Source organism: Brassica napus, chromosome C6 (assembly GCF_020379485.1).
Source record: "Brassica napus cultivar Da-Ae chromosome C6, Da-Ae, whole genome shotgun sequence".
Taxonomy (NCBI): domain Eukaryota; kingdom Viridiplantae; phylum Streptophyta; class Magnoliopsida; order Brassicales; family Brassicaceae; genus Brassica; species Brassica napus.
This window is the reverse complement of record NC_063449.1, coordinates 18,545,093-18,665,229: the sequence shown is the minus strand read 5'-3', so window position 1 is coordinate 18,665,229 and position 120,137 is coordinate 18,545,093. Positions and strand designations below refer to the sequence as shown.

Here is a 120,137-nt window from a genome sequence, read left to right as displayed (position 1 = left end):
TATTAGAGATCTGATGGTGATTACTCTCACTCAGTTCTGTGCATAAAGACAATTTGATTTCAAAATTGTTATCTATTTTTAACTCGCTCGCTTTTCTGAGAATGGATCTATTAATACCTAATTGTTTGTCTACAAAGTGTAGGCCAAGCACCAAAAAAGTTGGAGACAAGCCACTTCTATCTGTTTCAATATTTGTCCAGGTACTTCTTCTTTGCTAATTAAAAAGAGTCAAATTAATTAAAGAGTCTGTACTAGAGTTTTCCTAGGGCATATTCTCAAATTTAAGTTAGATTCTTCACCTTCTGTTATCTGCTCTCTTGGCGTATGTCATAATATTCTCTCATCTACGTATCATCTTTTTACAGTTTATTGGGTTTTGTTAGATTTTGGAATGTTGATATTACTAACCAGTAGGTATAATTTGAAACTTCTATGTTCAATTGGTTGAATTTTTATAATGCAATGAGTCTATTTTGCAGGAAGCCCGGAACAATGTGCTTCTTGCTGTTCCAGCCCTGTTATATGCAATCGAAAACTATATCAGATTCACGGTGCTATTACTGTAGCCAGTAGCTGCATCTGTTTCTGCTATTGCAGCCACGTCTTCTATCTCTAGAAGGGATGAGCAGATGGCTAAAACTTGACATGGACATTGTTTCCGCTGCGATCCTTGTGGATGCTTGTATGGGGAGGCTGCTGAAGTGAGTAGAGCTGAGAGAGAGCATTTGGTCTCTGTTGTCAGCGCCGCCATCAATGTTCGTTCTGCCGGAGATATCTGACACTCACTGCCGGTGAACCACAAGTTTAGTAGCTTCAAAAATCTGTATTTTGGTCGTCTTTGGTTTTTTAAAAGATTGCTTTTGATGAAGAAATTCAATTCTATGTGAGACATGCTTAGTACTGGCAATTTAAATCATCGAACATCAAACACAGTTTTAAATCATAATGAATGATAAGACTCTTATAGATCTTTAATTATTTTTTCCATCGCCTTCCCCGTCTGTAGGGCGGGCTTCCCCTAGTATTTTGTAAAAGAAAACTGAAGCCAAATCGGAAGCAAATCAAGAACCAAACTTTCCAAAATACAATTTATATACCTAAAATAATAATTATATTTCGTTTTATAATTATCAAATATTCTAAAATACAATTTATATACTAAACTGCCCAAAATTTTGGATTATCCTAATATTTTTTATCCAAAATATTCTAAATTATCCTAATTATCCGATAGAACCGAATCACTAAAATATTTTATCCAAAATATTTAAATTTATCCAGTATTTTATCAAAATGTTAAAAATATAATTTTTATTTGAATTATTCAAAATTATCCGAAAAATGGAAACCGAACCTGAACCTAATTGAACTCGAAATTTTATCGGATTCTTAACATTGTTATCTGAAAAAAAAATGAAACCAAATCTAAATTCATAAAAAAAACTAACGGTTCTTATATCTATTGAACCAAAAAAACCAAAAATCACAACCAATCCAGAACCGAACTAAATCAAAATCGAACACCCATGCATAAACCTATTAGGGAACAAACAAATGGGTTAATAAATTTGTCAACAAAAAATAGTCTCGCGCTTCAAAATCTTGTTTAAATTTACATATGAGAATTTGAGTGAGACCAGACTAGCTAACTTCTCTCTCTCTTGTTTTATTGATCTCCCTTTTCTCTAGGATAAGATTATATTTCTCCATTTTGTGGTCGATAGAATGAACTTTCTTAGCCGCCGTCAGTCCGATTTTATGTCTTTTCTCTTACTATGTTTGCATGTCTTTTGGGTAGGTCTTTAGTCTATGAGAATGTGGTTTTCGATCTGTATGTTCATATCTTAATTTTGTTGGTTATGGTTCGTCGAGGGTGGCTCAGTCATTGCTTATCATCGTATTTATTTGAATTATATAATTCATTTAAAAAAAATATTTTTAAGTTTGTTTAAAACATTTAGAAAAATGCTTAAGTAAGTGATTATACACTTACTCTTTTTCATCTTAATTATAATCACTTACTTTTTCTTCTTTTTTTTTTTTGTTGTCAAAAAAAAAAGTAAGTGATTATAATTAAGATGAAAAAGATATAATTTTAAGTAAACTATTTTTATAGAAATCATTTTAATCTTCAATTTTTAAACTGATGTTTTTTAAATAATTATGTTGAATAAGTTATCTCGATTATGTCAAAGTCAACCGTTAACTATAATTAATAGAATCAAGTGGTTGATTTTTGAGGGGAGTAAAATAGTTTGGCTAAAGAAAATATGAGATTTATTCGTGCTCAAATGAAAGTTAAAGATTAAATTTGTGTTTTTGTGAGTAAAAGATTTTTTTTGGTTTAAATTTAAAAGTTCAAATTATTTTTTCCATTTTCTAAAAAGTTTATGCCTATAATATCACTAAAGCTCAATATTAATAAGGTCCAAAATAGTATTATAGGCCCACAAGCTACACTACAGATCATTTATACTATTAATTAAAAAGAAGCACCATTTTTTTTAAATATCATAGTTAAATCGTTATATTTGTTTAACTTTTAATTATTTCTCTATAACTAACTTATTAACTATACAATCAAGCCTAGCATATATATATATATATATGCATATTTTTTCATCAGCCTAATTAGCATAGTATTTAAACATTTTCAAAATAAGATGTCTTAAAAGATACTTTTAAATATATTTTTTTCTAAATTAAATTTAATAATATATTTTTATCTAATATATATATATATATATATATATTTATATATATATAAATGTATTAATATTAAATCTTAAATAATAAAAATTATAAATACGGTACATTTATATGTTATGTTTTACAAATTATAGTTTTTTAGAATATTTATTAAGTATGAGACAGATTAAATGATATATAATTAATTTATATTATGATAAAATAAAATTTGACCAATATTAAAACAAAAAAAAAATTTATATTATAAATTTTAAGCTTTAAAATATAGGTAATTATATATATAAAAGAATTATTTTTATTTTCATAAAAATATATTTAAATAAATTTCAGTTTAATTATCTATGTTTTAAGAATAATTGTTTTATAAAAATATATGTATAAATCTCTAATTTTTAGTAAATAATTTTCGAATAAAAATTAGTTCAGCACCTTAAAAACGCAGATAGTACTAAATGTATAGGCCCGTTATGTTATTACATATCTACCACCAATCATAAGTTGTGATACGGAAGAAAAGTCAACAATGTACAGACGAGATTTTTTACAAATTCAGTTGGTTTAATAATATGGAAGAAAGACTAACCCGTGGGTTAAGAAGAAGACGACTCGTCGCCAGATCTGACTTTGTCAACTTTGACTTGGTTCCATTTCATTCTCAATATAAAGATCAGTGTATAATTCCCAAAATGTAATAAGCAAGACAAGATCAAGAACAAGAATAAGAGAGAGAGATCAAGAAAGAAAAAAGAATGGCTGCTTTGTCTGATAAACTAGCGGATGCTTACCAGAACGCAAGGCCTAGATACCCGATCGACTGGTTCACGAAGCTTGCTGCTCGAACCGGTCAACACAAATTGGCTTGGGATGTCGGTACTGGAAATGGTCAAGCCGCCATTGGTGTAAGCTTCTTCTTTTTTTTATCTTCACTAGATCATTATGATGACACAAGAACTAGATCGTGAAGTTAACATAACTTTAACTACAGCTCGCAGAGTACTTCGAGAAAGTTGTGGCTACAGACATAAACGAAGCACAACTGAAACGAGCGGTGAAACACGAGCGAATCAGCTACCACCACACTCCAACAGAGTTGTCCGAAGACAAAATGGTCGCTCTAGTCGGCGGAGATAACTCCGTTGACCTCATCGTCGCTGCACAAGCCGTTCACTACTTCGATCTCCAACCATTCTACAACATAGCCAAACGTGTTCTTCGCAAAGAAGGAGGATTAATCGCAGTTTGGGTATACAACGACCTAGTCATCTCCCCTGAAGTCGACGCCATCATGAAACGTCTCGTGGACTCCACGTTTCCGTATAGAACTCCCGTTATGAATCTTGCGTTTGACGGCTATAAGACGATGCCGTTCCCTTTTGAAAGCATAGGGATGGGATCAGAAGGGAAGCCTATACAACTTGACATTCCTCATAAGCTTTCGCTTAAAGGGTTTGTAGGGTTCTTGAGATCTTGGCAGCCTGCTATGAAAGCTAAAGAGAGAGGTGTTGAGCTTGTAACTGAAGATTTGATCAATCAGTTCGAAGATGCTTGGGGTGATGATGATGATGTTAAGGATATTTTCTACAAAGCTCATATGATTGTTGGCAAACTCTCGGTAAATTGATTCATTCATCACTTTGGTAATATTCATAGTATGTTTTGTTCATCTTCTAATGACTGATTTGTTATACCTAATGCGCAGTCTGCAGATATAGAACGTCATCGAAAGAGATTTGAATCAAACTGTGTGGTTACTAAACTGAAAGATAGTAACAACTCAGCTGTTATTGCTTCAGGTTTGTGGCTTTATATCTTCAATATTAACTATTTCCAAATTAAACCATTACAATCTGATTTAACTAAATTAAGTTGTGTTGTGTTTGTCAACTTGTAGTGACGGCTGCTGCGTTTGCTGGAGTGGCAGCTTACTGTGCCTACTCTGCGAGGAAGAACACTTAATATACCTTTTGATGGACAAGAATCGTTTTAATAAAATCTTTTGAAGGCTATTGCTAATAACTCTATCGAGAATGTATACATGTTGTCATGTATTTGTGTGTTTGTCATTGAACGGAACATTTCTTTTACCATCTCCATCCCATTTGTGCGTGACTTTAAATAGACCATTGCATTGGTGCAAGGTTTTAATAATTATTGATATCGCTTATGGTCTTCTTGATCATGTGTTCCAAACTTCCAATATTAACTGAAATAGAAAAAAAAAAACCATATCTAAACCCAGACTAGTGAGTAAGATAGACATTAGATGGCTTGAAATGGATATAGTTAGGGATTATCATACTCTTCGCGAATCGCGATGGTATCTTTGACGTCTAAGATGCCCTAAGAGAGGAGTCAAATTTAAGATGATAGCGTGTTGCTTCTAGGTCGAGATGATCCCGTGTCACATGGATCATTGCTTTATAAAACTCGGAACCGAGAGGCTGCAGAGCAATCTGTCCCATGTATGTGTTGAAGTCCTTTCTTTGCTTGAAGAACAAACAACTTGCCTGACCTGCTGTTAGGGTCTGGCCATCTATATAAAATCAGAGACTAATCTTGACGACCCCTAAAGCTTAAAAACACTGGAATGCAATACCCACATTTCTTTCTTTGATTCTTAATTAGCGAAGTATGGCTTAAACACTGTTTTATTTGCTCATATATATACCAGGTTCAGATTTTGAGTAAACAACATGCAAGAAAACCAAATCTTACATGTTACATTTATTGACATGATGGATTGGTGGTATGTGTTTGCATTTTCTTCTGTATTATAAAACGAAGAGACAGAGACTGTTTTATAACAGAAAGATAGCTAGCTAATATCTTTCTTACATTCATAATTAAGTTTGTTGTAATATGTTGAGAATATCAAAGAGGCTTGCTGCTTGCATAACTTGTATGGTGATCAAATAAACACACAAAAAAACATGCATGCATTAGAGGTAGAAAGTAGTGATGAATTCAACTTCAATCTTCAAGTCTCCAAGTGCATGACGCTCTCACTCTGATCCATAAACCTAAAGTAAAAACGTATGTCCGCCTTGTCCACTCTAAACCAGTGGCCTGTACACCTTTTATTTCGAACTTTCTCATATCATTTTTTTGCAGATCATAACAAAGAATGTGAGATTCCATATTGTCAATCTAAATCTAACATTAAGAACAATCCTGATGAAGAAATATATTATCACCTTAACAATTCTATTCAATCTAACAATTCATCCTTAACCTTAGAAAAACTTTAAATCTAACAGCAAATTACTCAGAGATATTCAAAGAACACAAGATCAAAAATAAAATCTGCATAATTATATTAAAGAGAAAAACATGGCTTTAGAAAGATTCTTTCGGCTCCCCGGAGCTCCCAACCTCAAAGGATCATGCAAAATAAATCATAACACATCAAAAATAATAGATATATGTCTAAAACACATCAGGGACTTATTGCAAAAAAATAAAACTTTTGGGACAAATTGCAATTTATGAAACTTCATTAAAAACTCGTGAAATTTGCTTGTCCACGATGAGTGTCGAGCGACACCAGGCGATGGTGTCAATCCACACTAGGTACATAGATATCTTTCAACTTGGTCTTTTCTGCTGCAATTTTGATCATGCTCTCAAGTCTCAAGTGCTCAAAATCTTCAAATTTGTCAAAAACGTACATGAACCTACAACAACTCGAAATATACATAAAAACTCTAAAACAAGACTTATATCATTGTTAAGACCCCATAAAACCATGATATATCAATGTGGATCAGAAGAGGAAGGTTTGGCTTAAGTTCGTTGAAAACTTATAAACTCTAATTTGGCCTTTAATAAAATCTTACTTTGTCTCCTTTGTGTTGTGTGATTTGTTTAATCAAGTGAATGAATCTCTCTCTCCCTTTTATCAGGAAGTTTCACAAAATTAACTTATTTAATCGGTAACACAATATCCAATAAGTGAAAAAAAATTACATTGAAATATGAAAATTACATTTTTGTCATCAACGTAAAGACACTCAATTAAGACTCTACAAACCAAACCCATAACTCTGCATCCATATGAACGACGAATGACGGTTGTTTCATAGCACTGCGTGCCAGACTGTCCGCCATTTTATCATGTGTTCGAGATATATAAATGAACTCTGAGTGAGTAAAGCTTCATTTCAGGATCTTGATATCTTCCAAGTAACTTGCAAAGGCTGGTCGTTCTTCTGGCTCTGAAACCATCTTCAACAATTGAGAACAATCCGTTAAAATGTAACATGAAACTATCGTAAATTTCTCATGCATTCAATTGCCCAAATGAGCGCTTTATCTCCGAATGTAGGGGAAATGGTGGCTCTCGTATTCCTTTCCTCCATTGGTACATCAAAGCCTTCTAATATGCTAAACCATCCTTGTCTAGAGCTATCCTGGTCTTTCTCTGACCCATCCGAGAAGCACCCGAATGAGTCATGAAAACTACTTATATTGTGGAAACATTTTTTTTTACTAAAGCTACCTATAATATAAAATCGAGGGAGTATCTATTTGGTTCCGGTTCAACTGAGGTTTATTTTGGCATAGAGAAACAAGAACCATCGGATAACTGTGAATATTGGTTCGTTTTAATTTTGGTTTAGCTCTGTTTACTTTTTGATTTTTCATTTAAAAGCCTGGACTAGTTCAAAGATTTGAACTTTTCAGTTGCTTTTAGTAAAATATGAAAACTGTATATATATTAAAATAAAATAACAAAACATTATACAATAGAAATTCTATAAGTTAATACTTGATATATTAACACATGATAAATTAATTAAAAAATCGGTTTTGTATTGCTTATTTAAAATATAACAAAAATCGATAAAATAATAAGTTAATAAATTTTTTAAAAATGTATGTAAATATATGGTCTCATTAAAATTATAAATTAATAATTCAAATACATACATTTTATATAAGTATAAACAAAATTTTATATTATTTGTTTTATATTCACAATGTAGTTCATTTCTATTTTTTTCTTAACATTTCAATATATTTTGATAATATTAAGTAAAATTATATCTAAACTGTTTTTAAATTCTATGAAACATATTTAATCTATATAAAAATATAATAAAAACTATATAGAAGACGGATTTCTAAAATTTAATAAATCTATATACAGTTGTCAAAAAATTAATCCATATACGATAAAATCAATTATTTTCTTGTATTATAAGAAAACATATATTATATGTTAATAAGTCTATAAATTAATTAAAAAACTATAGTCCAATATTATTAATTTATAGAATGTTTACTATCGGGTAGAAAAGATGCTCAACGTCCCAAAAGGACATTCAAATACTTTAGTAGCAAGACGCACGAAACGTTTCCAAGACGAAAGTCAAACCAACTAGAGAGAGAGAGAGAAAGAATCTTTTGGTTATGGTGTTCAACAGTGCGGTGGTGGTGGCTGTAGCCGACGTCTCCATCGACACATGGCAGCTGATATGTAGGGTTCCGTCGTCGCAGAGGATCAACACAAGGGAGCTTGTGGACATGGCGTTTTGCTACCCGTTGCACGAGTTGGGTCGTTTCCTTCTCTGTTTATGGAGTTTTGTGAGTATACCTCCTTCTGATTCCTTCTACTCCAACACCTACGAACCCATATCTACTTTCTGATGATCTTCGATCTGCTTCGTTTGATTGACTTTTGATCCTTCCTATAGCTTTGTGATCTGATTGATTTGGTGATGCCCCCTGTTTCTTGAAAAAGTTACAATCTTTAAAAAAAAATGCTGTTACTGAAACAGATAATACCAAACTCAATAAACTTTCAGTTTCATGTTGCTCTTTGGGCAAATGGTTGTGTTCTTTTCATGTTGATACTGTGAATGCTAATTGATTGATTTTGTGTTAGAAGACGTTTCAATATAAAAAGATGTTTGCTTTTAACACCTAGTGTTGATTCTCATTTCCAAGTAAGACCAATAAAGCTTTGTCGTTTTTGACACTTCTTAGATTGTGATCATGAATCCAAGAATTTCAAGGATTGGTGTTTTTTTGGATATAAATTTCAGCAGAAACTTTTCTTTCTTCTGTTTTTTTTTTTTGTTTCTTCCAAATCCTCATGTCTGCATCTAAGTGATCGGATTTGTCTATAGCACATTAGGAAATAATCTAGTAAGTATATGTTAATATGTTATGAGGGAAACATATATTCTGTGAAGAATCATAAAATCTTTGTCTTCCGTACATGAAGACATAAATCTTGTCGAGTTGATTTTTGACATGTGTGAGCAATTAATTTCATCTACAGAGGAATATAAGTTGTTTACTTTTCAAACACACGTGAACACTTTCCAAAAAATATCGATAATCCATACTTTGTATCTTGTAAATAACAGAACAACTTGTGCACAGTTGATATCTCGATCTGTTTATACAACTTGTGCACGTGTGTATCTTATACAATTCGGATATATCGCTAAGATATACTATCTGCTAAATAAATATCATTATCCAATAAATCTAGAAGAGACCACGTTGTTCCAAGCCGGATCACTACAAACGTATTAAATCATGATATCCCAAGTTAAACACACTGTATTCTTCTGGTTTCTGAACCACTTTTGATAAAATAATAGGTAGTCGTACTTAAGGCAATATCATCTTCCGTATGGGCTGGTTTACGTCAAATGAATTATGTTTATACTTTGGCCCAGTGAAGGATTGTTTCCAGCCATAGTTGCCTCTTTTATTTTTTCTATATTTTTATGTTTTGGTCAGTAATCATCTTGATTTCGTTATGATTATTTTAAAAATAGTATTATGTGAACTTTAAAATGTATAGTCTGAAAGTGCATGACCTTTTTAGCGTGAAGCAACAAAAAAGATGCACACATGTTTGACATTTTGCGTGAAAGATAAACAAGTCAAAATTGGATTCAAAAGTTTCATCTTTGCATATTAGTTAAATGTGGTTCACCAGGAAAAGGAAAAAAAAAAGAATAAACAACAGGAAAAAAGTCACATGTCTCGACAGTCTTTCCATGAAGACAAACGCTTCCATCCATTCACATGAATACATGATCATCTCCACACATCTCTACTCTGTCTTTTTTGAACATCAAGGATGATTATATTGAACAAGTTATTTTACAACAAGGAGACACAAATCAGACATAAAAGCCGGAGGAAATAAATAATTTCTCCGGAAACAAAGCCATCACCAATAGAAAGACAAATTTGAAATAATAATATACATGCAGATAAAATATTTAAAAATATTCTAAACTAGGTGATTTTCGTGTTCATGCATGGATATAAATATTTTAAAATAATTAAATTATAATTAATTAATATGTAACTTTTTTTTGTTGATTAATTCTAAATATTTTATAATATATAGGTATAAAAATACTCAAATATGTGATTTCATTTATAAAATCCAGATCAATTCAGTTTTCTTTTTCAGTACATTGATTGTATTTTTTTATCTCAGTTTCTGAATATATATTTATAATTAGTTTAACATATATTTCTGAATATATATTTATAATTATTTTAACATATATTTTATTTATAAGAATTAAAACGAATTTAATAATTTATTTTTAGACATATTGAGTTACAACAGTTTCTTTAACATGAACTAACTATTTTTTGTTATGGTGAGGCTAAAATGTGAATAATTTTTATTTTATTTTTAGTTTTTTTTTCTTTACACTTGTAAGTATTTTGATATATGATGTTTAAAGTAAAATTAGAAGAAAAATACGAAAATTAAAAAAATACTGATTCTCCAACTTTAAAATTAAATAATTAATATATTTTATTTTGAATTATTTTTGTTTTCTGTCATCTATTTTTTAAATAAAATAAAAAAATTAAATATTCTCAATCTATAAATATTTTTTAAGTAAAACCCCATAATTATTTAAAAAATATAAAAATAATATATTCATTTACAAAAACATCTCAAATATTTTTTAAAATATAATTTGTTTAATTAGCATGCGATCGGTGAAATCGTAGAAAAGATAAATTTATTAGGTATTGATTGGTAAAACATTATCATAAGGAAACAAATGTACAAGATGAAGTACTTTGGAAAAGGAAGGTAGATGAGTATGGAAGGGAATTCTCTGCTGCAGCGACATGGGAACAGATTCGTTGCAAACAGCCGGTTGTAGTCTGGAGTAAGTTTATTTGGTTTGCGCAAGGAGTTCCAAGGTATGCATTTATCGCTTGGTTGGCAGTTAAAGATAGGCTTTCAACAGGTAGCAAAATGCGATTTTGGGGACGGGTTCAATGCTGTATGCTCTGTGGGGAACCAGGTGAAACTAGGGATCACTTGTTCTTTGCTTTTCCTTACTCGTACACGCTTTGGCTACAAGTGATTGACACACTCTTGCGGCCTCCTCCATCACCGGACTGGAGTGAGATTGTAGCGCGAATCATGGCAGGGTCTGTGGGGAGTTTGCAGTCCATACTTTTGAGGCTAGCATTTCAGGTCTCTATCTAATATATATGGAAGAACGGAATGAGAGACGACATGGGAAACCTGCAAAGCTTGTTGCTCAGTTGGCGAAGTTCATTGAGAAGACTATAAGACAAAGGATCATGTCCACAAAGTACTATGAGAAACAGAAACTCAAAGGATTAATGCAATGTTGGTTTAGTGCAAGTCGGCCATAGAAAGAACTAGTTTTCATAATTTGGGTTACAATAGAATTCTTTAGCTATCGGTGTACATAAACATTTTTTTCCTCGTGACAATAAATTTAACATTTCATCAAAAAAAACTTTATCATAAGCATTATACTTTTCATTATCCGATCAACAGATTTTAGAAAACCATTTAAAAAATATTTACAAAATGTTAATGCTCTCCAATGCTCTTTACTCAATGCACTTAACGAAGCTTTTGGTATACCATTCAAAAAAATTGAAGTGTGGATCATGAGTAAGTTATTAATTAGGGGTATGGTTCATGCCAAGTTTTTATTTGCAAAGAGGACAACCTACTTTTTTTGACCCAATACAAAGGTCACGTAAAAGTATCTACATCTCCTATAAAATACAGATATTCACAACTTTGCCGTTTTGATTTTTAAAAACAAATTAAATAATAAAAAGTAACATACTTTATATTTACAAATTTTATTGTTTTTTACGTTTACTCTCTCTCCACGATTCTCTTAAGATAAGTTATATATTATATAATATTTTTACATTCGTACATAGCACGCATTGGAATGTATTTTTAGATAAAAAAATAATTTATATATAGAAAACGACGAATCTGGATTTTTTTCTTTTGCTAAGAAACGAATCTGAATTTTGGTTGCTCAAATACATTCAATCTATTTTTAAAAATTATTTTCGTTTTTTGATGGGGTAAACTAAATTAACTGGAAGTTAAATAAAGATTTTCCATTCATATATCTAAACCACGTTAGCAATGTGTGCATTACTTTTTTGGGAGAACGCAAACTAATTCCCGTCGTTAGCAAAACTAATCCACAAGTTAGCTGTCAAGATTATTTACAAAGTAATATCTCCATTGATTGAGATCACCCGATAATCAAATGTGTAAACCGTATAGTGTTTTGACTCTGTCCAGACACAACCTATCAATATTGCAACCTATCAATATTGCTACGAGAGGTTATATGGTTTTTATTTCATACGCTTTTGCTTCATTTTCTTGTACAAGTAAAGAAACTAATACGGTAAATTGATTTTTGTCGATTACCAAAAGCAATTTGTGTATCATTTATCTATACTAGGAAAATTACCTATGCGCAGTGGACAGACTTCTTGTTTCATCTCAATATTTGTTAGAGTTATTGTATCTGTGAATTTTGCGTTTTGAGTTTATCATTGTTTTTCAAATTTTTTATTGTTATAGGGTTAGAATTGTGATGATGAACTGTGTATGCACTGTTCTCCATTCATAAAGGATTAAACTGTGTTAGTAATGCGATTGATATAGTTTGTGGTGTTGTTTTTCACTGAGACTTATTGTTTGTTTGTCTTTTTAATTTGTTACTTGCACTGTTGAGATTAGGTAAATTATATAAAAGTTGTTGAGAGTACCTTTTGTTTATGGATATTTTTTTTTCCAGTTTAGTTGTGTAAGTTGTGTTTATTAAGTAATAATTTTTTTATTCTTATTATGTTGGTTATATATTTTTTTTATTTTTAAACTTGTTTCTTTTACTGGACCTTTAAAACAAATACATGAAGACTTGTATAAATAACTATAAAATGAGTGACAATTAGTATTTGGGCCTTAAAACGAATATATATATATTTTTCATAAGAAGACAGTAGCATTGGCCTGTTGACATTGAACATGTAAGCTATTTTCATAAGACAAGAGGATCGAGCAGGTGGAGATGTTGTTGCCGCCTTTGTATCTGTTGGGACTGTCTCTTGTATCTGCTGGTGTGGCTGTGTTTGTTTCTCTTTTATTTGATGGGTAATATGTAAACAAAAATCATTGTTAGTTGTATTTATCAAAGTTTGTAACTTACTCTGCTTTTTTGTTTAGGTAATTTCACTGATCTTGGTTGTCGTCTTCGTCTTCTTCGTAAGCATATGCGAAAGTAAGTTTGTAAATTGTTAAATAGCTGGCCCTGTAGTTTGTATTTATTTAGCTAGCTCAATGTATGTGTCGCTGAGTTTTAGTTGAGTTGATTGGTTTTGTATATTTGTTTTAAAGTTTATTTGTAAGATTAGACAAGAAGAGAGGTGATCATTAATGATTTGTCTTTTTTGGGATTCTAGTTTTTGGTGTTTTGATTGTTTGGGTTATTGTGGTTTCTTTTAAGCTGTAAAATAAAGATTTGTGTAAAATTAGATTGATAAGTAAGAGAGATAAATAGATGACCACAAATCTTGGGTAGGAAATATTTTTGATTATTATGTTAGCACAATATAGACATTAATATAAAGGGAATTATGTGTTGATTGTTTCTTACGAATCAATGAGGAGACGGATAACGACTCGAGTTGTTTCTTTGGTGAGGTCAAAGCCCTTGACAGAACGGATTTGCCCAACCACATCTGCGAGTTTAAATATCAGTTATGATATCGAAACATAATATAAACCCAGATGCAATATGATAATATACCTGGGAGTTTTAGGTTTGTGTTCGCAATCACTTGGAGATTTCGAACAGTCTAATCTTGACTGGAGATTGATCTCAGGAGCACCCGTGATGACTTCATCAGTAATGGTTAGTGAGATGAAACGAATGAGGAATGAATGATCAGTTATCTTGTGCATGCTTGAGCACATAGCATCCTCAAAACGATCAACTTTCACAATGGAATCTACTTTCAAAGATGGCATGTAATGATTAGCACGTCCGACGGGAGTAAACCTATGAATCACGGAATCTACAAATAATATTATTCAACAAAGAATCAGGAAATTAGTTAAAACAATCATGTTAAATAAGTGTGATAGATCGAAGATTAACTTACCTTTTCATCAAGGAAGAGAACCGTGATTCCCACGAACTCCATGTCTTTCTTGAAGTTCAGGGAATCCCAGAAGCTGAGGAAGCCAGAGGCTATGCTCTGATTACTATGACCAAGACGGAGAGACTCGAAGGTTGAGCGGAGGACGCTCGGACGCCGGTTTGAGGAACTGGAGAGGCAGATAGAAACATTTTCTAGAAGATGGTTAAAGCTAAGAGGAATCAATTAGTTTTGTGGAGATGCAGATTGGGTTCATCAAAAATGAGAATTATATATATAGGCTTTACAGAGGGGCTACAAATCAGGAACATTTATGATCAAGCGATTTAAGATGGGGACATGAAGAGTTCACCGGTGAAAAAAATAGATTACGAACAAAGACATGGCGCAACTCTGTAACTCAGACTTGTTTTAGACAAGGATGAAAAGAACTCAAACTCATGTTAAACGACAACACATTACAATATGGAAAAACTATAATTGTTGTAAACTTGAGTTTTTTTTTCATATAACGTGATGAATCTCATTTAAAAATGAAACCCATTACACACTTGTAGGTCCGACTCTTAGAGGAAGCTGAAGAATTAAGGGCTTCTGACCTTCATAAATATATATTAGGTACGACCATTAATATACAAAATATCATTTAGCTTAGTGGTATAAATGTTGGTGTTTATATCTCAATAACTTGGGTTCGAGCTATGAGTTTGACACTTTTTCACATTTTTTAAAAATGAGATCCACAAAACGCTGACGTAGGACGCTGAAGAGTGAGCAAAAACTCAACTATTATAATATAGATTATTAAAAGAGAAACATTATGAAAAATTTAATTAAACAAAATTATTGCAATTTTTTTATTTTACTAATAATATTTTTGTCTTATTTTAAATTTTGTTCTCTAACAAACATTTAATCAATATTTTTTTTATTGGCCACATGGCCCACTTCTTTTTATAATCGAAATGATTATACCACATCTATACTTTATTTATTAGAAAACATCATTTGATACACGAAGAAAATACAACATACACTTCAATTTTTTTTTTTTACTTTTGTCTTAAGCTATGAAAAAACTCCTTCGAGTATTCATTTTATCTTATAGTTTTCATAGATTCTCTTTGGCAGTGTAAAATGTAAAATATGAAAATGCTCTTTGAATGGTTCATGTTCACCTTATAGTTCTCTTTAACAATGGAGAATGTAAAATATATATTTTTCCATTAAAACCAAATCCTCGTCAAACAAAAATACAAAATGTCAATATTCTTATTCAAATATCACTTGTTCACATAAAAAAACATGACAAAGTTATAGAGCTAGAAAATACCTAGAAACATTTGTCACAAACATTTACCTCACATTTCCACCACTGGTAATTAACTTTATAATGTGTTCCCTAAAATAAATTTGTAATCAAACTTTTAAGTGGTTTTATGTGTTAAAGGTGAATTAATGTCCGCCTCTATGTTTCCAAGTTCTTGAGGATGGTTGTGATTGCACGGATGGCTAATGCATGGATGGCTGAGCCTCCAAACTTGGTTAATGCCCCGGAGTGTGTACACAAGAGAGCAAATACACTTAAAAATGTACACCAAAGTGTGTACACCGGAGGATGTACACCCAAGTGTGTACACCGGAGCATGTACACCGGAACATGTACACCGAAACATGTACACTCAAGCATGTACACTGGAGTGTGTACATTTGAGCTTGTACACCAGGACATGTACACCGGAGTGTGTACACATGAGCTTGTACACCAAAGTGTGTACATCGAGTGTGTATACCATAAAATGTACACCGGAGCATGTACACTCGAGCACGTACACTTGAGCATGTACACATCATGTACACCGGATGATGTACACTTGAGCATGTACACCGGAGTGTGTACACCATGACATGTACACTCGAGTGTGTACACATGATTGTGTACACTGTGGCTTTGATTTACTCTAGATTTTGTTTTTGATCACTTTAGTTCAGTGACTCTTTTTTTTTTGTAAGTATTTCGTTTGAAACCAAAGACATAATCCATTTTGACTGTCCAGTTTTGACTAACTGTGTTCGACAATACCTGTAAACATTTGCCATAAACATTTACCTCACATTTCCACATTGGCAATTAAATTTATAATGTGTTCCCTAAAACAAATTTGTAATCAAATTATTAAGTGGTTTCCTGTGTTAAAGGTGAGTTAATGGCGGCCTATATGTTTCCAAGTTCATGAAAATGGTTGTGATTGCACGGATGATTGAGCCTCCAGACTTGGCTAGTGCTTACCGTACCTGGAACATGTACACCAGAGCAGGTACACTGGAGCATGTACACCAAAGCGTGTACACCGAAGAGTGTGCATTGAAGCATGTACACTAAAGCATGTACACTGTTGAGTGTACACTGGAGCATGTACACTGGAGCATGTACACTTGAGAATGTACACTGTATCATGTACACTCGAGAATGTACACCAGAGCATGTATACTCGAACATGTACAACAGAGAATGTACACTTGAGCATGTACACCAGAGTGTATGTACACTCGAGAATGTACACCGGAGCATGTATACTCGAACATGTACAACAGAGAATGTACACTAGAGTGTGTAAACTTGAGCATGTACACCGAAGTGTGTATACTGGAGCATGTACACGTGTACACTGAGCTTTGATTTAGTGACTCTTTAGATTGTGTTAGTGATCACTTTAGTTCATTGAATCTCTAATCTCTGTTTTCTTTTCTTTTTGTAAGTATTTCAATTGAAACCAAAGAAAGAAACCATTTTGAACTATGTCATGTCCTCTATAGTATAGTGATGTTCTTTGATTTTATTAATTGAAAAATAAACATTTACACTCTGAATAATATATCTATTCATCAAGTGCTCACAATGAAAGAACATCTATGAGTGGATAAATTTTATTATTATTCTTTTATTTTTTGTTACTTTATTAATAACTTTTAATGATCAATATAAATTGCATATTTAGAAAAGGAGCTAAATACGTTTTCAAGCATATGTTTAATTGTCGAACTATATTTACTAAATGGTCTCAACACCGTAAATTTAGCTATGATTTCTACTTGAGAAGCGAAAAGGGTCTCAAAAGCGTCTGGTACATGCTGTGATATATGCTTAAGTACATACTATGGTGTAAATTTTTAGATGTACGCTATTATTTATGCTCCATATATACTAGATTTAAGTTTTGGTGTACACTCAGGTGTACGCTTAGGTATACATTAGATGTAACGTAGAGTATGTTCTAGTGTGCACTAAATGTATGATGCTGTGTAAACTAGGTGTACCTTTAGTATTACAAGAGCGTATACTTATTCAATACATATATCAAACTATTCAATACATACATCACAAACTTTTTTCACCTTCTGTTATAACGATTTAGTCTACTAACACATAAGGTCTTTGACTTTTCTTTACGATCATATAACCAAAAAAACTAGTGTTGATAGGGAAAAGAGATATAGTTAAGAGTTTCGTGTTTTGAAATTAGGATTTTGAGTTTTGGGGTTTTAAGTTTAAGGTTTTGAGTTTGGGGTTAGAGTTAAAAATTTAGGGTTTAGAAATTATGATTTTGAGTTTTGGGGTTTTAAGTTTAAGGTTTTGAGTTTGGGGTTAGAGATAAAAATTTAGGGTTTAGAAATTAGGATTTTGAGTTTTGGGGTTTTAAGTTTAGGGTTTAGGGTTTTGAGTTAAAAGTTTAGGGTTTGGTTTGGTATTTTGTTTAAGTTTTTTCAAATATATTTTTAAGGTTAGAGTTCAGGGTTTCTAGAGCCGTGTCTAAACTCAATTAACGAAAACAAGAACATAAGTCAACTAGAAACCCTTTTGATGCACTTGCTGCTTGCATCCACGTTCTTGGATTAGATATTCTCCACTTAATCACAATTTTAATCTCAAAAAGCTCTTACTGTTAAGTTTTGCTTTGCATCTTTTTCGAGAACAAGTCCAGTTTTCAGAAATTCATCTGTGATTAATTCTGAACTTACCATGACTCCATCACCAATTATCAAAGCAGGGTAAAATATATATTGACACATATAGACGAGTCTTGCTTCGTGAGACAGGACGATTCAAGTCGATGACTCAAGCCTTGGAATCGTAAGACAACAATCTGGAAATTGAATATATATTGACCTATATGTGATATTTCATGTTTTTATAGGTTTTTAGTATCTCATCTTAGTTCATATTGATTATTTAGATTGCATATTAGATGTATATATTGCATTTACATGCATAATTGCATATCACATGGTCTAAATTGCACAGTTGGAAGTTTATGGCGAAAATCATGAGTTAAATTTCACTTTATGGAAGTCTTGGGTCCAATATGATCTTTAAAAGAGGCTAGGTACCAATGCTGCAAATTCAGAATATTTGATTGGGCTAAAATGTAAAATTAAAATGTTTAAGGCTGAATGAAGAGGACGTTTCTGCACATTGTAGTTTCTGCACATTGAAAGGGCTTAGGGCAAAAACAAAAATTTACAAAGGATGAAGGACAAGACTTGCCAAAAAGCCAAGAATGGCCATTGGAGCTCACGAGCTTTCTCTTCGCCGGATTCCAGAGCTTTCACGGCGGATCATGTTGAGGAAGACAGAGTTCACGGTGGCTTTGAGCTTTGATTGCGGTGAGAGGAGCTTCGACAGTAAACTGAGATCCCATGGTGGATGAAGGCGGCGTAGATGGAAACTTGACGCCATGGCGACTCATGTCGTGGTGGCTCGCGGAGATTCATGGCGAAGTGTGCCGAGACGAAGATATTTGGACACGGCCACGGTTCCGGTGACTTGCGGTGAAGGAGAAGATGGGGCAACTTTGAGGTATCAAGGTGTGGAACGCAGAGGACCATGTGGTTTTGCGGCTTGAGCAGTCAGACTTCAGATTTAAAATAATTACATATAATTAATTTATTTTGAATAACAATATTAAAAATATGTTTCTATTTAAAAATAGAATTTATTTTTTAAATAAAGTTTCAATTAAAATAAATTTAATTTTTTAAATAATAATATTTCACATTTAAAATAAAATATAATTTATATAATTATATATGATTCATTATGTTTAATAACAAAACATAGAATAATATTTATTTATATATTATAAACTTAAATATATCTTCATTATTTAAAAAAAAAAATTATATACCATATATTAATTTTTATGACAATTTAATATATTAATCATTTAATGTTCTACCAATCACTTTAGGAGGTGTATTGAAGTTAGAGTTTTAGAAGATTTTAGAGTGTTTTAATTTTGGTGTGTTTTAAAGTGATTCTAAAGTTACTGGAGTGATTATGATAAAATTTTAAAAATAAAAACAGAAATCCATGTATAATTTGATTTATTTTTTCCCTAAATTTCAGAGTTATTTAAGTGATTTGAAATGGTAATTTTTTTTTCAATTTGCTTTTTGTTTACGAATCTTTCTATCAACTCATTCATTTTTGCGACACACGTCTTGCAGTTTCACTCGTTACTCATAAACATCACAAGAAATATATTGCAATGTTTTACTTATGTATATTAGAAGACTTGATGCAAATTTTCAGTCACTGTTCTGTAGAAAGTGATGTTCATTTTTCCTATGATTTTCCACTTGTTACAGCAGCAAGTTTCTCTCTTGTTGAGCCAATTTAATGCCAGCACCCGGAACTGCAGAGCGTTGTCATCAAAGACTGTTCAGTGACACTGATGAAATCACCATGCTTTAAGGGCTTTGATTTCACTTTTACTAGAGGAAATCCTTACGATGCCTTTTGTGATTACGTTAACACGTAGATTGATTCATATTCTTCCAAAGCTCAGATAGCTACAGAGCTCCAGAGGTGATGCAAAAACAATCATTGAAACTACTGCAGTGAAGAGTTTGTACTGAAAGACTTTGTACGGACCGGCTCGTTCAGCTTTTTTTTTTGTGTGAATGTGCAGATTCTAATTCTTTAGTTTGTATATTATTAGGATAATGATGAAGTTTATACGATACGATAAGTGTAGTTCGTTAGATAAGTTTGAGTTCATGTTTATCTCCTATTTTATAGGGAACTCTCGTTATATAAATACCATTGTAAACTATGATTGGAATAACACAGAAACATTCTTAATATTTTGGCATGGTATCAGAGCCAAACCAATAAATTTTATTTCGATTTATCTCTTGATCTCGTTCTGCATCTTTAAACAATGGTTGGAACAGAATCAAGCTTGACAAGTAGTGTAGCAGGATTGGTTTCTGCTACTCCAGATGTCCGCATGTCTCCTTACTATCTGCATCCGTCAGACAGTACATGACATGTTCAAACTCCGATTCTGTTGAATGGACGAATTATGAAAGGTGGTCGAAGCTAATGATGAATTCTCTTCGTACCAAAAGGAAGATTGGGTTGTGGATGGAACCTTAAAACATCCAGTGGGAAAACCTGAAGAGGAAGAGAAGTGGGATATGGTGAATGCTATGGTTATTGGATGGATCTATAGCGCCGTGGAACCTAAGCTATGGCCTTCAATATCGTTGGTCGATAGCGCTAAGACTATGTGGGGAAGTCTCCAGAGGAGGTTCTCGGTGAGTGATGATACACGTATTCATCAGTTACATGCTGATATTGCGGCAAGTAAGCAAAACGGTGAAACGGTGAATCATGTGGGATGATCTTGCTGATTTTGAAAAAGGGTTCTCATGCTGTTGTGGGAGCTCAGAGTGTGGTTCGATGTTGAAGTATGAGAAGATGCAAGAAAAAAATCGACTGCATCAATTCCTGATGGGGTTAGACAACTCGCGGTTCAGAACGACTAGATCGAATCTGTTGAGTAGACAAATGGAACTCAATGTTGACTCTGTTTACTCTCAGATTATTCAAGAGGAGAGACATCTCAGTGCCATGAGAACTTCTGACGATAAGATACCGGCTGTGGGATTCTCTGCTACGATCGCATCTTCTCTTGTTCAACCTACTGTGACGAATGCGCAGGCAGCTGCCACAAGATTTACGAAGTCACCGACGGTTTGTTCTCATTGTGGAAAACAAGGCCATGATTCCACGATTTGTTTCCAAGTTATTGGTTATCCTGATTGGTGGGATAAGAACAAACCAAACGGTGGACGAGGAGGAGACAGAAGAACCAGAGGCAGAGATGTTCAAGGAAGAGGTCACGGTGGACGAGGCTCGGGATTTCGAGCTTGCAACACACAGATTGTGGAATCTACGCACGGAGTTGACACTCAGGGAACAGGAATTCTAAACTTTACCGCAGACCAGTGGACAACTCTTGTTCAGTTCTTGAACAATCAGAAATCAGCTCAAAACGAGAAACTTACAGGTAAAGAAGAAAAATTACTTTTGTTTGGAAAGGATCGACGGTTTGACATTGTCATAGATTCCAGAGCCTCACATCATATGACGGGAGATGTCAAACTCCTTACAGACGTAATGAAAATTGCACCTTGTCCTATATCTCTTCCAAATGGACAAATTGCGTGGGCTACAAGTCACGGAAGTCTGAATCTTGCGGGTTGTCTTGTTTTAAGACATGTGTTCTTTGCACCTTCTTTATCTGTTACACTCATCTCTGTTGCTCAGCTTCTTCGTGATGTTGCAAGCTTTGTGTTGTTCACTAAAAATTTTTGTGTGATACAGGACCTCGTTTCGAAGACTTTGATTGGAGCGGGTAGAGAGCGTAACGGGGTTTATCATTACGAAGGTGCAGTTGCAGTTCAGGCTGGTCGCATGAGTGTGGATTCAAGCAGGGATTTGTGGCATCATCGTATGGACATCCGTCATCTAAAGTTCTTTCAGTTTTAGCCTCAATTGGTGTTTTTTCTAATTATTTGGGTGTTTTAGAACAGTCATGTGGTGTTTGTCTGCGTGCTAAACAAACTCGGGACATGTTTTCTCTCAATCTTAATAAAGCAATGATTCATTTGATTTAGTGCACTGTGATCTTTGGGGTCCATATCGGGAACCATCAACTAATGGATCACGTTATTTCCTTACTATCGTTGACGATTTCTCCCGTGCTGTATGGATGATACTACTCTTAGAAAAATCAGAGGCTCCAAATGCACTTAAAACGTTTTGTGCGTTTGTTACACGACAGTTTCAGAAACATATCAAGACTATAAGAAGCGATAATGGTCCAGAATTCTTGTGCTTACGAAAATTCTTTGCTCACGAAGGAATTGTTCATCAAACATCGTGCATGGAGACTCCACAACAAAACGGCCGGGTAGAGAGAAAACACAGACATATTTTGAATGTGGCTAGGGCATTGCTCTTTCAGGGTAACTTGCCTAAGAAGTATTGGGGCGAAAGTGTGATGACAGCCACCTACTTGATCAACAGAACGCCTACGGCTGTGCTGAAGAACAAAACACCATATGAGTTGCTCTACGGATCTCCTCTCTCTTATGAAAACCTACGAGTATTTGGTACTCTCTGCTATGCTCGATGCATATCGCGAAACAAAGACAAGTTTGATCCTTAAAGTTCTCGTTGTGTATTTCTTGGATATCCTATGGGTAAAAAAGGCTGGGTGGTTTGCGATTTGGAGTCAGACAAGTTGTTTGTGTCTCGTGATGTGGTCTTCCACGAGAATATTTTTCCATACAGAGACATCTCTCCGACGGACAAATCCTCTGACGCGACTGTTCCTAATCATATGATCCCACAAATAGTGGACATGGAAGATCCTGGAGAGTTGGAAGTTTCTGTAGATACACTCGTGCCGTCGGGTAATGAGCAAGGGGGAGACATCACTAAGACAAGGGGAGTTAGTTCTTCTCAAGTAGAAGTCACTGATCAGGAGTCTTCTTCTGCTACTACGACAGTCCAGAATAATACAACCGCAGAAACAGATGGACACCTAGGACGTGGTAGACGTGAAAAGAAACAATCTGTTTTGCTTTCTCCATATGTGCTTTACTCAGCACAACACAATGATAAACCCCCGAGCTCACCTGCTTCTACTCCGTGTCCATCAAAGTCTGGTACGTCCTTATATCCCTTAACTAAGTATATGTCATGTCATCGTCTCTCTCCTGCGATGCAGAGTTTCTCTGCAACCATCACAGAGCATTTTGAACCAAAGTCGTATAGAGAGGCTGTCAAACACAAAATATGGCGTGGTTCTATGAAACATGAGATTGTTGCGTTGGAAGACAGAGACACATGGGAAGTAACAACTTTACCTCCAAAAAAACAAGTTATTGGATGTCAATGGATTTATAAAAATAAGTATAATGCCGATGGAACATTGGAGCGACCAAAATCAAGACTTGTTGCGTGTGGAAACAATCAAGAAGAAGGGATTGACTACACTGAGACGTTTGCACCAGTTGTGAAAATGACTACTATGAGAATTGTACTTGGAGTTGCAGTATCTAGAGGATGGGAATTTTCACAAATGGATGTTCATAATGCATTTTTGCATGGTGATCTAGAAGAAGAGGTGTATATGAAGTTGCCTCCTGGTTTCTCTACGCCTGATGACAACCGTGTATGCAGACTTAAGAAGGCCATCTACGGTCTTCGTCAATCACCTCGATGTTGGTTCTCAAAGCTTTCCAAAGATCTTCTTGAATTTGGGTTCAAACAAAACTACAAGGGCTACTCTCTGTTCACATTGACTCGCAAAGGAGCCTCACTGTTCGTACTAGTCTACGTCGACGACTTGATAGTAGGTGGGAATGATTCTGCTCTCATTACATTGTTTAAATCCTACTTGAGCAGATGTTTCCATATGAAAGACTTGGGAGTATTGCGCTATTTTCTGGGAATTGAGGTTTCTCGGGGAAAAGAAGGGATGTACTTGTGTCAGAAAAAGTATGCACTTGACATTATTGAAGAGTGTGGTCTTCTTGGATCAAAACCAGCACCTACGCCAATGGAACAGAACCATAACTTGGCTAGAAACAGGAGTGATTACTTAACAAAACCAGCAAGTTACAGAAGGTTGGTTGGGCGCTTGGTCTATCTGGCTGTTACCAGGCCAGAAATAAGCTATGCCGTACACACTTTGGCTCAGTTTTTACAACAGCCACGTACGGATCATTGGGAGGCTGCATTGAGGCTTGTACGGTATTTAAAGGGAGCTCTAGGACATGGTATCTTTCTGAGTTCATCAAATGACTTGCACATTACTGCGTTTTGTGATTCCGATTGGGCTGCTTGTCCACTGACAAGGCGTTCACTTACGGGGTATATTGTTATGCTTGGGGGCGCAATTGTATCCTGGAAAACAAAGAAGCAACATACAGTGTCACGTTCCTCAGCTGAGGCGGAATACATGGCGATGGCAATGACACTTAGTGAATTGAAGTGGACTAAGGAGTTGCTTGAGTCGTTTGCAGTGAAACAACGAGCTCCTATGTCTTTATATTGTGACAGTAAAGCGGCTCTTCATATAGCTGCCAACCCAGTATTCCATGAGCGCACGAAACATATCGAGCCAGATTGTCATTTTGTGCGGGATGCAGTTCAAGATTGTTCTATAGTGACTCATCACGTGAAGACAACAGACCAGTTAGCTGATATTTTGACCAAGGCTTTACCTACAGGACAGTTTAATTATCTGTTGGGCAAGATGGGAGTTCGAGACTTACACGCACCACCTTGATGGGGAGTATTAGGATAATGATGAAGTTTATACGATACGATAAGTGTAGTTCGTTAGATAAGTTTGAGTTCATGTTTATCTCCTATTTTATAGGGAACTCTCGTTGTATAAATACCATTGTAAACTATGATTGGAATAACACAGAAACATTCTTAATAACTTGGCATATATCCATCAAACCTCTGACATTTGAATCAATGCTGATGAGTGAATCAAGCAGATATATGTATCAATGAACTCACTCATGTAAAATAGTGATCATAAATAAAAATAATGATCATCTTATTTTTATATATTTTTGAAGTCAGGGATGAGACGTGAGAGTCTCACCTTATGCAGCAGTCTCTTTGTGGCATGTGAGCTTTGGCTTTTTCCTGGTTTTGAAGTCGAATGTTTTCCTTTGTGGAAAGTTTTAGATTAAATATCTTACTGAAGAGAAAAAAATTGGAGAATCCTTCAAGCAGGGTCATCCTGATGTAACTACGCTTTGATCTGCTTCGTGCTAATAGAGACATATATAGTCGATCAATAGATACTTCGAATTCTACAGTGACCATTTATTTACAACTCAAAGACGGGTTTCTTCCGGAGGCGGAAATAGCCGACACCGGCGTTTTGCCCTCCGAGCAAGAAGGCCCTCGGAACAAGACAGACATCTCTCAGTTCTTACTCGACAAGGTACGACAATATTTTGTAGAATGTTTTGTTCTATTTTTTTGAATTTTTAAGTTACCGATGGTATTATTCTATATGAACTGTTTTTATATGAACTGTTTTTAAAAAAGAATGTAAACTCTCCTAAAATCCTAATCAAAAAATTTATTCCTAGATATTGGTTATAATTGAATAACAATAGATTTGATTTAGTTTTTACAAATTGTTAATTGGATAAAAAGGGATTATAAGTGATTTTGAGTTACTTTTCCCAAATTCCATGTTAAATAATACTTGATTTGGATTTTTTTTTTAAAGTCTTCGGTTGAATAACAGGAGATTTTAACAAAATCCCAAAATCTTTTGAAACTTTTGTTTCAATACACTCCCCTTAATGAAAGTATATTGATTTGATAGCATACTGATACTATTTTATCTCCCAGCTCTACCAATCAGAGCCATCTTTCTGCAAGGATTGCTCCAGAAAAATACATTCAGGCTTGACTCTCCTTAACAGCATCTGATCTTGTTGCTGCCCGTTATCAGGGGAATATTGTGGGTCTTGGATTGAAAGGTTTAAGTTGTTTTCCTAATCTGCGTCAAGGGAGCTCGCTCAGAGGCTAAAATTAACTGGAGAAACTATTTTCAGGCATGGCTCACAAGCATTCCATCTAATATGGGACACACACTTGTAGGTATTTGTGACAAGTACATATTTATGTTAGAATAGCAACTTGGTAACTGCGAGTGAGAAAACAAGAAGGGAAATAGGAGACTCGTTAGGTTAAGGGTTGGTAATCGGTAGTGGTAGGCACTAATCTGTTTCCATATTCCGTTTCCACTAATATATGTATGTAATTTCTTTCTGATTTGTGTTTGAGTTCTCATTACACTGTTTTTTTTTTTTTTTGAACACAACTTCATTTATAATCTTAATCGGTTACATGAGAAGAGCCCATCATCGGACATATCCGATGTGCAAGCCTGGTAGCTACAACAGCAAAACAGCTAAAGCGATAGAAGGATAGGTACACAAGCTTTGACAAGGTTGATAAAGTATTAGAAAGGTCTTCGAAGGAGCCACTTGCGGACAGGTCTTCGAAGTATTAGACAGGTTCTCATTACACTGTTTCTCATCTATTTTTCATAGATTAAATTTAAACTTGATCAAAGTTTTTAATTGGATCGATGTTGGATGTTCATATTTCTTTTGGATATTCAAGAAAGCAAATATATGTTATATAAACCTGATGACAAAAAAAAATGTTCTGTAAACCATTTGTATAAACAGTAAACAACTGTAGATTTTATGATTCTTTATTTCCCTGAATAAATACTGGACTGTTTAATGTTATTAATGTATTATCGACAATTCCGATCACTTAAAATGCAACAAGAGACGCGAAGATTTGAAAAATAGCAGAAGACATAGGAGTTCCGCTGAAATTCTATCCAAAAACACCAAAATCACCCTTGAGAAACCTTGGTTAGTAGATTCATGAATATAACAAATGTACAATCTAAGCAGTGTCTAAAACGACCAGCTTCATGGTCTTACTAGGAAATAAGAATCGACACTAGGTGTTAAAAGCAAACATTTGTTGTAAATTTTAATAGTTCTAGTTAATCATTTTTAAAAATTTAATGCAAAATTTTTAAATTAAAATTTTAAGGTCTCAAAACATTTCTATGAAAATTGCTAAATTAACATATTTATGCATTTTTATGATATATAGTTTAATTTAAATGATACAAAAAATACATATATTTATATATATATATATATATATATATATATATATATATATATATTTAATATGAATATCTATTAAATGAGATTTCATATTTATATGATTTTACTATCTTTGTATCTTGTTATAACAAACAAAAAAGAGTTAAATCATTGCTCGCAAAATTTCCAATGTGGAATTTTTATCATCTTTTTCATAATTTATATTTGTTTTAAAATTTTTAAAAATATAAGATATAAGAAAAAATATCGAAACTTTTATTATATGGTTAATTTAATTGGTTATCTTTTAATAGTATAATTTTTGTAAACGAAAATATGAATGATACAAAAATTGTTATCAAATCTTTATGAGGATTTTACCAAATATGACTCAAAACTTGATTTTAACTCCAAAAGTATACTCAAACTTGAATCAAATGCAAAAGTAACAAAAAAAACTAGTGAAATTATAATCAACCCCTTATGACCAAACAAAAAACCAGAATTTATTTTTACAAATATAACTCCGTAAAATCTTCTAAAGTTTTTGTAAGTAGTATGGGGTTTTGTAAGTCTTCTGGAAGACTTCCAAAAAGTCTTTTCATATAGTAGATCTTAAAAATAATTTATAAATTTTATAGAAAATATTTTGATGGGGAAAAAATTGAAATCATGTAATTATAAGCATTTAAATTATATAAATTAAGATCTAGTAAACTTGAATTGTTTTCAACATAGATGAGTGAATGTATTTTGTCATAGTATTCTTTGGCTAAGGGTTTGAAAACATATGTTATAGTATTGTATGTATTCTTAGGATTAGATTTTGGAAGTTTAACGTTTTTTTTAAATTAAATTTTGACTCATATGTATTTAGTTTTGTGTATATAAAACACTTTTAAAGTTGATTTTAAGTTTTTTGAAGTGTTCGTTTCTAATTAGTTAGTTATTTTAAGTTTAAGGTTTAGGTGACTCAAGTCTTCAGAAAAAATGCACTATAAGACTTTCAGTAAGACTTTTGAATGACTTCTAGCGTAGTGTTCTCACATGTATCATGTTTCATAATATATCTGAGTGTTTTGATAAGTTTCTATGTTTGATTTTTTATTATTCGGTAACCTCTGGTTGCTTAAAGTTCTTAGCATTTTTCCAAACTTAATTCTCCAACCTTTCTCTAATCTCTTAGAACTTGAAAAAAATCAAACTTTATATCAATTTATCATTTTTTTTTGTCTCATGTCTTTCTCACTAATTCATCGTGTTTTGTAGGGTTTTCATTACATGGTTCTCATCTTCCACTCTTTTAAAGATAGATCTATAAATCATTTTTTTTTATTTGGTAACTTCTTGTTACTTAAAGCTCTTACCATTTGAAAACTATTTTTGTTGTTTTAAGTTCTTGCCTTATATTTGAAGCTTTTCAATGTTTTGAAGCAATTTTAGTGCTTCTCAAAAGTCTTCTAACATTTAATGCACTAGAAAACTTCGTTGAAGTCTTCTGGCGGAGTCTTCTCCATGTCTCCTCTTTCATAACACATTTAAGCGTTTTGGTAAATCTCCATGTCTTATTTTTCTTCATTTGATAACCTTTTGTTGCTTAAAACTCTTACCTTTTGAAAACTCTTTTTGTTGCTTAAAGTTATTACCTTATTTTAAAGTTTTTCTCTGTTTTAAAGTGATTTGAATGCTTTTCAATACGCAGATTTTTCAGATCTGAGCCAAACTTTGGAAGACTTCCTAGAATTATTCTGACGAAGTCTTTTTCCATGTTAAGTGGAGTCCAAGCTTGTCTTTGGGGAAGAATGATCTATAATAGTTTTGTTTATGGTCAGTTTTTTTATTTGCAGGTGTACTCTTTTAGTTGTGAATTCTTTTGTAAATTTGAAGAGATATTAATGAATTTTTTTTTGGTCAATTTTTTTTTAGTTCACGTCTACAATATTATCTTGCCAAAAGTACTTGACATTATTGAAGTAATTGATACAACTTTAGTAGCAAAACACAATAACACAAAAATTAGTCAAATTTACTACAACGGAGAAGACTTTTCAAGAAGACTTAGTCAAATTCACAAAAGATCAAACATTACATAAGTTCAAATATATGACAGTTTCGCTAGAATTCTTAAGGGAAGTCTTATCAGAAGACTTCTTTGAAGACTTAAATTTCAAGTGGAAAATTTAAATTGGAAACTTAAAATATACGCGGAAAATCAAAATTTAAGTGGGAAACTCAAAGTGAAAATTGAAAATTCAAATTTCAATGAATGTTAAAAGCATATCTTTTGATCTAAAAAGACACATTAAACCATATGACTTGATATTCTTGAAGTTAATTAACAATTTTGAAATTTAAAAAACATATCTTAAAGTTACTTAACAAGTTTACAAAAACTAATAAGTTAGAAACATTAATAAACATGAATGTTTGTAACCCCAAAATAAAAATCAATTAAGTTATGAATTTCATTCAGGATCCCCAATATCAACTAATATACATGAATTAACAAGAAAATGTTAAAAAGTTTTTATAGTTTTAGAGAAAATGAAAGTTTAATAAATTTTGACGTAGAAGACTTCCACGGAAGTCGTCCAGAAGACTTCCACGGAAGTCGTCCAGAAGACTTCCACGGAAGTCGTCCAGAAGACTTCCACGGAAGTCGTCCAGAAGACTTCCACGGAAGTCGTCCAGAAGACTTCCACGGAAGTCGTCCAGAAGACTTCTAGGAAGTCTTCCATTTAGGTCATTTTGACAATTGAAAATTTACAAAGGAAGACTTCCAGGGAAGTCTAATCTACAACAGACTTCTTTGAAAGTTTTCCTTTGTAAACATTGGCTTACTTTTGTTTTTGAAAAAAATCTCGAAAATACCAGAGAAGACTTTCTGGTAAATCTTCTAGGAAAAACATGCTAGCTTTACAATTGACCGAATTGTGTCAGAAATTTGACTTTTTCTAAAAGACTTACGCGGAAGTCATCCACGAGAAAAATAAAAATTAATATTTTATTTTTGCTAGAAAATTTTCATGTAAATCATCTCAGGTTACTTTTTCAATTGAAAATTAAAACTTAAATATTTAATTTTAACTAGAAGACTTCCATATGTCTTTTATATAACCAAAGGTTGACCAGAATCTCAGAATAAAACTCTGGAAGACTTCCGTGCAAGTCTTCTAAATAAAGTTAAATATTAAAATTTTATTTTTCAATTTCAAAATTAATATGAGACGACTTACACCGACAGTGAGAAGACTTCCCCCGACAGTTGAGAAGATTTTCCCGAAAGTCTTCTGGTGGAAGACTTTCATGTAAGTGTTCTAGAAATAGTCAAATTTTTGACATAATTCGGTCAATTGTAAAACTAACATGTTTATTCAAGAAGACTTACACTCTCGTATTTTTGAGATTTTTTTGTTAACAAAGAAAAGTTGGAAGACTTCTAGGGAAGTCTTCTCTAAAAAACAGACGTAAAGTCAATTGCAAAATTAACATCTGCATTGACCAAAAGGTACAAGTCTTCTACGACCAGAAGACTTATACGAAGATAACTAGCGAGATAACTTGTTTAGCTTCTCCAAGCACACAAAAGTTCAACACGAAAGCGAACCATTTGTTAATGACTAAGAATCTTAAGCTTGAAGGCTCTATGAACCTTTAAAAGTTAGAATCAAAATCTTGGATTTTTTAGATGAATAAAGAGAGAAAGTGAAAGAAATGTTGTTTTAGTGAATAAGAAATAAGATAGGAAGAGTGAAAATTGACTTTTAGGTGCATTAAGAGCTTCAAATTAGTTGTTCATGGTGGTTGGTGTATTGATAGCAATGTCAATATTGTAAATACTTGAAGAAGATGAGGGTGGTAGAATAAAAAAAAATGTAAAAGATAAAAAAAATGTAATGACATTTTCGTTAACAATCCAAACTTTTTGGGTGAATAAGGCAAATGAAAGTTACAAAAAAGTTATGGGTTAGTTTTGTGTTTGACATTGAGTTTTGAGTCATTTTTGCAACAAGCTCAATATTTATTATTCAAAATCAATAATTATCATATATATATGTTAATTATATTAGGTAATTTCTTATCTTTCATTTAAGGAAATAATGAAAAATATTTTTTGTACACTACTAATCAATTTGATATTTAGTTTAATGAAAAGTATAATATATGTTAAATGACTAACTTATTTTTCTAAAGATTCTAATAATTATCCTAGTTTGGATACTTGAAATGTTGTAATGCTTATCAATTAATATATAAGTGATTTTGTAGTTTTCTCAATTAAATGATTTCCACAAACAGAGGTTTCAAATTTAAATAGTTTCCAACTTGCCGCAGGGTGAGTGGGTTCCCGTGATTCACATGTGTGCATGTACCAGTCGTGAAGTACTACATGAAGTTGTACAAAAAATGCTACGTGAAGTGAAGTTGTGTAGCCGACTTGAAGACTGGGCTTGGAGCCGACGTAGAGCTAAAATACAAGATACTTGAAGGCTAAGCAAACTATGATTTACCTTAGAGAAGGGTAAATCATCAAGGGAAGATTTCTAAAAAGCTTTGAAGAAGTTTTGGAAATATTTCATAAAGGAAGATTTGTGAATATCTCTTCCTTGAGAAGTTGGCAAGGATAAGCTACGAAGTCTATATGTATAAGTAGACAGAGACGTACCTTGGGATAGGTACCACCTCAAGAGAAAACCGTAAGCATAAGGGCTTTGGTGTTGAATTATAGTAGACACAAAGCATAAGAGCTAGGGGTCATGAAGGGGTCAGAAGGGTTCTTGGGTTAGTTTGATCTAGGAACGTGTTAGGTTAGTGTCTATGTCTGAAGTGTGACATGTTAGTCAACTCGGAAGAGAGCTACTAAAATACTTTATCAGGGGAATCTTGTGGGTCTTGGATTGAAAAGGTTTAAGAGATAACTAGGAGGATAAAATTCACTCTATTTGCAGGCACGGGTCACCGGCATTCCATCTAATCGTGGGACACACATCAAGTGTTCAGTTATAGGTATTTATCAAATGTAAAACAACTAGGTATTTTCTTGCACCATGTGAAGTAATAAATTTTTTAAATAATTTAATTTTATTTAGAAATTAATTTTACTATTATTGTAGATTTTATTATTTTTTACCAATATTTTGATATAAATTTTGATTTCATTAAAGATAAAATAAACAAATTTGTTTATTTTAAATTATTTTTAAGAATATAATCTTAAAAAAAAGTTGTCTATTTCTTTTAGACAAAATATATCAAAACAACTTGTATAAAATTAACTAGAGATTGATCCGTGCGACAGCACGAGTATTTATTTTCATTTTATAAGTAAAATTTTGTTTTATATAAATTATATTATTTAAGGTTTGACACATATTATATAATTGTAAAATATAAGATTTTAAACATAATAATTCTATTTATTACATTGAGTAGTTATATTTTGTTTTTAACATTCGATTACATCAGCATATTTTTATCTTATAAATTTATTGTATTTTATTTTGAGTGAAGTTTAATTTATATGAAAATAAGCTACCAATAATATCTAAATAGAATAATTTATATTTATGTATATATTATATACATGCTTATTTTATGTAGTTTTTAATTTTTAGTTATTACTAATAAATAATGAAAATATAACTATATATTTTTAAAACGATATTGTGTTCTAAATTGAGTAAACGGATACCTAAATCGGTTTATGTGGTTTTTGCAAGTTATTTTTCGTTTATGTAAATTAATTATTGTTTTATATTTAATATTATATCTCATTTTTATCATGTTTATTAATTAATGACACACCTTCCATATTTGAAATCATTTTTTTTTTTGATAATCTAGGTAATCCGGACACCCCAGAGGGAACCCGACTAGCGCCTAAGTACACCTCCGTAGAAGGTATCCTCGAGGGCCACCTTTTTCAACCCATATTAATCTACGGTGGCCAGCGGTATTCGAACCCGGGTTCGTATTGGGGCCAAAGCTCTCTCAAGACCATTGGGCCGTCCTCGCTTGGTTTGAAATCAATTTTATACAAATGCATGTTGAGTTTTATATTATTCTTTCTGACTAAAACTAATGACACACATAACTAAATGAAAATATCAGACATATTCATCTTATGAAAATATGAAAATTAATTTTGAATATCAATCTAAAAATATATATTTACAATTGTTAGAGGTTTTAAATTTTAACCATTGTTATTTATTTTGCTTTTATAATTATTTTAGTTAAGTATATTGTAAACTTTGACAAAATTATATTGTTAATAAAATGATTTTTTTAGTTTTTCTGTACGTTTACTTAAATTATTTTAAAACTAATTAAAAAAGTTGATATTAATTTATTTAACCATTGGTATTACTTGGTGTAATAATGTAATTATGGTTGTTAAATATATATACATATATATTATCATATTTCCATTATTTTACTATATCATCAATAATTCGTATATATTTATTTATTAATCAGTGAATTTTTTTAAAAAAAATTGAGACAAAGTAAATTGGGAAAGTAGTGATTATAAATCTGTTAAAATTTATTAGGTCATGTATTTTTATAACTTAAGACTTGCCAATTACGAAGATCCTAAATATATGATTTCGAACTGTGGTGTGTTAATTAAATTTAAGATTTATCATGAATTTGTTGTGAATTTATTTTAGGTAATTGTATATAAATTATGAAAAGACAGTTAATGTTTAAAGATAAGATTAATTATTACTTTAGTGGTATGAGGTGGAAATAAATTGAAGTTGTAAGGGTTAATTTATAAATGTACTTCTATTTTAATAAGATTGATAAAAAATTGATATAATGTTTTATAATTATGAAAAAGTAAAACTAAACAGTATTTTAAAATTTTTAGATATATAAAAATAATATTATGATTAAAATTTTATGATTTTTTAAAATTGTAAAAAAAAATGAAAATCTTTTTTAGTAATAAAATTGTGTAATTATATAAAAAAAATATTTTGAAATTTACAAAATATTATTTTATTTCTATTATTATATTATTTAATGTTATATTTTAATAATGATGTATAATTTATTACCATATTATAAAAAATATTACCAAAATTATAATTAATCATTAAATATAATTATCTATGTCACATTTAACCATAAGCTATATCGTTGATTCTAGCATGTCATATAGGAAATGGAGGAAACAAGAAAGGAAATATAGGAGACTCGTTAGGTAAAGGGTTGGTAATTGGTAATGGTAGGTGCAGTTTTGGTTGGTGTGTTGTAATATTCAGACACTAATCTGTTTTGCCTATTTTATTTCCACTCTAATATATGTATGTAATCTCTTTCTTGATCTGTGTTTGGAGTTCTCATCCATTCCTACAACAGAGATTCAAGAACCACTTCTCACCCTGTAGCTCTGTATACATGAAATAACTGCAGAATCAACTGATGGTTAAACAATAAAAAAAAGGCTGAGAAATAGAGATTTTGATAAGGAAAGACTAATAGATTAGCTTCAAAAGCAAAACATCAGCAGAAATACAAAGTGCCTCATTGTTTGTTTGAAAGAAACAAAACAGATTCTTGTGCGTTGTCTCCTCCCTTCTAGCCCTCACCAAAATCTGGAATGTTTTCTCAAGTCACTCTTTGTTCTTCACTCTGAATCGCTTTCCATGCTCCCCATTGCCTTCAGTCCTCTTGGCCGCTTCATTTTAAAACATGAGTAATTATCACATCATCTTTGCATCCACAAAGAAAGACAAGAAAGTGAAAAACAGTTAGGTAGGTACCTTTTTTGAAGTCTTCTTCTCTCTTACTTCATACCTCTCTTTGCACAGATCTGATAACCAAGTACCTGGACTCACCAGCTGCGTTAAAACATTACATACTCATTAGATTTGCATCACTATTAGAGGGGAAAGATAAAGTTTATGATGAAGGGGACTCACAAGCAATGTCTTCTGAACCAATTTGGCTCGTTTCTTGGGCCTTTGAGGAAGCTTACACCCTTTCATAGCCAAGAAATCTTCTTCCTTCTCTTTATTTGACAAATTTATAAACAGCTTTGGCCACACATGCGTCTTCGTTTCCTTCACAGCTTCCTTTATAATTTTCCCACTCTCATCTGTACCCATAGAACCCCTCGTTGTGTAGTATCTATCTTCCTTCTCAGGGGATGCCACAAACGATCTCCTCACATTACCTGGAGACTCTACCATCCTACATAACAATGCTTTTACATCAGAAAACTATGTATATAAATATATATAAAAAAAAAAGAAGAGCTCTGAATCGGTGTTTTACTTGTTTGGACGGTTAAGATGGCGAGAAGGAGAGCCTCTATCAGAAGAAACAGCTCGAGAAATGAGTTTGCGCTTAGTCAAAGAATAAGATGACTTGCGGCTTTGATCTTTCTTGACTTTCATGCATCTAACTCTTTTTCTCTCCCCCCATTGCAACACAAAATCAGCATCTGAGGTTCCATTTCCTCTTTGTCCCTTCACTTCTTCCATTACAACCTTACACAACCCACCAAAGAGAAATCAAACATTCTTCCCAAGAAATAGACTAAGAAACTTTCAGCCATTTTATAGATTAAATGCACACAAAAGATCCATCTATTAAACTGAAATAACAGAAGACCAATTTGAACTAATTAGTAGAAACAAACTAACAAAGACCCCCCCACTAACCTCAAGATCTGCGGCTTTGGCTACCACAATACCAGAATGAATCACCCCACTACAAAAGAAGCAATATCCAAAACAGTATAAGAAAAGATTAACAGCAGAGGAATCGATTCTTCAAAAGTTCTAGAACCCCAAATCCACCATTCTATTCTCTAAGGCAAGACAAATACAGAGACACAAAGAAGATCAAGACAGTAAGAGAACACTTACAAGACTGAATCTATATATATTCTGGGAAGATAGATAGATAGATAGATTCAAACTCAAGGAAATGTATAGATTTTTCAATGTTTTTTAAAATAAAAATGGTGGATGAGACCAGAAGATCGAACACTGTCTTTTATTTGTTCTCTCTCTCTAGTCTTCTTGTTCTATCTATCTTCAACTTTAAACACACACACAAGACAAGAAACTGCTTACTGTTTACCCTCTTCTAGTTCGACGCTCACCTCCTTTAGCCATTTTTTCCTTATTTTTTTACTAATATATTTTTGCTATTTTCTCATTTTAATTGTTTTATTAATAACAACCGTTTGATATAAAATGGACGGCTGGATATATACTTACAAAAGTTAAAAAGCCTTAGCCTGTTTGTGTTATTTACGATACATTTCGTTATGGATAATAACAAATTATATTATGCCACGTGTACAATGTGACGAGCACGTTATATAATCTCTGACGATAAAATCTTAAATAAGATTTTGCGTTAAGACGGTAAACATTTATTGTCACGCGCTACTGACAGTCTTATATAGCTGTGGTCTCCACGCCTAGACGATACGCGTGTGGTTAGAGATTGAAGCCTTTTTAAGAAAATCTTCAAAACCAGGCCTTCCCCAGATCTCTCTGGTCTCTCTAGTATCGATTGAATTAATAAACTTTTCCTATTCACAATTTTATGTTATTTTACTGTTTTTGCTTCAACAATTACATATTCATATTAGTTTTCTTATATTTTTAAATTTCTATAATTTAAAAGCATCAACATTGGTAGAACTTTTCGAAATGAAAAATATTAAAATATTAATATTCTAAAATGATATAATTATGTAAACTAAATTTATTTATGAAAAATAATGCTACGAATATGAAGAGAACAAATGTTATGGAAGTTTCTTAGCATATGTTGTGAGGCCTTTTTTGTTTTAAACAATAGATAACTAGATTTTGATCCGCGCGGGTATTTATTTTCTGTTATATATATATAGATTTTTTCGATCATTAGTAATATATATTTTAACGTTAATCATATAATAAAATGTTTTTATAAATATTTCAAATATATTAATTTTATAATTTACATGTTATAATTAATCGATTGCTTAAACCATCAGATGTATTTGTCACTTCTTATTATATATTTATTTTATTGTATTTTAATTTAGTTATTAAACAAATTAATATATTCATGAAAAAAATATATTTAAAATTATTTGTATTTAATTTATGTCAAATTCTGACCCGTTCTTCAATGCTAGATTTCTTTTTACCAATATATTTTATGTTTTAGATAATATATTATTGTATATACAAAAGTCTAAGATATGTTAATTTTTAAACATTTATTATATAGTTTGCTAATTTTAAGTCGTTATGTCATCGTATTACATTTTTAACATAAATAGTTTATATTTATGAAAATAAAATGTATCAATTTATCAATTTAATATAATTTTATCATATTTAGTTCAATATAATAATTGTATTTTAACATGATGAGTATGATTATAAAGTACATAAAAATAGGATAGAATTTTAATTTTTCATTTTATAAATGATAACTTATTATCAATGCATAATAATAGTTCATGGCTAATTACGAAATTAGTGAAAATATTTACATGAAATTTTTGAAAATTAAGATATTATGAAAATATATTTCAACAGATTTATTATAATTTTAAAATATAATATTATATATATATATATATTTAAAATGAAAATGTATCATGATTAAAGTAGTTACAAAGATTTTTTACATGTATCATATAGTTTACTAATGTTAACCCGTCTTACAAACATATTATATTTTTATTTTTGAACATAAATATTTTATACTTATGAAAATAAAATATATAAATTTATCAATTGAATACAATTTATCATATTTAGCTCAATATAATAATTTTTTTTTAATATGATTGATTATGATTATATAATAGATAAAAAATAGGATATAATTTTAATTTCATTTTATAAACGAAACTGAATATATTAATTTATAAGAATATTTGAAATTAAATTTGAAATTATTTAAAATATTTAAATATAATTTTTGAAAATTAAGATCTTGTTAAAATATTTTTAAACAGATTTTGTTATAATTTTTAAATAAATATATTTATATTTAAAATAAAAAGATATCTTATCTATTAAAATAGAAGTCACAACTTTTTTTCATGTGTGATATTTTAAAAATAGACTTCACTAGAAAAGTCATAAATTACATAACATTTCATTTATTATACATTATTAACGTCTAATCTATTATCATCCGAGTTTACGTAGAAATATTCCTTTCTCTTAAACAAACAGACTGTAATTTAATAAATAATTAAATAAATCATTCACCACGTATTAAAATCAAACCAAACCAGTTCACTCTATCATAGGAATATATGCCAATGTGGCTCATTTTTCATACCAACAATAACTAATACTAAATGTCCTAATAATCAAACGCAAATCTACCGACATAAATATATAAGATAAAAAGCTACAAATATAAGTGATGGATTGAAAAATTAATGAGATAACAAATAAGTAAACTGACATTATTGTGAACCTGTGAATACACATTTGAAAATGTTTATATTATAATATATAGTAGAGCTTGATTGTTTTTTTATTGTTTTTTTTATGAATTATTTGATGACAGTTTTAGATGTGGGTTATTTAAGTATTTTAGGTTTATACAAACCTATTCGAATCTGGAAGGATCCGACTCGAACCCCGTCTAAAAATTTTAAATATCTGAATGGAGTTTATTTAAAACCCAAAATACCTCGATATAAAAAAATTGATTTGTATTCGAGTGGGCTCTCGGATGGATATATCTAATTGATTCTTTAAACAAATAAAAAAAATATTTATTAACCGGTTTGAATTTTTGTATAAAACTGGTGAAATTATTATGGTTAAAATTTAAAATAAATCATGTTGAATTATGATAATAAATACAATTAATAAAGTTGTTTTGTCTAATTAATTAGAAAAATAAATAAATAAATAAACAAAATGGTTAGAATTAGTTAAAAAGAATGAAAATTGATAAGAACCCACTTAAAATAGATAAATATTATTTTGTATATCTATTTAATATAATATATAACTAATAATGTAAAAACTAAATGTTTCGTACATATAAATGAAAACAAAATACATGCGCTGTCGCGTAGGTCAAGATCTAGTTATGATTAAAGTAGTTCAAAGATTCTATATATTACTAGATTAGTAAAATATATTTAATAAAATTCTAAATAACAGTCCAAATTAAAAAAAAAACACTCATGAAAGAATTCATGACTTTTATTTTAATAGACAAGATGCATTAATTGTGTTCGAAAAAAGAAGATCATTTGCACTAATCAAAAGCAGTTTAATACACAGACAAAGTAAGATGCATATCGTTTTTGCCAAAGAATCAGCTAACAAGTTTTGTTCTCTGGTGATGAAAGAAAAGTAGACAAACTTGAAACATGAAGATAGAGCTCCATAACAAATGGGCTTGAATAATTTATTGAGCTTGGCTCTCAAATACATATTTATATGTTTTTTTTTTCAACACTCAAGGAGAAAAACTATTTATTTACATGAATTAATCCCTTTTTAGATTCATTATATTGTGGCTAGCCTGCTATCAGACCCAATAAATTAAAAATTATAATTATAGTATAAAATTGTAGATCAGACCGTCATATATTACAAATGACCACGTCTAGTTTTTCAATACTCATGAAAAAGTTAGCACTCAGCAGTCAGCATCATTATCCAATCAACAGAAACCTACTACAGAAGTCTCGGGTGAAAATTGAATCTTGAAAGTGCTTAATAGTATTCTTCTTAAACAAACTCGAAACAAATATATATACGAAAGATGAGAAAGCTAACATGTAAGTGATGAAGTAAAAAAAACATTAAAAACATATTTTCTCTGTTTCATATTAAGTGCCACTTTAGATTTGTACATACAGATTAAAAAACATTTAATTTTGCATATTTTCTATATAAAAACATCATTACCCATACATCTAACCATATTTCAACCAATGAAAAAATAAACTAGAAAATAAAATTAATAAATTTTGCATTGAAATGCTAAAATGATACTTATTTTGCAACGAAAATTTTTCTCTACGACGATATTTAATATAAAACGGAAAGAATATAAAATTGTGAATATAAAGGCTAGAGAGATAGATCTGGGGAGGCCTATCTTAGCCCAAGTTTGATGCCATAGCGGGGTTCAATATCAAAGTACTTCCTATGATTATTCATAATTGTATGTTTGGTATTTAAAGGATTTTCCAGCTAGTTTTTATTTATCATCTTCTTCTTTGGTCAGTTTGCTTTTGTTAAAATATAAATACATTTGCTATTGATATACAGAATTGCAATGATCAAAGAAGAAAAATCAAATTAAACGGTCATCAACAAAATAATTAGTTCCTTTTCTGCAATGTGGGGTAGTTGGTCATTTTCAAAGTTTGGTGTGAACTTTGATACAAAACTTCACTGATTTCAAGGAAACACTAAAACGGCTAATTGACTCTTTAATGAAATGAAACCAACACTATCAAGTGATTCTTAAAGAAGTGCTATTATTGTATAGAATATAAATAGTTTTTTTTTTGCTGTAAGAAATAAAGTTTTTTTGATTTTTTTTAGAAAATAAAAAGTTTCGATGAAGATAGTTCTGCGACAAATATGTTAGTACGATTTGTTTTGAAAATGCGTTTGTTGACAAAAACAAGTTCAAATGGTTTAGTAGTCTTTTTGTGATAAAAATGTTTAGTAGCCTTGTTTGAATATTTTAGTTTTTAAGCAAAAGTAATTAAACATATACACCAAAAAGTAATTAAAAACATATAAGAAGTTGACGTTACTTGTTTTTTCTTAACTACACTCATGTGAACTAACACATAAATATTATATTATTATGTAATCAAAACATAAATAATGTAAAAATATTTTTAAAATATACTTTCTCTGTTTCTTAATAAGAATCATTTTAAGTTTTTTTATTTTGTTTCAAAATAAGTGTCATTCTACAATTTCAATGTAAATTTGTACATTAAATCTACTTTTTATCCTTTTAAATAACCAACAGATTTTTATTTAAATCATTCTCATTTAATTAATCATACATTAAATATAGATATATTAGTTTATTATACAATTTTTTATTTTTTTAATGTCAAATTGACACTTATAATGAAATGCAATAAGTAATTGTGAGATTGGAAAGAAAAAAAGACGGTGGTTGAGACCACTTGAGACTAAAAAGAAGAATGTGGTTTGAGCTAAGAGACAGCCAATTTGCCAGCTGTGAAAGTCTCCTTCAATTGTTGTATAAATAGACACAATACCATCCCCACAGCTATTATCATCGCAACACAGCGCACACACAAAATATTAAAATCTTTCTTTCATCATCAAAGAGAAGCAAGTAATGGAGGCAATGAAGATGATGGTTGTTTTCATGGTCGTTGCGGTGGCTTTCTCAGCCATAGGACAAGCGACGGCCGCCACCGTGGAAGCTCCGGCTCCAAGCCCAACTTCTGATGCTGCCATGTTCGTGCCGGCATTGTTTGCATCTGTTGTCGCTTTGGCATCTGGTCTTCTCTTTTGAGTCAAAACAAACATTTCATTTTTTTCTCCATTAGTTTTATTGTTTTGTTCATGAGTTTGTGTGTGATTTGATTCTATTTTGTACAGAGTATTGTGTTATTCTTAATGTAACCATCTGTTTCTATATGTGCTTGTATGTATATCATCATTCATCAGACTGTTTATGAATTCGATTACCTTACAATCTGTGCACAAATCCATGATGGGCATCACATAACTTTTTAGTGGAAGTTACCAAGTATCAGATCTCATTGATTTGGGTTCACACAAAGATCAATAAGAGAGAGAGAGAGGTACTTTGGAATTGTCTTAGAGTTGGTGGAATCAATGATGTAATGAGCTGTATTTGGGAGGATGTGTGGGGGCACTATGATGCCGACATCAACCATCATCATTATCATGGTGCCTTAAGACAACATGAGTTTCCATGTGACTCGCCACAGGAAGAAAGCTAAAGAACAACGCTTAATGACCCCACAGTAAATGATATCTGATGAGTGAACCAGACAACCTCATTTGCAGTATTCATGTGTAGCTCGGAGACAGAAATCAGATTAACAAATCTTAGATAATCAAGAGTTAAAACCTAATCTGAATCTCAAATATGACTGCAAACACCTATCAAGTTTATCATAAATACAATAGGATTTGACTGTTGGAAACTCCAAAATCAAAGGATATGTAAAATTTGAAGCCATCTCCTGGAAAACATTTTCTTCCGTTTCTTTTTTCATCTAATAGGAACTTACCCTGTATATATATACAATAATAGAATAAACTACAGGCTAAGATTGGGTACGTGGGACGTCCCAGACAAGAATCTGTTGAAGCCATGTGATGCATATAAGAAAGAATGGGACCAACATAAGATACCCGAGGAAGCTGGCAATCTGTAGGCTGACAAAAAGAGAGCAGGTCCCGAGGAGGACGTAGAGAGACATTTGAGTATTGAAAACCTTATTTACTGTCAGAATCTTCAGCTGCACAACTCACCCAAACAGTCAAGACTCATTATGTGATCAATCAAAGAGTTAACCACTATGTTTAGACTCAAAGGAAGACAGAGCTTACACAAGAGAAAAAGTTTTGCCCTGAGAAACCAATATTAATAGAATGTGCCAGATTTACAGAGGAATGATCACTAAAGTTAAAATTATAAATACAAAGGGGTAACAAGAAAACTAGCTTATTCACCTAACATGAATCCGAACCAGTAGAGCACGCCGCAAATGCTAATTTCTTTTTAAATGTTTTCATAAGCCCCAAATAAGAAAACCTGGACTACATCTAGTAGATCTGCATCAATTCTTCCTACTTTATAACGTATAGCTACTGAACTAGCCCGAGAAACCTAAGCGCCTTAAGTATGACAAACTACTCCGGACGGTCAGGATAAAGTTCACAGAAAGGTTGGTCTCCTCTTGTGTTCTCCTGCACTGTTTCAAAGTCCTGGTTTATCTGGAAGTCTGGAGTTCTTTATCCGCGAAATGAAGAAGACGTCTCAGTCTGAGAACCATATCACAGTGAAAAGGCAATGCCGTCCGCCTATCCAGATATGCTGGACTTGCAGTCATCCATGATAGAGCGTGGAGTTCTGCCGCAATTGACTCAAGGATAAGATGGCTTTCAACCTCAAAATCTCTAGTTTCTTGGGTCCCTCCACCGCCTTGCTTCATGATTCCTTGAAGAATTTTGTCATGAGCGTTGTCATAACCACCATAGTAGTCAATGAGACTAACAGAGAGAACTGATGGCCATTCTTCTTTCATATTTATTCTCGAGTCTTTTCTCATGGAAGGCACTGCTTTTGAAACAACAAACCCGGTAGACAAGGGTATTGCACAGCCTTTGCTGTAAAGAAGGTGAGCAAGCGGAGGTGATTCGGCAGTTAAACATGTAGGAAGCTGAAGAGGACTTGGGTGAAGAAAGCGCATGTTGGGTGATGGTATCATCATGTACGAGTAAGCCGTTGACCCAAGAGATTTGACAGGAGTGAAACCTTCAATGTAATTTGATGAACTCATACCAGTACCTCCTGCATAATTGCGCAAATGCACATGCAAGTCAGTATCTAGCTCCGCTCCCTTTCTTATGGAAATTTTAAAATTGATTACACGGATGAGACGTATATATATGAGAAAAACAATCAGAAACTGACCAGGAGATACCAACTCAACCGGAAGAACAAGATGCAGAGATTGATCAAGTGAAATAGAAGTAAAACTGATGCTGTGAACCCACTGAAACAAACCCCTTGGAGTACCAGAAATGGTTTGTCCACCCATTATATGCTTTCTTCCAGCAGATTGCCCTATACTGCCTTTCACGAAGTTGGATGGTTTTGAGTGAGAGCTGTAGAATGTGCTACTTGACGAGGCTCTCTCTTGAATCAAACTCATATCCGGCGGTTGCAAGGAAGATACGCTGCAATTGGTGGCTATGCCAGAAGGTGCAGAACGTCGAAGTTGAATAGGCCACTTTTTAATGTCAGGACCTCCAGCTGAGTATATTGCCTTTTGCCACTCTGTTATATCAGTTGCAAGTAGACAAAAAAATAATCAGAGTTATGAAACACGCAATACTAGAGAATAATTATATTTCCCGAGCGCATTTGGAATACGAAAGGGATGAAAAATTTAGATTAAGAACGGATGCAAAGGTAAAAGAAGCTTATTTTTTACCTAGGTATTCAAGCTCAAAGAAATTGCCAATGCGTGTAATGACAAAATCTCTGGGTTTTGAAGATCCATTGTCAGGGGAGGAACATGCCTGTAGGATTTGGCATCCTTGCTGCAGAACTTGAACAAAGAGACACTGCAGCCCTTTCGTATCCTGTCTACTACTAATTCCACCAAAGGGAAATATATGTGTGTCAAGCAGTTCGCCCCTGGCATCTGTCCAGATGCTTACAAGCCATCGCCAGTCCTCTGTCCAACCGTAGCAGCAATGTAAACTTGGAATATTCTTTCCTTCAACCTGGGATGTATCCCCCTGTGAGCTTGATCCTGATGGTATGCCTTCCATTGCATTGACGCCAAGTCCAGAACCTCTGCCACCATCCTCAGTTATTGGCTTTGAAGACTCTGAACCTAAGCCGCCAAAAGTAGGTGAAAGTTCACGTTCCACTGAACCAGGCTCCGAAAGAATGAAAAGCGGTTCAAATAAATAGAAACTTTCATCATTAAGGTAAAAATCTTCATTTCTGTTTGGGTCGCAGCTTAATCCTCCAGATCTTGTCATTTGCCAGCTATCCCAACTCGTTCTCATGCTACCATCCCTTTCACCATCTCTTGGATGTGTAGAACCTGTCATTCGAGAACCAACACAGTCTTTCCAGATTCCTGAAATAGAGCTCATTGGTGTCAAGGCTGAAGACGATCTGCTTGATAAAGAGGACGACTGAAATGCATCATTAGGCATTTCTCGTGAGATTTTACGCGCCTTATTGTATACAGAAAAGGCAGTATCCTTGAGAATGACAAGCTCATTAAAGCTCGGACTTGTTATCCGAAAAATAGAATCAACAGACACCACCTGTAGAACTAGTTTAGGGACACTAAACCCCGAAAGCACTGGAATATGAGATATTGATGCTTCGTCTACAGCAGCAGAACTACCAAACGCCCTTGCAACCTGACTGTTAAGTAACGATCTCCTGTCTTTATCTGGCCGTATTCCTGATCCAAGTGCAATAGACGATTGGACGATCGTCCTTAAAACTGCCGAAGGATCGGGAAATGGACACACTATGTACACTACCTGAAAGAAGAGTAGAGGCCAACAAGTATCAACAGCTAGACTTGGTAGAAGTGGGTAAATAGTTAATTATCCCAGTTAACATTTGTATTTTTTTAGCTAACACTTACGATGCAAGGACTCGTAGCTGATCCTTCTTTCTGGTTTGTGTAAAGGCAAGACTCAAGCTTTAGACCTTTCAGCGCTCTTGATAAAGACTTCAGATAGCTAGTCACATTCCACCCATTCGACAAAGATAGAAAATAATCGCTGAGAGATCCCAGAAGCGATGTGTTATTGCTTTCAATCTTCATCGATTGAGGGCAATCAAGCAGAACAAATCCAGACAAGGATAGTCTTCCAGCGTCAGTTTCCATTTGATTTCCCAGGATATGTGGCAAATGAGTTCCCAGTCTGCACGCCTCATAAACTATGCAACAAAAGGTTCATCAGAACATAATGCTTTTTGTTCCTCTAGAAACGTTGTTTAGCAGAAACCAGTTTCACAATAGAGATATTCGTTGACTCACCAGTTCCAAGTTGTTGGAAGAAATCAGTAGCAGCACTGGTTAAAGGATCTATATCCGGGCATACAACAGTATAGCTCATCTGAGACAAGTAACAAAGAACAACTTAGTGGAGAAGATTATCAATTGGCCTAAATTGATGAAAACAAAAGCATCTCTCTCAGATGATTTCCTTGAAAACGCACATTTTTCGGCAGAGCATATGGCTCGAAAGGGGCCTTTTCCCAATGTGGCAAGGCGTTAGTTGATATCTTAAGCCAGTCATCTTGGTACCTGTCACAGGGGATAGACGCTAGAGAGCTTAAACTAACCAGCATTACAATATGTGACAATCCTAACAACATGAAATTATGAATACTAATAAGGGGATCTTGATTAACGTCAAATTCTATTTAAAAAAAAAAAACTTTGACTGCTAATAAAAAACATAAATACCCGACAAGTATAGAAGGTGACGGAAGAACAAAAAGTGTCGGTCGGAGTAATTCTGAACTGTATATGTCTTGGCTCTGAGCAGTCTCCTCTCGTTTCCCACTATCTATTGACATCGCTTGTTTTCCAACACATTTATTATCAATAAAATCATCAGAGATATTCACTCTATCAGATATTAATGAACAACCAAAGTAGGAACATTAAAGTTCAACGAGATAAAATAATCAAAACTCATGTGCTACCTTCACGCAGGGATGACTCAGCAGTAGATCCCCCATCCATTGAGTGATTTCGGCCCTTGCACCAATCTGTGACAGATAATGGACCATCTGACTGACCAAATGCAGATTTCAGAGCTGTTTTAATGTCAGATTGCAGCAGAGTAATGACAGACGAAGGAAAAACCTGGAAAAGAAATAAATCTTCATAATCAGGTTTAAACGAATAAGCTCAAATCTTTATTCGATAAATTTGTGACCAAAAAATATTTCTAGCCCATAACTAACAATCTAGAACGTAAAGACACCAATTTGAAAGCTTACCTCTGCAGAGAGTGGGTCAACTAGCTTGACACCAGCAATGTCCAGAGAATGGCAGGAAGCCAAAGTTCCCCCACAACCTGCATGGCCAGCAGAGGGCCCACACGAAAGTTCCCGTCTCCATAACTCTTCCAGGGCAAGCCAGCCATAAGGACCATCTCCACAATCTGAATCCAGAGCTAAATCAACAAAAGAAGTAGCTTGCTGTACAATTAGCGCTATTCCATCTAGGAGTTCCTGCAATGGCTGTCTTTGGCCATAAGAAAGCAAGCTATCTTCGCTAAATGAACTATGGGGCAAGGATGAGCCTGCTTCAATATTTGGCGAACTAGCAGGTTTTGCTGTTTTTGGGACTGAAACAGTCCGCCACACGCCAACTGGTGCACTCATGTGGCTATCTATCATTCCTCCGTCAAAATCTCCAGCTATTCTAGTAGGTATTTCTTTCTTATATATCTCGTTTCTTGCAGATATATTGTCTGTCAGACTACTGGGCTCATTTGACAGCTGGTTCAGGAATAGCTTTCCACTAAGCCTTGTCAGATTAACTGGTGAACTGTGCTTCGAAGAAATGATTATGTGCCGCATCCTAGACATGAAAGCTTGGAACATAACGCTTCCCACGTCTGTTGCCAACAAGGTCTTTGAAGATAATAAAGTACTAACAACAGCAGATATACCGTCAGACTTTTTCCCTTGTACGGTCTTAACAGCACTGAAGTTTGAATATTTTAACTGAGAAACACCCTCCTTTGTACTACTGTTGTCACTAATTACAGTAGGTAGCATCTTATGTTGGTCCTTTCTGCCCTCCACTTGAGTGTAATAATCTCTCGACTGAAACAAAGTTCTGCCATCATTGTTACCAATGCACGCTTTTGATCCAAGTGAATTTTTGTCGGCTGCTCCATCAGAATCAGTGGCCGGTGGTGTGGGTCCATAAACATAGTTACTCGTTCTTGAATGTGAACTCTCCACTTTATGAGATTTGGGAAGATATGGGCTTTTGAAAGAGGAAATCTCGCTCATAGGTACTTCAACAGCTCCATACTCAGGAGCAAAGGTCATCATAGCCTCTGCTTTTATCAAATGGTCGAACTCACCAGTAGAAGAGCTTGACATTTGATTTAAAGGAGCTGAAGTGACACTGCTGTTGATGACTTCTTGACTTTTGATAAGGCACTCATCTATGATCGGGGGAACAGGATTAAAGCTCTCAAAAGAGGAAAACCCATCGGGCAAAACAATCTGGTCTGATACATCCATCATATCAACTGGACTACAACCTATTTCAGCAGAATCTAGAGGAATCATTAGCGTATGTGACTCTGCTGTTCCCGGTGGCTACACGAACATAATAGATAAGGTGATTTGTTAAATAAGGATTAAACGCCAAAGACAATAGGACAAAACCACAATAAGAGGCATGGCAGGAAACGGGAAATCGAGACACCAGCCTCCTCCCAAACGTTTATTAGACAGTCAAGGTATCTGAACTAACAGAAGACGAGAATTACCTCCCCAAAAGGCAACGCATCATTCTCAAAGAAGTCACCAAAGTCTCCAAACTCTGAAAGAAGTGCCTTGATATCCATACCAACTCCTCTATCATCATCATCATCATCATCATCATCATCATCCCAATCCCAGCCAATTTGATCATCTGTAATGCCTGGAGCACCACCACTTATAAGTTTTAGTAGAACCAAATCCTGACTTATATGCTTCTTAAATAGGTGTATTAGAGACAGTACCTACTTGACGGAAAGACTCTGTCCTCCCTGTTCGCGACCGCTTAGAACCCTGCAAAGAGTGTTATGTTACTTAGGCTATCAGTACTATGAAATCTCCACCCTTGGCACATATAAAAGACATACCGATTTTGGGCGATCATCATTGCAAGTTACACCAGATTGCCTACACGTCAACGAATCTGCATCAGCATCAAGATCACCAGTTCTTGAAGCCATTCTCCAACCACTCCCGCTAGAAGCACTACTTGTTGAACTAATGCTGCTATTACGGCTACTGCCGCTGCTATTATAACCATTTTTTTCATAAAACCCATCACTCTTATTTCCAGACGATCGAAGGAAGTCAAAATCACCAGCCCTGCATAAAATGAAGTATAAATTTTCAGTAATCATGAACAGACTGTTACAATGGCAAAGAAAATCGCTCAGCTTTATATTCAAAAATTAACAAATGCCACAGATCTCAATCCCATGGAGCTACCAATCACGAGGGTTTACACAACGTTTGGTTTCTCAGGTAAGTTAGGGTTGCATTCCAGACCTCTATCTTGTGAGTTCCCTTTGATGTTCAGAATGGATACGAGATAGAAGAAAAAGACTCACCAGTGTATATATAATGATGAACCTGCCAGTGATGGTCCTATCCAGTTTTGAAGCCAAAATCTGCAAGTATAATTTCACCTTGCATCAGCTCCTAGGTAAGAGAGAGAACACAAGTAGTACATCTTACTACGACCCTACAAACTCGATTTTCTACATACATACATGCACACCCTGACACTCTAGACAAATTCAACAGAAGCAATATAAGTGTCCATAATTAGCCAATTTGGATCTCACCGTTAACTACTCAACAAACTCTAAATAACTTCCTCACCTTGACAATTTACCTTTTCAAAGAAAATTTAGCAAATGCCGACTGTAAGATTGGCACAAGCACTGCCTCAGCTGGATATATGAACTTTTTTTCACGAACGGATGAGATATCTTGTTGTCCTTTCCGGTGATCTCTACTCCCAACTGATGGTTCAGGACGCTGATTATGGGGCAAGTTTACTGCAAAGGTCGAATTAGTTTGACTTGTGTTGTCATTAATACTTTGGCAGCAACCAAGTGTAACTTCCACGTAACAATGATTGTCATTTATCAGACGGGACCCACGATCAACATGAGAAGGGAGACCAATATAGCCACTCGAAGTCCCAATGTTTCCAGAACTGTGTGAGACAAAATCTAATCTTAGTTGATAAAAATGGTCTCATTAGATTAATGTCAATGGACAGCATATGTATGAATTGCACCTGAAGTAGACTTGCTTGACAAGGTCATTGGGACAGAATCCAGTGAGGCTGCCCCGCATACCATGAGGAGAAACAATCACTGGTGGGAATAACATAAGCCTGTGAGAAGTGTTTCTATCAACGAAAAAAACTCCTATCCTTTTTCAGGTCTCAATTCAAAAGAACTGGCTTCAAAGAATTAAAAATCTCACAATCTAATCTCTTGGCCAACCCTAGAAAGAACAACAACAAAAATAATATGCCATGGAAAAAAAAAGAGATTCTACATCTCTGCTCGAGGAACTTAGGTAGCACTAGACTCTACCCTAGCTTCTTGCGGAGTCGAATGAATTGAAGATTGAGTTCATAAATGTCTCATGCTCTCAATATATTGACTAGCATATCAGTACAAAGTAGGGAATAGACTAACGAACATCCAAACCTAGTTAGTTCCATCAACCTTTTTTAGTTTATCGTAGACAAGTAACAAAATTTAGAATGGCAAGGGATGACTAACCGGGAAGCCTATAACTGGAGTTTTTCAAAGAACTCCTTAACAGTCTCTCAGCATCGCCACTTGAAAGTGCCCGGACATTCCTTCGCACATTAAAAGCAGTGTTAGTTTCACGATAAGTACAAGAAGCACTAAAACATAATTTGGAGCATATATTATGACAAAAGGCTTTACGGACTTGGCAGATACAATGACATGGACAAAAACTGCCTCTTCGGTAGCAGCAAAGATGAACTCAACAGTAGGCTGTCCCCTCCTGCAAAAATATTCGAGGAGCATTAGCCACACAGCTTAATCATAGACTTCTTTTGGTTTCAAAAATTGCACTTACGAAACGAAGTTCTTGCAGGCTCTTATATAAAGAATAAGCAGAAGCCATGGGATGAGATATGGTGGAAAGCAGCAAGAAAAAAAATGTATGTCTTCTTAAGGGGAGTAGTTAAAGAAGCAAACTCAGTGCTTAAGTGGTAAGAGGTTGCAGATACCTCAAATAATCTTCACTTTGAGGGCTGAATTTTGAAAAAACATCTCCAAATCTCATGTAGGAAAGTCCAGTTAATGCTCTGCCGCAATATCAAACAACTTAAAATGAGATATTTCATCAATCCATTATATCCATAGTCCAACCATCTTGTCTGGGGATCAAACTAACCTTTCAATGCAATTACGTAAAGACTGTGAAAAGGCAACTGATATCTCTTCAGAGTCCCCAGGTGCTACCCAAATTCCAGAAGCAACAACTTTTAACAAGAGAAACAAAAACTAATAAGAACCAAAATAGAGACAATATGTTGAGGCAAAAAAAGATCGATGAATCATTAGGAGAATAGTACCTCTGAGTTTTGAGACAACAGCCTGAGCTTTATCAGTGATTGATGAATGACGCCCAGGAAGAAAAAGCCAAAGCTTGATCTTTTCATCTGAGCAGCAGCAGCGAGGAATGATCATCAGACAAGAATGTCTGACAACGAGAGTGTGGTGTTTAGGTATTTACCAGGGTTGTATAAGCCTTGAGAAGGATCCCAAGGTCCAACAAAAGAATTGGTCCATGTGCTAAGAAAGCCTTCCTTCTGAAGCCGAAGATGAGATGAAAGCACAAGATAGGTTGCAACATCATTCTGCTCAGCTCTTGAACTGAAATCTCAATAGTTAATAGTTACTACACACAGTCACATAAAGTACAGAGACAAATTTTTAAAAAAAAAAAAAAAAAAAGTTGAAAGGTTGAACCTTGTTGTATCAGAGGCAGGACTCAGCTCAGCTTCACTAGGAAGAAACTGAAACCAAGAAACATTACGGAGACCTCCCTGTGGAAAATCAATTAGGTATCAGGAGTTCATCAAAATTAATAGGAAAAAAAACAAAAACTTTCTCCTCTCTTGTCTCTCCCAAATGTAGAGAAACGAGTAGTAAAGTAAAGAGTGACTTACAATTTTGAAAACATTAGTCCACATCCCCTTTTTGTTTTCTCAACTTCTCCAAAAGCACCACTTCAGTCGCTCAGGGAAACACGATTCTCATCATGTAACCCAAAACCTTAAACTGATGAGGAAGAGTGATGCAGTTTTATGAATCGGAAGATACTCGTCTGTGTCTCGTACCAGATCCAAACGCGCCTTACGTTCTTTTCTGTTTTCTCCTCTTTCTCTCTTTCTTTTGGTTTCAAACCTTCACCTTTTCCAAAACTATTTTAAAACCCTCATATAATTTATGGATGATTATTAAACCCTAATTTTAATGCAATAAAAAATAAAACAACCTCTGTACTAACAAAGTGAACTAAATCAGAACTTTATCAAAACAAAACAAAAAAAAGTAAAGCTGGTTTTATTTCTTAAACAAGGGCTTTTTAGATCACTATTTTCTTTTTGTTTTGTAAAATCATGGAATTACACATACATATTTGATACAATAATAAGGTACATAATCAACCAAAATTAAAACACAAAAGAAGAAACAAGTTTTCTACCGTTTGGAAAGGCCAGTATGCGGTAAACTCCTCTAGGTGGACCTTCTAGACGGGGAGACGGTCGAAAGGGGTGGAACCGTCACGAAGTATATGCATGAACCTAGTTTGGTTTGCTCTCCATTGATCAATTCATATATACAGTAAAAATTCTATAAATTAATTTTTGATAAATTAATAAACACTATAAATTAATAATTTTTTTTATTTTCGAGTTGAATCGGTTCAAAATATGACACATAATAATAAAATAATAAGATAATATTTTTTTTAGAAAGTCCTATGTAAATATATGGTCCATTAAAATCATAAATCAATAATCTATCTATATATTTTTTATATAAATACAAACAAAATATTATATTGTTGATTTTATATTCACAGTGAATTTATTTCTCTATTTTTCTTAAAATTTTAATATATTTTGATAATATTTAATAAACTTATATCTAAAACCAATATTTAGTAAAGTTATATCTAAAACCACATTTGAATTCTATGAAACATAAAAAAAATATACATCAAACAATATATAAAGCAATATGAAACTCTAATTTCTGAAATTTAATTAATGTATATACGGTGAAATCAATTATTTTTCTATTTAATAAATAAAAATATTCAAAAATATAAAAAATCTAAAATAAGAAACTTTTTGCAAATGAATAACTCTATAAATTATAAAATACCATATTTTTAACATTATTAATTTATATAGTTTTTAGGCTTCAACGACTGAAGAGGAGAAATAAATAAAAAATTGTCCTTTTTCTATAGCACAAATAGTAACATTGTTTTGTTTAAAAAAACAATGTAACATTGTTTTTCTTATTCTTATTCTTATTCGACTTTGTGACAAAAAAAATTCTTATTCAACCAATTGGTGTAACTAATATTAGTTATTACATTACATCATGTTAAACATGATTTCGACTATTGTATATCGAAACTGAAAAATGACTCAAACACACGCACACACACGTCCAATACTCACAACACACGTTTTGTTCTGAAAAAAAAATCACCACCTCAACTTTCAAAAAACACAAACATAACACACTTTCTTACTCCAAAATTATTTCATTAATCATCTTGTTGTACACCATCATTATTTATCTGGTGGGTAGAAGTTCTCTTTGTGGAAGGAGAATCTAGTTTCTGTCTTGTGTGTGAACTCCAAAGCTAGCTGCCTTAACTCCTCTGCCAATGAAACTTCTCCGCAATAAAACACTCCTGCATATACAATTTCATTTTATACCATTAGTGTCATTAATTAATTCAATCAGAGGATGTTATTACATTCACCAATTAATGCTTTTCAACGAGCGAAAACTTAACTAGAATTTACATGATGTGACAGTAACATATAATCATGCAATTTTACGCAAACATTCCTACAACAGTGAGGCAGAGCTTACCAACATGAGAGCCATAGTGATCCATGGCTATCTGTTTGTAGACGTTTTTCCAGTTAGGTTTGGCGAAGTGGGTCATGACCCTTGTCCCAGAGACAATGTCCACGCCATTTTTGGAATGGTTTAGAGACTGAAGCGTACGTATGAACACAGAACGAACATCTCCTTCTTCGCAGATGCTAGTGCAATAGTTATTTACTTCAATGACTCCATTTGTGTCCCGTTCTGTTACCTCGTTCATGATGTTCTGAAACCAACTGTATGAGCCTTGATCCTTTGTTACCCAATAGAAGTAAGCCTTTCGAGTCTTCATACTTTCCTTTTCACCTTGTTGATGTCGTTGTGTTCCCTTCTCCATTTGGCTGAATTGGGAATGTTCCTTGGCCTCCACATTGTTGATGATGTCCTTGATAATGCTCATCATTGGAGCGGTCCCAATCCCAAGCCCGACCAGTAAAACCACGTTATATTTCTTGTAATTTTGTGCAGGTGCGTCATATGGACCATCAATCATGATTTTGGGAAAACTGCATGGGTTCATTTCCCTTTCAATATTAACAATGTTACATTAATCGTCTAAAAATAAACAATGATATATATACCAATGTTATAAATCGAAAATTAAAATAGTGTTGTACGTAGTTACAAACTAAATTGTGAAAATGTGATATTTTTGGACCACCTATATATACTGATCATTTTCGTTTAGATTTTTTATTCATTTTATATGGGATTGTTAGAAGATACTTACTCGCGGTTATATGCATCTCGATAATTGTCTCGGACAGGAGGTGGCGCACACACCTGATACATAACTCAACATGCTACTCAAGCTAATTTGCCTCTTTAACATATACATTTTCGAGAGATTTATAAGTAAAATAAGACCTCGGAGAAAACTTCTTTGAGAGCATTTGTCCAGTCTCCCACTACTTTTATATGAATGCTCAGATCCTCGTCTTGCGGCGCAGAAGTTATTGAAAATGGATGCCTACAAATATATATCATGTGAACTTGATTGTCACTCAAACGCAGTTTAGGGTTTCCTGACTCTTGATACTATTACATTTTTCCGTACCACTCAAATGTTGAGATTGTTGGGCAGGTTACAAACATGTATTGACCGCTTTGATATTTGAAGTTTCTTGGCCTTGACAAGTGTAAAGTCAGCACGTTTCCAGGATATATAGCGACTTTGCGAATTGTTACCGTGCTGACACTGGATCTGAATGGTCTTATTAGTACCTCGCATGCAGGGAAAGCTACTGGTATTGCAAAGTACATCGATGTCTAGAAATAATTTAAAGCCTCTGCGTCAGTTACATTTTTAAATCCCTAAGATTGAAGATTACTGATAATGTTGAACCTCGAAGTACTCACCGTTTGCAAGCTATCTGATACGAAGTGTCTCAGTCCACTGTACCATCTCTTCAACGGTTTAGGGTCACGGGTAGTATTAAGCTTAAGACTTAGCATGTGGCTTAGCTTCTTGCTACCTTCACTATCTCTGCGTATATGTCGTGTCTCCGCATGCGAAAGCAAGGTCTCAAGACTCTCTATCTGTTTTAGGTTCACCAAAGAGTTACATGGAGAAAGAGTATTGAAATATATATTGGTTCTCAAAGATTATTATCGTCAAGAAAGCTTTTTACCATGATGTATCCTATATTATCTGGGTCAAGCTCTTCCATTATCATTGCAGCATATTCATCTGTCCGTTTTTGGATGTTTGGCAAATTGTTGGTGGACGAACTAAGGTTGATGATCTTTGAAAGACGCCCAGAGAAAAAAAGACAGATTAGATTTCACCTTTATTAATCATTTTCATATTTTACAGAAAACATTTGTGAGAATGATGATTAATTGTTTGAATGTTTGTTATTCCAGTTTATCGTGTGATTTTTTTTCTGAAATAAACTTACAATTTTCAGCATACATATTTTCATTTGTGAAGATATTCATATTTATGAACCAAAAATATTTGATATTTAAGAATGAAAGTTTTTTCATAAATTAACATTTGACACAATCATTAATTAGTGTTAAAATTTTCACCTGTCTGACTTGGTCTTCAGTTAATCTACCATTGGCGTCTGAATCAATCCTGCATTTCACAAATCTTGTGGCTCAACTTTACATTTTATCACCAAAAGTTGCAGAGAACAAGATAAATGCATAACAAAAGTTCAAAATGGATAAAGATTAGAACTCTTCACATGTCAAAGAAAGTTTGAAGCCTGGAATCAAAGCTTTGAGCACTTATTTGTTCCCAGAACTCCCTTAACTGGTCTCCATCGATAGTGTCTTGTGTCATAAGCCTTCTTCTAGCTAATGCGTCGAACAGTTCCAAGGCAAAGTCTGTTGAATCCATCCCTGAAATCACTATATGAATTCATATTTTGATCCTAACCATTTCTTTGGTTCTAGTCTTTTGATTTAATGACTAGAAGGTTATGGGTTCATGGACCTTTAATCTTCTAGGATGAAAAATTTAACTTTCTTTTAGAGATCAATTCTCCTAACGCGACTTAAACCTATAATTTCCAAGGTCGCTATTATGTAACAAAGGAGTTTTAACTAGTGGGCTTTGGTAAATTTTTTAATTTTGTAAAATTTTACCTATGCATTCTCCAAATTTTGACCTTGGCAGCAATCCACCACTAGTGGCCGTGATCTCAACAAACCGATTCTCGACGGCGGTCCAGCCAGCAGCACCGTCAGCCTTACTGATGAACCTGAGCCCTGTCAAGGCCGTTGAATCCTGCCGGTCCAGTCGAGCAGCTGGCTCTCTCTCTCCAGAGACGGATGTCAAGCGATTAGAAACAGAGGCTAGCCGCTTCTTCATGAAACTTATCCGTTTAGCCTTCAGTCTCTTTCCAAGGTTTGACGTCAGCGGCGATGATCCGGTCACTGAACCTAGGTCGCTGCTCTTCTCTGTGTCCCACTCATAGTCCGTTACATCAAAGCTCTCTCTCTCCGTAGATTCGTCGAAAACAAAAATGATGATTAGATGGAATAATTTCTTTCTTGTGTCTCAAGTCAATGCTCTGGCCGGACTTAAAAGAAAGAGAAAAAAAATGGTAAGGAAGGTTTAGATGAAATAATCAGACGAGGCGACTGATTAAATTAGATAAACGGCACAAACACATAATCTAACACAAATTCAAAGAAGACGTAAGCCGACTTGGCCACACATACTTGTTTTTTATTTGCCTAGTCAACTCTCATTGATAATTAAAGTCAGAATTCAAAAACCTAGTCAGCGATTAATATAGTTGTCTCTTACAACATGATTGTCTTCTTCCTTTTTTTCTAATCACGATAAACATTACCAGCCAAAAGAAACATACAAAGATGGACTTTAGTACTACCAGTGCATTTATCACAATTGTCTATGATAAATTTACTATTCGATAGATTTAAGAATATATTTTAGTAATGTTTTTAATAGTTTCTTTTTTTGTAGAAAATGTTTTATTAATAGTTTCTTATTCTTCTTCAAATACATGATGTATTCTTTAGCTTAGTAACACTGATTTTGCGGAAACCATCCAAAGCTTTTAAGTATTTTCAAGAGAGGCTTATTATCTTTTTGAATGGCTTTTGAAAATTTAACTCTCGACTTCTTAATCACTCTGCTTCTTCAACCCTTCTTTGAAGACCGGCGACTATGACCAGCTTAACGAGGGCACACAGTAACGCTAAGTGTTCCCAAAATACTCAATAAACCATCAAGACATAAAAAAGCCAACATTCGACCTCTACATAGATCTCATCTTTTCAAATCATCACAACTTTTGTCTTAGGATAAGAGAGTGAAGAAACGATCACTGGCTTGGTGAACGGTCTTCGTACTCCTCCTCACGGTGGCTGCGGTTTGTAGCTGGTACAGGAGTGTTGCTCCTCTTTCTCTTAGGGCTGCTTCTGGCTGGTACAGGAGTGTTGCTCCTCTTTCTCTTAGGGCTGCTTCTGGCTGGTATAGGTGTGTTGCTCCTCTTTCTCCTTGGGCTGCGGCCTCTGGCTGGTACAGATGTGTTGCTCCTCTTTCTCCTTGGGCTGCGGCCTCTGGCTGGTACAGGTGTGTTGCTCCTGCTTCTCCTCGGGCTTGGACTACGGCTTACGTTTCTTCTCGGACTAGGGCTAATGCTTCTTCCTGGACTTGGGCTACGGCTTATGCGGCGGCTCTTACTTCTAGCTGGAGTTACACTGCGACCCCTGGAGCCATTGTAGGCGGGTGAGCGCGAGTATGATCTCCCCCTAGCATATCGTTCTTCCCTGGGAGAGATAGACCTGCGACAATAGAGAGAGAGAGATGGTGAGCATTAAAAAGGTTACTCGAGTGGAAAATGTGAGATCAGACAAAAACCTTGAGTGATGTCTTGTAGAGGGAGGAGAATAATAATCACCACTCTGTGACCGAGATCTACCACGTCGAGGTGGAGGAGAGCGAGAGTAGTAACGAGGGGGACTACGCCTCCTGTCTCGAGACCTTACGCTCCTACCAAACACAAAAGAATGTTAAAGGTCAGGTTATTGACATCGCTCTACATGAAGACTTACTGACATTGATGATAAACAGAAAAAAAAAAATCAAAAAGAGAAAGATCAATGTACCTTCCTCCACCACGCTCCCTTGCTCTCATTTCAGTCGGTTTCTTCCTGTTCTCTTCTGCAAACACAACAGTCAGCTCACGCCCAAGTAGATGGTAACCATCCATTTGATATTTTGCCTCAGCAGCATCAGCAGGATCCACAAACTGTACGAAACCAAACCCTCGCGGATCTCTGCATATTGAAAAAAAACAGGATCTCAGACTAGGAACCAAACATACAAAATGACAGACATAGATGCACCAGTTTACAACACAGGCCTGTTAAGGAACAGTTGGAAATATGATCACCCTGCAACAGACGATAGATATCACAGGATAAACATGAAATAAGCAAGCACTTGCCTGCTTATTGAAGACTTTGATTCATCTTCAAATCGAAGAAAAACTCAACTTCACTTCAACTCTTTCACTACCATACACAACATCTTCATAAAAACTCTAATTGATGTCTTCAATTCTTTAGATTCACTGCTAAACCTCAACAACTTCAATTAACACACACATGTAACATATCAAGCAACATTGTGTCCTTCTCCTTAAGCGACTAAAAATGTACAAGTCTGAACAGGTGCTAAATTCAAAAAACTAATCCATACACACTGAATAACTGAAACCTAGGGGGTTTAAGGCTTCAAATGAAGATCTCATCTCAAAGAAAATGGAGGCTAATTTTGGTTTATGGAATAAGCGCATATTAGAAGATTCTGGTAAGTATCCATGAGGAGATACATCGAAATGGAAAAGGAAAGAGGACTAAACGTAGTAAACAAAGATTCAAGGATGGAAAAGAGATATTATCTAATCAGAACACAAGTAAAAAATAAAATAAAATCAAGTGCTTAAACAATCGATAACTATTAAACAGGCTCACCCAGTATAGTAATCCCTAGGCATATAGATGTCCTTAAGAGGCCCGAACAGCTCGAATGACCTCCTGAGATCTTCTTGCCTGAAAGAAAGGGAAGACAAGTTAGAGAGAAAGTAAATAAAAGGCAAAAAAAAAAAAAAGAATAAAGATTGGAGTCATAGTCAACTACTACACAGAGAAGTATGGTTTTCATGAACCGCAAAAACGTAAAGAGTATCATGTTGCCAGAATTCTATCACCAAACATAGTTATCAAGATAGCTTTGATGACATACATAAACTTTCTTAACGTCTTCACAGTAGATAAGATAAAAGAGAACATCATGACTAGATCTGCTTAAGAGGTATCCAAACATGTTATACAGTCCTAAGCAGAAGAAGGGAGTTGTAGAGAGAGAAATCAAGTATGTATATACCTGCAGTCATGGCGTAGATTGCGAACCAAAAGACTGGTAGGGAGGTCGACACTAGGAGCTCCACCATAACGGCCTCCTCCTCTAGGGCTTGGGCTTCTTCGACCCCTCCTCCCATAACCCCGCCTTGGTGGTGACGGAGTGTAGCTCCTTCCCCTCATTGCGGTCAAGCTCCAACTTCTCTGTCAGCCAATAGAAGAACACAAAACAAACCAGGTAAGAAAACAAAGCACAAACTTCTGAATGTTTTGGACACAAGAGAAAACAAACGCAAGAGCTGTAACACTAGAATCTGAAAGAACTTCAAAGAAGCATTCAAACTGGTTTCACAGAGATAACTACGCATGATACAAAAACAAAAAAAACTCGCTGCTCTAGAAAGATCATCTATGTTCCAATTGAAAAAAAACCAAATTATATCGAAGAGACCACCAACCTATTAACTTAGATCGCATGTATACAAAATCGGCTCTCAGAAAAGTTATCTATGCATAGACACAAAAAACACGACAACTTTCGTCTAACGAAAACGGTTCAATCGTTACAACGATTTACAGACAAACAAAGTACCTCGATCCACTACGGAGACGTGTACAGGATGAAGGAATCGTGGCTGGATGATTCGACCGACAAAGACGAGTGTTTAGGGGTACATACGGTAGGAAGACGAGAAAGTTATCAGCGAGAAGACTTACCGGAGAAGGAAGGTCGGTGGTGACCAACGGCGGCGATAGAACAACAGGAGAAGCGTTGCGCGGTACGAGTTGGTCCAAGTATTAGTGTTGCTGTTAGGGGTTTTATACGGAGATTGTTTTTCCATTTTAACCCCCCAAATATTTATAAATCCCTTCACCTATTTAAAACTTTTTTTTCTTTTCTTTTTTACCTTCGGAAAACATTTCCAACAACACGACCAAATTTGGTGTTTTGGTATCATAATTTGTTTGTTATCTCTAATAATAACACCAAAGCTTACACCAAAATTGACTTACTTTCTGCAGCAAACATCAAAACCGGTAAATTCAAAAACAAAAAACGTATTGATGAATAAATGATTTGCATCGACAAAATATATTTCTCTGTTTAGTAGTATCTTTTTAGAGATGTCGCTATTTTGTTTAAAAATCTAACCAAAAATGCTAAATATATATCTGTAATAAGAGTGACTTGAGAACTTTTTTTGGTCCAGGTCTTCATCTATTTCTCTCACACTTTCGGCATAAAATCTCATTTGACGACATAGAATAATATTTATACGGACCGGAAAACAAATGTCCTTACTTGTTTATTTTATTTATTTGCCGCATTTATACGTCAGGTATTATTATATCTCTCAATTGTTATGTTTATTTTATTTTATTTATTTGCCGCATTTTTCATACAGTTTCAAAAGTTCTTTAATATAATTTTGTGATCACATTTTTCTCACATTTATTTTATGGTAAGTTTAATAATTTATATACAATGTTACAGTTGTGAATCAGACGAGCAGATATGTGCGTCGATGTACTAGACACTTGTGAATACTGCGACCAGAGATGCAAGTCCAAACACGGGCCATCAGGCCAAGGAGACTGTGAAAGCTCTACTGGAATGCCTATGTGTAGGTGCCACTACCAATGTGAACCACCCTCGCTGACTCCACTCAATACTTGCAATGGTGGGGCCGGTTTATGTAGTGTAAGGTGTCCCCAAAAATGTTGCGATATTAACTGTGCACTTAAGTTTATAGGTGGAAGTGGGATGTGTTTCACCCTCGGTAATACTAGTGTTTGCCAGTGCAAGTATCCTTGTTAAAGCTGGCTGACAAAATTGTAAACCGACTATGCTTTTATGTAGGAGGATGATAAAATAATAACAATTTCCATTATTATTGGTTTGTGGATGGCGTTGTTTTTATGAATTGAATTGATCAACGTAGCTAAATTTTTTTACTACGTCTTTTTTTTCAAACAATTTTTTTAGTACATATTGTTTAGTTTCTGGTGCAAAAGAATCTTTGTAATCATCGGAAATTACGACAATATACCAAAGCATAACCCTTTATTTCAAAATACAAAAAAATACAAATCTCCAAAATAACACATTTCTAAATTTATATCACAAAAATAGCACTCAAAAACTAAAATGACCAAAATAGCATTTTATCTTTTGAAAATTTTAATTTTTTTATTTTTCAAAATTTGAAATCTTATCCCCAAAACCTCATTTCTCAACTCTAAATCCTAAACCCTAAACTCTAAACCCTAAACCCTAAACCGTAAACTCTAAACCCTAAACCCTAAACTCTAAACCCTAAACCCTAAATCCTAAACCCCACCCTTTAACTCTAAACCCTAAGTTTGTGACTTTTGATAAAACATTAAGTACTATTTTTGTGACTTTTGACCTTGAGTGCTACTTTGAGAACAAAAACTTGATTTAGTTCTATTTTTGTCTTTTTCTCTACAAAAAAGGTGACCACCCAATAATGCTGTACGTAGATTTTTATGTTATAAAAAAATAAAAATGTTGTACGTACACATGGATATCTCCTCTAAAATCTGTATATTCTGTAGCAACGAGAAATGCTCTATACTCATTACAACTTTAACTTAGAAGTTTATGGAAAATACATGAGCGCGATTATTTACCGGTCAATAAATAAAACTACAACTTTCCTGGTTCAAATTTACATACAGGATCTAAACCAAAATTCTCCAAAACAATGTATAAGTACGTATCGGCTAATATATATATATAATAGACTTATTTGCGCTTTCAGTCGAAACCCTAATGCTTAATGCTTCATATGTTTTACAGTTTTAAGTACTATATAAACTAAGGTCAGAAAAACATGTACCAAAAAGATTATGTTTGAACACAGTAATGTAAAATATTCTTTGTCGGTAAATGGTTGAGTCCATACTTTACGAAGAGCAGGAAGTGAGACTATGAGGTTGATTGTTTACAGATTTTGAAGCAGTTTTTGGCTTTTGTTTTTGGAAAAACCAATTTTTAGACAATCAAGTTTTTAAGAAAATAGATTCCCTACGTTTTAGGGAAACTAGTTTTTCAAATAACTGTCATTTTCTAAAGAAAAACCAAAATCCCAATTTTAATGTCCGAATAGAGTAATATTTAACATTTTAATGTCCGAAAAGCCTATTTAATTAACACCATCCAAATAAAAATATGAAAGTAAACTGATTCCGTTTTATTGATTTGTTTCATTTATACTAAAAACTTTTTAAAAAATATTAGCAAGGATACTGGCATTTGCACAGTCTAGAGTTGCCAATGCTCTCACAAAATCCAGATCCACCAAGATACTTTTGTGCACAGTTTTGATTGCATGCACTGCTGCACAAGCCAGTCCCACCGTAGCATTGTTTGTGCTGTGGAGGAGTTGGTGATGAAGGTCCACACGTGTAATAGCACGTGCATAGTTGGTTTCTAGTGTCGCAACTTGCTTGGCCCGTTGGCCCGTGTTTAGCCTTGCATCTCTCATCACATTGTAGACAACTACCTAGAGGGTCTTGGCATGAGTTTGCCTTCACCTTATTAGCAACTGTAAAAAGTGTTCTTTAGTACATGGAAAATAAATCACTGATAGAAACATTTGCATCTATGACAATTACAAGAAAATAAAACGTATTTAAAGAGCAGAATGTACTGTAACGAAAAGTTATTTTGGAGATCATAATGCGGAAATGATACATTCAATACTGAAAAAAACATAAAAATTATAAACCAAATAGCATAAAAGAGCAAAAGGATGCAGCCAAATTACTGATAGTGTACTAAATTGGTAGAAGAATTTGGCTAAATGTAACTCAGTTTATCAAGCATGTGATCAAAACAATACTCTCTCCATCTCAGTTTAAAGTAAATCATTGTATGAAATAAAAACAAAATAGTATTTTAAAAAAACTTTTGGACTATTTAATTATCTTAAGATGCATTGGAACAGGTTACCCGAAAAGTTAGAAAGTCTCGAGTATACACCGCCTAATTATTTATTAATAATAATAACTAATAATAAAAAAAATTACCGGAAGAAAGCATGACAAAGAAGATGATTACAACCACAAATGAAAATGTATTCTTCATATTTTCTAGTTTTTTTTCTTTGATAATTGGTTGAGAAAATTATTGGTATACCATTGGAACATCTAGCTGGTATATATATATAGTGTAGTGCGCCAATAGCAAAATATATGTAATGATTTGTTTCCAAAAGAAATGGCATTTCTGCTGAATGCTGAATATTGATGATAACATCGAATTAATTTTCTAGTCAAAACAAAAAGGGAAAAAAGTTAATGTAGTCCTAATTTATCAGTTTATTACTAGATTAGTTCTATAATGCCGTTAGACTCTTTGTTATGTAAAACGCTAATTACAAAACTGCCATTAATATAATTTTTAATTTTTTTTAAAAAAATAAATAATTACAATTTTACCATTTGATAGATTTATTTGATTCACGTTACAAGAAGCAAGAGACTTATTAACCATAGATTTATTTCTACATTGCCACGAACTTATTTAAAATCGATAGACTTAATTTGATTTTCACATATTTATTTGATAGATTTATTTTTCTTTGGCAACAGATTTATTTAATTTTGACAGATTTATTTTTTATAGATACAAACTTATCTAAAGTTGACAGATTTATTTAAGGTTGACAGATTTATTTAAGGTTTGATAGATTTATTTGCTCTTTAGACACAGATTTATTTATTTTTGACAAACTTATTTTTGTTTTCATAGATTTGTTTTCATTTGCCCACAAATTTATTTAGTTTTGATAGACTTTCAACCGATTTATTTCTTTTCAATAGATTTAGTTAACAAACTTCAACAGATTTATTTACTTTTTACCACAGATTTTTTTTTCTTTTTGAATACAGACTTAGATAATTTTAACCAATTAACCAAAATCGTGACAAACCATGTAAATCGGATTTAATTTAAACCAAACAATAATTTAAATGCGAAAACCAAACCGTAACTTAATTTAAACCAAATCAAAATTTAATTGTGTAAACCAAGTCATAACTTAATTTAGACCAGAAATAAAATTGAATCAAACCCTAATCTAAACAAAATCTAATCAAGTCCGTTACCTATTACGTCAAGCCGTCTTCTTCTTCTTAGGCTGTTCACGTTTTCTTTCCATCAATTCTCCTATCTTTTTTCACAGATGGGGCAACTTACTCTTACATGTGGTAAATGGATATATCAAGAAACTAGATGGCTATTTGGTGTTGACAAGAAAAAAGAGAGCAAAGTTATAGAAGTAAACGATAGGATTTGCTATGAAGATTTTGTTCAGATGGTGATCAGAGAGTACAAAGCCGATACACAAAATTACAAGGTGGAATTGAGCTACATGTATCCAAAAAAGGTTTTGTTGACATTACCACAAAACACACCGCCTATAGATATCGGAAATCAAAGACAATTTTCTGGATTTTTGGAGCAACTAAAGACCGAACCGATGAGAATTTGTCTTGAACTTAAGGAAATAGATTTGGAGGAAGAAGATGATGATGTAGCTGCCGAAGAAGTCACTGTAAGTGATGAGGAAGATGATATATTTGATTATTGTGATGATTCAGATGGAGCATCTTCGGGGGATGAAGACTTCACATCGTACGGGATACAAGTTGAAGAAGACAAAAATAAAAAATCACCAAGTACGAAGAGTGAATCCACGTACGCGAGCGCTCATGCAAAAAGCATTACTCAACATGCTAAGTTAGAGTTAGATTCGCTGAATCTAGCTGTTGGACAACGATATGACACAAAAGATGCATTGGAGACTAGGTTGAAGATATGGTCAGTCCTTCAGCAATTTGACTTTAAAGTGGATGTATCGAGGCCAGATATATTAGTGATCAAGTGTTGGGTTGAAAGCTGTACATGGAGAGTAAGAGCCACCACAATTGGAGAATCTACTCAGTTTACTATTCGGGTGTACAATCCAGAACACTCATGTTCTGTTACAGAGCGTTCTGCTCGTGCCCGACAAGCAACTCCAGAAATTCTTGCATTATTGTATGTGGACTATGTCGGAGGTGTTGATTCAAAAGTTCTCCCAAAACATGTCGGGACGCCTTAAACATGAGATTTGGTGTCAAGGTATGTCTATCAAATGACATTATTTTATTATTTTTGTTTTGATTGAACATATATATTATGATGTGGCTAACATGTTTTTCTTTTAAAAAATTATAACTAGATGGATTATTGGAAATCCCATAGGACACTTCTATGTGCAAGAAATATGGTTAGAGGTTCCCCGGAGAGTGGATATTCAGATTTGCCCACATATCTTATATCATATAAGAAGAGCGAATCCTGGAACTTACACGCGTTTGGAAGTCGGTGAGCTCCACAGATTTAAGTATTTGTTCCTTGCATTTGGTGCTAGTATCAATGGATTACCCTACATGAGAAAGGTAATTATCGTGGATGGTACATTTCTGCAGGGAAAATACAAAGGAACACTACTAACTGCAACAGCTCAAGATGGAAATTTTCAAATATTTCCAATTGCTTTTGCAGTCGTCAGTATTTCCAATTGCTTTTGCAGTCGTTGCACATAAATCTCAGCAGCTAGATTCTTTCGAATATCTGGAATGTTTTTATCACTTAACCCTTCAAATGTGCAACCAATTGCCAAGCACTCAATGTACTTTATAGTATAAACACCACAGTCTCCGGGTTTTTCATTTTGTGGAACGGTTCTCAGTCTTCGTACAGCGAATTGTTTATCACTTTTCTTCCGAAGAGTAGTAGGAACCATAGCATTCAGAATCGTCGGAATCATCTTCGCAAAAGGCCGACAAACATTTCGAATTTCTTTATTGTCCTCTACTATGCTAAGAATGCTGTCATACACGTGAATGGTTTCCTTCCCCAAGTCAATATCCAAAGCAACCCAGTGATTACCATTTATGAAATGACATGCATACAGATGATCAACATCTTGAAGCCACTTCTTGTTTGTGATGCGGTCAGCTGGATATGTGCCATTGAAAATACCCTTATATATATTCGTTGCACTCCACGTTTTAGGGTTGAACTCTTTGAAATCACTGACAAGTTTGATGATGACACACTGATCCAAAAACACAATGCGCTGAGAATGGTACGGTAAAGGATCACAAAGAGATCTCTTATGGAACATATGCATTGCAGACCACATATGCTGAACAGAATAATTAAAAACAAAATCATATATTAGAGCAAGAACAATAAAAAGACTAATAACTATATGCTTTCAGTATTTTCTAAAAGATAACAAGAACAAAGAGATCTCTTGAAGTTAGTCAGCCATATGTAAAGAAATAATGCTTACCCAGTTAGTCAGCCAACAATATGTAGGTGTACGCCACTCTTCTCTTGGAGTTATAAGCACTTTATAAAATTCGACACTACATTCAGAGGTTCTGTCCGGTTCCTCCCTAAAACAAAATTATATAGCTTAAAACAAATAGTAATGAAACATTGCTCAACAGGAGAAAAGAAAAAGAAGCATACTCATCATCCAGTAGAAAATGTAGTAAGTTCCGAATTTTAGTGTCTTCAACAACAGCAAACGGATCATATGCTAAGACAGATGGTATTACACCTGTGATGATGCGCTTGACGGTAGAATTTCCTATGAATGGAAATAACTGAGACGATGCTAACTTTGTTTGGCGCTTCAGCTGAGGCGTGGAAGATGTAGGCTTATTAAACTTTCTAGCTGCTGCTGCAATTTCATCTAAGCCATCACTAACTTTTCTAATTTTTTCACGCTGCTTTGTATCAGACCATGTTTCCTCAGAGGCAGTATCGAGTAGATGTGGGACTTGTATCTTGGTTTTGAAAACCTTATTCTCAAACAAATTATTCTTATCAAGTCCCATATCTCCACCTTTTTTGCATGTCTTCGTTACTTTCTTAACAACATGTCGAGCTGGTATACCATCCTGAGACGTGGATTTAATCTCCACCATCCAAGACTTCACAAAAAAAATATTAATCAATAAACACGAACTAGAAAAAATTATCATAACTTAATAGAATCACGAATACTAGCACGTAATGTAAATTAGATAAGACAAAATATTGCTATGACTTTTACACTCTCCTCACAATTTTCAGACAAACTAGAAAACTAGATACGATCTTAATAGGCAAAATTAAAAATATAAGACTAAGTTAAAATTAACTTACCATAGCATCACTTGTCACTTCCTCATTGATATTCACATTGGAGTTGGCAGCTTCTTTGTTTCTTCAGGTACCATTTTTCCTTTCATCTTTCGCATTTCCATCTCCAAGATGGCGACTTTCTCAATTAAGGGACCAATTATGACATCAACCTTCGTACCAATTGCTGCATCCAAACCAGCCATTAATTTAGTAGCCATATTGGTGTTCATGTTGTCTACTTTTTCAGTCAGGGTCTTCAACATGGTCAACATCGCAGTGCTTGGCGTATCATTACCGTCAGCCTACATTAAAACCATTGAAGAATTTAGAAAATCTTATCATACCAACTAGTATTTAATACCAAAATATAATATTGTACTCACATTATACCGACCATCTTCCATAGGTTTAGCCTTCTTATCCTTGTTTGCTGAATCCTCTGAAACATTCATGGGGATAGATTCTTTACGCTTAGTCCTCTTCGTAACAGAAGTTTCAACTAAATCCTATGCTTTACGATTGACACAGTCATCAAGTATATCACGGATCAAGTGGTTCACATTTTCATCTTCAAGCTCACCATCCCATTTAGGGACTAAATTCTTGTCAACGTGTGAAAAGAAATGCCGTACACGAACCTGGAAATAAAAAACGAATTTGAGATTCATTCAATTTAAGAGTCAAAACAAACATAAAAGTAAAAAAAAAACAAGAGTAAAGAAATCACCAAAAACAAGAAATAAAACATTACAAATTTGGTACCTTATCTTCGTGTTCGATTTTTTCTTGTCTAATGAAGTCGTCAGACACGTACCGTTTTCTTGATCCGGCTCATGAAAGGAGAGGAACTTCTGCCCCAACAATTTTGTTTCCGTACTGCTCTCCTAGGCCAGTAACAGCCTCATATCCCCATATGAGTAGCACGTACACAAATCCTTCCATTGTATATGATTTCTTTGCGTCATAACTGACACACTTAATGGAGTGTATCAAACTCTTACATGCAACTCGACCCCATGGATATCTCTCGAAAGCTTCAAAATCAAGTACTCGCTTTGCACACTCCAACGGGATCCGACGTGTAGGAGCTATGCCAAATATTGCGATATGCAAAATACACAACCGTCCTACCATAATCCTTTTCTCAAGACTCCAGTTCTTGCATCTTCCCAATACCAACTGCAACTCATTCAGACTAGGACCAACAGTTGTACACACATTCAGTTCTGCCCAAAATTCTTTATGGTCAACTTTGCAAAGGTCGCCATCATCAAACATATCACAATTCAAACCAGTTATCTCACCAAACTCTAACAAAGAGAGACGAATCGGCTGCCAATCAATTAACGACCATATCTCATAGTTCTTTCTAACTACCAGCTGATGCTTTAAGAGGTAATGAACAACCTTTGCAGACCATATGAAATCAAGCTCGTAAAGTCTAGGAAAAACTCCAACTGATGACTTCTTCAGTGCATCCCATGCGTCGTTTCCTACTCCTACTTCCACCATTTTGAAAATTTGACAAATAACTATAGTAACTCATACTCTTTTGTTGGTTAGGTGTTTTCCCCTTTTTGTATAGTCGTTGTGGATAATTAGTCGTAGTGCTAGCTGAGGCCATATCTAGCAATGGAAAGTTCAAAGTAACATTAGCATGAAATAACTACAGAGAAATGCATATAAATAACAAATAAATATTCACTATATAACATGTAAGAGTTGGTTACACTGACTAAAATGAACTGATAGATGTTAAATTGACAAACAAACAATGAAAAATCTAAATCAATACTGTTTTATGACTTCACATTGAGGACAAAGATTGAAACCATATACTGACCTTGAGTTGATGTTTAACGTGGTCAGTAGCAACTAGAACTGATTCAAATTTTGTCGGAACCTAAAACCACCGTGACTGTAAACAAAATTAATTGTTTTGAAATTCATTCAAATCTGAGAGGAAGACTGAAACCAGAAATAAATATTGGACAGAGACTTACGACTGTGAATCTAACTGGCGGACAAGCTCCACTAGCGGAGAAGACAAGAGCCGCCGGAACCTAGACTCCTCCGAGTAAGGTGTTTCTTCCTGTACAAAACCTCTTCACGCCGGTGAACATGAGGCAAGTCGGAGGAACGGAGAAATCGAAAGCCCTCAGAGGCAGTCTACGTTCGTCGACAATGGAACTATAAACCCTAATTTTTTTTACTCAAACCTATCGTGTGTTGTTATTTTATTAATGTGTATTTTATTTTTAATTTTCTTATTCTATTAATGTAAAAATAGAAATAAATAACAATATAGAGGGTTAATCCGTCTTTTACCCCTTTAGTTAACATATGTCGATAGACGAGAGTTAGATTAGTAATTAACTGAAAAATGAGAGTTAGTTTGAGTAATTTTCTCAAACAAAAAGCATTGAATTAATTTCTCAAAGTTCCAACATACATTTGAAGTCAAATGCCAAAAAGAGCCATAAACATTTGTAGTCAAACTTCTAAAGATACATAAATGGATACTAGACGGAATATAATGATATTTTGTATGATATTTTTTTTTCGTAAAAGCTAAAAATATTTGTAAAAGTATCTGTCAACACTGTGGTAATCTTTTGGGATTTGACATGTATCCACATCATTATTAGTTCGATTTTCCCTTATAACTAAATTATCATTACTTCGCCAGTATTAGATTGGGTTTCGGTCCAAGTGGTTTATATGATGGGCCGTAATAGATGATCGGTTCATTCTCTGACATAGTCAGAAAGTATTCCAAATTCGGATCAGACAGCATGTCACGTTTTTGGCTAGTCCACTCTGTAGACGTTAGCCGACCGGATCAGCCATAAAACATATAAAAAGGTATCTTTCAGCATACTGTTTTTAGACCAAATATATATTTTCAGCTTACCGACTTACTTATTTTATAACAAACCCTAAAAATCTTTAAATTATATGTAAAAGGAATGTTGAATATTATTACTGTTATTTTATTTAATTCCAAAATATTTTGTTATTTCTTTTGAGTTTTGATTATCCTTCATATGTGCAAAATATATTCGTGTTAATAGGCATGGACAAACGGATCCTCGAGTCAGGTTTATATTAGGTTCTTTCAGGTTTGAGTTCTTCGGATCCTAGCCATTTGGATCCAACTAGGTATTTAAAAAAATTGGTTTGATTTCGAGTTGGGTCTTCTCGGATCCGGTTGGTTCGGATAAACAATTTTTATACATGTAAAGAACATCTATATTCAGATATATTTGATTTGGTTTTCAAGTCTTTTAGGTATTTTTGACTTTTTCATGTTTTCAGATCAGTTACTTTATAATTTTTAGGTTTATTTTATAAATTTCAGGTATAATTTGGATAACTCGAATCTATTTTATCCTATTCCAAATTTGCACTCCAACTTTTTGTAACCCGCAACTTAAATACCCAATATATCACAAATCCATAAGAATAAAAACCAATTTTTTTGTAATAGATATTAAGGGTAGGATTATTAAAATTAGAATCCACTATTACCCTATAGGATCTAGGGTTCAGTTCAGGTCGGATTCAAGACCCATGATCCTCCATATAAGATCCGGTAGGATAAAATGACATTACATGTACCGACCCGAATCGGTTTCTGGGGTCGGTTCCAATTCGGATCTTCGGATTCAGATAAAATATACAAGACTATGGATTGATTTAAAACCTATTTTAAGTAATTAATTGTTATATTTCAAGTGCTTTTTGATGATGACATGCGAAAACCAGCAATGATAACATCACGTACTTGTCTCCTGTCACCTAATCCAAGAGCAGATTCGGCAGAAAAGATATGTATTTCATTGTAGTTCTTATGTTCCTAAGCTTCAGTTGACACTATAAAATTGAAAAAAAATATTATGAAAATGCATTATACACAACCTAAGACTTTATAATGCAAGATAAGAAAAACAACTCCCAAACACAATAACATAACTACCAAATGATTAAAAGGACTAGAATCAACGAAAACAAAAGTTTAAAACATACACAAATCACAAATATCAAGCGCATTCATCCTTCAACAACATCGACTTGAGTTGGATCAGCTCTGTGTTATCCAACCGGATGTCCCTCTTATCATGAAGAATTTTTTTTATAGATAAAGAATATCAAAGCGTTCAAAATGCATATAGAGGAAAAGATAATCATCTTTATCTAGTTTCATGAAATTTGTGGATTTGTTCTTCTCTCTTCATTTTCGTTTAAACTACTTTCCCTTTTGTTAGAAAATAATCCATGTTTCGAATAATTTGTTACTGCATATATATGCCAAATGTTGTATATGCGCACATGAGATAGCTAGAATTAATTTATCTTGCCCAATGTATTAATCACTTTTTCCTGCAAATTATTATATAATATAAGTATTCATGATTTTCTTATCTAAGTATGAAAAATGGTTTTTGATGTAAAAATAATTAAGGAAAATATGAAGCTGCATTACATACATTGGGATATGTATGATGGACTTAAAAGATTTCGATGTATCTTGCATATTCGTATTTGGACAAAAGGCCACTGGCGTATGCAACTTATAGAAAAATCGTGGACGGTGTTTGCTCTCAGCCTCTCAGCCTCTCACCTCTGTCCAGCTGATAGAGTTCATACGTCTTTCATGGGAAAAGGCTCAATTTCGCAAAATGTATAAGCTAAGGTTATAATCCTCAAGATATATTGTATTGGTTCTTCGTTTCTTGTAATAATATGTTGTCAAAAATTTTAGACCAAAAAAAATATGTTGTCAAAATATTACTATTTAATGTTAATAAAAAATAATATTACAATGGATGAGAACTGAATTGTCTCAGTTTTTCCTTATATTACAATATTTGTCTCAGAAGTGAAACCAAATGTAGACCAAGTTTCGTGGTTCAAATTTACATACATGATTTATAAAACCTCCAAAACAATATATAAATATGTATCCGGCTAATATAATAGACAATTGTGGTCGGATTCGGAAATAATCCAAGTCTCTCAGCTGGATGGATGCGTGATGCTTAATGCTCCTTTACAGTTTACGTAGTAAACTAGGGTCAGCAAATTAAAACATGTTATAAAAAGATTATGTTTAAACACAGTAGTGTGAAATATTCGTTGTCGGTAAATGTTGAGTCCATGCTTTTTGGAGATGAGGAAGTAAAGGCCAAGTTTATAGTTAGAACCAGGTGATGCAAGATAGAGTAACTAACATTTTTCATGTCCCAAAAGCCTAAATATTTACATTATCTATACTATTAAAACATAAGGAGTTTTAAAAAATATACTTATTAAAGGTTGTTGGACCCTTTCACTAGATTCAAAATTTTTTTTGTCATACAATTAATTACTCTAATTATATACAATCAATAACTCTAACAACGCATTTATCTATTTGTGTTACCATGAAAAATTAATAAAATCCCCTAATAACGTGGGATCACAATCATTTGTTGTGCGTGGATATTAAAGTCACTACGATCACAATCATATTTAAGCTAAACTAATATTCCACATTCCATACATCAACTAATAATATCATTAAACATATTGTACCATGACATCTTACATTATATAGTTTCAAATATTTCCAAAATCAAATTTAATAAAAGCACTTTCACAAATCATATGTTAAAACAAAATTGTATATATATATATATATATATACGTTAACTTAATTTTTATAAAAAACATTATATTGACAAAAAATATTAAGAAAATTTTAAAACTATTAAAATCCCTACAAATATGTTCTATTGAATTAGTTAAAAAAAATCTACCAAGTAAATCTTAAGCCATTCAATTTAACAAATATAAATCTTATAAAATACATACCAAATATAACGAGAGAGTAGGTTTAAGTATCCGGGTCGATTCCTTTATATCTGGATTTTTTGGGTCCTAAACATTTGGAATTGGACCCAAATAGATATTTGAATTTTTTTTCATGTCAGGATTGGTTTGGAATCATAACTCAGATACATATTAAATAGGGTTTTTTGCAAAATTGACCTACAACTTAAAGTCAAACACAAAACTAACCTCTTTTTTTTTGGAAAATTGGTTTTGCCCTATTCACCCCACAAGTTCATATAATTTACGAAAATGCCATCAATTTTTTTTTTTTTCGAAAATGACATCTTTACTCTCTCACCCTCATCATCTTCAAGTAATTACAAGATTGTCATTGTCATCAATACCACAACCACCATGAAAAACCAATTTGAAGCTCTTAATGCTCTCAAAATCGATTTACCCTTCTTCTTTTTCCATTCTTGTGAACTAAACACAACATATCTCTCACTTTCTCTCCACAATGAGCTAAAAAAACCCAAGATTTTGATTCTAAAATTTTTATGGTTCATAGAGTCATAGAAGCTAACGATTCTGGGTGGGTGACTTTCGTTTGTGATTCTGTGTGCTTGGAGAAGCCTTATGTATGCTAAGGAACTTATCTCACCAATTTAAGGTATGACATCGAGTTTTTTTCCAGATCTGTTCGTCAGACGACTTACTTGGGAAGTCGTCTGGCTGTAGACGACTTACCTGGAAGTCGTCTAGCTGTAGACGACTTACCTGGAAGTCGTCTGGTCAACGCAAAGGTTATTTTTGCAATTGACTTTGAAATCTGTAACCTGAGACGACTGAAAGTTAAGTCGTCTACTATTGTTTGGTTTCAAAACAAATTCCAAAGAACCTAGACGACTTACATTTCAGTCGTCATAGGTTAGTTTTGCATTTGACTGGATAATTACAGAAGTTTGACTTCCCCAGACGACTTACATTTCAGTCGTCTGTCGAAAATTAAAATAATAATATTTTTTTAAAAGTAAACGACTTACAATTAAGTAGTCATAGGTTAGTTTTGCAATTGAAAAAAAGCTTCAAGATTTAATTATACACAGACGACTTATAATGCAGTCGTCCACCAGACGACTTACTTGTAAGTCGTCGAGGATTTTTTTTCGAGATTCTGGTCAAACCTCGTAAATCCTGGACGACTTACATTTCAGTCGTCTCGTGGACGACTGAATTATAAGTCGTCTGTATATAATTAAATCTTGAAGTTTTTTTTTTCAATTTCAAAACTAACATATGACGACTTAACTGTAAGTCGTCTACTTTTAAAAAAATATTATTATTTTAATTTTCACTAGACGACTGAAATGTAAGTCGTCCAGAAAAGTCAAACTTCTGAAATAATCCAGTCAAATGCAAAACTAACCTATGACGACTGATTTTTCAGTCGTCCAAAATAACAGATTTCAAAGTCAATTGCAAAAATAACCTCTGCGTTGACCAGACGACGTATAGTTTAGTCGTCAACTTAGATTGAAGTCGTCCGCGTCTTCTCCGCTAGTTTTTAAGTCTTCTACTTTAGTTTTTGAATAACTTGTATTTTTAAGAGTGATGAGTAACTTCAAGATATGTAAAACTCATATTTACAAAATATGTTCTCTCCCTTAGTTTTACTAAATTTGACTAAGTTTTTCAACGCAAACTTATAAAAAAAAATATGATATGCTTTGACTAGTTACTATAATTTGTTTCTATCTCTTAAGTATTATTGTTATAGACAATAATGATGATTATTGTTATGAGCTGGAAGAAGGGTTAAATGCTTCTTAAAATGTTGTATCAATATGAAGCTACCAACATTCTTGTTTATTAATATGAGAAAAGGCCATTGGAGTTTATTACTGCATATGAGAGATCCAAAGATAAGAAAAATGCTACTGAAGTCTATTATTTCATTGATTTGTAAATGTGTAAACACATTGTTAGCACATTTAATACATCTTGGAAAACATTATTACTGATTTTACAAAAAATTCACAACTAAAAGAGTAGACATGCAATTCACAAAACAGACCACAAACAAAAATATTATAGATCATTCATCTACAAAGACAAGCTTGGATTCCACTTGAGTAGAAAAGACCAGACGACTTTTAAGAAGTCCAGACGACTTCTAAGAAGTCCAGACGACTTCCAGGAAGTTCAGACGACTTTGTCAGAAGACTTTTAGGAAGTTCAGACGACTTCCAGACGACTTTACAGGAAGTCCAGAAGACTTTACAGGAAGTCCAGAAGACTTTAGGAAGTCCAGACGACTTTCAGAAGACTTCCAGACGACTTCCAGACGACTTCCAGACGACTAACAAGTAAGTCGTCCCAGAAGTCTTCCAGATCTGAAAAACCTGCATATTAAATCCAGATCTGAAAAACCTGCATATTCAAAAACGTTCAAATGACTTAAAAACAGAAAAAATGAGTGGAAGATTAGATAAATCTACCTTTACAGAACACACAAAAATACATATCTAAAAATAATATATTTACCTTTAAATTAGTGGAAGATGAGTACCATCTAATTAAAAACCTGCAAAAAAGATAGATTAGTAAGAAAGACATGAGACAAAACTGAAAAATTCATATAAAGTTTGGTGTTTTCAAGTCAAAGAGATTAGAGTGGGTTTGAAGAGTTTTAGTTTGGGAAAAAAGTAAGAACTTTATACAACAAGAAGTTACCAAATGAAGAAAAATCAGACATAAGAACTTACCAAAACGCTCAGAAAAATCCAGACGACTTCCTGGAAGTCCAGATGACTTTGTCAGAAGACTTCCAAGAAGTCCAGACGACTTCCAGACGACTAACAAGTAAGTCGTCTCAGAAGTCTTCCAGATCTGAAAAACCTGCATATCCAAAAACGTTCAAATAACTTAAAAATAGAGAAAATGAGTGGAAGATTAGATAAATCTACATTTATAGAACACACAAATATACATATCTAAAATTAATAGATCTACCTTTAAATTAGTGGAAGATGAGTACCATTTGATTAAAAACCTGCAAAAGAGATAGATTAGTAAGAAATACATGAGACAAAACTGAAAAATTCATATAAAGTTTGGTGTTTTCAAGTCAAAGAGATTTGAGAGAGGTTGGAGAGTTTTAGAATGATGAACATTACATTTTTGTTGCAGCCATTTGAGAGGAGGAGAGAGAATGTGTAAATTTTTCTTTATATAGGGAGACAAAAAATCCAATTAGGTTAAATATTTTTGACTCAGACGACTTCCTAGACGACTTACATTTCAGTCGTCTCTTGAAGAAATTAAAACAGACGACTTACATGTTAGTCGTCCAGAAGAGTTTAATATTTTTAGTGGGAAATTAAATATTTTTAGCGGGAAACTAAAATAGAAGACTTTCCAGACGACTTACAAGTAAGTCGTCTGGTTTAAATTATTTAAGCGGAAAAATATTTTTTTTAAAAAAATTTAGGCGGGAATATTTGGACAACTTACATGTAAGTCGTCTGTTTTAATTTCTTCACCAGACGACTGAAATGTAAGTCATCCGAGTAAAATGATCCGGTTAGGTTAAAACGTACATTGGTAAAATTAAAGGTTCGGTACGATGTGGACGACTGAAATATACATCGTCCGGGTAAATTATTCAACAGACGACTGAAATATAAGTCGTCCACACCCTAAACATAACCCCTAAACTTAATTATCTAATTAAACACTTCATAAAACCAAATCAAACTTGAAAAGTGTTTACTATACACAGAAATAAACACATATAGGTGAAAACTAATTTTTGAAAAAAACATTTTAGTTTTCCAAAATCTAACCCTAACAATACATACAATATTACAACATATGTTTGCCAAACTCCTAAACCAAAGTATTTCATGATTCACTACTTCCACTCATCTATCTTCAAAACAAATCAATTTTATCATATTTTAATTTATATCACTTAAAACAGTTTATAATTACTTGATTTTTATTTTTCACGCATCAAAATATTTTTTTACAAGATTTATAAATTATTTTTAAAATAAACTGGTACCAGACGACTTACACTTCAGTCGTCCAGACGACTTCCAACATCTCAGACGACTCAGACGATTTACTGGGGCTATATTCGTAAAAATGGCTTCTGTTTTTTTGTTTGGTCACAAGGGGTTGAGCTGTAATTTCACTAGGCTTTTAGGTTAGTTTTGCATTTGATTCAAGTTTGGGTATAGGTTTGGGATTAAAATCAAGTTGTGGGTTAGTTTTGGCAAAAACCCCTATTAAATACATGTAATATTTGGGTACATAGCAGGCCTAGGTCTGTTCAGATATTTTAAGTCTGAAAAAAGATTAGAAATACCTGAAAAGTTACAGAGTGATCTGAAACTTGAAAAGTATTAGAAAATCTACCAAATACTCAAAATATATTAAAATACCCGAAAAAGATCTAAAATGCTTTTCGAGATATAACCCAAAAATACTGAAAATAGCCAAACTTATATCTGAATATTCAAAATATCTTTTTTTTTAATTTGGAATTTTACCTGAAACATGAAAGTATAACTGAAAACTCAAACCCAAAAAAAAAAAATGAATATCTATAATACCAAAAACATATCTGAAATACTCAAATGTACCTAATATACTCAAAATACTTCATGTACTTTGGGTACCCGACCGAATCCTGGGTAGGATCCAAACTAAACCAAGATATATAGGTCCAAAAAAATACCCAATATATACATTTCCTTGGACCCGGATCCGATCAATTTTTTTGGATTCGAGTAAATGCCTAGGCTTAAGTTAGAGAGAGTTATATAAAAAATATATACAAAATCTCAAATAAACTAATTCATATTATTTTAAACAGATTTTCTTCTCGGTATAATACGATTTGTTGAATTACTGAAATACACAATCTCAAATTTAATTAAAATAAACATATCTAAACATTTTTCCTCAACCATTTTCAATAGTTACAGGGTTGAAAATACATAATATTTTATTATTAATTGTTTTTAATAATTATATGATTGAAAAAAACACAAGTTTTTTAAAGGGTATTTTTTTATCATTGCTTTTTAAAACTGAAATCCTTTATTAGCACCCTTTAACATATACACCTTTTAAATTAATATAAAAACAGTTACCATTAACTACAGTGACACTTTAAATTATTGTAGAAACTTTTTATATTAAACAAAATCTTATATTGTGTCTGATAAATAATATTGCATTTACTGTTTATATTACTTAGTATTTTAACTATCTATTTTTTTTTAAAAATAATATTTTAACTTTGTGGCATCATTGCTTTGTTGAGTTAGTAAATTCTTTTTTTTTAACATAGTTAACCAAGACTGTCACTCTAGCACATTTACTATTAATTATGTTTGGTCGAAGTGGTTATGACGTTTTTTGTCTTTAATTGCTTGAATCACAAAATATGAACCTTTTAAATAATTGAAAAAAATCGGTAATTAAAGAATTGAAAAATATCTGTAATTGTTTCTAAAAATGATTTTTTCCTCGTATTTAAATGTCACTCTAAAACATTGCCTATAAAATAGTAGTAACAGACTGTCAAATTGTTATAAGAACTAGAAACTTTTCCGGGCTACACCCGGGTTTTTTGCATAAAATTTAAATAAAATTTAAGTTTATATATTATTTTATTTGAGTACATATATATGTATATTTTACAGCATTAAAAAATAAAATAATTTATGACTTTGAAGCTATTTAAATTAAACTTTATTGTTTTTACTATCTAAAATATATGTCAAATAGAAATAACAAAAACTAATTAAGTCTTAGTTATAATCCAATTCCTCATCTTTACCTATTTGAGTTCCCTTTTTTTTTTGTAAAAATACCTATTAGAGTTCTCACTATAAGAAATTGTTAGATATATAATGATTATAATGAAGTGAGTCGAATAAACTATTTGTTGGGTTTTCTTCACTATCCCAAGATTAATCAAAGCACAATCAAACCTTAACCCAAGAAGTCCAAGACGAAGAAGTGCGTAGAAGATGTAGATAAGATCAAGAGAATTTCTAGAAATAGCTAGCAGTTACCTTAGTATAAATATGAGTGCTTAGTTCACTTGTAATAATCATCAAGAATCAAGTAAAAGAAAAACAAATAAAGAGAAACATGTTTTAGAAAGGTCTCCAAATACAAAGCTCTAGTCTTAATATACAAAGGCTATCTTAAACATTATCCGGTAAATTTTCCCAACACTATTAATGTACCAGACAAAATCATTTCTTAGTTCATGATGGTTGCTGCTCAGGGGGAGTACATAGGCTCTGAGCTCAGCTCATGCATATTTTTCATGTAGGATCCACTCTTTCACATACTTCTCCAACAGATTGAAGCTCATAAAAGAAGCATACAGGAAAGCTATCATTAATATGAACTTAATGATTAAAGGGTTCAAGTCATGGTTACGTTGCCAGGAGCTGCAATGGTTAAGTTCAAGGAAGATATGAATGCGCTGAACTGAATCTTAATCAACTAACATCAATGTGTAAGATTCTATACACAATCAAGTAGTCACCATTTACATTAGACTTTTAAATGTGAAACCATTTATTTGAGAATGAACTTGGCTAAGTGCTATACGTTGGGTATTCACTCATGCAAATGCTTGTATTCTCCTCAGTTCATTTCGGATCTCCATAGCTAACTTGAGAGATGGATCGGCTCTGTTCGGGTCCAAACTCTTGTTCGAAGAAACAAAAAGCCTTTTTACCGGTCAAGGAAGAGCTAATCCGATTTAACTTAAGTGCCATGTAATGGTACACGAGCTGACCTTCAGCCGTATAGAAACTTGTGAATTCTGAAATTGTTAAGTTCTTATCACATAGGATATTCAATATGCTACTAAATATGATAGAATGTTTCAGGAAAAAAAAGAGTGGAACTTAACACAATAATAAGAAAATGATTAATACCTCGGAGAAGGAATAAACTTGAAAATCTTGACGAAATAAATAGCAAACAAAAAAACATCACCCAAAGAACTTGAAGCTTTTCAACGTGTTACATTATTTCATGCTTTCTCTGGTTTATTAAAGGCCATTAGAGCACCTCCATGATAAAATTTGCATTTTAAAGATTTGGTATGATGAATTACACCAAATTTGGTGGGATGGTGTTAACTTTGGTGTCTTGTTGAAGATGAAATTACACTAAATTTGATGTTTTGGTGTCAATGTTGGAGATGGCCTGAGTGCGACTTTTCATTCCCTGCAACTCACCACATCTAAATCAGTTTTCGGCGGCTTAGGCCGTTAGTTGTTTTTATTTTTTGTCTATTTTTTGTTCATTTCGTAACAAATCACCATTGATGTCTTCATCAAATTCTCTTCAGTGTTTGGGGGAAATACCTAAAAACAGTTCCTTTCATCAATCCAAATTGCTTGTGGTTTTCTTCATCGGAAAGCTTCAATTATGATAGCAATATTCATGATTTTCTCATCCGTTTTTGTTTTGAATTTTTTTAGAAATCTACAAAAAGTTACAATTAGGATTGGGCTTGAGCGTATTTCACCCTTCGGGAATGTTTATTTTTGGTGAATACGGTTCGATCCCCTCTGTTCGCATTTATCTGCGTATCTCTGTGTCCTTTAGATCACAATGGCTTTAAACAATTCCAACCGATGGAAGGAATGGAGCATAATTTCCATATAATTATGTTGTGTTTTGATCAGCGAATTTGGAATCCGAGTATCACCCATTTATATTGACGAGGCAATATAAGAGAATAGATAGCTTTATTGGTTTCAAAGCAAAAGAATTTCAATCCCATGGATTGTTGCAAAAAATATGTTATCTCCTTCGATGTGAGTGTTTGGAACGAATTGCGATGTAATAGATGAATCGCATCCAATGATCTTCTTAGAGAAAAATACATGTACTCACAAGAATTGAGAACCAAAAGAAAGATCTTAAAGTGGAATAAAACTAGCGAATTAGTCTATCCTATGAATGCGTTAGAAAGTATCATTTTATTGCTATCTCTGACAGGGCCGGCTCATTAGTGGGGGGGGGGGGGGGGGGGGGGGACAAGCGGTGCGACCGCCCCGGGTCCAAGCCCGTGTCCCCCTGTATAATAATAATTAAAGGGTCCATTTTTTATATAAATCTATATTTTTATATATAATAAATAATAAATAAAATTGAAAAGGGCTCAAAATTATTTGATATGTATATAGTTTTATTTTCATTACAAAATATACAAAATATTACTGATTAAATTTTAAAAATATTTTAAATATTATATGTATATAAATTTTAGAGAGTAAAATTTTTTTTTTTTGCCCTAAGGCCCATAAAAGTGTTGAACCGGCCATGTATCTCTGTTAAAAGTTCTTCTTAACAACATGTATGATTTAATTTCTGATTCATGTAATATGTTACATTAATTTGATATCAATAAAACTAGGATGTTATAAAAAAATTCCTTTTAAAAGTTTCCTAAAGTCTAATTTAGGTTCATAAAGTTATTATCAATATTTAGAGGAATATAAAGCAATAAATTAAAAAGCATATTGGTGCAATTTGGGTCAGAAAATAAAAAACTGAAACTTATAGGGTGAAATAGTAAATTAATAAAAGGAAATTTTGCCAAAAGAGTATTTTTTTTCTAGACTGTTGGTTTCACACCTTATTCAAAAACGCGGCTGTCTAGCCACTTAAGTGTTGTTCGGAGGTTGACCGCAGCAAACATACCCAAATCGGTGTAGGTAGACGTTGATCCGCGTTGATCCGCGTTGATCAGCGTTGATCCGCGCCTAAAACCTGAGCTTTACGGGTTTTAGGCGCCACCGATATTAAATATTTTAGGGGCGCCAATTTGGTTTAAGTATACTTTAGTCTAGTGGTTTGTAACCTGCTCCTAGTGCCTTCATCTTATAAAAAGGTTTGAAACCCAACATCTCGTTTTTCTTCTTTCTTCCTGTTTTTTTCCTTCTTTTTAGTGATAACAATATTTTTCTCTTTTCTGAGAATAACAGATTTATTCGTTAGACTTTTGCTTACATGTTCTAACAACTTAACTCTTTTGTTATGCATATTACAATAAATAATATTTTATTAGATAAATAATTTAATCAAACAAAACTCAATTATTTATTTTGTTCTATTAAAAATGATTTATCTTCTCCATCTGTCTTTCTTTTTAATAATATAGATTTTGGTTTTCCTAAAATAGCTGTGAATAAAACATAGAGAAAAAGACAAAAATAGCACTAAATCAAGTTTTTGTTCCCAAACTAGCACTCAAGATCAAAAGTCACAAAAATAGCACTTAATGTTTTATTAAAAGTCACAAACTTAGGGTTTAGAGTTAAAGGGTGAGGTTTAGGATTTAGGGTTTAGAGTTTAGGGTTTAGGGTTTAGAGTTTAGAGTTTAGGGTTTAGAGTTGAGAAATGAGGTTTAGGGATAAGATTTCAAATTTTGAAAAATAAAAAAATAAAAATTTTTAAAGGATAAACTTAGAAATGTGCTATTTTGGTCATTTTAGTTTTTGAGTGCTATTTTTGTGATATAAACTTAGAAATGTGCTATTTTGGAGATTTGCCCTAAAACATATTACAACAATTGTATTTAAAACTAGATTCCGCGTAATTCCCGAGTATTCCCCGATTTTTCGGTAATTTTTTAGGTCCGGAATTGCCGGCCGACTAGCGTGTAGCTTAGTTCCCCATAGTGGTTTCACATGTCTCTCTCTCTCTCTTCAGAACTTCTGATTTCCCGATTTCTTACATAACAGAGTTAATAATATCCTTTTGTGATTTAGTAGATTCTCTTTTCCGTCAAAGCCAAAAGCACTTCTTACCTTTAGAATGGAGGAACAGTTCATACTTAGGGTTCCACCCTCTGTTTCAGAGCGAATCGATCGGCTCCTGAGCGACGAGGCTTCTACTTCCGACGACATCCCTTTAGATTTGTGCTTTTCAGGTTTGGTTCCTCTCCAATTTGAGTTTTCATCCTTTTTCAATAAATTCTTGGAAAACTATCTCTGGATCGTATTCACGGATTGATATTTGATACCTTCTTGAATGTTGGCTGATATAAGTTTCTTGAATGTTTGAATCTGTTGTAACATTCAAAAGACATTCCTTCTTGAATCTGTTTTAAAAGGGTATCTTAACAGTGTCTCCTAGAGGAACTTGATATTGTGATTTGTTTGGGTAAAGTTCAGTATTATTGTCAGAAAGACATTCTTGTGGCATCGTTCTTGGAATCTCTGGTTTTAGGATTAGAATTCGTCTAACATTGTCTTTGGGTTTTGTGTGTTGGCAGAGGATGGGAGAAGCGGGACGTTTGTAATTGGAAACGAAGAGTTCCCGGCTTCTCTCCTGGATCTTCCTGCTGTTGTGGAGTCCTTTAAAACTTATGATGATTCTGCACTAGTCAAAACTGCTGATATTGGTCAGGTAAAAAATCAAATTTACTTCACTTAATGATGATTCAAAACAACTGCTATATGTATTTGTGTTTGACTTAAAAAGCCATATAATGAGTGCTTTCGTTTGGCACAGATGATAATGGTTAGGGATCCGGGTGATCCCGCGCCTAATTCAGTTGAATACAGACATGGTTTAACTCCTCCAATGAAGGAGGCTCGCAAGAGAAGATTCCGTCGAGAGCCTGACCTTAATGTAAACCTGCATTTGTTCTATATTATCAAGATGTTCGCCATTACTTGTTACATTAAGAAGAAAAGCTCTGTTAATCCGTGGTAAACCCCAATGGGTTGTATTTCTGAGAGAGAACAAAAACATAAAGAAAGAAAGAACGGGTGTAGTGTAGATTCTAGTTTGAAAGTTATGATTGAATCTTGATGATGCATGTAGCTGTTTTGGAATCCGTTGATAGTTTCTTCTTTTGACGTAACCTTTATTGTCAAAAATGTTGCAGCCGGAGCTTGTACAGCGCGTTGAGAGAGACTTGCTGAACATCTTGAGTGGCGGAACAATGGGAAACGTTAGTTTGTTTAAGTCTGATTATTGGTTAAATTGATATTAAGTTGTGAGTCAGGTCCATTTTATACCTCAACTTTTTTGGTGTGTGTGTGTGTGTGTAGGCAAATGAGCAACAAGAGGAAACAGTTGCGAACGAGAATACTAGTGATAATAATGCAAACAAGAAAGTGTCTTCTTCTTCTTCACCTGCTGAGAAGCCTGAAGCTGCTCCTGAGACAGGGACTAATACTAACAATAATAATAATAATGCAACCGAAGCTGACCCGGAGAGAAGTGAATCAGAAGATTCTGATGATTCTATGTGAGAGAGCTTATCTACGTAACCAGCAGCTAAAGCTAATATGATACTATAGGATATGGTCGAAATGCCAGGAAAGTTGCATAAGGGTAACGTTTTAAAGGAACGAACCCAGCTATGATAAGTGTGTATGTCAAGAATTTGGCCGCTATATATGGTTACCATTAATCATTTATTTGATTCATTGTCAGCAAGAGAAGAGTGTTCCGGTCTGGTAATAATACCTTCTATGAGTTTGTTGATTCTAGCTTCTGAGCCATTAGCATCATCATATATAATAAGAAAGCACACTTGCAGATTATAAACCTGTTGTGAAAGACCACATTTTGATTAACTAAAAGAAACTTCTATTTGACAAAGGTACATAAACATGAAACTCTCTCTGTCTCTCTCTCTCTCTCTGCTTCTCTGTGGTATAATCGTCATTCTTCTTGGAAGTTCAATCTCTTTCTTTCTCCAGTGGAACATTTGGATTTCTCTACTTGCCGCTCGTAAGAGATCAGTTGCTGAATTGCAACCAGGATCTTCATGATCCAAAAACTCCAATCAAATCTGCAGTGAAAGACTCAATATTCTGGTTGTCGATTTGAGCCGTTAGAGGGTTACAATGGAGAAGATTTCTCACTGCATTTGCAATCACCCCAAAAGAGAGAGTGGTGGTGGGGACTTTAAGTTTTCTTGTGTGCAAATTAGCCCTTGTTTTGGCTGCGTTTAAGCCCTTAAAGGATGGGTCTTAACGCTTCAAGAGAGACAATGCTTTGTCTTCTCTTCTCTTCTCGCAAACTCTCACTTGTGAGTGTTCAAATCCTGAAGACAGTTGTACATAACTTTGTATACAAAAAGATATAGATCCATGTGTATCTGACATACATCATATAAGTTGGTATAAATTCACCAAGGCATAGTTTGATTCTTAATACAATTCTATGAAATGCTATCATTGATTTTTACCCCAATGTTTTTGTTGTTTACTTTTTTTTGAAGAATGCATGTTATAAGGACAAAAAAGGAAAGTGTATGGCATACCAAATTAGTTTGTTTTCTTGAGGGTTTAGTGGGATGTCATTTGTCAAAGAATTGATTGGACAAGCCACGACTTGTGAAAGTAAAATTAGGAAGAGGTTTCAGATCAAATCAAAATTCCTTTCCTTAAAACACTGTGTTTATCTCATCAAGATCTTTTTTCTAAGAACCTTTATCCTTGTGCTTCTCACTATGTCATCTGAAATGGACAAGGCGATGTTGGCTTTATCGATTAAAGACGATGAAGATGTTCCTTTTGATATGCCCGATCTTCCTCAATTCTACTCTTTTAAGAGGAATGCAAACAGTCTCATCGGTCGTCTTCTCAACCCTTCTCACCAAAATATGGCTAGCCTGATCCTTGATATGCCAAGGAAATGGCAGAAACAAAACAGGGTTAGAGGTGTTGCTCTCACTGATGAAAGATTCCAGTTCATCTTCAACCATGCATATGATCTAGAAGAAGTTCTGGAAAAAAGGCATGCAAACATATAATGAATGGGGTCTCGCGATTGATCGATGGATGGAAAACCCCCCACCTGATTATCTTCAACACGTCCCGATCTGGGTTCAAATCAAGAACATTCCGGTGAATCACTACACTGAAGCTGCGATCACTACAATTGGAGAACTTATTGGACATGTGGATACTGTCACTTTCGACCCAACGAAATCTCAGAGGCATGATTTTGTCCGGGTCAAAAATCATCCTTGATGTCTCAAAACCTCTAAGCAAACTCCGAACTATCAACCTTCGTGGAGGTATTCAACACACTTGTGTATTTCTACTATGAGAAAGTTCAAAAGAGATGCTATATTTGTCAAAGATTGACACATGCAAGAGACCAATGTCCTCTAAAGACAAGATTCCAAGCAAATGTTGATGTCAATGCGAATCCAAGTTCTTCCTCTTCAGGACAACAACCTCCTGGATCTCTCTCTGAAAAAGATCCATTGTTTGGGATTTTATCTGATGATCAAGTTGGGATTCATCCCATTTCTGGAAGACCTCGTATCGCTCCAGAAGTGCTACAAGAAATGCGAATCTATTTACTAGCGGCTAATGGAGAAGATAGGAGCGTCAAAGAACAAAGAATCATTTCTTCGATCAAAGAAGTAGAGAAGGATCCAATTTCGCAAAAGTCAATCCTACAACTCATACCTCCTCCAATCGTTACCGATGATTTAAACAGAGGCAAAGGTCTTGTCTTTGAATATGATTCGGACTCTTCACCACAATCTTTACCTCAAGATAATCGTGGTACTAAACTCATGTCTGCGGCAATCTCTGCTGGCCGCTCTCTTCATATTCAGCCTCAAGCTCATGGTATGTCTCAATCTTCAACCTCATTGGTTCCTTCTAACATTATAAGCTCGACGGTTTCTCAGTTCAATTTTCTTTTGACTGAATCTACCGGAGCTTGTAATGCAAAAGGTACCACAAGGAAAAGACCCGGCAAATACATAAGGAAAGCTAAAGTTCAAGACAAGAACCAAGATCATCTCTCCAAAGAAGATTCTCAAGCTTCAAAAGAGAAGCTGTCTCTGAAAAGGAAAGCAGAAAAAGAACTGGCGGATGCACCCAAGCCTTCAAAGCTTAAAACATCGTTGATGGTCCCAAATGAGGGACTGTCCAAGGCTTAATGAGTCTTCTAAGTTGGAACTGTCGGGGACTGGGGCGGCCTCAGGATCTGACAGTTCAGCGTCTCTTGGATTTACGACGTACGTACTTCCCTGAGATTTTATTTCTTATGGAAACTATGAATGGTAGAAACTCCCTAGAAGATATTAAAGTTTGGCTTGGGTATGATCATGTCTTCACTGTTAACCCTGTAAATACCTAGGGGGGGGGGGGGTTAGCTTTATTTTGGATAAACAGTGTCGATGTGGATCTTCTGTACTATGATAAAAACCTTTTGGATGTTAATATTAAGATGGGCGATAAGCAGTATTTTCTCTCGTGTATTTATGGTAACCCAAACATTAAATATAGACATGTGGTTTGGGAGAGGTTGATGCGCTTGGGTGTAAATAGAAGAAGTTCCTGGTGCATGGTCGGGGATTTTAACGAGATCCTAAACAATGAAGAAAAGATTGGTGGTCCTAGAAGAAGCGATGCATCTTTTCAACCCTTCTCAGATATGCTTCATGCCTGCGGAATGACTGAATTGCCAAGTACAGGGAACAGCTATACTTGGGGAGGGAGAAGACAAACATTATGGATTCAAAGCAAGCTTGATAGAGCGTTTGGAAATTCTGATTGGTTCAAATATTTTCCCTCTGCTAATCAAGCCTTCCTTGCCAAAAGAGGATCTGATCATAGACCTGTTCTGATAAAGCTAACTGCATCTCAAGATTCTTATAGAGGTTCTTTCAAGTTTGATAGGCGAATGCTTCATAAACCTCTTGTACAAGAAGCTATTCATCAGGCTTGGAATCAAAGACGTCATGATCAAGATGCTTCTGTCTCAATCCGTTTGAGTTTCTGCAGAAAGGCTCTCAGTAAATGGAAAAAAATAATCAAGCCAACTCAAAGGAAAGGATAACAAAACTTCATGATGAACTGGAAGTGGAACAATCAGCTATGGATCCTTGCTCTACCCGTATTAATCTCATCAGATGTGATCTCTTAAAAGCTTATAGAGATGAGGAAAACTACTGGAAACAGAAAAGTAAGGATGATTGGATCATTCATGGGGATGGTAATACAAAGGTTTTCCATGCTGCGGTTAAAGCTGCGAGAGCAAAAAATGAAGTGGTTAAGTTAATTGATCTTAATGGAGTTGCACATCGTTCTGAAGCCTCTAAAGCTCAAGTGGCTATTAACTACTTCCAGGACCTTTTCAAATCTTCTAACTCTGAAGACTATTCTGAAATTCTCAGAGGTTTCCCATCTAAGATATCAGAAAGGATGAATCACTGTCTAATTAAAAAGGTCACACCAGAAGAAGTGAAGAATGCTGTGTTTTCTATTAAAGCTGGAAGTGCACCAGGAGTTGATGGAATGACTTGTTTTTTCTTCCAGAATTATTGGAGCATAGTAGGAGATCAACTAACAAAAGAAGTCATCCATTTCTTTGATTCAGGCATCATGCCAGCTGAATGGAACTATACTCAACTCTGTCTCATCCCTAAGAAACCAAATGCTACCCTGATGACAGACTTGAGGCCAATCAGCTTGTGCACAGTGATGTACAAGACGATTTCGAAAATTTTGGCTTCTAGACTTCAGAGCATTCTCCTTGATATTGTTTCTTCTAATCAGTCAGCCTTTGTCTCCAGTCGTCTTATTTCAGACAACATCATCCTAGCTCACGAAGCAGTTCACAGTCTAAACACAAAGGAGGTGATCTCTGAAAATTTCATGGCAGCAAAAACTGATATGTCAAAAGCCTTTGATAGAGTGGAGTGGAACTACCTTCAGGCTCTTCTCAACTCATTAGGTTTTCACAGAACTTGGGTCAATTGGATAATGGCTTGCGTTTCCACAGTTAAGTACTCGGTCCTCATCAACGGCCAATCCCATGGTTATATCTCCCCTGAACGTGCTCTGCGACAAGGTGATCTCTTATCTCCCTTTCTCTTTGTTCTCTGTGCGGAAGGACTCTCCTATCTTCTTAATCAAAAAGCTTCAGAAGGTTTGATTAATGGGATACAATTCTCCCCAAATGGTCCAGCAGTTCATCATCTGTTTTTTGCAGACGACAGTCTGTTTCTTTTTAGAGCTGATATGCTTCAGTGTCAGGTCTTTAAAGAGGTTCTACAGAAATATGCTGAAGCTACTGGTCAAGTAATCAATCTGAACAAATCATCCTTGACTTTTGGGAAGAAGGTAGATCAAGATCTGAAGCTGAGTATTCAGAACTCGCTTGGGATCTTTGCAGAAGGAGGTGCAGGCACCTATCTTGGTCTTCCTGAATGCTTCAGTGGATCTAAAGTAAAGATGCTGGCTTACATTCAAGAGAAGATGAAAGGGAGAATGTCTGGATGGTACACAAGGTTCCTTTCTCAAGCTGGAAAAGAAGTGATATTAAAATCAGTGGCCATGGCTATGCCTATTTATGCTATGAGTTGTTTTAAACTGCCCAAAACAACTTGTAATAATTTAACTTCCGCTATGGCGGCTTTTAGGTGGAGATCTACTGAAGACAAAGGGAAGATCCATTGGCTAAGTTGGGATAAACTTTGTGTCCCTAAGCGCCTTGGAGGGATGGGATTTAAAGATATTGAAACCTTCAATCAAGCCTTGTTAGCCAATCAAGCTTGGAGGATTCTCCATGAACAGTCTTCTCTGTTTGGAACCTTCTTGAAGAGCAGATACTTCCCCAATGGTGATTTTCTCTCAGCTAAGCTTGGTAAAAGACCTTCATACGCTTGGCGAAGTATCCTCCATGGTAGAGATCTTTTGATCAAAGGTCTAAGACATATGGTTGGTAATGGTGAATCTATTCACGTGTGGTCCACTCCTTGGCTTGCAGATGGTGATAGAATGCGCATGCCCTTAATGAAGAATAGCTTGGTTGATCTGAATCTCAAAGTAAAAGATCTTTTGATTCCAAACTCTCATCTGTGGAATATACCTAAGTTAAATGATCTCTTTTACCCACAAGACATTGCTATCATTTCCAAGATCAAACCGGTGATCAATTCAGAAGATTTTTATTGCTGGAACCACACAAGATCAGGAGAATATTCGGTCCGTTCAGGTTATTGGTTTGCAGAAAAAAGTGCCAACAAGGAAGCGTATGCTACAGCAACAGTACTTCCTTCTCTCAATGGTATCAAAGATTACATATGGTCGCTGGACACAGCTCCGAAGATTAAAATGTTTCTGTGGAAAGCGGTTAGTGGAGCTCTTCCGGTGACTGATAACCTTTTGAGTAGAGGTATGAAGATTGATTCTAGATGTCAGGTCTGTGGTATGGAAGGAGAGTCCATAAATCATGTGTTGTTCACTTGCACTTTGGCTAGACAATTTTGGGCCATTTGTAACTTTCCTCGGCCTCACTCGGACTTCTCTGTTTCCTCTATATATTCGAGAACATTTTCTATGTTCTGAAAGCAAAGGATATCCCCTCCATCCCTTTGAATATCAGTAGAGCGGGTCCTTGGATCATTTGGAATATCTGGAAGAACAGAAATTCTCATTTCTTTGAAGGTTGCGTAACCAAAGCTCCAGATTTCCTTGAGAAAGTATATGAAGAAGCAAATCACTGGTTCCTGATCAAGACAATTGAAAAAGAGGAAAAAGCCATTGACCTCGATCGGAAGAAGAAAATAATGTTTGGTTGGAAACCTCCGCCTTCGGGTTGGATCAAATGCGATATTGGTTCTGCTTGGAGCAGTTCCAAAAATGAAAGTGGAGCTTCATGGGTTCTTAGAGACAGCGATGGAAATGTTTTGTTACATGGTAGAAGATCCTTCTCAGCTATTTACAGTCGTATGGATGCTTCTATGGAAAGTTGGTTATGGGCAATCGATAGTCTCAAAAACCTTCACTTCGGTTCAATTATTTTTGCAAGTGATGATAAAGATCTAGTTGCGGCAGTTACTAAACCATCTGCTTGGCCATCACTCAAGTTCTACTCTCAAAATATCTGCATTCAGCTTCATAATTTTTTGTTCTGGCGTGTTCAATCTTTGAAGCGCTCAGATATCAGAGGAGCTTCTCTGATTGCTGATAGTGTCATCAAAGAGGATCGCTATCAATCTTACATTGCTGCTGGATATCCTGGTTGGTTAAGACATCTCTTTGTTTGATCATAAGGTTGGTTTGTAATGTTTAGATTCTGGCTGATCCTTTTGAAAAATTCTATCTGATCGATACTATGTATTTGTAATACCTTATTTCAATAAGTGTTAAAAAAAAAAAAAGATGGACATTTTTATTTATCATAACTACTAACAACCATTATGTTTATGAAATATAGTCAACTTTACTTTTATGCATTCGTATAAAAGTATAATTAAAGTGGGGTTGAAAAATCATCTCTTTAACTGTTTCCAGTTGCCATCATTGGTCCATTGACATGCATGCTTGTATCTTGAAACTCATCATTTTATTTCTTTCTGTCTGGATAAATTTCAAATCTTTACTGACATTGTTTTTTTTTTGTTAGGTTAACCATACTAACATTTCAAAACTTTTGTTCTATATATGATCAATGATATCTCGTCCCTATGTTTGTGTCTCTGTTTGCATGCACATAATAATATCTAGTATATATAAAAACATGCTGATCTTTAAAAAAATTTTAACGTTAAAACTCTTCAACTAAGTTTTTTTTGGGTAAAAACCCCTAAACTAAGTATTTAACGAAAAAATCCTCAAACTAACTTTATTTAATGAATTAAACCCTATCAGATCATAATTACCATTACTACTGGTAAATCTTTAGTTTAGGGGTTTCTAAATTAAGTAAACATAGTTGAAGGGTTTTACCATTTAAAATCTAAAAAATCAAAATCAAAATCAAAATTTTATAATATTATCTCAAAATTAGTAACTTAAATTTTTAAAATTAGCATATATTTTTTTTGTAAATGTATGAGTTTGATTTGTTTTTAACATCAACATTATATATGTATAAATTAAAAATGTAAAAACCTAGAAAATATAATAAAAATTATCTAAAGATTTACCTATAATAAAATTACTAAAAGATTAAAAATGTAAAAAACAAGAAAATATAATAAAAAATATATCTTATCTAATAAAAATGTAATAATAAATCTTTAGATAATTTTTATTATATTTTATGACGTTTTACATTTTTAATTTATACATTTATAATGTTGATGCTAAAAACACATCAAACTCATATATTTACAAAAAAAAATTAAAATACTAATTTTAAAAATTTAAGTTACTAATTTTTAGATAATATTATAAAATTCTGATTTTTTTTTTAAAATAATGGTAAAACCCCTCAACTATGTTTACTTAATGTAGAAACCCCTCAACTATGTTTATTTAATGTAAAAACCCCTAAACTAAAGATTTACCTGTAGTAATGGTAATTATGACATCGTAGGGTTTAATTCATTAAATAAAGTTAGTTTGAGGGTTTTTTCGTTAAATACTTTATTTGGGGGTTTTTATCCAAAACAAACTTAGTTGAGAGGTTTTAACGTTAAAAATCTATCTTTAAACTATAAAAAGTTTTGTCTATTGAATAAAAGTAAAATTAATATCTAATTTCAGCTACAAAATAATTTGTTAGCAAATTATTATCGTTCACCTAAATATTCAATACGTAAACTTCGGTTTCTACCGTGTGTTTGGCTCTTTTCTCTCATGTGCCTTCTTGAAAAAGGGCGACGTTCAATACATAAGCTTCGGTTCTACCGCATGTTTTGCTCTTTCCTCTCAATTCATTACGATAAATATCCTTTATACACCTCAATTACTGATGTGGATACATATGTCATTTTGTATTTTATTCTACAATCTGATAGTATTAGAAAATTGTGTTATAATTATTTTCTAAAAATTCAGTGTTCCCATCCCATAAGACAAAAGCGTCCCCTTCTTTTAAATCTCTCTTGATGAAGTGGTTGAACAATTGACGTATAATTTAATGTATTTGAATTAGTTTTTAATACAAAAATCGGTTGATGCTATATATACAGTTCCAAACAGGCAAACATAGCAGTCGTAAGGCATCGCTTAGCGTAATTTGTTGTCCAAACAACTATACTATTTAAATACCTGACAGATTCCGCCATTATTCTTTTTATATACAACGGTTTTGATTACTTGTCCATTTCTAAATATTTTAACTACTAAATTCCGTCCAATAATTAATATGAATCCCATCCAAGAAAAATTAAAATAATTATGTGATAAAGCTAGAAAGATCGAAGTACGCATTTCAGTTACTAAATTCCCAAAATGTTTTATATTTTCAACATTGGCATGAAATTGTTATTTCTTTCCACCGACTAGCATTCAAAAACTTTGAGTTACACTGTTAATAAATGATTATATATAATAGAATAATGTATAATAAAATATCTTTTGTTATCTTTTTTGTTACTGAATTTAGAAACATATTGATAGATACAACTTTTTTTTGATCAATTAAAAAATAGATATTCATTCCATACACTCTCTCTCGATAAACCTCTTCCTTCTCTCTAGACTTCCTTCAATCATTTTCTTCTGATTACCGACTTCGGCGGCTTCCATAGCGGTGGAGTCGGGGTTTTAATTTCTAGTTTTCCATAAGTGTTTACTTGGTGTTATTGCATGTCGATTTCAGAAGTGATAATCGGTAGATCCAATTCTGTTCATGATCGGATCTGGTTTAAGCTTGCTTCGTGATGAAGGTTCGGAATCTGGGTTTTTCAACGGTGTGATGGTCAGTCTCCGACTCTGCATGTTCCTTCTCCTCATCGATGGTCTCTTTGGCTTCATGTTGTCTCGATCCTTCTTCTGTCTTGCTTCTCAAGACTGACTTTGGACGGTGTGAAACGATTCGCTCTCTGTCTTCAACCTAGAGGTCTGATCGAGGCCTTGTCCTTAACTTGCTTCTCCTTGACGTAACCTTGTCGCATGTTAGACTTCTTCGGTTCCTTGTCGCATGTTGACTTAGTCAATGTCGGGTGAATTTTATAGAACCTTTGTTCTGTTCCCCGATTGAAGCTTTGGTTTTTTGCTTAAATCTGCTTGCGGTATTTACTATGGGAGGTATCAGTCTCAAGTTCTCTTCATCAAAGAGCCGATAGGATTTTGGGTGTTTTGTTGTTTAGGAGCTTTCATTAGTGCCTTCATCTATGTTTGCTAGCTTTTATCTTTAGGTTTTTGCTTTTAATCGACATGTATTATGTTTCCAGGGATTGATCTTTATCCGCAGGCTTAAGATTCCGAGAGTATGTTTAACTCGTCGGCTTTGGTTATCAGTTGTTGGCTTGATCTCCAGTTTGTTCCTATGTAAAATATTCCAGTTAATGAATATAATCTTTCACTGTTAAAAAAAGATACAACTTTTTTTACGTTTTTTAGTGGAAGCCCTCTTAGTCCATTGATATGACTAGGGGTTCATTAATGCTTCTACAGTAGGATGTCTGTGTTTCGAATCCCAACAAATGCGAATTATGCAGATTTATGGAAAAAATCATACAAGAGCTCTTCGGCGTGGCGCAAGAAGTACCGTCAGACATGGATCTCATAGGACTGCTCAAGATGATGCAGTCAGACGTGAATCCTCATAAGATAGGTAGAATTGCCGGCTGTAGAATCATCTTGTAATATTTCTCATAGTTTGTAATAGCATAAATAAACATCGAGAAAAAAAAAACATACAAATTAAATACTAGTAGATTTATGACTTACCCTATTATTAATCTTAGACATGGTTGACTAAAACAATAACAAAGCTTACACCTTTTTGACTAATCACTATCCGAGCTCTATTAATTTCCAAGGGTCTATAATGAGAAAATTTAATCATGCATTCAATAACACAAACTCTAGATTCTGAAATTACCATAATTAAAAAGAAAAACTCGTACATTAATGGAGTATTGATAAATACCTACGCTTTACTTGTGACTTGTTATAAAAGGCGGAGAGACCCACCCCCCACCACTCCCATTTACCGTGTAGAGAGAGCGAAGTGGAAGGTTGCTCACGTTTTGCTCCTTCTTCAGAGATTTGACTGTTAGGTTTCTCATCGGATTCTTCGTTCATCGGCCTACAAGCTTGTCAATTCTCGAGGATCTGTGTCGTATGAGCCTCGGGTTTTGAAGAAGATGGATCTATCTTCCCAACGACAATCCCCAAATGGTTCCAGGGGGTTTCGCCTTCAAGCTCCATTGGTAAGCTCTCTCTCTTACTCCTAGATTTCTCGCGGAGTTCTATTTCTGGAAATCTCTGGACTATGCTTTTAATTCACTTAAATTTCTTTCCGTTTTCAGAAACCCTAGCTTTATTTGGAATGCTTTTCCTTTTAGAATGTTTTCACTCTTTTTGATTTCTGAAATTTGGAATCTTTTCAGGTGGATTCCGTATCTTGCTACTGCAGAGTAGATTCAGGTCTCAAGACCGTTGTAGAAGCTAGAAAGTTTGTTCCTGGCTCAAAGCTTTGTATCCAACCCGACATCAACCCCAATGCTCATCGCCGCAGCAAGAACTCTAAGCGAGAGAGGACAAGAATCCAGCCTCCGCTTCTCCCTGGCCTCCCTGACGATCTAGCCGTCGCTTGCCTCATCCGTGTCCCTCGTGCAGAGCATAGAAAACTCAGGCTTGTGTGTAAGAGATGGTACCGGCTTGCTTCTGGTAACTTTTTCTACTCTCAGAGGAAGCTACTTGGGATGTCTGAGGAATGGGTTTATGTTTTCAAAAGAGACCGTGATGGGAAGATCTCTTGGAATACGTTTGATCCCGTCTCCCAGCATCCCCAGCCGCTTCCTCCTGTTCCTAGAGAGTATTCAGAAGCTGTTGGGTTTGGTTGCGCTGTTCTAAGCGGTTGTCATCTTTACTTGTTTGGAGGTAAAGATCCTCTAAGAGGATCAATGAGGAGGGTTATTTTCTATAATGCCAGGACGAATAAGTGGCACAGGGCGCCTGATATGCTTAGGAAGCGACACTTCTTTGGTTCATGTGTCATAAACAACTGCTTGTATGTAGCGGGTGGGGAGTGCGAAGGGATACAGAGGACACTACGGTCGGCTGAGGTTTATGATCCGAACAAGAACAGGTGGAGTTTTGTTGCTGATATGAGCACAGCGATGGTGCCTCTTATCGGTGTGGTTTATGATAAGAAGTGGTTTCTCAAGGGTCTTGGGTCTCACCAACAGGTCATGAGTGAAGCTTATGACCCTGAGACCAACTCATGGAGGCCGGTCAGTGACGGGATGGTTACCGGTTGGCGAAACCCGTGTACTTCTCTAAATGGTCGTCTCTACGGATTGGACTGTAGGGACGGGTGTAAGCTCAGGGTGTTTGATGAAACCACGGATTCATGGAACAAGTTCATGGACAGTAAAGTACACTTGGGAAACTCGAGGGCGCTTGAAGCTGCGGCTCTTGTCCCGCTGAACAATAAGCTTTGCATAATACGGAACAACATGAGCATGAGTTTGGTTGATGTAGCGAATCCTGATAAGAACAACCCTCGAGTATGGGAAAACATTGCGGTGAAAGGACAGTCCAAGAGCATACTCAGTAATATATGGTCGAGTATCGCAGGGAGAGCTGTGAAAAGCCATATTGTGCATTGCCAAGTGCTTCAAGCCTAATGTTGAGAATCGCAGCAGCTCTTGTTAGTATTTTGTTTTCTGTGATCTGTAAATCTCTCAAATCTTTTGTCTATAATTTGAATCAAATCGAAATATGAATAGTTCAATAGTATTATCAGTAATGTATGGTCGAGTGTCGCAGGAAGGGCTGTGAAAAGCCATATTATCGTGATTCATGCCTGAAAAAAAAGAACAACTCAACATTGGAGCCAGAACAGAAAATTAAGAAGAAACCAAATAAGGGAAGCAACTCTTGTTTACTGGCTCAAGAACTGAACTGTTTCAGAAAGAGAGAGAATCATCGTCAGACAAGAACTCAATGTCCGGTCCGGTCTTAACAGTCATTTAAAGTCGGTCTTTGTTAGTATAAAAAAGATGGTCTTTGAAATGGTTTTACCAATCATTATTGACATTTTGTTTACTTTGATTTGTAAATCTCAAGTCTTACATATATAGCTCGAATCAAATTCGAAAGATAGTATTTTTTTTCTCATGAATCACATAATCAATATAAAAAAAGAGGATTTTTTTACAGCTTCAGGTTGATTCATTTAAGCTTCAAGACTAAGTTTTTTGGAGCAAGAGGGAACATTATTGAAGATAGACGCCGGCAAAGACTTGGATACGAATCCGACGGAGAAGACAATATCTCCAGAGCTTGGATCCGATTTCATGGCGGTGATCGATGCCCAGATAAACAATTCTTTAGCTTTGATTCCTTCGACGTCTTTCACAGATCCGAAGCTGAGCTTCCCGGCGATCTTCTTGTCGTAGAACACGGTTTGACCGGGGAAGTTGACGTAGCAGGGAGTGTTTAAGTCGACTGTGAAGTCTCCGCCGTCGGAGAGAGTGTACGATTTGACGTTATCGGGAAGAAGACCTTTGGGGAATCCGTAGCGAGGGAGGAGATCGTGGACGTCACCGGAGGACAGAGATGGGCGGTGGAGATCTAGAGATGATAAAGCGGTGGAGAGAGATAGGAGAGAGAGGAAGAGGCAGGAGAATGTGATCGAAGAAGCCATTGTTGGTGTGAATGATGTTGACTACTTGACTGCACTGCCAAGAAGGCTCCTCCGTCATATAACAGAAATATTCAGGGTAGTTTAGGAATTATCTAAACTTCTAAACACGACACGCGTACAATGTTAAGATTTTTCTTTTAACTTTTTTTTTTTTCTTTTTAAACACAACTCTCTTTAATTTTTCGTTTGTTTTCGGTTACATTGCCATGTGTTGGACACTCATAATTTTTTCGTGACAAAAAAAAAAAAGGACACTCATAATTTTCTCTTTATTTTTTATTCAATCCGCTTAAGATTTGTCGCGGTGTATTTCAAATATATTGAACCTACTTTATTTATCACCAAGGTAGGCCGCTCTGTATATATATTTTACTTGTAATCTAAGTTTTTATTATTTATATCATTTTGTGGTTTATGTTTTAGGTTTGTATTTACTGTATAATAATTAGTTTTGTTTTTAAATTTTTTTTAAGTTTGCAGAGACATTATATTCATTTTATTTAACGTTTGATTAGGTGTGGGCATATTAACCGAAACCCGAACCCGAACCGAAAACCGAATCGAAGTTAAAAAAACCCGAATGGGTTTAGGATTCAACCAGTCCGGATATCCGTACCCAATTGGTTATATCCGATACCCGAACCAATTACCCGAATTACCCGAATATATATATATATATATATTACTAACCCTAAACTTACATCTTCCATTCCCATTCATCTTTCCATTTTCTCCTTGTTCAACATATATGTTCAGTACATACTCAAACTCATTTTATGACCGATTACATGTAAGAATCACTATACTTTGCGATTTTAATTTATGTTTGATTACAAGTAGGATTTGCGATTTTTTTTCTCTTTGCTCTTTACACAGGCATGAGCTCAAACATTCATGATTATCCAGGTTTGATTTCTGTTTGATTTTGATGTCTCTTTGATTTTGATTTATGAATAGATAGATTTTTTACCATTTTCTATTCAAGATAATACAAATAGAAATTACAAGAAGAAAAAAGAATACATGCTCGGGTTACTTAACGTAATAACAAATCAAAAAGATCATAAATCTTATATTAAGTTGTTTAATCACTTAACTTTAATAGTATTGTTTCTGGTCTCACATGGTCAAATCAAGGATACATAGAAATTTTATTATTATTTGTTACACAGTTCGGTTATACCCGAAATAATCCGAACCCGAACCTTAAAAACCCGAACCCTATCCGAAGTATAAAATAACCCGAACGGGTTCTGTACTTCTCCATCCGAAAACCCGAAAATCCGAAGCACCCGACCTAAACCCGAACGGGTACCCGAACGCCTATCCGAATATCCATGCCTACGTTTGATGTTCGTTTATTTTTCTAACAGTTTTTTTTTCTAATTTCTTGTCAAATATATTTTATGACATTATACTATTTTAGTTATTATCTTTCTTTTTGTGTTATGTTTTCTATAATGAGAACACATTTTTATATCATCTTCGCATAACTAAAATTCTTTATTTTTTACTTTTTCTTAGTCTTGTTAGAGATTATAAATTTATATTAGCCTGACATGATTTTCATGATTGAAATGATATACATTTTCTTAAATGTTTGCTCAACTTTTTTATATATGGTAAGTAGATTTGAGTTCTTATTGTTGTGGTTAGGTTTAATACTCAAAACATTTATTATTATATATTTTATACATATTGAGTGTACTTGTATTTTTTACTTCTTTTACATATTTTATTTTAAAATTATTAATTCAAATAATTGAACATGAATATATAATTCACTATAATAGGAAATTATTTGTTCCAAAAAACAGAATCAAAACATAATATTAATTATCAATTTTTAAATAAATATATGACTGAATATTTTATATATTATTATATTTAAAAACTAAATAAACAATATTATCCCCATAACTTATTAGGTTTTCTAAAATAAAATGCACTCGTTAAATTTTAGAATAGTTTTTTCATAATGGCTTCCTTATATATAATAAATTTATTGTATGTTTAGAGAAAGTTACTGTATTTTTATTAATTATTTTTTCTGATTTATTAGACTATCATTTATTGAAAATATAATTTATTTTATAAATATATATCATGTTAGAACGATTTTTTACTGTAACTTTAGATTAACCTTGAATGTTATTAGAATATTCTACAACAATAGTCCCTCGGACTCAGAAAATTATCAAGAAATGGCAATCCAATAGCGTATTCGGCAGCTGCCACCGTTGGAAGCAATGAAGCATATACTTTGACCTATTATATCATCCGAAGAAACGGAAAATACCAAAAAGTTTGAATTCACAGCTGATAACATTGATTCAATTGGCATTGACATAATAGAAATATTTCATCTATACTATCCACCAAAATATGCACTTTAGACTCATGTTTGGCATAAAGTCAAATATATACTTACCCTGATTTAAAATATATACTATGAAACAAAAGCATCACCAAACCCCTAAAAAATTATCAAGAAAGCAACCAATAACATTGATAGTCACTTAAAGTAAGTTCTTTCCTACACACATAGCCTTGCAAATGAAAGAATAAAAAACATATAATAGTACTGGCACCAAAAGCAAAGCTGCTCAGGCTCATTCTTTTCAAAAATCTTGTCGCATTCTGCATTTTTTTGTAGGGTAAGCATAACCATGCATCATAGGCCTGAGACTTATTATCCGAGATCCGCTCCGGATCCGCTCCGAAAATAGGATATCCGGGATGCCCGGATCCGAATCCGGATAGTAAAATCTTGGATCCGTGCAAACCGAATCCGGATCCGGATATCGTAATTTTTAGGTCCGGATATCCGGATCCGGATCCGTATTTTTAAAATACATTAAATTTTTAAATTTTATTAATATTTATATTTGATATATTAATATTTATACATGAATTAATCTTATAATATTATATTTTAGTTTTACAATATTATAAACATATATAAATATATTTATAAATATTTAATTTATGTATTATATTTAAAAAATTAGTATTTTTTGTTAAAAAAATTAATATTTTTTGTTAAAAAAATAATATTTTTTTGTTAAAAAATTAATATTTTTTTGTTAAAAAATTAATATTTTTTGTTAAAAAATTATTTTTAATTATTTTGACGGATCCGGATATCCGCGGATAATAGAATATCGAGACGAATATCCGAAACCCGGATATCCGGAAACCACGAATCCGGATCCGGATATTAAATCCACGGATCCGAATCCGGATACCCTAAATTTCCCGGATATCCGGATCCGTCCCAGGGCTAATGCATCACCCTGCAACAAATGCCGGAGAGTAAATCAACATTAACTAACGTATCCAATATCATTGAGAAACAAACAAAAAGGTAGTAGGCTTTCGTACATCAATAAAGAGTACACCTCCTTAAGACAACATTATAAATCTAAAATGAATAAACTCTCTTAGATATTGCTTCAAGACACTTGATCAGCAGAGTAAGAAAAGTCTTGATCGTGTTGTTGATCCTCGGACCATTTGATTACACCCACCTTGAAAAAGAGACTAAATCTGAGAAACTGAAACATCAAAATCCAGATAATTTTATAATAATAAAGTAATACTTAATTTCAAATGTGGAGGACAACATAGCGTCATTGTTTCCGGGTGTTAGGAACTGGAAGCCTGTATCAAGGATTTTTTAAATGTATTATTTATATGAGTCTGTCATTTCGAGGGAGATAGGTTCAGCATGAACAAAATCTCTGGTGTAACTAAAAGTAAAACATGTGCCTTAATATCAGAACCTAAGAGCAGGTTTATTGGGGTAGCTTAAGTGGGTTTGTTAGCTTAAAGGGGGATTAAAAATAAAGAAAAAAAGAGATTTAAGGAAGGGGCATCCCTTAATTAAGCTCGCGAAAGCACGGCCCTTAGCGTGCACGTGTCGAAAAACTATTGGAGAGAGACACGGTTTCGGGGTCACGAGACCCGTGTTTTCATTTTCTCCTTTCTCGTTTATGTTTGTATTCTCTCATCGCGAAAGGCGATTCAATGGCGAATCTCTTCATCTCGGTGTCTCTGCACGAGAAAACGGCAACGGCTCTAGCGGTGCGTCTCCGCGTTGAAGAAAATCGGCGACATCTCTCTCCTTCGGAGGTTCTTCTCGTCGCAGCAAATCGGCGACATCTCTCTCCATCGGTTGTTCTGTGAGACGACGGAAAGCGGTGACTGTTGCGGCTGAGACGAATCGAAAGGTATAACTGCAAATATATATGTTTAAGTTTCAATCTTTGAAGTTTGCATGTCTTAGATTCTTCATCGAGAATCTTTCTAAATAAATCGTCTGAATTGTTTTGTTTTTTTGTTTTGTTGTGTCTATAGGTGGATTAATCAAGATGCATGATCCTGGTAGATTCATTCCTTCTTCATCGTCAATTTGATAAACACATTCCTGTCATTTTTTTGATTTGTTTCACACTGTTTTGTCTTTAGGTGGAATGATGAAGAGGCTGTCTGAGGTAGATTGTGCCGGTTAATAACTAGGTATATTTTGGTCTTTGTTCATCGTCATAGATAGTGTATAAACCTGCTCTTAGTTTTGATATGTTTCGTTATTTTTTTGTTAACATATGGAATTGATCAAGAGGCTTCACACTGGTTCATCAGACAAAGGTCCATAGATTGTTCATACAAGTAACACCCAAATCTTTCCTCTGTTAAAGTTTGATAAAGCATTGTACCTTGATGGTGGTTTTAAATGAATTTAATCCTCTGTTAGTGTTAGGTTAAGTAATAAATTGCTTTGGTTGTTGTTTGCATATTGATGTTTACGTAATAAATAGATTAGGTGATGGTTAGATAGGAATGAATGGTGTGTTTATTGTGTTAGATAACAGTCCACTCGGACAGCTTTGGCTGTGATCAATGCTTGCTTTAATTCGATACTCTATAAAAAAAATTACTTTCTCCTCTTTCTTCATACGACTTGTTTCTCCTCTTTCTTCAAAAAACTTCTGTTCTCTTCTATCTCTTCCCACTTCCTCTCTTTCTTTAGCGTCCTTCTGTTATGGATCCTTATAACAGTCAACATACTGTTTCGTTTAGTAACTATGAAGATAGTCCAGGAACAGAAGCCTCAAACTTTGATGGAGCCACGGCTGTAGGGAAAAGTGTACGTCGGAAATGGACTCCAAATGATGATATTGTCCTGATCAGCTCGTGGTTGAACACGAGCAAAGATCCTGTGGTTGGTAACGAGCAAAAATCTGTAGCTTTTTGGACAAGAATTGCCGCATTTTTTGCAGCAAGTCCTCTGGTTGCTGGCTGGGAAGAGAGGGAGGCTAAACATTGCAAGCAGCGATGGCATAGGATAAACGAACTTGTGTGCAAGTTCTGTGGTGCTTATGAAGCTGCTACTAGGGAGAAAGCTAGCGGCCAGAACGAGAACGATGTTCTGAAGCTTGCACATACAATTTTTTACAACAACCACAAGAAGAGATTCAATCTGGAACACGCTTGGAAAGAACTACGCAACAACCAGAAGTGGTGCGATGTTGCTACTGCTAAAGGGAGCTCGAAGAAGAGGAAGGGTAAGGAAGAAGAGGAAGTGGATGGGTTTCAGTCAACGTAGAGCAAGCGTCCCCCTGGTGTGAAGGTCGCAAAGGCAAGTGGTAAGAAGAAGGTGGTAGTAGAAAATAATCTGGATGAGTTTCAGTCAATGTGGACGATCAGAGAGAAGGACATAGCCGCAAAAGAGAGGTTGTCTAAGATGATAATGCTTGAGAGCCTAATAGGAAAAACAGAGCCTCTAGCAGATTATGAAGAAACACTGAAGAAGAAGCTCATAGATGAGTTGTGGTCGTAGATGAGTTGTGGTCAATGTCGTTCTTGTTCTTGTTATGCTAAATGTCCTTGTACTTTTTTTAGTTTAACTGTTGTTGTTCTTGTTCTGTTTTACTTTTTTTAGTTTAACTGTTCTTGTTCTGTTTGAACTTTAAATGTTCTTGTTCTATTAGAAATGTTATGTTCTGTTTAAGCTTGAAATGTGATGTTCTGTTTAAGCTTGAAATGTTATGTTATGTTTTTAATTAAATGTTCTTGTTGTTGTGATGCAGGTTGTTGTTTTGTGTCACGAGTAGAAGCGTGGAAGATTGTCACAAGATATGTGTCGGGACAGTTCTTGTTGTGTGTGTCACGAGAGTGGAAAATTGTCTGTTATTTGTTGTTTTGTTTCACGAGTGCAGTGTCTGTTGTTGTTGCTTTGTGTCACTGAGTGCAGTGTGTTGTTGTTTTCTGTCACGAGTTTATGGACAGGAGTTGTATAATTTTGCATCAGAAACATCTATTATAAATTGCCTCTCTTTTCTCTCCAAACGTCTAACTTGTGCCTCTCTATTCTTTCCTTGCTCTCATTTCTCATCATAAACACAAGAGAGAAAGCTCATCACAAATAAATTCTCAACGTTTTCTTTCGTCAATCTTTTATAAACAAGAATCTAAAACAAAGATATTCTCAATCTACATTCTCTTTCATTTTTTGAAAAACAAAGATATTCTCAGTCTCCATTCTCTTTCATGGCATCTACGTCACGTAACAATTTTGATGATTCATTTGATAAAACGTTTGATCAATATTTTGATTCATATATTGATGAATATTTCGATCAAACATTCGAGAATCTGGGCACTGATCACGAAGAAGAAAGGAAGACAAGAAAAAAAAGAGAATTTATTGAAAGAAACCGTGAAGAAGGCCATATCCGGTTATGGAATGATTATTTCAGTGACACTCCAACATATCCTGAAACTCTATTCCGACGACGATTTAGGATGAACAAGTCATTGTTCATGCGAATTGTTGATCGCCTCTCCAATGAAGTTCGATACTTTCGTTAAAAGCAAGACGTTACCGGAAGGCTTGGTCTCTCTGCACTTCAAAAGTGTACCGCAGCTATTCGTGTGTTGGCATATGGTTATGCGCTTGATGCGGTCGACGAATACCTCAGGCTCGGTGCAACCACTACTCGGTTATGTGTGGAAAATTTTGTGGAAGCAATAATAAATTTGTTCGGCGATGAGTACCTAAGAAGACCAACACCGGATGATCTTCAGCGTCTACTTCATATTGGAGAGGTACGTGGATTTCCCGGGATGATAGGAAGCATCGACTGTATGCACTGAGAGTGGAAAAATTGTCCCACCGCTTGGAAAGGCCAATATTCTCGTGGTTCTGGAAAACCTACAATCGTTTTAGAGGCGGTTGCTTCATATGATCTCTGGATATGGCATGCGTTTTTTGGATCTCCGGGTACATTAAATGATATCAATGTTCTTGATCGCTCACCTGTTTTTGATGACATAATCAATGGTCAAGCTCCGCATGTGAATTTCTCGGTGAACGGAAATCCTTATTCGTTGGCTTACTATCTCACTGATGGTATTTATCCGAAATGGGCAACTTTTATCCAATCTATTCAACTACCACAAGGCCCGAAAGCGGCTTTATTTGCTCAATGTCAAGAAGCTGTCAGAAAAGATGTCGAGCGTGCTTTCGGAGTCTTGCAAGCTCGATTTGCCATTGTTAAAAATCCAGCACTTTGTTGGGATAAAGTAAAGATCGGGAAGATTATGAGAGCATGTATCATACTCCATAATATGATAGTCGAAAATGAACGAGATCAACACACTCAATTTGATCTTTCCAGTTTTCAACAAGGAGAAGACAGCGGAAGTTCACATGTCGATCTCACATATTCAACAGATATCCCTACAAATATCGCCAATCAGATGGGTGTTCGAACAAGAATTTGTGATAAACAAGCGCATCAACAATGGAAACGTGATTTGGTTGAACATATTTGGAGAAAATTTGGACGTGATCAAGACAACAACTAAGTTTCGATGGCTCTTTCAAAGTATTATCTTTATTTAGTAATTTTGTTTTAATGTTTTAATGTTTTAATGTTTTATTTTAAAATTTATGTATCAAATAATATGCTTAACTTTGTTTTTTTTTTTAAAAAATTATGTTTAATAATATATTTTTTTTAAGAATCCTTAATTAAGATACTACCAATAAACCACTAACATTAAGGATCCCTTAACAAAGTAACTTAACTTCACTTAAATAATAAAAAAATCACTAAGGGCCCTTAAGTGGGGTTTACCAATAAAAATGCTCTAAGCCTCCTAGATTGCCATAACTGAGTCAGCCTCACATTGCGTCTTAAGCTTTCCCTCCGATAAACTGGTCCCTCAAACTTGGCTGCAACGAAGACAACAACATGTAGCGCCTGTCAGAACATAGAATAGCTTTGTCTGAAAACAAAGACTCAAGGCTTTAGACAAATTTTTTTTTTGAAAATGTAAGAATGTTTGATGTTATTAGCAGAAGACGCATCATACTACATGATATCACAACGCGGGAGCGACCATGAAATATGCCAAGCTCTTGAAACTAACATAGTTTTTGAATATAACCTACAGAAGTTTGATACCTGATATATAAAGATGATAAGTGTTATACAAAGAGTGGCTCAGTTTATGCAAAGCTTTGTTCATCAATCTGGCTTGGATAGCCATATGAGCATCACCCATCTCATACTCAAGTGTTCCTGGTAAAAAAGAAAACTTAAAAACGTGAGAAGAGAAATACAGAGCTCGAACAAAACTCAGGGATTCATTATTCACACTGAACTGAAAAGGTAGAACTGCAGGTTTCCTGATCAGAGAAACATAAACTTTTCATCAACTTTCGAATAGATTTCTGAATGGAGTTTACCTCTGAATTGAACACAGTTTGTTCCTGTGGATTCCTTGCAGCGTGATCTTTCCATAGGCATATTATTCGAGATCTAAATACTTCTGTTCTGTTCAGAAACCACTTTCCAAAACTCCTTCTTAACCACAACTTTTTGACCTATGTTTTTTCTTCACCTCTGTTTATTCTCGCCTCTTCTCCGGTCTCTTCTCCTCTGAAATTTCTCTTAAAAGCTAAATATTGAGAGGTTTGTAATTATGAATTTCAGAGGGATATGGACATGAAAACATGGAAACAAAATAAACAATCATAATCAAAATCAACTCCCAAATATGTAAACTAAAGCTTTCAATATAAAAGTTTGATAGTTCTGAGTTAAAAAACCGATGATTATATATGAGTTTTTAGAACGGAACAACCTTAGAGTTTATGTCTACACCCACCAGCTCACCACAGCGTCCATGTTTCTAGCTTCCAAAAACCGGAGCAGTGACGGTGGAACTACAACGCCTTCAAATCAGAGAGTAGGATAGATGAATTCATCATTCTATTGAAAAGAAGCTTTTAGGAGTTGTGAGGATGAGTTTTACGGGATATATGTTTACCATTTTATAGCAAGAGATCCACCGCCTTGATAAAGTTAAGATGCATTGAATGAGTTATCGTGTATGGAATGGGGCTAAGGAGTTAAGAAGTTCATCAATGGTGTTGAATCAATGCATCCCGTAACGTGTAACGACTTGCTCCTGGAGTATTTTTTGAAGGAAATAAATCGTGAGAGGTTTTATTCTACAAGGAGAGTGATTTTCTAAGTGTGGAAACACTTGTAATCGTGAAGTTTGGGTATAAAAACATATGTTGACTATGTGTGGGATCCTAAGTGAGCCCATGGAATAAATTCGAAACTGGCGGAGCGATGATAAACTGATCATGGAACGTTCAGAGCATACGTAAGGCAAGATCAAGACTGCAAGACCAATTAAGGAATGTTCGGATGTTGGACAATGCGGGTTCGAAGTAAGGAAATTTTGACTAGCCATCATTGCGGGATAATACAAAAGTAAAGTCAGATCTGCAGGAGTCAGCTAATGAAAGAATCAAAAATATCAAGTCGAGCCATTGATGGTGATCTTTTACCAAGCCAAATAAGGAAACTGGCATTAAGTGACCAGCTTGGTGAGGAAGTCTTTGACCAAGACAAATAAGGAAATCACACTAAATGTCCGGCTTGGTGAACAAGTCCAGAAACTAGTATAAAAAGAGACCTCCAGCTCTCATTTCAAGACAACCAAGAAAACTAGAGTTAGAGAGAAGTCAGAGCAAGAACGAGTTTGTAGAGAGATAAGTTTAAGAAGAGGGGTCGAATGAGGAGGAGCTAAGGAGTTCTTCAACAGAAAACGCAAGGAAGTTCAGAGTCTTCGAATCCTAGAGATTCAGCCAAGGTGAGGGCGTGATTCGTGACAACTTAATAACTAGTATTTTTTATTATAGGTTGTTTGTTAGAATTATAATTATGCGTTAGAGGAATCGTTTATGGAAAGTTTGTTCTTTGTTCTTCGAGCTGGTTCTCAAGGATCGAAGAACGTTCATGCGTTCATAGGATAATTGCATACTATATTACGTGAAATGATGTCATGTTTAATTGAGATGTTTATGTGAAATATGTTGTTTTGATCGACCAGAATTAGAATGTTAGGTTGGAAATGTAATAGGAACCGATTGAAATTGAAGTAATTTATGGAAAGTACACGATTAGATGAATGTGATTTAATTAAGTAAAGTATGCCTTTTTGCCTTCGGGCCGCTTATGTTGGCTTCGGCTGTTATGGACCTTCAGGTCGCATGTTGGCTTCGGCCATAGGTTTTGCTTCGGCCGCAGGTTTGGCTACATGCCGTAATGGACCGACGGGTCACATGGTTGGCTTCGGCCGCAGGTTTGGCTACGGCCACAGGTTTGGCTACGGCCGCAGGTTGATGGACCTTTGGGTCGAAATGTTAGGAAATGTTAAAGTAAAGGAATGAAAGAACCAGATGTTAGGTTGTTCGTTTTGGATGCGTGAAAATGGATAAGTAATAGGAAAAATGGCTAAGTAAGAAATAATGGAAATGAACTGCTAGGTTGATAGAATGGAAATGCTAGGTTGTTAGAATGGAACATTGAATTTTATTGTTTGATTATTGAGTTGCATGTGGGCGGTTTTGAGCGTCCTCACTGAGTAATTTTGTATACTCATGCCTCCTTTTGCGGATGCAGGTAAGGTTGATTATGTGGACCGGAGCGCGAGGCTATAAAGACCATCGGGAAATAGTGTTTTAACTTGGGGTAATGTTTTAAGAGTTTTGATCAAACCGTCTTATTGTAACAATATGGATTTTCAGTAATTGGTTTCAAATTTTTTTGACCAGGTTATAGTATTTATTCGTATTCTTCCTTTGGAAAATTGGTCAAATCCTTACTTAGAATTTTCAACGTGTTTTTCAAATATTTTCGGGTTGGGGTGTTTCAATTTGGTATCAGACCGGGGTTTGCCAGCCAGTTCTATCCTGGCTGGCTGTTTTTTTCGAAAATGGGATTTGTGGTAAGGATGGAAAAACCGATGGTCTATGTCTCGCGCGAAGGATGTGTTGTATGATTTTTCTAAGATATTTCTTGGTATATGTTTATGATTGGACTGCTTAGTAAATGGCTAAGCAAAATTGTGTTAAAGAGTTTGCAGGAAGTTAGTGAAAACTAACTTAAGTCTAATGAAGGATACAGAGTGTCGACTGTCGGATTTTTGAAAGGGTAGGCAAGGAAGGTATTAGGTTGGTTCAGTCAACAAAGGTAATACGCTTAAAGTCGTGCGTGATAGATTAAGATATGTCAACGTTAGTGAATGAGTAGATACGATGATAGAATGTACGAAGAAATAGTCGGCATGGATTGATGATTATTGACTGGGCTAGCTAGGACTGTTAAAGATGCCAAGATAAATTTTGCCGAGAATGAAAGAAGTTAATGTCTCCTGGAATTATGAAGTGTTGGATGTTCATATGGCAGTTACTGGAAGCTGAATGGATCGATGAAAGTGCAACAAGGACGCGTGTGTTGTATGTGTGTGGTAGAGGTCTTGGTGGAACATGGTACCATGGATACAGAAGCCGGACGCAACGACGTAGTCAATCCACTTGTTAGTGGTGTGGTGGTGAAAGCCAAACTTTGTCCGACTATAGAAATCGCATTCCTTGTGGGGCAGGAAGTTGCCGGTCGCATAAGAGTGGGTTCGAGGAAGAGATCAGATTTGTTCGGGCAGCATACATGGAGATTTTCAAGCCGCATATTATTTATAAGATATTTCAAAGATAATGGAGCGTGCGGACATATTTAATGACTCGGTCGTGTTACCAGATAAATGATTCGAAGCAATTCTTGGAATGGACTGGTTGGATGTCGTGTTAACATGGATCAGACAAATGTTGAGGTAGCACAACGAGTGGAAGGAAAGCTGTTAGCAATTTGAGATTTCATTAGTATCAGCGATAAGAACGGATCAGATGATCGAGAATAAGTACGATTTATTCTTAGAACCATCTCGGATGCAGAAGTTGAGTAAAGAGTGGTAATTGTAGAATGTCTATGGAAGAAATGCTTCAAAGAAGTTAAGCAAGTAGAGCTAGCAGAAAAAAAAATGATATAGGTTCACGAGCGCAGTGCCCGATGAAAGCGTTGGTCGAGTCAAGGAAAGGGTACGACCACTGCAATTGGTCAAGGACAAAGAATCCAGCAAGATCAGAAACCTTGTTGGATTAGTGGGTAAAAATTACCATTAATAAGAGATCTGCAAGTTGGTTCGACCATTCAAGGGTTTGACGGTAAAAGATGTGAAGTATGGTGGACGGCATACTACAAGGAAAGTATCGTGGTCCAGGAAGAGTGCAAATGGGTAGGATAATGTTGGTGCAATCCAGCTATGAGTTTTTTGGATGGATACATCTATGATTGGATTTAGTTGTTTTATGAATGTGCCATAGCGAATTCTTCTCGACGATTGTGGAAGCAAAAGGATTGAATGAAGTGCCGAAGATGTTGTGAATGAGGATCTTTACGGATAATTAGAGTGCCCATAATGAAAAATCAAGTGATTAAGTTGACTTACCAATGATCTTATCCGTCTAGAGATTATTTGGCAGTCTTGAGTTTTGGGATTTTAGATGCAACCTAGAAGAAAAAGTTGTCTATGGTATAGTCGGTTGGAGACTTGAGTATCAAAATGTTCCAGTCAGATCCATAGTGTTGGACCAAAGTGGGGGAGGAATGAAACCTCAACCTAGAAGTTATCGAAGAAAATTGGAATGGAGGAAACTTAAAGATTATATCCAATATGCGGTTAGTGTGCAGGGAAGCAAAATACATGCAGCGAGTCCAGAGTTGTTCCGTTTATGTTTATTTGGTTGTTGGTTGAGACTAAATTTGAGGACGAATTTATTTTAAGTAGGGGAGAGTTGTAACGACCCGCTCCCGGAGTATTTTTAAATTTGAAGGAAATAAATTGTGAGAGGTTTTACTCTACAAGGAGAGTGCTTTTCTAAGTGTGGAAACACTTGTAATCATGAAGTTTGGGTATAAAAACATATGTTGACTATGTGTGGGATCCTAAGTGAGCCCATGGAATAAATTCGGAACTGGCGGAGCGATGATAAACTGATCATGGAATGTTCAGAGCATACGTAAGGCAAGATCAAGACTGCAAGACCAATTAAGGAATGTTCGGATGTTGGACAATGCGGGTTCGAAGTAAGGAAAGTTTGCCTAGCCATCATTGCGGGATAATACAAAAGTACGGTCGGATCTGCAGGAGTCAGCTAATGAAAGAATCAAAGATATCAAGTCGAGCCATTGATGGTGATCTTTGACCAAGCCAAATAAGGAAACTGGCATTAAGTGACCGGCTTGGTGAGGAAGTCTTTGACCAAGACAAATAAGAAAATCACACTAAATGTCCGGCTTGGTGAACAAGTCCAGAAACTAGTATAAAAAGAGACCTCCAGCTCTCATTTCAAGACAACGAAGAAAACTAGATTTAGAGAGAAGTCAGAGCAAGAACGAGTTTGTAGAGAGAGAAGTTTGAGAAGAGGGGTCGAATGAGGAAGAGCTAAGGAGTTCTTCACCAGAAAATGCAAGGAAGTTCAGAGTCTTCGAATCCTAGAGATTCAGCCAAGGTGAGGGTGTGATTCGTGGCAACTTAATAACTAGTATTTTTTATAGTTGGTTTGTTAGAATGATAATTATGCGTTAGAGGAATCGTTTATGGAAATTTCGTTGTTCGTTCTTCGTTCTTCTAGCTGGTTCTCAAGGATCGAAGAACGTTCATGCGTTCATAGGATAATTGCATACTAGATTGCGTGAAATGATGTCATGTTTAATTGAGATGTTTATGTGAAATATGATGTTTTGATTCGATCAGAATTAGAATGTTAGGTTGGAAATGTTATAGGAACCAATTGAAATTGAAGTAATTTATGGAAAGTACATGATTAGATGAATATGATTTAATTACTTAAAGTATGTTTTTTTTGCCTTCGGGCCGCGTATGTTGGCTTCGACCGTTATGGACCTTCGGGTCGCAGGTTGGCTTGGCTTCAGATGCAGGTTTGGCTTCGGCCAAAGGTTTGGCTTCGGCCAAAGGTTTGGCTTCGGCCAAAGGTTTGGCTTCGGCCACAGGTTTGGCTTCGGCCACAGGTTTGGCTACGTGTCGTAGTGGACCGACGGGTCACATGTTTGGCTTTGGCCGCAGGTTTGGCTGCAGCCGCAGGTTGGCTACTACCGCAGGATTGGCTACGGCCACAGGTTTGGCTACGGCCGCAGGTTGATGGACCTTTGGGTCGAAATGTTAGGAAATGTTAAAGTAAAGGAATGATAGAACCGGATGTTAGGTCGTTCGTTTTGGATGCATGAAAATGGATAAGTAATAGGAAAAATGGCTAGGTAAAAAATAATGGAAATGAATTGCTAGGTTGATAGAATGGAAATGCTAGGTTGTTAGAATGGAACATTGAATTTTATTGTTTGATTATTGAGTTGCATGTGGGCGGTTTTGAGCGTCCTCGCTGAGTAATTTTGTATACTCATGCCTCTTTTTGCGGATGCAGGTAAGGTTGATTATATGGACCGGAGCGCGAGGCTATAAAGACCATCGGGAAAGAGTGTTTTAACTTGGGGTAATGTTTTAAGAGTTTTGATCAAAACGTCTTATTGTAACAGTATGGATTTTCAGTAATTGGTTTCGGATTTTGTTGACCAGGTTACAGTATTTATTCGTATTCTTCCTTTGGAAATTTGGTCAAATCTTTACTTAGAATTTTCAACGTGTTTTTCAAATATTTCCGAGTCAGGGTGTTTTAAGTTGCCTCCAGAATCTTCATCGTAAGTTTCCCTTATTACAAAAAGGAGAAGACGAAACCGCCATTGTTGAAGAAGGACAGAAAGAAGAAGAAGATAACATGAACCCAAGTAATATTAATGTCGCTACACCAAACAACTCCGCCCGTTTCAGTCAGGGAAAGGAAGCTCAGACGTCATGCGTCGCCGTCGCAAGAATGGAGAGACGATCTGCAAATCTTCGACCGAGCAATTAGGGTTAGAGGACGAATATCATCTTTTCGGGCCGGACAAAGTGACCAAACTCAGAGCCCAACATGCAAAACACGAAGAAACCCTATCACCATATGCGTTTAAATGAAACGCTGAGTTCCATTCGTACGTGACACATGTCGGCGCGATAGAGCTCGACTTTCCTAGGTGGTTGTCGACGTGTTTCAAGGAGAAGGGAAGAAGCATTCTTTTATAATAATATATTAGTGAGTCAAAAATTAAAATTTACTCTATTAAAATAAAATAGAGTGGACCAATTTAACATCACATTTTTATTTGATATTTTCTTTAGTCAATTATAAACAAAATTTCTCTTGGTCGAAGGTGATTTTAAAAACATCAAGAGAGTTTCAGAGTAGATTTCACCCATGAAGTCCAATATCTCCATGGGGAACCATTTTCCCTTTGTGTAGAATGGTTACAAGGCGGTTTGAGAGACAAAGATTCTATAAAAAACCAAATCCATGTTTGGTTCCTATAATTTTCTCTCAAATTCTTTTGCAAAGTTACTGCATTTTTCGGAATTTCTACATATTCCTGCTCAATATGGCGGATGGAATCCGAAGAGCATTACAAGATATCGATTTAGAGTTTCAGACACGCTGATTGATCTACCTAAGGAGGTGGTCAGACAAGCGGTATAGGAGAACTGGTTTATCATTGTGGGGAGTCCAGTAATGCCAAGAAGACGAAACCTTCGTGCAATTGTTGCATCTATGCCAAAGAAATTTGGGTTTTATAGGTATGTTCGAGGAAAAATTATAGAATGGAGACGTTTTCAGTCTGTGTATCTTTCAGAGAAAGCGATGGATACTGTGATACGAAGGGGCCCATGGGCATTTGCTGATAGGATGCTGGTATTTTAGAAATGGACTCCTTTAATGGATTTGGAGTTTCTTAACTTCATCATGTTCTTGATACAAGTCAGGGGCATCCATCTCCAGTTTATGAATCATGAAGTGATACATCACACTGCGAGAGCTATGGGACAGTATATCCAAATGGAGTACAATGAGGAAGTGGGAAGAAGACTGAAAATTTTCCGAGTAAGGTTGAACTTGAATGTAAAACATCCATTGAGATTCCAGAGCCACTTCCAGTTCACACTTGGAGTCAACAAGTTGCTAAGCTTTCACTATGAAATTGAGAGGCTTCTGTGAAGTTTGTCGAAAGCTCACTTATAATACATGGGCTTAAAATGGTGGTCCATGTCCAAATGGAGGTGATGATGATAGTGGGGATGATCACGATGAAGAGGACAAAGTTCCAAAACAAGGAATCGTAATAGAGGAAGTGAATGAACATTGAGGCTATTGAAAATATGAGAGGATCCAGTTAAGGAAGAATATGAGGGGAACATTGAGGCTATTGAAAATGAAGCTGATGATGATGAACTATGGAGCAGAGCCGCAATGGAAACGATGTATTCTTAGGATCTGAAAAAGGAGGAGATGTACAATCTCATTCCCATTAATCCTTTTATTATTCGAGGAGAAATAGAACATGATCGCAAAAAGAAAGCTTGGATCGATGAAGCTAATGGAAGTAAGAAAGGGAATCAAGTGAAAATAATGGGATCAAGAGGAAGAAAAACTATACTTCACAATCTAGTGATGAGGATGCGGATGAAAAGATAGATGATGAGTCTGAACATAGAAGCGCGGTGGGCCTATAACCACCACTGCCACCATGAGGAAAATGAGTGAACTATCAAGAATTAGGTATTGATTCGATATTTCGACGCCTTAAACAAATAAATAAAAGATATCTCCCAGACATCATATGTCTGTCAGAAACAAAGAAACAAAATGAATATGTAAGAGCTGTGGGTATTGGGTTTTCTAAAATTTGTAGTAGTTTCGCTGGGCGGAATAAAAGGAGGTTTAAGTATTATGGTTTGAACTTGGGCCGAAATGTTTCTCCTCACTCAGAAAATAAACAAGAGATTTTTTGGTTTAATCTCTACCAAGTAAGTCAAAGAAAGTCCCAAGACTAGTCAAAATCAAGACCAAAGAATATTCTTTTTTTTTCAGTCAAACTCATTATTGAGTCAAGTCTTTGATTTTTGTTTTCTATGAATTATTTTTAGAAATTTATTTTGGATTTCTACGAAACGTAATCATATAAATAAGGCCTATAAAACATGAAATAAGACAGTTGTTTTGCATTAAACCTTAGTGTTTGTTTGAGAATAATTATCCTATTGTTCCTTGTGAACATTTCGATCTTCGGTGGATTCTCTTATAAATATATATTAAGCTTAAGATCCGTGCAATTACGCGGAATTAATGTTATATATAAAAATAATTTTTATCTATTATTATTTATTTGTATTTATTTACGTATTATGTATATAATTAAATTAGAGTAAACACATAAATCAAAACAATACATCTTGTTTATTTAGGATATTCTTTTACTAAATAAATCAAAACAATCATTTTATTTATTTTAGATGGTATATAACTAAATTTCAATGATGTGGACATAGATATATAGTATATTTTAATATATATTTATTATTGAGAATTCATACTCATGTGATAAACACAAAATTTCTAATGTGCGAATTTTTGAATGCAAATTTCAAAATTAAAATATTAAGTTTCAATACTTTTCCAATTCAAATTTCAAAATTATCATATTTAAGTATTTTTCTATGTTATATAATTTAATTTTAAACTATATTAATATATAATATGAATGTCTAGTAAATAAGACTTCATATTCATACGATTTATGATCATTTGTATCTTGTTATTACCAAAAAAAAAAGTTAAACCATTGATCACAAAATTTTAGTGTGAGACATTTAACGTTTTTAGTAATTTATAGTCGTTTTAAAAACTCAAAATATAACATATAAGAAAATTTTAATTTTGTTTATTATATGGTTAATGTGGTTGTTTAATATTTTTTAATAATATAAAATTAAACAAAAAAAAGCTACGATACAAAAATTATTATCAAATATTTATTATTCATAATCATTAATTGTCATATATACGTTAACCATATTAGGCAATTTCGTAGCTTTCATTTATGGAAAGTGCGAGAATATTCTTTTGTACACTATTTATCAATTTAATAGTTGGTTTAATAAAAAAATATATTCTCTAAAAATTCTGAATTTATTTCTCATGGTGACACGTGGCTACAAAACAATGTTGTAATGTTTCTCAAATAATATATAAGGGATTTTTGCAAAAAAATAAAAATAAAATATATATATATATATCTTTGTACAAAAAATTTGTAAATATACCTCAACATCTTGACAGGGAAAGATTATACTCTTGTGCAGCTTGAAGCTCAGACAGACGACCTTCTACCACTATCGAGAGTAATTATTCAAAACACTACTGAGCTTACACTACTCAAAGCGTTAAAATCATCTAGCGCAAGTTGGCATCTTCTTTCAATAAATCTTTAATGTTAGGCAACTGGATGGTTGCGTAAAGTGTCGGAATTCTCAGCATACAGCACTTGGAACATAGTGCGCACCCAAAATATTAAGATACCATGGGCGAAGTTGATTTGGTTCAAATAAAATGTGCCACGGTACGCCATTGTAACTTGGCTAGCTGTAAAGGATAGGCTCTCTACTGGATCTAGAATGAGAACTTGGGGGTTAGAACAGGGATGCCTGTTCTGTGGAGAGCCAGAGGAATCAAGAAACCACCTGTTTTTTGCTTGTCCATACACCTATGGCTTTTGGTTGCAGATTATTGGCTCCTTACTCCGACCGACGCCATCACCCGAATGGGCTGAGATTTTGGCTCGCATTCTTCACTCAGCACATGATAGGCTCGCTTCTATTCTCCTGAAGCTAGCATTACAAGTCACTGTCTATTACATATGGCGTGAACGTAACGAGAGACGACACACACAGCGGAGTCGACCAGCACACCGGCTTGCAAAGGTGATAGAGAAGACTATTAAGCAGAGGATTATGTTCACTCGATACTATGAGAAGAGAGGACTTATGGAAGTGATGAAGCGATGGTTTGAAGCCCATATGGGGTAAGGATAGTTGCTAAGGACAAAGATTTTGGATTTTTAGATCCATTTTGTAAATAACTATTTTTTTCTATGATGATCAATAAATTTAATATTTCATACAAAAAGAAAAAAAACTGTATGGTTGCATCCGAAATTTAAAAGAAAATTTCTGTGAATTTTCTATAGCCGTTAATAATTAAATGAACCCGTAAATGACACACCAACCAACCAACCTTGTGCAGATTTCAGAGCATGTAAATTTTTGTGATATGCTTTCAGTTTTTACGCTCTGAGTAGCAATGGTGTTCTCTCATCAACTCCATTGTAGAGAATGACGCACAGCAAGAGCTTCTTCAACCTTTCTTAATTACTAGCACCTACTAGCAACCTATAAACTCATTCACAGTCCTTAATTTTCAATCAAATTTCCATTAAAAAAAATGTGGAGACAAATCATTCAAAAAGACTCCCAACATCCTATCGAACTATTGAATTGACTCGATGAGCTTACATAGAGAGAAGAAGCCTCATCTTCGGGCATCCGCTAGTCTAAGAGCACCATTATAGCACAAATCATTTTGGGTTTTTTTTTTCTTTTTTTTTATTTTAAAAAAAGAAGAAACTAATCGCGGACCGCCACGTGTTAATGGGGTCCGCAAACAGCACTAAAAACAGATCAAAAACATCTCGTATCTCGCTACTTCTACGTACGTTTTTAGTGAACTCTGCGGGGTCCATGCCTTAAAACTCTTGTTAGTATACGGCGATAACAGTGCTCTAAGTCCATAACGCTCCCAATGTTTCAGAAAACCCCCTAGATCGACATGACCGTTTCGTTCAGAATATGAAACTCATTTTTTTAAGAAAACATCTGTCGGAGACTTTGCCGGCGAATCTAATTTCTGAGGTTTCTACTCGACTGATTAGTTATTTATTTTTTATAAATTATAGTGGAAAAACTACAAAACAGTGTCGTGGCGTTCAATACATTAGAATGTTTTATTGGGCCTAGGTTTCTATGATATAAACGAAGTGTTGTCCTTCTTCATCATCATCTTGTATGTTTGATAATTGGTGGTTATGGTTAGACTACAAGTTTATTGGCAATTAACCTAGACCCTGTGATCACTTATCCAGTTATGCGGTTCCGTATTGAGAAGATTAATAATAGAGAGACGTTAACTAGGTTTTGTAGTAATGGTTTTTTTTGGGTGCAAGTAGGTTCGATATGGTAAACCAAACCATACAAAACCAAACTGAAATAGATAATATGATCTGGTTCTGGTATATACCAGATAAACCGAATGGATATGATTTTATAAACACCATAGGATTTGGATATAGTTTGGTTTATAACATATCAAACCAAATAAACTGAACAAAACCACTCAAAATAAAAACATATAAATGTATATATTATAATAGATAATATGATTTGGTTCTGGTATATACCAGATAAACCGAACGGATATGATTTTATAAACACCATAGGATTTGGATATAGTTTGGTTTATAACATATCAAACCAAATAAACTGAAAAAAACCACTCAAAATAAAAACATATAAATGTATATATCATAGAACGACATATGATAATTTATTTGTTATATAATTTAATTTTTGTTAATATCTAATACTATACAATTAGGTGTTTTGCCCGCACATGCGGATATAATCTTCTTATAAATACTTATTAGTTTATGTCTTATTAATCTAAAACCAGTTAAATAAGTTATTTTTTTTTAAGATAATAAGTTATTATTTATGTTTTCAAATAGTTAAATCAAACATCAAAGTATTTATATATGTCAAATACTTTTAATCAAAATATATACTTTTTTTTTGATGAAATGTTAAATTTATTGATCATCATGGAAAAGAATAGTTTGTACAAAATGAATCTAGAAATCCAAAATCTTTGCTCTTTGCTTCTATCCTTACCCAATATGGGCCTCAAACCACCGCTGCATCAGTCTCGTTAGTCCTCTCTTCTCATAGTATTGAGTTGACATAATCCTCTGTTTTATAGTCTTCTCTATCACCTTTGCAAGCTGGTTTGCTGGTCAACTCCACTGTGTGTGTCGTCTCTCGTTACGTTCACGCCAAATGTAATAGATAGTGACTTGTAATGCTAGCCTCAGGAGAATAGAAACAAGCCTATCATGTGCTGAGTGGAGAATGCGAGCAAGAATCTCATTCCAATCAGGTGATGGCGCCGGTCGGAGTAAGGAACCAACAATCTGCAACCATAAGCCATATGTGTATAGGCAAGCAAAAAAACAAATGGTCTCTTGATTCTTCTGGTTCTCCACAGAAAGTGCAACCCTGTATTACTCCCCAAGTTCGCATTCTGG

General features: G+C 34.4%; 14 protein-coding genes across 19 annotated transcripts; 7 read left to right on the top strand and 7 right to left on the bottom strand.

Annotated features, from left to right (window-relative positions):
* The first annotated feature begins 3,269 nt into the window (after positions 1-3,269).
* LOC106406451 (putative methyltransferase DDB_G0268948) lies at positions 3,270-4,880 on the top strand. Its single transcript, XM_013847124.3, has 4 exons — positions 3,270-3,608; positions 3,695-4,321; positions 4,409-4,502; positions 4,601-4,880. The coding sequence occupies exons 1-4, from the start codon at positions 3,459-3,461 to the stop codon at positions 4,663-4,665; spliced, it is 936 nt and encodes a 311-aa protein (XP_013702578.1). The 5' UTR covers positions 3,270-3,458; the 3' UTR covers positions 4,666-4,880.
* Positions 4,881-34,687: 29,807 nt separating this feature from the next.
* On the bottom strand, positions 34,688-36,336 carry LOC106402522. 3 transcript variants are annotated; one of them, XM_048760737.1, is made up of 6 exons: positions 36,306-36,336; positions 35,889-35,937; positions 35,500-35,714; positions 35,145-35,415; positions 34,986-35,063; positions 34,688-34,900 (listed from the first exon to the last, which is right to left on the bottom strand). In XM_048760737.1, the coding sequence occupies exons 3-6, from the start codon at positions 35,706-35,708 to the stop codon at positions 34,850-34,852; spliced, it is 609 nt and encodes a 202-aa protein (XP_048616694.1). In that variant the 5' UTR covers positions 35,709-35,714; positions 35,889-35,937; positions 36,306-36,336; the 3' UTR covers positions 34,688-34,849. The 3 variants fall into 3 exon arrangements, with proteins under 3 accessions (XP_048616694.1, XP_013698731.2, XP_013698732.2); XM_013843277.3 differs by having other exon boundaries at positions 36,096-36,328; XM_013843278.3 differs by lacking the exon at positions 35,889-35,937 and having other exon boundaries at positions 36,096-36,320.
* Positions 36,337-41,473: 5,137 nt separating this feature from the next.
* LOC106402597 (arabinogalactan protein 21) lies at positions 41,474-41,919 on the top strand. Its single transcript, XM_013843364.3, has one exon. It carries the CDS (start codon positions 41,560-41,562, stop codon positions 41,737-41,739), a length of 180 nt encoding a protein of 59 aa, XP_013698818.1. The 5' UTR covers positions 41,474-41,559; the 3' UTR covers positions 41,740-41,919.
* A 901-nt stretch (positions 41,920-42,820) lies between these two features.
* LOC106405883 (mediator of RNA polymerase II transcription subunit 13) lies at positions 42,821-52,199 on the bottom strand. Its single transcript, XM_013846437.3, is given in 24 exon segments — positions 42,821-43,210; positions 43,212-43,773; positions 43,897-44,262; positions 44,420-45,497; positions 45,605-45,903; positions 46,004-46,082; positions 46,186-46,273; positions 46,436-46,550; positions 46,678-46,840; positions 46,978-48,318; positions 48,492-48,646; positions 48,729-48,777; positions 48,852-49,086; positions 49,332-49,391; positions 49,619-49,945; positions 50,030-50,108; positions 50,526-50,605; positions 50,701-50,778; positions 51,008-51,085; positions 51,175-51,262; positions 51,356-51,442; positions 51,517-51,656; positions 51,753-51,829; positions 51,953-52,199. Coding segments are annotated over 24 exon segments (5,679 nt in total). The 5' UTR covers positions 51,977-52,199; the 3' UTR covers positions 42,821-43,179.
* A 1,230-nt stretch (positions 52,200-53,429) lies between these two features.
* Positions 53,430-57,371, bottom strand: LOC106405086 (respiratory burst oxidase homolog protein C-like). 2 transcript variants are annotated; one of them, XM_048760736.1, is made up of 10 exons: positions 56,523-57,371; positions 56,120-56,276; positions 55,959-56,007; positions 55,556-55,669; positions 55,284-55,463; positions 54,982-55,193; positions 54,792-54,894; positions 54,655-54,707; positions 53,907-54,448; positions 53,430-53,721 (listed from the first exon to the last, which is right to left on the bottom strand). In XM_048760736.1, the coding sequence occupies exons 1-10, from the start codon at positions 56,746-56,748 to the stop codon at positions 53,597-53,599; spliced, it is 1,761 nt and encodes a 586-aa protein (XP_048616693.1). In that variant the 5' UTR covers positions 56,749-57,371; the 3' UTR covers positions 53,430-53,596. The 2 variants fall into 2 exon arrangements, with proteins under 2 accessions (XP_048616693.1, XP_013701148.1); XM_013845694.3 differs by having other exon boundaries at positions 53,907-54,430.
* A 228-nt stretch (positions 57,372-57,599) lies between these two features.
* On the bottom strand, positions 57,600-60,644 carry LOC106402854 (serine/arginine-rich SC35-like splicing factor SCL33). Of its 3 annotated transcripts, none has more exons than XM_013843660.3 (7): positions 60,492-60,627; positions 60,367-60,409; positions 59,800-59,978; positions 59,388-59,465; positions 58,518-58,688; positions 58,270-58,401; positions 57,600-58,193 (listed from the first exon to the last, which is right to left on the bottom strand). In XM_013843660.3, the coding sequence occupies exons 3-7, from the start codon at positions 59,955-59,957 to the stop codon at positions 57,731-57,733; spliced, it is 1,002 nt and encodes a 333-aa protein (XP_013699114.1). In that variant the 5' UTR covers positions 59,958-59,978; positions 60,367-60,409; positions 60,492-60,627; the 3' UTR covers positions 57,600-57,730. The 3 variants fall into 3 exon arrangements, with proteins under 3 accessions (XP_013699114.1, XP_013699115.1, XP_013699116.1); XM_013843661.3 differs by having other exon boundaries at positions 59,800-59,986; positions 60,492-60,606; XM_013843662.3 differs by lacking the exon at positions 60,367-60,409 and having other exon boundaries at positions 60,492-60,644.
* Positions 60,645-62,971: 2,327 nt separating this feature from the next.
* Positions 62,972-63,951, bottom strand: LOC106405536 (defensin-like protein 183). Its single transcript, XM_013846055.3, has 2 exons — positions 63,831-63,951; positions 62,972-63,346 (listed from the first exon to the last, which is right to left on the bottom strand). Exons 1-2 carry the CDS (start codon positions 63,886-63,888, stop codon positions 63,036-63,038), a joined length of 369 nt encoding a protein of 122 aa, XP_013701509.1. The 5' UTR covers positions 63,889-63,951; the 3' UTR covers positions 62,972-63,035.
* Positions 63,952-66,328: 2,377 nt separating this feature from the next.
* LOC106404080 lies at positions 66,329-69,504 on the bottom strand. Its single transcript, XM_048759712.1, has 7 exons — positions 68,842-69,504; positions 68,510-68,630; positions 68,376-68,431; positions 68,085-68,294; positions 67,333-67,799; positions 67,151-67,256; positions 66,329-67,000 (listed from the first exon to the last, which is right to left on the bottom strand). The coding sequence occupies exons 1-7, from the start codon at positions 69,502-69,504 to the stop codon at positions 66,329-66,331; spliced, it is 2,295 nt and encodes a 764-aa protein (XP_048615669.1).
* A 14,030-nt stretch (positions 69,505-83,534) lies between these two features.
* Positions 83,535-85,370, top strand: LOC106404518 (transcription initiation factor TFIID subunit 7). The gene is made up of 5 exons (XM_013845242.3): positions 83,535-83,797; positions 84,143-84,276; positions 84,382-84,501; positions 84,761-84,826; positions 84,927-85,370. The coding sequence occupies exons 1-5, from the start codon at positions 83,683-83,685 to the stop codon at positions 85,128-85,130; spliced, it is 639 nt and encodes a 212-aa protein (XP_013700696.1). The 5' UTR covers positions 83,535-83,682; the 3' UTR covers positions 85,131-85,370.
* Positions 85,371-86,350: 980 nt separating this feature from the next.
* On the top strand, positions 86,351-87,790 carry LOC106404078. The gene is made up of 2 exons (XM_048759711.1): positions 86,351-86,625; positions 86,974-87,790. The coding sequence occupies exons 1-2, from the start codon at positions 86,351-86,353 to the stop codon at positions 87,788-87,790; spliced, it is 1,092 nt and encodes a 363-aa protein (XP_048615668.1).
* A 407-nt stretch (positions 87,791-88,197) lies between these two features.
* LOC125588389 lies at positions 88,198-91,906 on the top strand. The gene is made up of 3 exons (XM_048759710.1): positions 88,198-88,648; positions 88,729-91,032; positions 91,305-91,906. Exons 1-3 carry the CDS (start codon positions 88,198-88,200, stop codon positions 91,904-91,906), a joined length of 3,357 nt encoding a protein of 1,118 aa, XP_048615667.1.
* Positions 91,907-95,700: 3,794 nt separating this feature from the next.
* On the top strand, positions 95,701-97,505 carry LOC106406156 (F-box/kelch-repeat protein At1g55270). The gene is made up of 2 exons (XM_013846759.3): positions 95,701-95,968; positions 96,149-97,505. The coding sequence occupies exons 1-2, from the start codon at positions 95,903-95,905 to the stop codon at positions 97,388-97,390; spliced, it is 1,308 nt and encodes a 435-aa protein (XP_013702213.1). The 5' UTR covers positions 95,701-95,902; the 3' UTR covers positions 97,391-97,505.
* A 273-nt stretch (positions 97,506-97,778) lies between these two features.
* BNAC06G10780D lies at positions 97,779-98,460 on the bottom strand. Its single transcript, XM_013846762.2, has one exon. It carries the CDS (start codon positions 98,410-98,412, stop codon positions 97,942-97,944), a length of 471 nt encoding a protein of 156 aa, XP_013702216.1. The 5' UTR covers positions 98,413-98,460; the 3' UTR covers positions 97,779-97,941.
* Positions 98,461-102,441: 3,981 nt separating this feature from the next.
* On the top strand, positions 102,442-104,020 carry LOC106404898 (glutathione S-transferase T3-like). Its single transcript, XM_022704303.2, has 2 exons — positions 102,442-102,546; positions 103,445-104,020. The coding sequence occupies exons 1-2, from the start codon at positions 102,442-102,444 to the stop codon at positions 104,018-104,020; spliced, it is 681 nt and encodes a 226-aa protein (XP_022560024.2).
* The last annotated feature ends 16,117 nt before the right edge of the window (positions 104,021-120,137 follow it).

Coding starts and splice junctions, on each gene's coding strand:
- LOC106406451 (XM_013847124.3), top strand. CDS start 3,459: ATGGCTGCTTTGTCTGATAAACTAGCGGATGCTTACCAGAACGCAAGG. Junction 3,609..3,694: donor ATGGTCAAGCCGCCATTGGT/GTAAGCTTCTTC, acceptor CTTTAACTACAG/CTCGCAGAGTACTTCGAGAA. Junction 4,503..4,600: donor CTCAGCTGTTATTGCTTCAG/GTTTGTGGCTTT, acceptor GTCAACTTGTAG/TGACGGCTGCTGCGTTTGCT.
- LOC106402522 (XM_048760737.1), bottom strand. CDS start 35,708: ATGGAAGAAGTGAAGGGACAAAGAGGAAATGGAACCTCAGATGCTGAT. Junction 35,416..35,499: donor CATCTTAACCGTCCAAACAA/GTAAAACACCGA, acceptor ATTGTTATGTAG/GATGGTAGAGTCTCCAGGTA. Junction 35,064..35,144: donor TGGTTCAGAAGACATTGCTT/GTGAGTCCCCTT, acceptor GTTTTAACGCAG/CTGGTGAGTCCAGGTACTTG.
- LOC106402597 (XM_013843364.3), top strand. CDS start 41,560: ATGGAGGCAATGAAGATGATGGTTGTTTTCATGGTCGTTGCGGTGGCT.
- LOC106405086 (XM_048760736.1), bottom strand. CDS start 56,748: ATGAAGAAGCGGCTAGCCTCTGTTTCTAATCGCTTGACATCCGTCTCT. Junction 56,008..56,119: donor CTTCAAACTTTCTTTGACAT/GTGAAGAGTTCT, acceptor TGTGAAATGCAG/GATTGATTCAGACGCCAATG. Junction 55,464..55,555: donor ATAATATAGGATACATCATG/GTAAAAAGCTTT, acceptor AACCTAAAACAG/ATAGAGAGTCTTGAGACCTT.
- LOC106402854 (XM_013843662.3), bottom strand. CDS start 59,957: ATGAGGGGAAGGAGCTACACTCCGTCACCACCAAGGCGGGGTTATGGG. Junction 59,466..59,799: donor AATCTACGCCATGACTGCAG/GTATATACATAC, acceptor CCTTTCTTTCAG/GCAAGAAGATCTCAGGAGGT. Junction 58,194..58,269: donor TCTACAAGACATCACTCAAG/GTTTTTGTCTGA, acceptor CTATTGTCGCAG/GTCTATCTCTCCCAGGGAAG.
- LOC106405536 (XM_013846055.3), bottom strand. CDS start 63,888: ATGAAGAATACATTTTCATTTGTGGTTGTAATCATCTTCTTTGTCATG. Junction 63,347..63,830: donor CTTTGTCATGCTTTCTTCCG/GTAATTTTTTTT, acceptor CACTTTTTACAG/TTGCTAATAAGGTGAAGGCA.
- LOC106404080 (XM_048759712.1), bottom strand. CDS start 69,504: ATGGTGGAAGTAGGAGTAGGAAACGACGCATGGGATGCACTGAAGAAG. Junction 68,631..68,841: donor ACAAAATTGTTGGGGCAGAA/GTTCCTCTCCTT, acceptor TTTTATTTCCAG/GTTCGTGTACGGCATTTCTT. Junction 68,432..68,509: donor ACTTGATGACTGTGTCAATC/GTAAAGCATAGG, acceptor TGAATGTTTCAG/AGGATTCAGCAAACAAGGAT.
- LOC106404518 (XM_013845242.3), top strand. CDS start 83,683: ATGGAGGAACAGTTCATACTTAGGGTTCCACCCTCTGTTTCAGAGCGA. Junction 83,798..84,142: donor TTTAGATTTGTGCTTTTCAG/GTTTGGTTCCTC, acceptor GTGTGTTGGCAG/AGGATGGGAGAAGCGGGACG. Junction 84,502..84,760: donor GTCGAGAGCCTGACCTTAAT/GTAAACCTGCAT, acceptor AAAATGTTGCAG/CCGGAGCTTGTACAGCGCGT.
- LOC106404078 (XM_048759711.1), top strand. CDS start 86,351: ATGGACAAGGCGATGTTGGCTTTATCGATTAAAGACGATGAAGATGTT. Junction 86,626..86,973: donor GAAGAAGTTCTGGAAAAAAG/GCATGCAAACAT, acceptor TATTTGTCAAAG/ATTGACACATGCAAGAGACC.
- LOC125588389 (XM_048759710.1), top strand. CDS start 88,198: ATGGTCGGGGATTTTAACGAGATCCTAAACAATGAAGAAAAGATTGGT. Junction 88,649..88,728: donor TTTCTGCAGAAAGGCTCTCA/GTAAATGGAAAA, acceptor TGGAACAATCAG/CTATGGATCCTTGCTCTACC. Junction 91,033..91,304: donor TGATAACCTTTTGAGTAGAG/GTATGAAGATTG, acceptor ATTTCTTTGAAG/GTTGCGTAACCAAAGCTCCA.
- LOC106406156 (XM_013846759.3), top strand. CDS start 95,903: ATGGATCTATCTTCCCAACGACAATCCCCAAATGGTTCCAGGGGGTTT. Junction 95,969..96,148: donor TTCGCCTTCAAGCTCCATTG/GTAAGCTCTCTC, acceptor GAATCTTTTCAG/GTGGATTCCGTATCTTGCTA.
- BNAC06G10780D (XM_013846762.2), bottom strand. CDS start 98,412: ATGGCTTCTTCGATCACATTCTCCTGCCTCTTCCTCTCTCTCCTATCT.
- LOC106404898 (XM_022704303.2), top strand. CDS start 102,442: ATGGCGAATCTCTTCATCTCGGTGTCTCTGCACGAGAAAACGGCAACG. Junction 102,547..103,444: donor GACATCTCTCTCCTTCGGAG/GTTCTTCTCGTC, acceptor CTCTTTCTTTAG/CGTCCTTCTGTTATGGATCC.